The sequence below is a fragment of the Strongylocentrotus purpuratus genome, unplaced genomic scaffold, assembly GCF_000002235.5.
Source record: "Strongylocentrotus purpuratus isolate Spur 01 unplaced genomic scaffold, Spur_5.0 spur5_scaffold_16, whole genome shotgun sequence".
In the NCBI taxonomy this organism is placed as follows: Eukaryota; Metazoa; Echinodermata; class Echinoidea; order Camarodonta; family Strongylocentrotidae; genus Strongylocentrotus; species Strongylocentrotus purpuratus.
The window spans coordinates 14811423-14922168 of record NW_022145601.1 but is presented as its reverse complement, the minus strand read 5'-3'; the positions used below and the strand labels follow the sequence as shown (position 1 = coordinate 14922168).

At 38.8% G+C, this 110746-nt stretch overlaps 4 protein-coding genes across 10 annotated transcripts in view; 2 read left to right on the top strand and 2 right to left on the bottom strand.

Annotated features, from left to right (window-relative positions):
- Positions 1–9193: 9193 nt before the first annotated feature.
- On the bottom strand, positions 9194–27176 carry LOC753906 (solute carrier organic anion transporter family member 4A1). 4 transcript variants are annotated; one of them, XM_030986873.1, is made up of 11 exons: positions 27156–27176; positions 24636–24985; positions 23775–24249; positions 22734–22830; positions 21825–21946; positions 20454–20714; positions 19505–19703; positions 17784–17928; positions 16653–16831; positions 13923–13987; positions 9194–13733 (listed from the first exon to the last, which is right to left on the bottom strand). In XM_030986873.1, exons 2-11 carry the CDS (start codon positions 24936–24938, stop codon positions 13483–13485), a joined length of 2097 nt encoding a protein of 698 aa, XP_030842733.1. In that variant the 5' UTR covers positions 24939–24985; positions 27156–27176; the 3' UTR covers positions 9194–13482. The 4 variants fall into 4 exon arrangements, with proteins under 4 accessions (XP_030842733.1, XP_030842732.1, XP_030842731.1 ...); XM_030986872.1 differs by lacking the exon at positions 27156–27176 and adding an exon at positions 26934–27052 and having other exon boundaries at positions 24636–24988; XM_030986871.1 differs by lacking the exon at positions 27156–27176 and adding an exon at positions 26934–27050.
- A 16501-nt stretch (positions 27177–43677) lies between these two features.
- Positions 43678–82006, bottom strand: LOC592342 (ubiquitin carboxyl-terminal hydrolase 5). The gene is made up of 21 exons (XM_030986865.1): positions 81823–82006; positions 78281–78406; positions 77816–77870; positions 76244–76365; positions 71647–71741; positions 70315–70550; positions 66216–66310; positions 64873–65009; positions 64074–64130; positions 63430–63501; positions 59757–59841; positions 58437–58559; positions 56759–56912; positions 55011–55191; positions 53494–53582; positions 52819–52926; positions 50576–50719; positions 48981–49117; positions 48658–48772; positions 46512–46596; positions 43678–45785 (listed from the first exon to the last, which is right to left on the bottom strand). Exons 1-21 carry the CDS (start codon positions 81922–81924, stop codon positions 45695–45697), a joined length of 2409 nt encoding a protein of 802 aa, XP_030842725.1. The 5' UTR covers positions 81925–82006; the 3' UTR covers positions 43678–45694.
- Positions 82007–82068: 62 nt separating this feature from the next.
- LOC754059 (cell surface glycoprotein 1) lies at positions 82069–94316 on the top strand. Of its 4 annotated transcripts, none has more exons than XM_030986867.1 (4): positions 82069–82171; positions 83486–83861; positions 84967–85305; positions 93339–94316. In XM_030986867.1, exons 2-4 carry the CDS (start codon positions 83513–83515, stop codon positions 93650–93652), a joined length of 1002 nt encoding a protein of 333 aa, XP_030842727.1. In that variant the 5' UTR covers positions 82069–82171; positions 83486–83512; the 3' UTR covers positions 93653–94316. The 4 variants fall into 4 exon arrangements, with proteins under 4 accessions (XP_030842727.1, XP_030842728.1, XP_030842726.1 ...); XM_030986868.1 differs by having other exon boundaries at positions 82078–82141; XM_030986866.1 differs by lacking the exon at positions 82069–82171 and adding an exon at positions 82248–82470.
- Positions 94317–105792: 11476 nt separating this feature from the next.
- The window catches only part of LOC591189 (DNA-directed RNA polymerase II subunit RPB4), a 6273-nt gene continuing 1319 nt past the window's right edge, over positions 105793–110746 (top strand). The window contains exons 1-4 of the mRNA XM_790766.5: positions 105793–105948; positions 108531–108711; positions 109579–109680; positions 110573–110746. The exon at positions 110573–110746 is cut by the window's right edge and continues 1319 nt beyond it. Of these exons, the coding sequence (XP_795859.1) occupies positions 105882–105948; positions 108531–108711; positions 109579–109680; positions 110573–110651 (429 nt within the window). The 5' untranslated portion in view covers positions 105793–105881 and the 3' untranslated portion in view covers positions 110652–110746. The remainder of the gene's footprint in view (positions 105949–108530; positions 108712–109578; positions 109681–110572) is intronic.

Here is a 110746-nt window from a genome sequence, read left to right as displayed (position 1 = left end):
ACGGACGTCACTCCTCTGGAGAGTGAAAATGTAGTGAAAATAGAGTGAACATTCACTCTTTTCTTCTTAGAGAGCACTCTAAAATCAATCGATTTTCACTCCTAAACAAGTGATCACGGACGTCACTCCCAAGAAAGTGAAAATAGAGTGAAAATTCACTCTTTTTTTTAAAGAGAGTACCTTATGCACACTGTCTTTACTGTATGAAAATGAATGCAAACGAGCTGCCTTATCTACATTAAGTTGTGGCTATTTTTTAGAAACATGGTTCTACGACTGATAATAGTGCCTACCGTTTTATAGTCTACCGACTATCATGGAGTTCCAAACGTCATACATACCGCTATAGTTCTGTAACTAACGTAAAATACATAAAATTGTCACTAAAATTGCGTTTTCGTATTCATTTCACCAAATTATTTTCTATTGAATTGGGCATGGCGATGGATTAATTCGTTTGAAATAATAAATACATGACAGTAATTTTGAGCTCATATCAGAGGTTGACAAGTTGTCATCCACATATAAATAGGCAAAGATTATGAAGTAATTAAGCATAGGAAACTATCAATAGAATGGCACATTGGCCCGTATTCTACTCAAATTTAAAGAGAAGGTTGAGTTCTGGCGAGAGGTGATATGTAATTTGGGAGCGTTTTCATTGTTATTATCAAGTGTGAAAGAACATCAGAGAAAAATTGTTCCTTGAAAAGCATGGCTCTTCAAATGCCTTCGTATTCTACATATGATATGTAACAGCTTAAAATCGGACCTCATTTTTATGACACATGTTTGTCAAGTCCCATATACATCTTTCTGTGTACAGGGCTTGTTACTTTACCAAGACTGGGTCAAATTTCTTATCATTTTAATGATTCCAGAACCTTGCAGTACACCAGTGGCGTAATGAGCAAAAATGTTTGGGGGGGGCTCACAAAAACAAATCCGCATCTAACATCTAACATGCAGGCCCCGCTAAACGTTTCGCAAAGTGGGGTCTAGTGGCGGAGCCCCTGAAGCTCAAGGGGTATGGGCATCAGTGGCGGATCCAGGAATTTCTTACCGGGGTGGGGGGGGGGGCACAAAATAGCATGGGGGTTAAATATATGTAAAACGATGAAGTGACAGAACGAGGCTTTAGCGGCGAGGGAGCGGAGCGACCAAGCGGGGGTGGGTCTGGGAGTAAGAAGCATTTGCAATTTTAGAACCAAGTTAGACGCATTTTCAGGCACTTCCTGGAGTAATATGACGTAAAATGCTTTCTCCTACCCCTTCCAAGAGTAGGGATCTTTTGCAATTTGAGAACCAAATTTGGCGCATTAATGTCCACCGGCACTTCCTGGAAAAAACGAGGCCTTCTGATTGGTTAGAAGTTTCAGTGGGGAGTGGGGAGAGTGTAGAGGCCACCGATGACCGACAAAACGAGCAACCAATTACCGACAAATATATTAATGCCAATGTCCCAATGTCTACAAATTTAACCCTATAAACCCGGGGCCAGGAACTAAGTTATTTTTCAGTTGCCCCCCTCCCGCGCGAAGCGCGAAAACTTTGACACTTCATTAAATTATTAGAGAAAGAAGACGATTCATTGTACTGGTCCCGACTCTTAATCCTCTTCTGGATCCAGTCCCCCCCCCCCCTCCGTAAATTTGACGTTTTAATAAATTATTACTCTTAATCCTTGTCTGAATTCATTTTTCACCCATTCCGCGCGAAGCGCGGAAGCTTTGATGATTCATGTTATTACTCTTAATCCTTGTCTGAATTCATTTTCGCCCATCTCGGGCGAAGCGTGGAAGCTTTGACGTTTTAATAAATTATTACTCTTAATCCTTGTCTGAATTCATTTTCGCCCATCTCGCTCGAAGCGCGGAAGCTTTGACGTTTCAATGAATTATTACTCTTAATCCTTGTCTGAATTCATTTTCGCCCATCCCGCGCAAAGCGCGGAAGCTTTGACACTTAATTAAATTATTAGACAAAGAAGACGATTCACTATACCGGTCCCGATTCATGATCTTTGTCTGGATCCAGTTCCCCCCTCCCTCCCGCGCGGTTGATTTGACGTTTTAATAAATTATTACTCTTAATCCTTGTCCGAATTCATTTTCGCCAATTCCGCGCAAAGCGCGGAAGCTTTGATGATTCATGTTATTACTCTTAATCCTTGTCTGAATTCATTTTCGCCCATCTCGGGCGAAGCGTGGATGCTTTGACATTTCAATAAATTATTACTCTTAATCCTTGTCTGAATTCATTTTCGCCCATCTCACGCGAAGCGCGGAAGCTTTGACGTTTCAATAAATTATTACTCTTAATCCTTGTCTGAATTCATTTTCGCCCATCCCGCGCAAAGCGCGGAAGCTTTGACACTTAATTAAATTATTAGAGAAAGAAGACGATTCGTTGTACTGTTCTCGACTCTTAATCCTAGTCTGACTTCAGTTGCCCCCCCCCCCACTCCCGAAGCGCGGAAGCTTTGCCGTTTCATTAAATTGTAAGACAAAGAAGACGATTCGTTTTACCGTTCTCCACTCTTAATCTTGTCTGAATTCAATTTCCCCACTTGGCCCCTTAACGGTACATTTGCAGTGTTATATGATGTAAGTATGGAACGCCCAGCAGTGCTTGTCACAGTTGCTTCTAGAAAGGATTTATTTTAATAGTGTTACTGTAAGTAAGAAGCATTTGCAATTTTAGAACCAAGTTAGACGCATTTTCAGGCACTTCCTGGAGTAATATGACGTAAAATTGCTTTCTCCTACCCCTTCCAAGAGTAGGGATCTTTTGCAATTTGAGAACCAAATTTGGCGCATTAATGTCCACCGGCACTTCCTGGAAAAAACGAGGCCTTCTGATTGGTTAGAAGTTTCAGTGGGGAGTGGGGAGAGTGTAGAGGCCACCGATGACCGACAAAACGAGCAACCAATTACCGACAAATATATTAATGCCAATGTCCCAATGTCTACAAATTTAACCCTATAAACCCGGGGCCAGGAACTAAGTTATTTTTCAGTTGCCCCCCTCCCGCGCGAAGCGCGAAAACTTTGACACTTCATTAAATTATTAGAGAAAGAAGACGATTCATTGTACTGGTCCCGACTCTTAATCCTCTTCTGGATCCAGTCCCCCCCCCCCTCCCGTAAATTTGACGTTTTAATAAATTATTACTCTTAATCCTTGTCTGAATTCATTTTTCACCCATTCCGCGCGAAGCGCGGAAGCTTTGATGATTCATGTTATTACTCTTAATCCTTGTCTGAATTCATTTTCGCCCATCTCGGGCGAAGCGTGGAAGCTTTGACGTTTTAATAAATTATTACTCTTAATCCTTGTCTGAATTCATTTTCGCCCATCTCGCTCGAAGCGCGGAAGCTTTGACGTTTCAATGAATTATTACTCTTAATCCTTGTCTGAATTCATTTTCGCCCATCCCGCGCAAAGCGCGGAAGCTTTGACACTTAATTAAATTATTAGACAAAGAAGACGATTCACTATACCGGTCCCGATTCATGATCTTTGTCTGGATCCAGTTCCCCCCCCCTCCCGCGCGGTTGATTTGACGTTTTAATAAATTATTACTCTTAATCCTTGTCCGAATTCATTTTCGCCATTCCGCGCAAAGCGCGGAAGCTTTGATGATTCATGTTATTACTCTTAATCCTTGTCTGAATTCATTTTCGCCCATCTCGGGCGAAGCGTGGATGCTTTGACATTTCAATAAATTATTACTCTTAATCCTTGTCTGAATTCATTTTCGCCCATCTCACGCGAAGCGCGGAAGCTTTGACGTTTCAATAAATTATTACTCTTAATCCTTGTCTGAATTCATTTTCGCCCATCCCGCGCAAAGCGCGGAAGCTTTGACACTTAATTAAATTATTAGAGAAAGAAGACGATTCGTTGTACTGTTCTCGACTCTTAATCCTAGTCTGACTTCAGTTGCCCCCCCCCCCCCACTCCCGAAGCGCGGAAGCTTTGCCGTTTCATTAAATTGTAAGACAAAGAAGACGATTCGTTTTACCGTTCTCCACTCTTAATCTTGTCTGAATTCAATTTCCCCACTTGGCCCCTTAACGGTACATTTGCAGTGTTATATGATGTAAGTATGGAACGCCCAGCAGTGCTTGTCACAGTTGCTTCTAGAAAGGATTTATTTTAATAGTGTTACTGTTAGTGGCCACGGCCCCTTAGTGACTATAAAAAAAAATATATGCTCTTCCTGGCTATTTGGGAATGTGTCAGTTTGCAACAGAAATGGAGAAACGCGCATTTTGTTGAAAATAATGTGATATCACGAACATTTATACATCACGGAATTGAAAATAAGTCATGGTTCAATTTTATTTGGGGGGCTGGCGCCCCCCCCCCCAAGCCCCCCCCCCTCCCCACCAGTACGCCAGTGCAGTACACATCAATACTCATATCTTAATATATCCTACATGATCATTTTCTTGTCTCATGATTTTTCTGTCTCATTCCTCGTATAATAAAACCCCACAGTAAATCTTTCACAATGTGATCGCATGACCAGAACTCTATTTTATCTTGAAGTTGCAAGATACTTAAACCGGCATATCTTTTAATTCAAAACAAACAAAAATCACAAATAATCATGTCAACTAATGTATCACTAGAAACTGGTAAGCTAACAGATGGCCACCGTACAAGTTATAGGTCAACTACATATCGGGTGATTTATAAAAATACATATACAACCACCTCCATAGCATCTGGGATATATACGAGAGATTTGCCAGAAAAATGACGATGTTTTAATGACGTCACTCAATGGACCAATACTGCCCAAGCAGACGACATCCCATTAAGAATGAACATAATTGCAGAGCTATTATTTCTCAAATTATAATGAGTTTAGTGTATATAAATGTGATGGCATTTCAAACCATTCAAAAGGGGATATAAAACCGATTCTGATAACTAAAATCGTGATATAGGCCCAGGCCCCGCAACTGTTGTACTCGATTATACTTCTGTACTAGGCTTCTAACTTCAGCCAACTCACTTATACTCGTGATACAGGCCCCGCGCAACGGCATTGCGCGTCCTACAGCACTGACACGACAGAAAGGAGGTGAACAAAGAGATATGGACAGGAAGGTGGAGAGAGAGGGGAGAGGGAGGGGAACGATAGAAAGGGGAAAAATAGAAGGTGGAGAGAGGTAGAAAGAAAGGGTAGAAAAAAAGGGGGGGGTGATGGAAGAGGGAAGGTGGAGAGAGGAAGGGAGAGGGAGACAGAAAGGAGGTGAACAAAGAGATATAGACAGGAAGGTGGAGAGAGAGGGGAGAGGGAGGGGAACGATAGAAAGGGGAAAGATAGAAGGTGGAAAGAGGTAGAAAGAAAGGGGGAAAAGGAGGGGTGATGGAGAGAGAGAGAGAGGTAGAAATAAAAGGGGAAAGCAAGAGGGAATGTGGAGAGAGAGACCGAGGGGGAGGGGGAATAATATTCAAAAGGTTATGCATATCCCAATAGGCACCTCCGGCATTCTTAGGTTAGGATGTTAACGAAAATTCAAAACACATTTATTGATCTCCAAAGATCACTATCTTTAAAGAGAGAAGCATTGTTTTAAAACGAAGGCTATTTTCTCAGTATTTTATCTGGGGACATCGTTCCTGATTCGTTCTCCCGTAATCATATAATCCTCAGTCTTTATTTCTTTTTTTAAAGGCCAATAGTGTACATGTTTATCTTCATTAAGGTTTGATGGGGGGGGGGGGGGAGGAGGAGGCAAGGGCCTTTCGGCCCCCGATCCACACGTTGTTGCCGGGATTAATCGCAACTGATCTCCCTTTCTTTTCACCCTTTTCTTTTCTTCTTCCTCTTTTTGTTCATTTTTAGCTCTCCTCGTTCCCTTTCCCTTCCTTCACTCTTTTTTTTGGCGGGGTCGGGAGAGGCAAGGGCCTTTTGCCCCCCCCCCCGATCCACAACTTGTTGGCGAGAAAATTGCAGCTGATATTCCCCTTCTTTTCTTTTCTTCTTCCTCTTTTTCCTTTTTTCTTTCCCTATCCTTCCTTCTTTCTTATTTTTTGATGGGGGGAGGCAAGGCCCTTTCGCCACCCCCCGATCTCCTTCTTTTTCCCCTTTTATTTTCTTTTCTTCTTCCTCTTCTTTCTTTCTCTTTCTCTCCTCTTTCCCTTTCCCTTCTTTTCCTTCTCTCTCTCGCTCTCTTTTTTTTGGCGGGGGAGGAGGGGGGAGGGGCAAGGCCCGCTCGCCCCCCTGAATCCGCGCCTGGACTTGTCGTGATAACCACAAATCTACCTTTTACAACCTGATTGTTTTGTACAAACTGATATTTGAGAATCAATAATGAACATTCATGTAAACTATAAAGGAAAACGTGCGAATTGTATATAGATGCTTTATAATATAATCTCGATTCAACAATGATAACAAATAGAAAAAAGTATAAAATTCATATCTGCATCCGATTCATAGGCGCCGGAAGTGGGGGGGGGGGGGGCAGGGGGGCAGTTGCCCCCCCAGTCAAAAAAGTGGGGGGCAAAACGCATTTTTGCCCCCCCCCCAAAAAAAAAAAAACCCCCCCCCCCCTCCAAAAAAAAAAAACAGTAAAGGAGTAAACATGGTTTGTATTTTTAATCCAAAAGAACGTGACAATAATAAAAACCTGAATTAATTCACATATACAATTCCAATCAAAGAAAAAGGAAAAGTTCACAGGAATTAAATTTCATAAACATTGCGCATGCCACCTATACGGTATTTTAAATGGAGGTCTCTATAATAGCGATACGCGCATATCGTGGACATTATTGTGCGAGAATGGGAAAGCGTGTCCGTTTTTTTGTTGTTATAGGGCTGAGAAGACATGAGCCCCTGAACGCTGGCGTACTGATGGGGGGAGGGGGTTATGTATTTCTTATTCGAAACAAGTGATTTACAAATGTTGATGTTGTGACATGATTTTCCGGCATTTTTTCTCCATTTTTTGTGTAAGTCATACCTTTTTATGCGTTTGTTGGAAAATAAGAATTTCCCACATTACAGTCAGGCAAAATACGCTTATTTAGAAGCCTTTATGTCATGGTCTGCAAAGTGGCTGGGCTCGAGCCCCCCCCCCCCCCCCCCCCCATATGGAAACGTTTGCTTGTATTTGTCTCATAAAAGAAGTTAACCCAAACTGACTCCCACACGGTGTTGAGTGCTCAGGGGTCACAGGCCACTGGCTTCATCGGGCAGGTAGTTCCATTATGTTAATGGGTAAATTAACTATTACAAAATGAGGGGACACATTACATTGTACAATAGGGACACACATTGTTTTTATTGTGCAGAACATACTCTTTTATTGACTTACTTATTACATGAAACTATAAAAACCAAAATGCATTTTGTATTCTAACAATTGGAGTACAGAGAATAATAACAGGTGAATGAAATGCATAAACACCACAAACACCTGGGGAGGAAGCATTCATAAATTTGAATACATATAGTTGATAAACGACTCCGATGAAACTATAAAACCAAAATGAAATTTGCGTTCTGGCAATTGGAGTACAAAGAATGATAGCAGGTGAATGAAATGCTTCAACAACACAAACACCTGGGAAGCTAGGAAGCATCCATGAATTTGAATAATTTAGTTGATAAACGACTCCGCATGTGGACGTTTGTTGGAGCAGAAAGCAGTGGATTATTAACAACACGAACCCATTTAACAGAATGTCGGAACGTAAATTAAATTTGGCGCGGTTGGAAACTGCATCTTTCTACCCTGCGACTTTAATGGTACGATCCAGTAAATTAAAACAGTAAAATGGCTCTTATTTTAAAATTACTCATTAAATAAAACCCAAAACTTCAGTGATATCAGATCAAATATGTTATATCTTACTAATAATTAAAAAAAGATGTATAAACATTGTGAAAGTGTCGCATTTTACGATAAAAGACACCGATTTAGCGAAGATGACGTCATTAGTGCGCTTTCATCAGGGAATTCAAGGTCAAAAGGTCAATTCAGACGCTGATAAGATATTGGTCGAGCCTTTTTGTTTCCTTTATTCCGACAAAATTATACAATTAATCAAAACAAGTTTAATACCAGAGGAAAGCTAACGATTAGTATTTTCATTAACCGCTTGCCCCAAAGTCGCTTGACCACAGTGAAACGAGTGAGAGCTTGCGAGAGCGGCCAAAGTGTGATTGAAACTCGCTATTTGCTCTTCTCCAACGCAAAAAGAGACGACATTGTGCTGGATAAATGTATTTTTTCCGACAAAAGTACACAAAATTTGCATATTGTCTTTTTATATTATACTTTATGAAATGTTACCCGAGTGACTCCCGGGCGCCCCAATGCTGGAAAGAAACGTACATTTTAGAAAACTTCACTTTTTCATGGAAAAATGCTTATTTGTTCTATGCACGCAAGTCAGATTGAGCGGATGATACAACGTTTCCATATGCCCCTCCTTTTTAAAAAAGTATGTTAAAGAGAAAAAGAAAGAAAGACGGAGTAAAAAATAAGTGACCTGCCAATGTCACAAATAAGGTATAAAAAAATGCTCATCTGACCGTAATTAAATGCTTAAAACCCCAGAGCTTACGGGGGCTCCACCCCCGGACCCCACCAAGGGACCTAAGGCGGGCCCCTGGATGCTCATCTGACCGTAATTAAATACCTAAAACCCCCGAGCTTCCAGGGGCTCTGCCCCCTGGACCCCAACAAGGGCTCTAAGGCGGGCCCCTGGATGCTCATCTGACCGTAATTAAATACCTAAAGCCCCTGAGCTTCCGGGGCCTCCGCCCCCTGGACCCCACCAAGGGCCCTAAGGCGGGCCCCTGGATGCTCATCTGACCGTTATTAAATACCTAAAACACCTGAGTTTCCGGGGGCTTTGCCCCCTGGACCCCACCAAGGGCCCTAAGGCGGGCCCCTGGATGCTCATATGACCGTTATTAAATACCTAAAACCCCTGAGCTTCCGGGGGCTCTGCCCCCTGGACCACACCAAGGGCCCTAAGACGGCCCCTGGATGCTCATCTGACCGTAGTTAAATATTAAAATCTCTGAGCTTCTGGGGCTCTCCCCCTCCCTTGATAGCCATTATAAAAAGTATTTTTTAAATGTTATCGTTTTGTACAAACTGATATTTGAGAATCAATAATGAACATTCATGTAAACTATAAAGTAAAACGTGCGAATTGTATATAGATGCTTTATAATATAATATCGATTCAACAATGATAATACATATTTAAAAAAGTACAAAATTCATATCTACATCCGAGTTGATAGCCATTATAAAAAGTATTTTTAAAATGTTAAAGTGATTATGTAAATTATGCATGAAATATCAAAACAAATTCTCTGTACGAGGAAAATAATAATAATAATAATAAATAAAGTTTGATATTGAAAAAAAACATCAAGAGGGAAAATTAAGAATACAAAAATATGTTACAATCATTACCTACACAAAATACAAATTTACTAATGGCTAGTTTTCTCCCCTAATCAAAGAGGAAAATAAGGTAAAATATAAAGAAAAGAGAAATGGGAAGGGAACTGGAAAATAAGACGATGGGATCTTTTCCACATTCTCAGATTAGTATGTCAGTGTAATGTTTACACATTTCAAAAGGAAACGGACATGGCTGTTCAAATTGCCTAGGGTTGATTTCTTGCAAGTCTTGGCGATCTCGTTTATGGTTCTAGGACACCTACCCCCTGGACATCCACCCCCGGATAACCACCCCAGTCAACTACCCCTAGGACAACTACCCCCATGGACAACCACCTCGTACGACAACTACCCCTGATGAAAATGATGATCAAATTACAATAAATTGTAATTATTGTACCGAAAAGCAATTCTTTGATATGGTCTGTGGTTCAGAGAGTAATGAACTTGCTTTAATTCACTTGAATATACGTAGTATGTGTAAGAATTTTGAAAATTTCAGTGTTTTCACCAAGCGTATATCAGGATTCACAGCAATAGGTGTTTCTGAGACCTGGTTTCCTTCTGAATTCGATACTAGCTTATATTTAATTCCTGGTTATAATTTGGTTTCTAATAATAGACGAGATAAAAGAGGTGGAGGGGTGGCTTTATACATTCCATCTGTGATGGATTACCAAATATGTCATGAGCTTACCATTATGAATGATGTGTTAGAAACTATATTTGTTGATGTTTTCATATCAGGAAAACGTAATGTTGTTTTAGGTGTCGTTTATAGGCCGCCATAAAGTAATCTAAATCTCTTTATAGATGAGGTACACAATATTCTGTCAAATCCATTACTTAATAACAAGATAATTTTTCTCATGGGTGATTATAATCTGAACCTGCTCACTTGCGATGGAAATAGCTGTATTGATGACTGTTTGAACCTGTTGGTGTCCTTTTCCTTGATGCCTTTGATCACTAAACCTACAAGAGTGTCTGAAAATTCCTCTACTCTCATTGACAATATCTTCACTAATTTGCAACCCTTTCCAGATGCTGGCATCATAATTTCTGACCTATCGGACCATTTTCCTATTTATGCCAAGATGCCATTGAGCAAACCCTCTTTCATTACTAGGCAAAATAAACATGCCCGTAGGAGCAATCCCGAAAATATTGCAAAGCTTAAGGAAGCCCTAATTGCAACTGACTGGAGTGATGTTTTACTTGATCAAAATGTTGATAGCTCTTTTGAAAACTTCTTTCGAAAATTTATACTGCTGTATGATGAGAATATACCTATATGTAAAAGAGATAGTGGAAATCACAGGAAGATCCCCCGAATGCCATGGATTACAAGATCGCTATTGAAATCGATCAATAAGAAAAATAAGCTATATTATAAATACAAGACAACTAAATCAGAACAGTCACGCTTGAATTACACCAGATATCGGAACACCTTAACTACAACATTACGTGTTTCAAAGAAAAATTACTATTCCACTCAGTTTCAGGCAACCTTGAATGATATAAAAGGAACATGGAAGGTAATCAAAAATATTTTTAAAAGCAACAGTAAAACATCCAGCATAAGATCTCTGCAAATTGATGGAGAATTAGTAGATGATACAAAATCTATTGTTGAAAAGTTCAATAATTATTTTTGTAGTATCGGTCCGAATTTGTCGGAGGGTATTCCAAATTGTGATAAATCATTCCATGACTTCTTGAAAGAACCTAACCAGCAAAGTTTGTTTTTAATGCCAACAAATGAAGTAGAAGTACTCAGTATAGTACATGTTTTGAAGATTGGAAAAAGCCCAGGCTGTGATACTATCTCCAACAGTCTAGTTAAAAACTTAGCAGTAGAAATCGTACAGCCATTAGTGCATATATTTAATCTGTCACTGACAAATGGCATTGTACCCAGGGAGATGAAAGTGGCAAAGGTTGTCCCAATTTTTAAGAAGGGTGACCCAAAACTATTGACGAACTACCGACCCATTTCCCTATTAACATCTTTCTCTAAAATTCTTGAAAAACTTATCTATGTGAGAACTGTAAAGTTTCTCAATTCAAGTAAAATGTTTTCCAACTTTCAATTTGGCTTCCGTGAGAAACATACTACCACCCATGCTATACTGCACTTTATCAATAAAGTTTCTTATGCTATGGACAACCACATGCACACACTTGGAATATTCTTGGATTACTCTAAGGCATTTGATACAGTAGATCACAAAATATTGTTATGTAAATTATCCCATTACGGGGTCAGGGGTGCTGCCCTGGATTGGTTCAGGAGCTATTTAGCTGACAGACAGCAATTCGTATCCATAAATGGTTTTGATTCAGAGTTACAAAATGTCAGCTGTGGAGTCCCACAGGGATCACTTCTTGGTCCTCTTTTATTTATTCTTTATATAAATGATTTTCAATATTCTTCTGATGTATTATCCTTTATTTTGTTTGCAGATGATTCAAGCATATTTTTTTCACACAAAGATGCACAAGTTCTTGTGCAAACAGTTAACTCAGAGTTGCGCAATATTACCTCATGGATTCATGCTAATAAACTGTCTCTTAATCTTACAAAAACCAATTATATGATATATAGCAATTCGCTCAAGATGTTGCCTGGCGACATTATGTTCAACGGTGTTCTGATAGACAGGGTAACATCAACTAAATTTTTAGGTCTTTATATCGACGAACAATTGAAGTGGAAAACTCATGTAAATAATCTATGCAAAATATTATCAAGGAATACTGGTGTAATTCGTAGGTTGAAGTCTACTCTTCCTAAAAGCATATTACTTATCTTGTATTCAACTTTAATTCTACCTTATATTAATTATGGTGTGCTTGCTTGGGGCAAATCTCTAATAACACAATTAGATAAAATATTCTTGGCTCAAAAGAGGGTAATAAGAACAATCTGTAATGCTGACTTTCTTGCTCATACAAATCCTCTTTTTTATCATCATAGGATTTTAAAGGTAGAAGATATTTATTATATGCAATTGGGTTCCTTAATGTATGATCTCAACTCAGGTGTACTGCCACTGGCATTAGCCAAGATTTTCAAGAGAAACAATCAAATTCACAATTATGCCACAAGAGGTGCTTCTGCATTCCACTTACCCCATGCAAGGACAAAGTTTACTCTCAACACTTTAGTTTGCACTGGACCAAGGTTTTGGAACACTCTTGACTCAAGCATTAGCCATTCTGTCAGTATATCTGTCTTCAAACGTAAACTGAAATTGTACTTATTGAATAATTACTTAGTTGTTTCTTAATCTGTAGTGTCGTGATTTATATTTGAACTTAATCCATTCCCCAATTTACTACTGTATAGCAACTGCCGACTTACTTTTCCTTTTTCTTTCCTTTCTCGCCTGTAGCTAGCTTTCAGTTTACAGTGAAAGTATTTTTTTTTTCTTTCTCCCCAACTCGAGCTCTCCCTCTCTTTCCCACTCCCGCCCCTCTCTTCTTTTTTATATCCCACATCATGATCGCTCTTATCTCCCCCTTTTGTACATAGTCTCTTCTCCCCACCCTTTTTTATTACTCAGTTAAACCATGTGTATAATCATATGGTTATTGTTTATAGTTATTTGTTTTAGTACTTTAGCGCCTTTGACGAACATTTCTTTTATTAATCTATTATATAACCAGGCTGTTCTTGTTGTTTATGTTATTGTTTTTGAGGGACCTGACCTCTACAAGCTAAGCTTTAATTAGGTCTCCTCGTCTTTTCTTCTTTTGTTTTCTCATGTAAATGCATTGTGTGAACTTTATTCTTATAAGTGTTTCCTCTTATATACTTTGCATGTTATACATTTGTTAAATTGTATTACATTTATGTTGGAAGAAAGACAAATAAACTTGAACTTGAACTTGAACAAATACCCCATAGGACAACTACCACCGGACAACTATCTTAGGGGGTAGTTGTCTGGGGGGAAGCTGACTGGGTGTGGTTTTCCGGGGATGGATGTCCAGGCGGTAGGTGTCCGGATACGCTCGTTTATAGAGTAACTTCCTTTTTGAGATCGCCTTTCGTGTCTTCGTCCTTGTCTGCGGTCTTGTACAACGCCAGGGCAAGAACATAGAAGAGGACGCCCACGAGCTTGAGGACGACGGCAATGACGGTGATTCTCCATGCCAGACCCTGATTGTCGTAGACCCAGCATGAGCCTCGAGTCCCACAGGTTTCCTGCCATAGCAGACACGCGCCGTCGATGACCGCTCCGAACAGAATGGGGCCGGGGAAGGCGCCTACAGTTCAAAGACAAAGTTATGGAATCGTTAAGTCTCGCAATTGTTAAAGTAGAAAATACATTTACAAGCTTTCAGGTCATTGTTACGAGAGGCCGAATAGAGTTGAAAATATCATAATATTACCATAAAGATAAGTATAGTCTAGATAGGAGAGAGGAAGAAAGATGAATAAAAATAGATATATACCCAAGAGTCTTAAGAGCAGGGAGTTCAGTCCAAGGGCCATAGATCGCTGGGTATCGGGAACGCTTCTGCAAAACAGATGGAACAAATGTTATTTGGTATTGTAAGTTTTACAGGAAGGCTTCCAAATTAAAGCTGTATGCTAATGTCTAGGTCAAATTTTCTCTACGGCTAGGATACGGCGGCCGTACGCCCCCGAATTCGAGAGATAATTGCGGCGACCGCAAGGAATCTGCGGTGGCCTCAGGGTCACCCTAGGGCGTATCCCTATCTTTACAGGCCGTACGGGTCGCCGTGGGATTATGACGCGGAGTTATAACTATTTTCATTTCTTGGTTCGCCGTAGCGATTTGACATGCCGTAGCCATGGCAGTCGCAGTCGCAGATTTTCTGTCTCCACAAATTCAAATACGCCGTGCGGCTACCCTATGTGACCGCTACCGTATGTAACCGCTACCGTATGTAACCGCACGGCCGCCGCGGCAAATATGACCTAGTACTTTTGAAATAAAGAAAATCCTTTTTGTTTGGTTTCCCAGACGGTACGCAATCTATCTTTGATTTTGTCATTTTATATGCAAAACACTATACTCTGCGAAATATAAAGGGAACGGCTATCTTTGAATTCTTTTAAGAAGATGCTCAAACGTTTTTATGAAGTTGAGCGGGTTATTTCTATCAAACGCAATAAATTTGTTGTGCTACTAGATAAATGGAGACAAGTCATGTGCAACTGATGTAACAATGTTTGTTTTACCGATATGTCACAACATGTACTTTATTCAAATCTATTGTTTTGTCCTTGCTCAACAATGATTAAATACAAAATTTCTTTGGGGAAAAAAAAGAAGAAAGTTTTACAGTATATCATTATTGGAAAGGAAGATTCTATGGGTGAAAGTGAATCGTTTATCAAAGTCCTATGTATTGAAATGCCAAAGACGTAAAGAGCTTTTCGCAGCTATCATAAATAGTGGGACGAAAACAGAAAAGGATTAAGATTGAGAATAAGATTGTTTCGTAACGGATTTTACAACACGATCAGTTAGGTCAATGTTCAAAGATTAAAACACCCGTGATATTGTGTACACCATGAAATAAGTATGTCTCATGGTCGGTGGATCTCAACGGTCGTCGGTCCCATGCACCCTCAAATTGGCGAGTTTTCGCAACCGGCGACGCGTCCTTCTACAACGCTAATCTTCGCAGGGGGGAGGGGGGGGGGGGGTTCGAACTCAGAGCGAAAATTTCCGCGTAGCACCCAAACCTACGACGGTATTCAGCTGTATTACTAGGGACTTTTAGATTTGCACGTCGACAGCTTTGACTGCAACGTGTGACGTCATTTAAAGGCACTGCGCATACGTCATGTCGTCTCAGTCGGCGATCGAGAATGCGTCAACCTTGATTTTCCTAAATCTAGTACGGTACTACTACAAGTATATGCCGCGTGCGCATAAAATATACAGTTCCTCAGGTAGACAAAGGAACATCCCTTCCCTGCTATTATGTAAAAATGTGAAGAACAGGTGTCACATACATATTCACCTGTTCTTCACATTTTTACATAATAGCAGTGAAGGGATGTTCTACCACAGCAATAGGCCGTTTTCGTAATGTAACCAAACTTAATGCATAAGTCTTTGTGAAGTGCCTCAATAGTCAATACATATTATTTCATTCACCTGATGAGAATAATAGTATTTCGATAGACAGAATTCGAACTGCATACATTAGTTGTTGCCAGGTAGGACAAACATTATGGCTTGACCTACCTAGCAACACTCAATATATGCAGTTTGCATTCTGACTATTGAAATTCTATTATTCTTATCAGGTGAATGAAATAATGTGTATTGAGCCCCCCCCCCCCCCCCCCCCCACTCCGAGAACGGACGGGACCCCATGCGTGTTACCAAAATGTCCGGTAAAGGGTACTTTTCGTGCGACAAAGTCCGGCCCGAGAATTGTAAAAAAAAAGGGGTGTATTAACTTTTCACCCGGAGATTTCTTTAAAAAGGGGGTGTGTTTTTTTTCTCTCATCTCTTTGGACTCCTGAGAAATTCTTCCGAATTTAAGGGGGTACATTGATAATTTTTCATGATTTAGGGGGGTCTCTAAGGCAGGAAAAGCCCGCGAAAGGGGAGTTCGGAAATGTTGGCAGTCCTCAGATAGGGTGTGCTTTCAAAAAGAGGGAACAAGCATATGCGTACCCTAAATAACACTGAGTGGGGGGGGGGGGGGCGGGATTGAGGCAATTCACAAAGGCTTATGCATTACATTTGGTTACATTACGAAAATGGCCTATTGTTGAGGGTAGAATGAGGAACTGTATATTTTGTCCTCTTTCTTTGTCCGTCATGTTCATTTAGTGTTACTTCCTGCATGCATGTATATCTTCGAGTGCAATCTAAAAGATTTCTAATTGTAGTCAACATGGGCAGTTGAGTACGTTGACACGCATGATCAGCCGGTGTTCGTCGTGTTCTCGTCCACTCAATCTAAAAGTCCCTAATGTCGGGAGTCGAGCGAGTACGGAGTGGCAAGCTCATTTAAATACCCCGTAGTCAGCACTACTTTCCAGTGGGACGGCATTAACGGCATTGCTTCGGGCTGTCGTCCTAAGATTCCTCGTATAATGCTTCAGTAAAACTGCAAGATCGACATTCTTGTGAACTGTCGTTCTCGGGGGGTGTCGCCCGGCCTCCAGATAAATATCTCAGAATCTTATACCTTAAGAGGACGTTGAGCTCTGGGATGGCAGTGGTGAAGGTGATGATGATCAGGACGATAAAGACTGCGGCATACACGAATGGATAGTAATACGGGCAGGACGATGAACACGCACCAAAGGTAGCCGTTGTCGACTCCGCTAGGCCGGTCTCCGCCAAACAAGAACAGCCAATGAAAGTCTAGGGGGAAAGACAAGATAAGAGGTGACTGCCAATTATTGTTTAATTTATTTAACTTCACATCTAGCTTTCTTTTGTTCTAGTTACATAGTTTTGGAAAATGTAATCGAGAAGGTCCTTTTAAAAATCAACAACATAAGCATCGTCTCTGCGAAATTATAAGGTGATGTGATGTGACAAGACTATAATATGAAGTTTAAAGATAATTTTTTTCCTTCTAGTTTTCACCTAATGGCATCGCGATCAGGAGCGTCACTAGACCATTTAGTTGTGGGGATGTCGGACAAAATTTGCCGGATATGACTGTGACCCATGCAGGTAGGGGCGGCGATTTCTTTTCATGACCGAGGTGGACGAAACGCGATTTTTTTTGTGTGCACTTTTATAAGTCTAATCGCTGCACTCTCTCTTGGGCCCTCCAGAGCCTAAACGTGTGTTGCAGTCATTATTCAGTACTTGCTATACATTTTTTTTTTGCATTTTTCAAATTTTACCGGGGGGGGGGGGACGATCCCCCCAAACAATTTTTTTTTTTTTTTTTTTTTTTTTGGGGGGGGGGGGACGTGTCCCCCCGTCCCCCTGGATCGCCGCCCCTGGACCCATGTAAGTTTGCCGACGAAGGTTAAGAATATTTTAAACGACAAACCCCAAAGATACTCAGGGTTTTTTCATTTGCCGATGGGCTGAAATTTTCCAGCTTTCAAACTCTACTTTAATATTGCCGTCAGGAAGTAACTCCATGCTTGAATAAAATGAAGTTGCCTTCATATGTGACGATGTGATTTATACAATCAAATTTGCCGACTACAAATGAATATTATATTTCAGGTAAATAACTAGATAGGGGTGCCCCTTATAGAGATGCCACTGGTTTTTGACAAATATGTCAATGAATCCTGGAGCAAATGCAAGTCCATGTCAGCCCCTAATTGCATTCTAAATCTTGACTTACCCCATTAAAAAATCCCCATATGCATCCTGCATGGCACGGTGACAAATATTCCATGGTATCACCATCTGCGCACACCGGGATATATATGTCCTCTGCGCAGGAACATCCCGCGTTACAGGAATGAGTGACGTTGGTGGCGGTAAGCCTGGAACAAAAAGGAGGAACAAACACACATACATTTTTTTGTTTAAATATTGGAAAATCTAATGAAGGGTTTTTATACTGTCGTTTTTGTCTCCATTTGTACAAACAGCAAATCATTGTTTGGACCGTTATTTTTTTTTATGTTGATAGAACCCCTCCACCCCTAACCCAAACCAATAATAGGTTTGTTGAAGGGGCGAATACACTTGGAAACACAGGTCGCAATGCATCTTGAAACGTGTGTGTTCTCGTGCTTGCTCGTGAAGATTTTTTAATGCAAATATATTATATCACCCATATCGACAGCAGTTAGACGACAGTGAACAAGAGAAGACACTCAAGATGTACCTAAAATTAGATATATTTCTAAGTTAAAGGGAGTGTGTCGATCATGACGAGACATTAGGGACTTTTAGAATGAGTGGACGAGAACACGACGAACGCCGACTGATCATGCGTGTCAACGTACTTAACTGCCCATGTTGACTTCAATTAGAAATCCAGGAAGTAACATTATGAACATCACGGACAAAGAAAGAGGACAAAATATACAGTTCCTCATTCTACCCTCAACAAGAGAACATCCCTTCACTGCTATTATGTAAAAATGTATAGAACAGGTGAATATGCATGTGACACCTGTTCTACACATTTTTACATAATAGCAGGGAAGGGATGTTCATTTGTCTACCTGAGGAACTGTATATTTTATGCGCACGCGGCAAACTAGTACCTTGAGCATGTAAAGGCGCTATATAAATATCAATATGTATGTATGTACTAGATTTAGGAAAATCAAGGTTGACGCATTCTCGATCGCCGACTGAGACGTCGCATGCGCAGTGCCTTAAAATGACGTCACACGTTGCAGTCAGTGCAAATCTAAAAGTCCCTTATGTGTCTTTCCCTTGGCCCTATCCGGGGCGCGAACTTTTTTTCCTACGAACTTTTATACCTGGCGCATGCTCACATACGAACTGTTATACTTGACGCATGCAAAGAGGTCCCAAACAATTAGACTTTGATTATTTATTGCTTTGCCTCACTATTTATAAAGGTAAAAAAACTAAATAAACTGAGATTTGACCCTCACGGCAACTCCAAAGTTCTATTAGTAACACGCTGTCCTTACCGATTGAGCTAACGATGAGTTGATGAAAGATGGCTTTGCATAATTACTATCACCCTATTGACCGCCCTACCGGATTCCACGTGCGCATGCGCTGGTTTCCTTCGCGAGTGCGCATGCGCAGGTTCCCCTCGCGAGCTCAAGGTTCGTAGGAAAAAAAATTCGCATCCGGGGCCAGTCGGGTGTAATACGACTACGCACGACGCGACCGCAGCATTACGTGCGCGAACCCGAAGCGTGAGAAGACTTCGGTCTGTTTCGCGAACGCTAGCGCGCTGACCCAGTTAATCAAGTCCATGCGCTGACGTGCAGTTGTCCAAAAGAAGACGTAGATGGCGTTAACCAGTATTTGCCATGATACACTCCCTTTGTCTGCTCAGATGACAAATTCCCTTTTCATGCCTGTAAAAATGGTCAAATTAGTAAATGAAAGGTGGGGTGGACTTACTCCGTGTCATCATATGAAGCAGTGACTCCCGCCAGTTTTGCTCCTGGGCATTGCCAGAGGGTGACGAGGGACAGCAATACAGCCAAAATGTTGCAGACGATTATCAGCCGAAGCATACCTTTGACTTTCAGCTTTAATCTGCGCATGATCAGACCACCGTTCAGTGTTCCTAGGATACCGCCGATGACCACGATGATACCTTGATGAAATAAACACACGAAGAGGGATGAAGACGGTTTCAATATTCCAAGTAGGTTGTGCAGATCACAAATCAATGGGCCCTCAGGCCAAATATATCGTGGGGAAAAGCACTCCACATAATTATGGCAGTTCTCCGATATTCCCCCACCCCCCCCCCCCCCCGCCCTCAGTGCTCCTCTCGATGACAATGCCTACGCTTTGCCGCTGGTTCCTTACGCTCTAAAAAAAAGACTGAATGTTCACTCTATTTTCACTTTCATGGGAGTGACGTCCGTGATCACTTGTTTAGGAGTGAATATCGATTGACTTTGGAGTGCTCTCTAAGAAAAGAACAGTGAATGTTCACTCTATTTTCACTACTTTTCACTCTCCAGAGGAGTGACGTCCGTGATCACTCGATTTATTTTAGAGAGTACCTTGTATGTTACCCTAATAATAATGATAACATCAACATCAACAACAACAACAATAATAATATTTTTCATTCTACCACGGAAGCCTCATCAGCACCAGTGATGTTCATCCTGAGAGCTCTGCAATTAATATTACCCCAGGTATTCATTTACACCTGGTGGAGAGTAGCAAATAAGGATAAATAATATTTCATGCCAAAGGACAAAAGTGCCGGACTGGGAGTCGAACCCTCAATCATTGGAGTGAGAGTCAAATGAATGAACCACTACATGTCAGCCCCCCCCTCCAACTCTTGGTACCATGATATATTTTTCGAATATAATATATACTTTACCTGTCAGTATTGTAGCCAAGCTTGCAGATACACTAAACTGGTTTTCGAACAACTTCGGCAGGAACGTCCCGAAGGAGATAAAGATAAGCGTATTGGCAACGCCACCGAGACAGGTGAACATGAAGGTGGGGTTGACGAACAGGTATTTGATAGCTTTGAAGAAGTCCGTGGGTCTAGTCCCGAAACCTGCTTGACTTGTCACGTTTGACCCAGCGTTCTTGTGTGACTGGTCTTCCTTCTCAGCTCGAATCTTTGCGGTGGCTGAAGAAACAAGTTACCATGAACCCTGATAAAACATCATCAAACTAATCAAGATAACTAACAGTCTTTTTCAAGACTACCAACACTGACACACACCCTCAAGAAAGATTACCGAGAGTCCTTTTCAGGACTCCTCAATCCTCCATCTCTCTCTCACATGGTGCATCCGCAAGCCTACTGTATATCATCAAACTTGTTTTCCGTTTATAATATTTGCTGTAATATCTGCCTGTATGCTAATTAACAATTACCTATTTCTAACTAGTGACACAAGAAATAATGTGACCCTTAGTCAGAATGACAATGATAGTCACATTGTATATCGCTTAATTCTTCGTTTCTCCGCGCTTAACACCCTCGGATTCAAATGCTCTTCAAAATGTAATGCACGCTCTCCTCTTCTCTGGAGAATATTCAAATCAGGCGCCATTTTACACGCACAAAGATGCTGATCAAACCACATGAACTTTCGCATCCTATCGGGTACCATTTTAACACCTGGGTGGAGAGTGGCAAAGGGCATCGGTAAACCCTTGACCATGGCAATTTCAGACAAGTGAAAAACCTACTCGACTACAGCACTTCTACATGTGAACTTTCCTCGTTATGCCCGTTGTTCATGAGACGTTATTTCGATTTATTTGAATATTTCGATTGCAGTATTAGTATGTTTCAACTGCCCATGTTATCACTTTCTGTACTATTTCACGGGGGTCAAGCATTGCACGAGACAGTGTTGCTGACGCAGACATACGCCAGTAAATGACGGTTCTTGCACAACGTTCAGAAATATACAGAACCCTCAGTGAATATATTGGGTACGCCTGTAGAAAAAATGAATTATATGAGCTAGATCAATATACGAAATGACAATGGAGCAATGGGCTATCCACCTGACATCTATAAAGGCCTCCGCACCCCTTACGATCCGCCTGGTCAGTATTAAACTGGTCTGCTTTTCTTCTGCGACTGAGTGAGGGGAGATATGACGTCAAAACGCTTGTCAGGATGATGTGACTCGCAGAACAGTCGGATCGTAAGGTGTGCGGTGTCCTTGATGTGGCTTATAATTCATTGGAATTAAAACAAACGAATATTAATGCAACTTACTAGGCAATTCACGAGGGAAAAGACTCATAGGTACGGCGGTGATGAGGAGCATGACGAAAGATATGATGAAACCAATCCACCAAGCACCTACCCAACCAGGATCAAGGGGCGATAGATTAAGCCTGTGGCACCATAGGAAACAAATATTTTTAATTTCTGCTCCATCGCGCACGAGGCGTTATTTCGATTGCGCCATTACCTGACCTAAAACAAGCTTGTGATGTTAATGAGCAAAATCGCAAATAGTTCAACGCAATGTTTGTACTTGTATTATTCATTGTACGACTGACGCAGTTTGTGTTGCGTCAGTAAAATGAAGCTGCGTCAAAGTATATTAGATGACGTAATATACAAAATGAAAAATTGCAAAGTGACTGCCTTTAGTGTACTGCATATTGTTGATTTCAGGGTGAGGGCCACACCATACCCCATACATCTTATAAAATGAAGATTTCGAAAAATGTAGTAGATCACAATGCTCAAGTTAACAAAACACTTCTTGAAACAAGTGCATTATATTTTGGCTAATAATATTGTGTAATGTTTAGGCTAGTGCCAGATGCACACAAGGCGTCACTTCGATTGTGTTATACTACCTGCGCTAATACAACAGTGAATCAAAACATTGTGCATTTCCTTTTGTACAGTTCACTCTAACATTAGGGACTTTTAGATTTCCGTGGACTGATACGTGTGACGTCCATTCAAGGCAGTGCAGTAAAAGGACGTCGATCGTAGCAATCCACGTTGTCGTTGTGCACATCTAAAAGTCCCTATTCTGCGTCAAGATCAAGACCACTGTACGCCAGTCGGGAACGCCGTCCTGCGTCAGCAAAATAACGCCTCGTGTGCAAAGTACATAATGTTGACGTAACATGTCTTGCTGAAGATATTTTATAGGTGTCTTACCCTTCTGGTATGCGTAGCTCCGTAAAGTAAGACAGGCACACACCAGCAACCAAGAAGCCACATCCTGGACCTAAAGTTGCCACAGCGTAGAATATACCTATACATCCGTGAGAATTGTGAGTTTAGAAGATCAATTCCATAGTTAGATTTCACATCTTACAGGATCAATTACAATAAGGAAGGAATTTCAAAGATGAAACCAAATCATCTGGTTCCCTTACACGTTGGTTCTATATATTTACAAAAATATATATATATTAATAACAATTAATAATATTTATTAAAAAAAATAATTAGAAATAATTAAAAAAAGTTGTTATGCAAAATGTTCCGTTACTATGTCATGCACCTCACACTGACGCACATTATTTCATGATCCCGAGATAGGTCCAAAAAGTAGCTGACCCCGCCCCGGCTCCTGTAAAGCTCACCGCACACCGTACAATTCGACTGTATTACGATTTTATAATAAATTGCATCTACAGTAGATATGGACATTAAAATATATACAGTCAAACCTGCTTTAGTGACCAACCTGTCTACAAAGGCCACATTTGCTGTTTCCCTTGAAAAAGGTTTCTCATTGAACCATGTACTAATGGAACCTGTCTGCAAGACCATCTGTCTACAAAGGCCACTTTTTGTGTTTCCCTTGGGCCGTCGCTATAGACAGGTTTGACTGTATACTATTCTTCACTGAGTTTCTGAATAAAGATATGAATAATACAAAAATTGTCAATTTCTGAATGGTAAGACTTCAAGGCGAAATTAAGGCTAAGTCGGCTTGAAGTCGTATACAATCACACCACTGGTCTGACGTAATTAGGGTTCATATCAGAGTTGTTATGGGTTTTCTTCCTACATGGAGATTTATAATATATCGAGAAAATTCGATTTTAAGATTCACATAACAAATTCAGAACAACTTTAATTAGAAATGTTTACTTATTTGAATAATCATATCAATTGATATTGCAAATTTGTCAAAAGTCGGATCGTAATGTGTGCGGTGGGCTTTAACCTGCCAGTGAAACTACGTACCAATGTAGATGCCATTGTTGGAACTCGTAACTGACTCGTCTAGGGCTGTAAGTCCGAGTGTATACATCGGCAGGGCCCCTATAGCTCCTACTACCATGGCTGCCACGAACACGTAGTAGTAATTGAACAAATCCGAACTCGTCGTCGTGGTCGTCGATGTCGTACTCGAACATTCATCAACCGATGTGTTGCCGATAGTGCAGAAGTAACTGGGACCGGCACTGGCGTAGGAATACGTCGGCGTGGTGAAGTGTGGGAGGGCGAAGAGACAGGCGGCGATGGCGATCAGGACACACCCTACTGAGACCCATCGGAGTTTGTGACCTCGATCACCGAGGTAACAGACGAAGAGGACTAAGAAGACGCTGACGATTTCGTAGATGCTGATCAGGAGGCCGGTCTGCTGACTGGAGAAGCCGAAACGACGCTCCAGGGAAGTGATCGAGCTTGGGAGGAAACCGCTGACGAAAAAACCCTGTCAAACAAGTAATAAAATAATTAGCTTTGTTTACGTTTCCTTTCATTTTTTCCCGCTTTTTTTTTTGGGGGGGGGGGAGCATTTTGACTTGTAAACCAAGCCGTTGTAAATGTATTCCTTAATAGTAATGTGAACAAATGAATGATAATCCCAGACTAACGATAATTTGATTTATAACTGGAAGATGCCATTTTAAATCTCAAATTTATATACTCTATTCTTTTGGGAAAAGTCGAAAAGTCAATATTTTCACGGCGCAAACAAAATAAGATCTTCGAAACTATAGTTGCGGCGACAACACGGGGCGTAGGACGGATTTTGCCCAGGCATTTCTTTTTGTTCTGGTAGGGGGAGGGTTAAAGAAAAATGAAATCCGATCTGACCTGAAAAAATGTGCCAAGACACATGACGACGAGAAGCCACCTAGCGGTACACATCTTCTGAATCCACCGTGGTCGACAACCCAACCATCCACAGATCAAGTCAGCTCTTCCGACATTGTCCGGTGATCTGACGCCGCCGTTGATGTCGGTTTGGCCGTTCATCCCGTGCTTTTCGTGACTTCCAGATGCGCGGTCGTTGTCCATTTCGACATCGTGCATCTCTTGAAGGATGTCGCGGTCGTGTAGGGCTACCTGCGACAAACTCGTACCAAGTTTGTGACGAACTCCGACCTCGTCTCCCATCGTGTAGTGCGGTGATCAATGGTCTCCGTGGATTGATCGAATTACGCCTACTTGGTATAATCATAAATACATCTGACGGTTATTATCATTTAAACAGTTAAAACTGGCATCAGGCTGAAGTTTGCACATTTTATAAGTTGGAGGATGTCAAAGTAATTTGGAATCCGATTTATGATATGTATTTGAAAGAAAGGCCAATAAATTCACTCTTAGACGCTTCGCAGTTGATGGAAGGTTATTTTATTTTGAAGGCAACAAAACAGCCCCGCCCACAATATATAAAAGAGGCTTGTCTTCAACGTACGCCCTTGTACAATACAGTCTTTGTGGTCATGTAACTCAAATTGCCCACTATGCACGTGCACCACTTGTGACTTCTCTGCTGTAATGTCTTCTCAGGTCATGTGAAAGCTGTCACCTCCTGCAACCGAACTCAAGCCCAGGTCGTTGTCCAGCGTGCACTCAAGCCATTGCAAGAGAGACCTGAGTGCACACTGAACAATAGCCTGCACCAAACCCAGGTCCAGCCACAGGAGGCAACAATCTCACATTACTACATATTCAAAGTAATCTTTTTCAAATAATCTTTTTTCAAAGAGTGCTTTTGAATTTTCAATTAAATGTTCAATCTTTGTCCATTCAATGTTCCCAAATCTATTTGAGTCAATGACTTATTCAGCACGCAAAAAGACATATTAGAGGAGCACAGAAGGTATGTTTGTTTATAAAACATAAAAAGGAAAATGTCAGCACGACAGTCACATATATCCCAGGGAGCAAGCGAGCTCCTCTAGACTCTAGTATGTCTTGTTGATGAAAGGGTTTGTGATTTTTGACGACTAATTAACTGCAGCTGAAGCCAGAACTTGGTCTGCCTCTCCTACGCTTTTAATTTACAACATGATATATTCTTCACTAAATGAAGAAGTGATATTAATCCAAATAATACGTTATCATGGTATAATTTTCGCTAGGGCTCATAATATTAAACTCACCTATATTCTCAAATAAACAGCGAGCTTAATGTTCGAATTTTTCACCTGGAATGCCATGTTTATGTAATACTGCAATCATGTATTCGTTTTGTTCCGTTTCCATTGCAACAATCACTTTCAAAATGTAACTACGTTTGTAACGATGTACATTTGATAATTATTGTATTATGTATTGTTCCTGTATTATGTATATATGTACAAAGACTGTTAAACCAGTGAAAAAAGAATTTCCCGTAAGGGACAATAAATTTTCAATTCAATTCAATTCAATGCATGCAGACGGTCGACCAATGCCGAAAATTCAACATCTTCTCATAACTCGATCTAGCTCTGTCACACCGCCAGACAGACTCCAAACCAACAGAACGTTGGCCATTCGGTGTAAAGTAATATTTCGTTCTGTCTATTATCGGTTTGGTGTCGGTCACGTCGGTGTGATTGGGGCATATTAAACTCATGAAATTATTTTGAAAGTTTTACCACTTTTTTTCCCTGTTGATGTTAAAAAGACATATAAACATACATGATTCAAAGATCCAAGGACCAAAACTGATCATGTTTACAAATTATACAAAACAGTTATAAATACAGTATATATACAACAGTGAGCCAAACGAACAGATATGACAAGTACAATAATTATGGTAATAAAGATGACAAAAATGATAACTTTCCATCAATACAATACCAAAATAAACTAAGAGAAAGTAGTGGTCAAGATCGTCAAATTTCTAAACTGATATATGGTAATGGTAGCAGATAAACAGACAAAAATAATGTTGAGTAGCCAAACAATCAAAGAAAATAGGGGGAAAATATTTTGAAAATAGGCAACGATAAAAGCCTTAAAACCTGAATTATCATAATTACGTTTGAGTTGAAAGGGTTACCAATATTACAAATTGGAATCGACTTTGATGTTATGATATTTTTACCAAAAGCAATTTAGAATAAAGGTTACGTGTTACAGAAGAATGATAGTCTGCAACAGGTGACTTACCTCTGTGTAACTCTAGAAGGCTGTGGAACTGGAATCTAAAGTGTCTTCATGTATATCACTCTTTGATAACTTTTGTAAAACTACTTTCACTATTAAGCCCTCTGAAGAGATTTATCTAAATCAGCTCTTAATAATCTCCAATCGCTAGGATATGTTGCAAATCCTGTTTAGAATAAAGGTTGCATGTTAAAGAAGAATGAAAGTCTGCAACAGGCGACTTACCTCTTTGTAACTCTAGAAGGCTGTGGAACTGGAATCTAAAGTGTCTTCATGTATATCACTCTTTAATACCTTTTGTAAAACTACTTTCATTATTAAGCCCTCTGAAGAGATTTATCTAAATCGGCTCTTAATTCCTAATCGCTAGGATTTTGCAAATCCTCATTAAAATTCACTCCTTCAATGGCTCAGTACTTCTGTGCGCATTCATGACTTTAAATCGGGAGATGTCTCTAGAATTCATCTGTGGTATTTCGTCGGGGAGGTCACGGTCGAGATAGATAGGCCTTTGGTTGAATGGGGGTGGGGGGCAGGGGCGTCGCCAAAGGGAGGTATGGGGGGGGGGTACGACACCCCCACCTGTCAGGATATTGTCGGTAAACTTGCGCTGCCGTCGGGAAAAAGAGAAAAGGGGGAGGGAAAAAAGAGAGGGAAAAAAGAGAGGGAAAGGGAAAGAAAAGAAAAAAGGAAAAGAAAGAAAGGAAAAGAAAGGAAAGAAAGGAAAAGAAAGGAAAGAAAAGAGAAGAAAGAAAGAGAAAAAAGAAAAAGAGGGAGGAGAGGAGAGGAAAGAAAGGAAAAGAAAGAAAAGAAAGAAAAAAAAAGAAGAAAAAAGAGTGAAAGGGAAACAAAAGAAACGGGGGGTGAAAGAGAGAAGAGAGAGGAAAGGTAAGAGTCTGAGAGAGGAGGAGTGGGAGTAAAAGAGAGAAGGGGGTTGTTGGGTGGTGTCGTCTCGTCGAGGGAGCAAGAAAGACACGGGTAAATATGTTGCTGTGTCGGGTCAGCTGTGTCGGTATTCTTGCTCGATCCTCGTGTACTATATCAATGCAGAAGTCTGAAGTCGGTGAGATGTATATTGTCGGTCGGCCGACAAGTTTTTTCCCTACGAACTGTGACTTCTTATCCGCTGTGACGACTTCGAGAGTGACTACAACTACAATACTTGTATTTTCTCGAAGTTTCACTTTCCTATAATATCAGCTAAAGAAATCAGAGGTTTAAAATTTTCGGGGAAACTAAATTCAAACAAGGTTTAAGAGTCAACAAGGGGAAACTTCATTAAGACGCGTCGAGAACGGTACAACGAATCGTCTTCCTTTTCTAATAATTTGAGGAAACGTCAAAGCTTTCGCGCTTCGCGCAAGAGGGGGAAACTGAATTCAGATGAATAGGGCTTAATAAGATTCGAAAATGGTACGAGGAATCGTTTTCCTTTCTCTATATTTCGATGAAACGCCAATAATTCCGCGCTTTGCGCGGTAGGAGAAATTTTCTTTTAGACGAGTCGAGATCGGTACAACGAATCGTCTTCTTTCTCTAATAATTTAAGGAAACGTCAAAGCTTCCGCGCTTCGCGCGAGAGGGGGAAACTGAATTCAGACAGAATTAATAGGGCTTATTTAGAGTCGAAAACGGTACAACGAATCGTGTTCTTTCTCTAATAATATGAGGAAACGTCAAAGCTCTCGCGCTTCGCGCGAGAGGACGAAACTGAATTCAGATGAATAGGGCTTATTAAGAGTCGAAAACGGTACGACGAATCGTCTTCTTTTTCTAATAATTTAATGAAACGTCAAAACTTCCGCGCCTCGCGCAGGAGGGGGAGAAACTGAATTCAGACAAGGATACACAGTCGAGAACAGTAGAGCAAATCGTCTTCTTTTCCTAATAATTTAAGGAAACGTCTAAGCTTCCGCGCTTTGCCTGCGCCCATATGTTTCATCAATATGCAAACTTTCCTCTGTGAAATGCATAATAAGTTCGTTTTTTTGGATTGGCAAGGAAAATAGATAAACAGTAGAAACAGACCATGAAAAAGAAATAAACAGCTCGTTCGATTTGTTTTGAAGCATTATATTCAAAGACCCGGACAGCTTTATCTTTATTATCCATATAAATAACGACTATAATCACTCTCAGACGAGAGATAATACCAATACGAAATGCATTAAGCAACGTCTAGACGTAAAGGTCGAATCTCAACTTTAGTTTTCTCATTCTAAGTTCTTTACATTTCGAAGCGTTGCATGGGATCTTAATCTTTTTTTTCTACAAACATCAATGCCCCCATTTAAGCATACATTGAATCTGGTCACGCTTCGAAAAGTTCGTGGCCTAGCATTTTGCTTCTGTTGATGATCAAATAGAGAAAAGACTCTTTATAGATCAGGGAGAGTGTGAACAAAGCACGAAGTAGGAGCAGTGCAATTTAAATATCAAGGGATGGATTAGAGTTTATTTCTAAAATGAAATGAAAGGGCTATTTTATTTTCAAGAGTCCTTTCACTTCATTGAAGAAATAATCTCTCTTTATATCTTAGAGAAACTTTCTCTTGAAAGTCAAATAAACTCGAGAGCATCCTGGGGCTCCGCCCCGGAACCCCCGGTAGGGGCTCTTCCAGGCCCCTAAAGCTGTGCCATATTGTACGGATCCATTAGAAAGCATAGTTCTCCTATGCAAACTTCCTCTGTGAAATGCATAATAAATTCGTTTCCGAGGGTTGGCAATGAAAATAGATAAACAGTAGAAACAAACCATGAATAAAGAAATAAAAAGCTTGTTCGATTTGTTCTGAAGCATTATCTTTAAAAACCCAGACAGCTTTATCTTTATTATCCTTACAAAATAACGTCTATAATCACTCTGAGATGGAATAAAATACCAATACGAATTACATTATGCAACGTCTAGACATAAAGGTCGAGTCCCTGGGGACTTGGATCACGATAATGCCGATAATACTTTACCGATGACCAGATTTCAAGTAAATTTTACTATAAAGAACCAATTCCGACATTCAGAAATTATTTTCGGAGACTGATGTGTCAGATGTGATCATTCACAAAGGAAAGGCCAGCACACAAACAAATTACAGTTCCTCTCTCAGCTCTCTTTATGTTCATGTGACCCCCAACCGCCAACCAAAAATGAATAGAGAGAGAGAGATAGAGAGAGAGTCAGAGAGAGAGAAGGTAAAGCGGAGAATAAGGGAAAGGAAGAAGAGGAAGAAGAAAAGAAAAGGGGGAAATGAAGGAGATCGGGGGCCAAAGGCCTTCGCCACCCCTCCCCCCTCCCCTCAGCAAAAGAGAGAGAGAGAGAGAGAGAGAAGGAGAGAAAGAAGGAAGGAAAAGTAAGGGAAAGGGAAATAAGAGACAAAGGGAAAGGAAGAAGAAAAGAAAAGGGGAAAGAAGGAGATCGGGGGCCTCCGAAAGGGCTTTGCCTCCCAGGCTGTTGCCTGGAAAGAAAAAAGGGAAAAGAGGAGATAAAGGGAAAGAAAGAAAAGAAGGGGGGGGATATCAGTTGCAGTTTTCCCGCCAACAAGTTGGGGATCGGGGGGGGGGCAAATGGCCCTTGTCCCCCCCCCCCTTCTACAGCAAACTTAAAAGAGAGAGAAAGGAAGAGAAGGGAAAGGGAAAGAAAAGAAAGGTACGGGAGATCAATTGTGATTTTTCCCTTCAACGCGGTGTGGATCGGGGGCGAAAGGCCTTCGCCTGCCCTCCCCTGGCAAACAAAAAGAGAGAGAGAGAGAGAAGGAAGGAAAAGAAGGGAAAGGGAAAGAAGAGAGAAGAGGAAAGGAAGAAGAAAAGATAAAGGGGAAAAGAAGGAGATCGGGGAGAAAGGCCTTTGTCTCTGCCCCCCCCCCCCCACTTAGCAAAGAGAGAGAGAGAAGGAAGGACAAGAAGGGAAAGGGAAAGAGGAGAAAAGGAAGAAGAGAAGAAAAAGGGGGAAAAGAAGGAGATTGGGGGGCCGGAAGGGCCTTGCCGCCCATGCTGTTGCCTCACCCCCCCCCCCCCCCCCCCTCCGCAAAACAAGAGAGAATGAAGGAAAGGGAAAGAAAAAAAGGGATATAAGTTGCAGATTTTCTGCAAACAAGATGTGGATCGCGGAGAAAGGCCTTTGTCTCTGCCCCCCCCCCCCCCCACTTAGCAAAGAGAGAGAGAGAAGGAAGGACAAGAAGGGAAAGGGAAAGAGGAGAAAAGGAAGAAGAGAAGAAAAAGGGGGAAAAGAAGGAGATTGGGGGGCCGGAAGGGCCTTGCCGCCCATGCTGTTGCCTCACCCCCCCCCCCCGCAAAACAAGAGAGAAGGAAGGAAAGGGAAAGAAAAGAAGGGATATCAGTTGCAGATTTTCTGCAAACAAGATGTGGATCGCGGAGAAAGGCCTTTGTCTCTGCCCCCCCTCCCCGATCACCCACCCCCTCCCCGCCAAAAAAAAAGAGAGAAAGAAGAGAAAGGGAAAGAGGAGAGCTAAAATGGAACACAAAAGAGGAAGAAGAAAAGAAAAGGGTGAAAAGAAGCAGAGATCAGTTACGATTAATCCCACCAAAATCGTGTGGATCGGGGGGAGTGGGCGAAAGGCCCCTGCCTCCCTCAGCAAACTTAAATGTGAGAGAGAGAGAGAGAAGTAAGGGAAGGGAAGGGGGGAGAGGAAGAAGAAAGGTAGGGGAGATCAGTTGCAATTTGTCCCGATTTGTACCCCTCCCCCTCCCCCCCTTAGCAAAGAGAGAGAGAGAGAAGGAAGGAAAAGAAGGGAAAGGGAAAGAAGAGAAAAGGAAGAAGAAAAGAAAAAGGGGAAAAGAAGGAGATTGGGGGCCGGAAGGGCCTTGCCGCCCATGCTGTTGCCTCACCCCCCCCCCGCAAAACAAGAGAGAAGGAAGGAAAGGGAAAGAAAAGAAGGGATATCAGTTGCAGATTTTCTGCAAACAAGATGTGGATCGCGGAGAAAGGCCTTTGTCTCTGCCCCCCCCCCCCCTCCCCGATCACCCACCCCCTCTCCGCCAAAAAAAAAGAGAGAAAGAAGAGAAAGGGAAAGAGGAGAGCTAAAATGGAACACAAAAGAGGAAGAAGAAAAGAAAAGGGTGAAAAGAAGCAGAGATCAGTTACGATTAATCCCACCAAAATCGTGTGGATCGGGGGGAGTGGGCGAAAGGCCCCTGCCTCCCTCAGCAAACTTAGATGAGAGAGACAGAGAGAGAGGGGTAAGGGAAGTGAAAGGGAAAGAGGGGATAAAGGGACAGAAAACAAAGAGGAAGAAAAGAAAACGAATTAGGGAAGATCAGTTGCGATTTTCATTGGTTCTTCTATCATCATTTTACAATTATCATTGTACAAATGTATTTATATATTCATTTATTTATTCCTGTTTGATAACAAAAACAAAGCAACAAAATTAAATGTAGGAGGAAACTATCTTGCTGGGAGCAAGAAGCGCAAAAATGATTATGCATTTGCATGTACATGTAAGTGTATCTTTAATATAATTCATATTGTTTACTTACATCTTGTGAAATAGTATGCATTCAAGCTTTGGGAATTTTTTGTTGGTGTATTTGTATGAAAGAAAGCGTTTGGAGCTTATAATGCACATGTTGCAATTTCAGGTTCCATTCAATTATTATGAAAAGAAGACGATTTGTTGTACCGTTCTCGACTCTTAATCCTTGTCTGAATTCAGTTTCCCCATCCCACACGAAGTGCGGAAGCTTAGACGTTTCATTAAATTATTATAGCAAGAAGACGATTTGTTGTATACCGTTCTCTACTCCTAACCCTAATTGTCTGAATTCAGTTTCTCACCCTCTCGCGCGAAGCGCGGGAGCTTCGACGTTTCATTAAATTATTAGAAAAAGAAGACGATTTATTGAACCGACTCTAAATCATTGTCTGAATTTTCAAAAATGTTTCTTTGTCCGATAAAAAGTCACAATTCTAAGGGGGAAAAATTGCTGGCCGACCGACATAAAAAAATACCACCAACTTCAACCCCACACCCCCCCCCTTTAGCGACGCCCCTGAATGTAGATTAGAGTGGCCTGAGCGGGTAGGCACAGGGCGTGGTTCTAAACTTACAAAGACACTTCGATGAAGACACCCTTATTTCATGATTGCGTGTGTTGAACTGCCATGGGCTTTACAACTTTAAACCCCCAGGGTTTATTTTGCATATATAGGGATTTACATGTTCATTTATATAATAAAAGGAAATAATGAATATTCAAATATCATAGGTAGCAAATAAAGGATGACTTACAGAGGAATGAAAACAAACAGATAGGAGAGGATGATCAAGCATAATGATGTGCACCAATCTATAAATGTGAATTACTAAGTAGCCTGTTCACACTACAGCTCTACAGTAACCAAGCATTTGTAGCCTTACTTTTAAGCAGTTGAAGAAATTAATAAAAGTAGGCCTACTTGAAGAAATCGTTGAATTATAAGATATTCAGTTTATTTTATTAAGTATGACAAAGTACTAGGTGTTAAAATAACACACATTTAACACCTTTAGAAAAAATAATACCCCAGGAACGTGAAAAACAAAACTTTTATTGTCACACATGCCTATAATCGGATGTGGCACCACCCAAATATATAATTCTTTGTTCCTCGTCTATGTCATCGCGGCGAAAAATTTCAGACTTTTCTTCTTTTCATGCAGCCTCAGACAAATGTGCCACAGAAGTTTTGTCTTCTTGTGTTCCTGGAAACAAACTTTTGGGCAATAGTTTTCAAGTTCAGTTTATCTGTACGAGATTTATGCTTTGGTTGAGCTTTCTTTGGGTCATTGTACTTATCAGAGAAGTTTTGATCCGTTTCAAGACAGAGAATGTTCTCTCGCAAGTTGCCGTTGTAACCGGGATTGTAAGGTAAATGAGAAGAAGGATGTGCACCTCTGAGAATGATCTCTTATAGATTGGAATGTTGTTGAAAATCTCACAGATTGTTTTAATGTATTTGATAGGTTTACTCTCATCGTCAGACACGTATTGGAGGCTTGTTAGCTGCCGAGTTAATGCTACAAAGTCAATATCTCCGGCATACACTTCCCTCAACTCATCAGCACGAACAAAATATTGGGGAGGGGGCTCATGATAACCGAGCCCGGCCGAAATATTTTTTTTTTTTTTTTTTGGGGGGGGGGGGGGGGGCTCAATGATATCAGAGCCCCTCAAAAATATCGGGAGGCTCAGTGATGTTATCCAAGCCCCACACAAATATCGGGGGGCTCCGTGATGTTATCCGAGCCCCACCAAAAACAATTGAGGGGGGGGGGGGTCAATGATATCAGAGTCCCTCCAAAATATTTGGGGGTTTAAATGATATCCAAGATCCACTAAATATATTTTTTGGGTCAATGATATCCGAGATCCGATGTCTGATACCCCCTCCCTCCTCCCCAAATAAATATTTATAAAATGTTTATATTTGAATGGTAAGTCTGTAGATTATAGGTATACATGAGTTTCATGCCTAGAATATAATGATTGGGGAGGGGGGGGGGGGGTTCATGAAAACCGAGCCCCGCAATAAGTCTCGGGGCGGCTCAATGATATCTGAGCCCCACTTAAAATATTGGGGGCTCAATGGTATCTTAGCCCCTAAGGACTCAATGATATCTAAGCCCCACCAAAAGATTGGGGGGCTCAATTAATGATATCTATAAGCCCCGCCAATTTTTTTTTTTTTTTTTTTGGGGGGGGGGGCTCAATGATCTCTGAGCCCCCCCCCCCAATATATATTTTTTTTTGGGGGGGCTGTGCCCCCCAAGCCCCCTCCCCTGGTTCCTAAACCTAATTACAGTTCAATGAAGTATACTTTTTGAAACTTAAAGGGATTGGGTAACTTTGTCATAGGTTCTGAAACAAAAAATCCTGAAATGATAGTTAGGGCTAGTTCTGATCGGAAAACGACCCAAATATCGGAGTATGGCTATCTGCCCCAGGGCCTTGTCCTATATACGGATCAGGGAAAAAAATGTAAACAGTTCGGGGGTTACTTTTATGACTTTCGGGGGCTCTTTTTGGCATTTCAGGGGCTAATTCACCCCGAGCCCCCGTGTATTTTTCCTCCTGATACAGATAAGTGAGTGCCCTGATGGGTCTACTTCTAACTCGTGTTTTGAGCCCTTCTTTCTTTACTTTTTCCTTTCCATCGCCCCCACCCCCCGTATATCCGCGCCTGAGCGACACCCACACAAACTAACCTTATTTATTACCGAACAATAAAATGAAGAAAGAGCCCCTCGACACCATAGGTGTAAGTATTCAGCCAGTTTTTACCCCCCCCCCCCCACCAAAATAAATTTTAAAAGTGATTTTTTTTTTGTTTTTTTGTTCTAATTTGATACCAGTGATATACAGATGTTGCTGAAATGGCCTAATTTTCCTCACTTTTTAGTAAATTATACTTTTTATGCGTTTGTTGGAGAATGACATAATATATCACAATTTACAGTCAGGCAAGAAATGTGCTTATTTACTATTGAGAGGCCGACATGTCAGGTCCCGCGGAACGGCGGGCTTGGGGGCTCAAGCCCCCCCCCCTCCCACCCCCACACTTTTGAAAAAGTATATTAAAGAGAATTAAATAGAAAGAAATAGAAAAAAAGTATGCTCATGTAACCGTAATTAAATGCCCATATCCCTGAGCTAATTCCGGGGGCTCTGCCCCCTGGACCCCATCTTGGGCCCTATGGCTGGCCCCTGGATGCTAATCTGACCTTAATTGTAATGCATAAAGCCCCTGTGCTTCTGGGGGCTCCGCCCCTTGGACCATACGCCAATTAGTGACCTGCCAGTGTCATGAATAAGGTATTAAAATATGCTCATCTGACCGTAATTAAATGCCCCTACCTCCTGAGCATCCGCCAATTTGTGCTACGCTCTACCTTATCTTAAATACTCTAGCCTCCCCCATTCACTTTCAACCCCATTTTTAGTCAATTTTATTTCCCATTTAATTTCTTCATTAAACCTCGAAACGCCCCCAAATACTTGGGGCGGGGCCTGTATCACGAGTATATACTAGTAGTGAGTTGGTTGAAGTACGAAGCCACGTACAATCGATTACAACAGTAATTGTGGGGCCGATATCACGAGTATGCCTTCATAGAATAAAGGTTTTGAAGAAAATATTCACTTCTACTTTCAAAAGGACTGGCCCATTTGCTTTAAAAAATTGTAGAGAGTTATTATTATGTAATTTCTAGTAAAAATGCCAACCACATGATTTACAATGAGTCTAAATACTTTGATTTGCCGAGTTGCTTCCTTTTATCAAATATAAACGTAGAACAATGGGGGGACAGACTGCGCGGATAGCAAACCGCACGGATCGTCCCTCGGACGATCCGTGCGAGTCACGGACGATCCGTGCGAGCAGAAAACCCGCATATTATATCCGACGGACAAACGAAACTGGTAGGACAAACGGCGCGGTCACACCGGCCGGCCATACGTAAATGGCAGTGACGGTAACGATGGATAAGGAGAAAGGGGTGCTTACGTGAACTGCAAGCGTATTGGGGATGATCATACTATCATTTTAGGGTGTGCAATCTGGGTCGGAATCCAGCATAATATAATATATTCATAAAAAAGAGGTTCACATAAAAGCACTCATGATAAAGCCGCGCCCGGCCCCTATACAACATCATTTTGGATTTTTAGATGATGGGGCGGGTGGCAGGGATAGGGGGAAAAGTTCCCCTTCCCCTCCTGATAAGTACTCTTTTCATCTATGATGGGTGCCCATTTTCACCTCTGCTAACTGCCCTTTTATTTTGAATCGTGCCCCTTTTCCTTTCTAATAAGGGACCTATCCCCTTTTCATAAATGCCCCTTTTCACCTCTGATAAATCAATTTCTGATGGATGCCCCTTTTCCGTCGACAAATGCCCATTTCCCATACTTATAAGTGCCCTATCTCATTTCTGGTGAGTGCCTCCTTTCAGGTGTAAGAAGTGCCCCGTTTGAACCTTTGATAATTACTCTTTGTACCTTGACACATGCTACTTTTCTTTTCTAATAAGTGTCTTTATCCCTTTCGATAAGTGTCCCCTTTACCTCTCATCATTAGTCTTGCACCTAATTTAAAGCGACTATAGTAATTTCCCCTAAAGCTCGCTCGCTCGCATTTATAGATGATACAATTATATGTCACTTAACAGAGGTCTTTTCAGTCTTCCGTTATGTGCTTATAACCCCATCATGATTTGTTTTTTCCCTCTTTATAAGATGTAATTTTTCACTCTGCGACCTCACAGATCTTACATTTTTTTCTCGCTCGCAAATGAATATTCAGACAGTCACACCCAGCCGAAAGTGTGATGATTAAGCAATCATCATCAATAGTGATCTGTCAGTTCATGACAGGTTCAGTGACCCATTAAAAATTCCATATCAAGTGTCTCTCCAAGCCCCTCTCCAAGTTCTTGTATAATATATAAAGAAAAACAAATATTGAAATCGTCCCTGATAATGGAAACACAATGAAGGGGTATATACCAATGTCTAAAAAAATGTATATTTTCGCTTTGAGATTTCGCTTTGTAGGTGCCGTTTTTTGTTGGTGCTTTCCACTTTAGAAATAGCTCCGCCGCCCCTGCTTACGCATTAGCGCCAGGACGCGCCAGCGTTAATTTCGCACTTGCGCGCACAGGGGTGACTGTGGGGGGGGGGAGGGGGGGGGGGAGGGGGGATGTCCTCTTTAGCTCTGAAGCTGAATTTTTTTAAAAACTGGATTCGTGCGTTTCGGTTAGTACTTTTAGAGGGAGTCTGAGGGGGATGTGCCCCCCCCCATCTGAAGCTGACATTTTTTGGATTTTTGAAACTGGATTCGTGCGTTTTGGTTATTAATTTTTTGGGGAGTCTGATTTCATTTAAAAACACCTTCAGTTAATGCGGGATGGGGTTGCGGCCTCTCTTTCCCCGAAAATTTAAAAATTACCAATATGCATTTTTTATATCTTATCTCGTATATTTTGGTGACAAATAACACTTTAACAACATACATATATGCTAAAATTTCGCTTCGCTCGCTCGCCAAATTATGAAACCAGGAAATAGATATTGGGGCAAGAGGCTTCAGCCCTACTGATGGAAATGTCAAAAAGATTGCGCGCGAGCATAACTTAAAAACGGGGAATGTTGATTTTGGACAAGAGACGTGACGTGAGCATTTTCTCTTTCCAAAATTGTACCCGCTTGTAGGGACCAGTATTAAAGTTGAAATAACGGTCTGCGCGATTTTCGAATTTCCGGCCCCCCCCCCCCCCCCCCTACTGGAAAATCCTGGATCCGCGCCTGCCGCCCCCCCCCCCCTAAAATAAGATCCTAGCCCCGTGCCTGCATTAAAATAGATAGCCTTGATGCTGACTAAATTGAAGAAATAATTCGTATATTTATGTCGTCGAGGAAAATGACAACTTTGCGCATGAGCAAGTACTATAGATAGTCCATAGGAAAAACAATTTAGCCTTCGGTGCCAGGTTTATAGGGTTGAATTTGTAGATATTGGACATTTAATTTTGTCGGTAATTGGTGGCTAGTTTTGTCGGTAATCGTTGGCCTCTACACCCCCCTACTGAAAAAGGTCTAGCGACGCCCCTGGGGGGGGGGGGCATAACATTGCAAACCGCGCGCCCCATTCAAGATAATACGGACTTTTCCTTCACTTGCCATGTTTGAGCTGGATAAATATTCGACTCTCTTTACCTTTGTCACGACTTGTTAAGAGCAAATAGAGGATCGATGGCTGGTTATTGTGATTGGTAAACTGAAAGTCCTTAATATACTTAGTATTACATAATACTTTAGGTTCTAAGATTTCTATCCCTTCGAGAGGATCATCCCTTGGCGAACAAAAGGAATCAAGATTGCAGACCTTGTTCGTAAGTCCTGCAGGTTTTCAAAGGGGCTTGCAAGCAGGGGCGTCGCTAGACCCTTTTCAGTGGGAGGGTGTACAGGCCACCGGTTACCGACAAAACTAGCCGCCGCTTACCGACAAAATATGCCCAATGTCCCATTGTCTACAAATTTAACCCAATAAACCCGGAGCCAGGGGCTAAATAATTTTCCCATGAACTATCAGGCGCGTGGCTAGTATTTCATTTTATGGGAGGGCGGTAGTGAGCACGCGAAGCGCGCTCCTTAGGGGGTGGTGCAGGGAGGGGGTTGTTTACCCTCCCCCCCCCCCCCTTTCCGCGCGAAGCGCCGAAGCTTTGACGTTTCATTACATATTTGAGAAAGAAGACGACTCGTTGTACCGTTCTCGACCTTCATCATTGTCTGGATTTTCAAAAATGTTTCTTGGCCCAATGAAAAGTCACGGTTCGTATATAGGGGAAAAAAATTGGCGGCTGACCGACAAAATACATCTCACCGACTTCAAACTTATAAGACCTGATGCATGGCTGATCTTCAACGAAACGGAGTTAAGTCTTTTGTCAACTCTGTTTGTTGCTACTGCAGGTAGCCAGTGAAAACGAACTCGTTTGATCAAATTATGGAAATGCAAGCATTACTTTCAAGTTACTATGTCCCTTTTGCAGGCCCAAAAAATGAAAAGGTTAAACTCCAATGGCATTAGAAAGATAATACTAATTTAGAACTCCCTTAAAAAAATGGGGCTTGAAAATGTCTTTAAGTTAGAAAATAACGACTATTAGTTGTCGAATCGACTTAGGAGCAATAGAGCCGATAAGTAATAGTCTTGATTTTCTGACCATTGTAGCGCATGGTCGTACGTTTTATGCTGCGCAAAGATTCAATCAGTTTAATTTTGGCCATTAAAAGAAGTGGGTTATTGTAGTAGACAAATCCTTTACAGCTCATTTTATGTACGTTATTACCAAAGAAGAAGAAAAAGCCAATCAGTCACTCAATACCAGTGGCGTAAGCAGAATTTTTTCAAGGGGGGGGGGGGGGGGGGGGGGGGTAAGAGGACACTTTTTTCTCTCTTTTTTGGTCTCGAAATTTGAAAATTTGACATTTTGTTCCGTTAGGGAGGGGGGGGGGGGTAAGGTCACCTTTTTTAGGTCAGCCATTGGCATATTTTTTTTCCCAAAAAAACATACATAAAACATACATAAAACATACACATAAAAAAAAAACTCAATGGGGGGGGGGTTAACCACAACCCCCCCCCCCCCCCCCTGCGTATGCGCCTGGTCAATACTGACAATAGTGTGTGACAGTGAAGTCTAGCAAATAAACGGGTTTCCTTGCATAATTTGAATATAAGGACACTGCTAACGTTTAAATTTCACAGATAGGATATACATGACATATTCATAATTCCTGCAAAGTTCTACAGAATTTGAGGTTGGCTGCAAAAGGGACATAGTATCTTTAAACAAACAGAACTTTGTTATTCCTGGCTCATTTTTCTGATTGAGGTGTCATATGAAAGAGAAAAAAATTGAACTTTCTAGAAATGTGATTTTCTCCTTGAAATTCAGATACCGCCCGCCAAATGACTTTTGGTTTCCTCTCTTCAAATTGATTTTAATCACTAATGCGTGAGATATAAATCATGAGTAGCATCAAATGAAAGAGGAGGATCTAAGCTTTCCAAATATGTGTCATTTATTAATTATAATTGTGATTAAGTTATGATCAAACTCAAACATCGATAATTCTCGGTTTCGTTTTTTCTGGGACGCACTGGATAGTACACGAGGATCGAGCAAGAATACCGAAACAGCGGACCCGACACAGCAACATATCTCTGCGTATCTTTCTTGCTCCGTCGACGTGGCGACTCCACCCAACACCCCTCTCTCTCTCTCTCTCTCTCTCTCTCTCTCTCTCTCTCTCTCTCTCTTATACCCACCCCTCTTCTTTCAGGCTCTTACCCGAGTTACCCCGGCACCTCCTCTCTCTCTCTTCTCTCCTCTCTTCCATCCCTCGTTTCTTTTGTTTCCTTTTTCTCTTCCCCCTTCTCCTTTTCTTTCTTTTCATTCCTTTCCTTTCGTTCCTCTCCTTCCTCTTTTTCTCTTTTCTCTTTCTTTCTTCTCTTCTCTTTCCTTTCTTTCCTTTATTTTCCTTTCCTTTTTTCTTCTTTTCTTTCCATTTCCCTCTCTATGATTTCCCCCCTCTCACCATTTTCTCATTTTTCCCGACAGCAGTGCAATTTTAGCGACAATATCCTGACAGGTGGGGGTGTCGCACCCACCCCTTTAGCGACGCCCCTGTATCCCACCACAAAGATAAAGATGCACTTTGTCTAAACAAATCCGGGAACTTTACTCAAAGGTTTCTTGTTTTTAAATCTTTGATTTGGGGAAAACTTGAAAAATGGTGCATATTTGGAACCCCCCCCCCCCCCTCTCAAAAAATGAAATGGAAGCTCTTATTACCAATCATGTGAAAGAATATGTTTTGACTAATACGTGATGATACAAATTTTGCCGGGAAACCGCCTTCTAATTGACATATTTGTTCAAATATCATATCGATCTGGCCTGAATAGATATCGCGAATGCACTTCAACTTTGAACATCATGATGTTGCAGTGGCGGATCCAGGGGTGGGCCGAAACGGCCGCGCCCCCCCCCCCCCCCTATTGGCGGCGCAAAAAAATTGAGAAGGAAAAAGAGGAAGTAAAGAAGAAAGAAAAAAAAAGGGAGAAAGAGGACACTTTTTTTTTTGGTCCCGAAAATTTGAAAATCGCGCCGGCCGAAAAGTCGCTCAGTGGGGGGGGGGGGGGGGGGGGGGGGGGGGGGGGGGGAGGGGGGGGGTAGTGAGAGCACTTATTTTTTCTGATCGTCAATTTAAGAATTTGCACCCCCCCCCCCCTTGAGCGCCAGGGGGGTGGGGGGGCCAACCCCCCAAAAAGGTAAAAAATCACGTGTTTTTACATGATTTTTTTTCTCAAGGGGGGGGGGGGTGGGGCCGGGCTCCCTGGCCCCCCCCCCCCCTGGATCCGCCACTGATGGTGAGAGGTGAAATGTAATTTGTGAGCATTTTCATTGTTATTATGCAAGTGTGAAAGAATTAACATCAGAGAAAAAATGTTCCCTGAAAAGCGTGGCTCTTCAAATGCCTTCGTATGTGTAACAGCTTAAATCGGAACTCATTTTTATGCCACATGTTTGTCAAGTCCCATATACATCTTTCTGTGTACAGTGTTTGTTACTTTGCCAATTAGACTCGGCCAAATTTCTCATCAGTTTAATGTAGGCTAGTTTAATGATTCCAGAACCTTGTAGTACACACCAATATCTTAATATATGCTACGTGATAATGTTGTTTGTCTCATGATTTTTCTGTCTCACGATTTTTCTTATAATAAAACCACACCGTTTCTTTCACAATGTGATCGCATAACCAGAACACTATACTCTATCTTTAAGTTGCAAGATGTACTTACAACCGGCAAATCTTTTATTTACCTTTATGAAGATAAACATCTACATTATCGTTCTTTAAAGAAGAAATAAAGACAGAGAATTTTATGACTACGGGAGAACGAATCAGGAACGATGTCCCCAGATAAAAGACTAGGAAAATACAAGCTTTCTATCTTCCCCTCCCTCTCCCCTCTCTCTCCACCTTCCTGTCTATATATCTCTTTATTCACCTCCTTTCTGTCTCCCTCTCCCTTCCTCTCTCTCTCGCCTCCGTCGTTCTACCTCTCTCTCTCCACCTTCCCCTCTTTTTCTCCCCCTTTTCTTTCTACCTCAATCCACCTTCTATCTTTCCGTCTTTCTATCTCTGTCTCCCCTCCCTCCCCTCTCTCTCCACCTTCCTGTCTATATCTCTTTGTTCACCTATTTTCTGTCTCCCTCTCCCTTTCTTCTCTCGCCTCCGTCTTTCTACCTCTCTCTCTACTTTTCCCCTTCCATTATCCCATCTTTTTCTCCCCTTTCTTTCTACCTCTCTTCACCTTCCTCTGTCTCCATCTTTGTTCACCTTCCCCTTTTCTGTCTCCATTCCTCTCTCGCCTCCGTCTTTCTACCTCTGTCTCTCCACCTTCCCCCTCCTTTTTTACCTCTCTCCACCTTCTATCTCTCCCCTCTCCACCTTCCTCTATCTCCATCTCTTTGTTCACCTTCCCCTTTTCCGTCTCCTTTCCTCTCTCGCCTCCGTCTTTCTACCTCTGTCTCTCCACCTTCCCCCTCCTGTTTTACCTCTCTCCACCTTCTATCTCTCCCCTCTCCACCTTCCTCTATCTCCATCTCTTTGTTCACCTTCCCCTTTTCCGTCTCCATTCCTCTCTCGCCTCCGTCTTTCTACCTCTGTCTCTCCACCTTCCCCCTCCTTTTTTTTACCTCTCTCCACCTTCTATCTTTCCCCTCCATCCCCCTCTATCTCCATCTCTTTGTTCACCTTCCCCGTTTCCGTCTCCCTTCCTCTCTTGCCTCCATCTTTCTACCCCTCTTCCTCTCCACCTTCCCCCTTCCATCCTTTTCTCCTTCTCTCCACCTTTGATCTTTCCCCTCCATCCCCCTCTCCCTCTCTCCACCTTCCTGTCTCCATCTCTTTGTTCAACTTCCCCTTTCTGTCTCCCTTACTCTCTTGCCTCAGTCTCTCCACCTACCCCCTTCTTTTTACCTCTCTCCACCTATCTTTCCCCTCCCTCCCCCTTGCTCCACCTTCCTGTCTCTATCTCTTTGTTCACCTTCCCTTTTCTGTCTCCCTCTCCCTCTCCCTTTGTCTCTTCTTTCTTCCCTATCCTCTCTCTCTCTCTCTCTCTCCACTTTCTCCAAAATTGAACATCATAAAAACAAAGAACACAAGGAGCTGATGGTCACATGTTGTGTACTGCATTTAATGCATCAAAATTATTGAAAAATATACAAAATTCATCAAGCAGCAATGTTTCCAATGTATTTCACATACATATAATAATCTCATTAAACATTAGTCTAGCTGTCTACAATACCCAAAGAAAATCTTCTTGCAAAAGTTGCAGACACTAAATACAACTTACATATACTTGAATTCTTCACATAACATGCTTACAGAGGGCTCTACGGGGAAAGACATGCAGGTTAAACTATTAAGAATTACAAATATTTGAAAAAAACAGTTTTTTGCGACGTGGCATATGGAAGTTGACAGTTCAAATGAAATTAAAAGGAACATCACTTGTAACAATCTTATTCTGTTTATGCTCATACACGTTTACTGAGTTTCAGTGAAATGCCTGTTTAATGGCACATAATATCTTAAAGTCAAGTAGCCTAATGATTTTAAGTGAAGCAAATTCAAAGTAAAATAGAAAATTGATCCCTAATCAATCAAGAGATGGAATACCAATTTCAACTGTCTTAGGCATAAAAGAGAAACGTTTTGGATTTTTTTGTTTCTCATTAATCGTGGAATTGCCCAGATAAATGTCTTCTTCTTCTTTAGTTGCAGTACAGGCCACCGTCAGGTGAATTGTTGTACTGTTGAGGTACAGTGCAGATGTGTGTACAATGTCTGATATAAGGTAATCTTGAGTATTTACTGTCCAATCTAGTCAATTTACTTTCATTCTCCTCTAATATTACGATGAAAGCAAGATGGAATATCCTAAATTTCTGAAATTCTGAGCATATTTTCTTCAAATTAATTAATGCAAGAAAACTCTACAGATTTCTTGCAAACGGGTTGTTTAATAGTGCAGTGGCAGTAATTCGAACCCCGCATTTTGTGATGCACACTGCAGCGCTTTATCCAACAGACTACATGACCTGTCATTGACCATTGATCTAGGTCACGATCGTTGTAATAATCATGACTAATATTCAATCTTGGTTATCAACAGATTTCCTTGTAAACCCTATCACAAACTACATTACCATTGGGAAATGAATAAAACGAGGGTATTTATATGAAATTGCAGAATGGGGTAAGGAGGGCATTTTGTCAGGAATTTGGGAAATTGTTGACTGAAATCAGGCTATAGCCTGAAACTGGCATCCCTGATCAAGGAACTCCATTCTCTGTCACATTTATTTGTAAAAGTAAGAAGAATTTGGCAGGATGTCAACATTTTTTACCCTCAATGATATTTCAGGATTTTCACGCTACTATTTTGTTTCTTTTTTCATTTATTTGCTAGTTTCAACGATGATTTAAAATTTGACCATTCATTTGAACCATTTGATTAATCTTTTGTAATTACTAGTAAGTACTAGACAACCTCAAACTATGTATATGATTGTCCTTTTGTAATTATATTGATTTTTAGTATATTTTCAATGATTCATTTGTAATTGCTTTTCATTTAGAAATGGTATATTGCCTGTGTGTAATTGATGCCTTTTCAGTGTTTACTTTGTAAAATATTTCGATATGTTATATATTCATTTTTTATTAACTTTGGTATTGAAATAATCCAAAATTGTGGATTCCATTTCAATAAACAATTTGAATTTGACTTTGTCAGATGACGCCCTTGTGTGGCTCTCCGACCTTAATTTGTCAGTTTTCTTTGAAAGGAGACTCAATTGGAACCATCAACAAATCTTGCTAAGAAGCCTGCAACTATGACCTATAATCTTTAAGTCTCGTTCCAAAATGATGCAGTAAATCGCTTTAAACAAGCGCTACAAAATCCTATTCCCACTTGCCGTTCATTTCCAAGCAAAATGATTTTTCTTTTGCTTCAGCTGTTTTTTAGGTGCATAGACCACATCATGACTAAGTGATTCATTACGTCAAATAAAAGTGTGTTTTCTGATATTAGTTTCTGTTTGTCTGCCCGTAAATGGCACTGATGCTACCCTGAGGCTATTTGTTGATCACTATATCTCACAGCTGTGGAAGATTCAGTTCAGCCTCTTGTAGAAGTAGATGTAACCTAGGTCCTTGGGAGGTTTCTCCGATTGCGCAACCTTGTCATCATTGAAGATCACCCATCTGAAAATCAAAATAAAAACAGATCGGTTTTTAACGTAGAAACATCTGAAGAAGAAAAAAAGTAAAAACATCTGAAGAAAGGTAGAAACATAACAATAGCACATGTTAATGACATGCCAAAGAGTTGTTTTTTTTTAAGAAAAAAGGAGGAAGTTAGTATCACATTTTATTTATGTCAGAAGTAAAGAAACATGTGTAACAGTACATCTTCCTACCCCCTCTCCCCTCTGGCAGAGCGTGGGGTACCAATATCCTTTGAAAAAAATCCTCAAAATGACATTTATAACACCTATCTATGTCAAAATTAAGGGTGTTTGCAAGGGTGTAGTTTTCCAGTGAGGGGAGGGGGGGGGGGGGGTAGTATCTGCCCTCTTGGGGTAGTTAATCCATATTGCTAGGCATTTCCTTTTAATGTTAATTGCCTTAAAAATAAAGCATTCTGTAAAAATATTTGAAATCCAAAATGACATGACACGGATGGAAAGCAAATAAATTAGAAAAAAAAGGACTCCTTTTATCAAAAATTTGACAATCTCTTTTCATAGCGTATTTTTTCTCTTTGTGATTGCCAAATTGATACGTCAAATAGATGATGACAAGAAGTAACAGCTACGATGTAATGAAAAATATATCTTGTAACTTACTATGTTATAGTAATTTAGCTTGAAACTTAGATGATTTGTTACAATATATTAAAACTAGAAGACGCTGAATGTTATAAATTACCTTCCTTCTTTCTTGATATGGCACACATAGTGACCACATGCTGTAGATGTCCCCATGTGACTCACAAAAGCAAACAGTTGGTATTCTGTCGGTTAAAAAAGCACAGAAATGTATTTAAATGATTAAAAAATACATTGTTGCCAAACTTAAAGTCACATAGAAGTCAGCTCTCATGGGGAATTCGACACCGTTCGGGTGTTTACCCAATAACAGGTGTTGTCAATCACCAGGGTTAGCCTTGAGTTTTATGACCATTAGACCTTATGTAATGCTTTGCTTTTCCTTCGCCCGAGAAGTCACCGAGCATGCTCCGAGAGACTAGGGGGTAATTCTTGACTGGCCAACGGGTTTGCTGTGTGCAGATTTGTACTCCCATTAATGGTATTTCCACCAAGTCTGGTGTCAGCGAATTACGACCTTCTGCACATGGAAACTGACTACCCACTCCCTTTAAAGAGAAGGTTGAGTTCTTGGAAGAGGTGAAAAATAATTTGTGAGCGTTATCATTCGTATTATGCAAGTGTGGAAGAACATCAGATAAGACATGTTCCCTGAAAAGCATGGCTCTTCAAATGCCTTCATATTCTAAATATGTCATGTAACACTCATAAAAATCGCCACGTGTTTGTGTAGTCCAATATACATCTTTCTGTGTACAGTGTTTGTAACTTTACCAAGACTTGGCCAAATTTCTTATCATTTTGATGATTCCAGAACCTTGCAATACACACAAATTCTTATGTGCTAGATGATCAACCTTTTCTGGTCGATTCCACACCGTTTCTTTCGCAATGCAATCGCATGACCAGAACTCAACTTCATCTTTAAAAGAATGGGAATATGCAAATACAATAAATAATCTTGCCTAAGGGACTTTGGACACTGTGGCCAAAATATTTGATATTCAATTGAAAGGTTAAAGCCTACAGTTTTAATATCTCTGAAATGGGACTTTGCAAATTACTTTGATGTTACTTTAAAAAAAAGAAAATTGTTAGCTGATACCATTTTCTTCTTCTCTTTCCTCCCTCTCCTCTTCTTCTCTTTTTCTCCCTTCTCCTCTTCTTCTTCTTCTCCTTCTCCTTCTCCTCCTCCTCCTCCTCTTTTTCTTCTTTTAGTAAAGTAATGTTCTCACATTTATGATCAGTCAATTCAAACTGTATTTAAAGATGAAGTTGAGTTCTGGTCATGCGATTGTATTGTGAAAGAAACGGTGTGGAACCGACCAGAAAAGGTTGATCATCTAGCATATAAGAATTTGTGTGTATTGCAAGGTTCTGGAATCATCAAAATGATAAGAAATGTGGCCAAGTCTTGGTAAAGTTACAAACACTGTACACAGAAAGATGTATATGGGACTACACGAACACGTGGCGTAAAAAGCCGGCCCCCGATTTTTACGATGTTACATGCATATTTAGAATATGAAGGCATTTGAAGAGCAATGCTTTTCAGGGAACATGTCTTAACTGATGTTCTTCCACACTTGCATAATAAGAATGAGTAATGCTCACTAATTATTTTTCACCTCTTCCCAGAACTCAACCTTCTCTTTAAGGAGTTCTTACAATCACCCCCTTCCCATAGTCAGACCCCTACCCAACAAATTCTTAAAAGTCATCTTTATCTCACATGTACAATATGAACTTCACAAAAATGGGACATCTGACATTATGCAGTGGTGGAAACAACCCATTAGTACAACTTCCAGTGAAGTTTTTACAAACCATAACACCCCACAAAAGTGAGCAATGAGAAATTGTTTAAAGTAGATATTCATTGATTTTAAAAACTAACTTTATTTTCATTATTGCAAAGTTGAAACTTTGATTCGACAAGGTTATCAAATTCAATGCTTGGAAACATTCGAAATAATCGCTTTGCAATAATGTTCATTCTTTATGGGATGTCGTCTGCTTGGGCAGTATTGGTCCATGATGTGACGTCATTAAAACATCTCTTGTATATCCCAAATGCTATGGAGGTGGTTGTATTTGTATTTTTATAAATCACCCAATATGTAGTTAGACCTAAAACTTGTACGATGGCCATCTGTTAGCTTACCAGTTTCTAGTGATACATTAATTGACATATTTGTGCTTTTCTTTGAATTTGCACTTTAAAATCACTCAGAAATAACACTTACTTCCATTACCATCCCGACATGTGGGTCCACTTGGTTGTTCAGTTTCCATTGGTGTGTCAAGAAGCTCATCTGGATGACTGAATATCCAGTCTGCTGCCCTCTCTAGGTTATTGTCCTAAAGAGGTGGCAAAAATAGTAGGCAACGTTCAGTGAAATGAAGACGTGTATCGATCATCATCTGTTGGTCTCTAGTCCGTCCATCCATCCATCCATCCATCCATCCATCCATCCATCCATCCATCCATCCATCCATCCATCCACCCACCCACCCACCCACCATTTCACACCTCTATTCTTTTATTCCTTCTCTCTATCCTACTCACCGTTGCTCTAAGCGCCTTGATAGATTGCTCTCTGGTGAAACCCATACTCATGATCATCATGATCCCTTCCTCGCTCGCTACAATCTCTGTCTTTTGCTTCTTCTTTGCTTGACCAAGCTGCAATGGCTCTGCAAAATCTGGTGGGAAAAAAATATTCAAAGATCAAATATAGAAGAAGTGCATACAAAGCATGTGCAGGTCTTATGATTATCCAAGTTATTTACATTATTGGGCTAAAATGACAGAAAGACAGGTGTAGAATAGCTGGCTTTGTGCAGAATATAACAAGGGATATACAGTAGGCTTGCGGGTGCACCATGTGAGAGAGAGAGAGAGAGGTTTGAGGAGTCCTGAAAAGGACTCTGACTCTGTAATCTTTATTGGGGGTGTGTAGTCCTAAAAAGGACTGTTTGTTATCTTTCTTAGCTTATAGTTCTAAGGAGAACTATAACGCTTGGAGAGGATGCAAGCCTACTGTATATCTACATCACCATGCAAGCCGACACTTACAAGCAGCATATAACAAGGGATGTTTTCAAGGACCCAGTCCATAGCAGGACTTTATTAGTCTAACCTATTTCAAACATTTTTTTTAAAGACCCATTTCATAACCGGACTATATATTACATGTAGTGTAAGATCCAGTCCAAAGCAGGACTATATCGAGTCTTACCTGACCTGGATCATACATTGTTCCAAGACCCAGTCTAAAGCAGGACTATATTAGTCTTACCCAGATCAGACAAGTGTTCTAGGACCACCAAGTCCATAACAGGACTCAGTCCAAAGCGGGACTCTATATTTTTTTTCTGAGACCTATTCCATAACAGGACTATATCAGTCTTAACAGGATCACACATGTGAATAACACTCAATTCATATCAGGACTATATTACATTTGTTCTAAGACCGGGTTCATAGCAGGACTATATTACATGTGTTGTAAGACCCAGTCTAAAGCAGGACTATATTAAACTTACCTGGATCAACCAAGTGTTAAAAAAAAAAAAGCTCAAAGCAGGACTATATTAGTCTTACCCGAATCAGACATGTTTTCAAAGACCCTTTATATAGTCTATCCTACATCAGACATTTGTTCCAAGGCCCAGTTCATAACAGGACTATATTGTATGTGTTGTAAGACCCATCTCAAAGCAGGACTATATTAGTCTTACCCGGATCAGACATGTTTTCAGGGACCCTATATAGTCTATCCTACATCAGACATTTGTTCTAAGGCCCAGTTCATAACAGAACTATATTACATGTGTTCGAGGACCTAGTCCATATCGGGACTACATTAGTCTTACCTGGAACAGCTGAGTGTTCCAAGACCCGGTTCATAACAGGACTACATTACATGTGTTGTAAGACCCATCTCAAAACAGGACTACATAAGTCTTACCTGGATCAGCCGAGTGTTCCAATGCCCAGTTCATAACAGGACTACATTACATGTGTTGTAAGACCCATCTCAAAGCAGGACTACATTAGTCTTACCTGGATCAGCTGAGTGTTCCAAGACCCAGTTCATAACAGGACTACATTACATGTGTTGTAAGACCCATCTCAAAACAGGACTACATAAGTCTTACCTGGATCAGCTGAGTGTTCAAAAATCCAATTCATAGCAGCATCTGTGCCTGTGTTCTTGGTATGGTAGACAGCTTTACGACAGCCCTCTTTGGCAAAACCCATCTCTGCCAGGAGACTTACCATGCCCTCATCAATAACAGGTTCTAACAAACAAACAAACAGAAATATTCAGATCATTTAAAGTTTTAAAACTATCTGAAAACTGAGCCCAAGTACATCAAGTTTTACATCCATTGTAAATGCTTGTTAGAAGTAGATTTAGCCATAGTTGGCAAATACATGTACATGTACTATCACATTTCGTCATTGGGTTATAATCCTGGTAACTCATTTTCTAGTACATTTTGGGGGGCAGAATTTTGTTCTTTCTGTCAAATTTTATGTTGATAAACTACGGTATTTGCCGGCGTAAAGGCCGCAGTATTTTTGGAAGAGAAAATATCAAAAATTCGGGGTGCGGCGTTTACGGCAAAACAGAAAAAAAAAAAAAAAAAAATCAAAACCAGCACGAATTTGTACATATAGGACTAGATCTACGAACGGTACAATAACTATACATTTCCACACATTTTATCTTGCATTGTTGACATGAAGACGAAAATTAACTTCCAAAAACAACATCTGCCGATAGATTTTGATCTAAGTTCGTGCCAATGCATTGCAAAAGTAAAAGAAGGGCCCGTTTAACGGAGCCGCCGTGAAACATTCAGCACGCGAAGTCGCCATTTTCAATCCATTTCAATGACTACATCACAGAAAACAGCAGTGTATGGTATCAGCGCTGGATGGCCGCGCGGTTTAAGGCGGTGATTTTAGTCACATCAACATTTGTACGCAAGAGATCGAATCCGGACTTTGGCAAAAGATTTTTTTTTTTTTTTTTTTTTTTTTAAATGTCAAAATCGTCGGTGCGGCCTATACGGCGCTGTGGCCTTATCGCCGGCAAATACGGTATGTAGGCTAATCTTGTTTACATGCAAAAGTAATGCGACCTGTATAAGGAAGGCCGTTTGTAATAATAATAAAAAAACGGTGCTTATAAATTGTTTTTCACCGTAGTCTCTAAGCGCTATTAAAGTGTCTATGCTCTCTTGTCGAGCAAGTCTGGTTCTCAGCAGAAAACATATAATTTCAAATTAAGTACTCACTTGCCTTTCAGCAAACTAATCACTATATTACATACTCAAGTTGGGAAAGGAAAGAAAACATACAAAATAATAAAAAGAGAAAGAGAGAGAGAGGAAGAAAAGAGAGAGAGAGAGAGGAAGAAAAGAGAGAGAGAGAGAGAGGAAGAAAAGAGAGAGAGAGAGAGAGGAAGAAAAGAAAGGAAGGAAAAAATATAAAGAAGAATAACAGATCATACAAAGGAAAATAGAAAGAGAAAACAAAAATAAAATAAAAAGGGGAAATGTCTGGCTACGCCTTAATTAGAATTCCTTTGATCTCTAGGAATTTCAACCCAAATAGTAGCCATCACTGGGTCTGAATGAACAGACTAGGTTTAGTTTCTCTTTGTCTAGTCTTATATCAGGCTGCCCTAATAAACAATGAGCAGCTGACTTGAAGACAGACATATGCTATCTAAATGTCCAAAACCTCTATTGATCTACAAAGAATATTCCTTGAAGTAAATGGAAATATGTTTGGTGACGATATTATTTCCACATGATGTTAGTTTCTCACATGAAATATATGTTACAACGCCAAACTTGGGAGTTTCTATGCTCAATGCATCACAGTTTACTCACGACTGACTAAGTAGAATTCCACATTAAATCATGCACTATAAATCTTGCATACCTGCAAAGGTAATGTTTGCTGTATAAAGAAGGCCGTCTATAATAATAATAATAATAATAAAACAGCGCTTTTCACTAAAGTCTCTAAGCGCTAAGTGTCTATGCTCTCATTATGTCAAGCACAAACATTTTATCACGTTTTAATCTTGAATATTCAACATCTATTCCATAACAAGTTTATATAATCTGACCAACGAGATTAAAGTTAGCATTTTCACACCAACATGGCACAAAAGTACCGGTACCAGAGCCATCTATACACAGAGTTTGGCCAACCCGGTTCGAGTCGGACACAACATGGTGACTACTGCTTTCTTGGGCAAGCACAAAACAAATGAATATACGCCATGTTGCGACCCAGTAAAACCAAATTGGCCTACATCTGTGTATAGATGGCTCTGACCGATACAAACTTCTCCTGCCAAATCAAAGCTTGACCTTACCTGGTTCTGGTGGTCCATCTCCGTCGGGTAGTTCGGTCTCACCTGGCTGTATACCGTTCCCTCGGTAGCGGCTCAGGTCAAGCTCATCAGGCATGTCTACTGATACATCTACAATCAATACAAAAGAGCGATACAGTAAAACCTACGAATGACTAGAGTGCCTGAAAAACAACAAGGTTTTAGAAAAAAACGGCACCTCACTCCCCTTATTTTTAACTGGATTTATATTGATCTCAGGGACTGCCCACTTTTGGAAACAAAAAATCATGACATGAAATTAAAAAAATATTAATAGTCCGGAAATTATCAGGCCCGATGTGTATTTACTGCGCGATTCTGATAAAACAAAACATGTGACGCAAAATATTCATCTCTATCATTGGGATATGTATTCAATAACAAAACAAAGTAAAATTGTGAGAAATGTCCTATTCATTACGGTACTTTTTATTCACAAGCCTCAAAATGCTATTTTCAATTAAAAAATCTGAACTGTGTGTAAAATGAATGAGTGCATAGAAATGGGAACCTTTGCTCTTGCAATAAAAATCAAAGGACCCCTTGTTTTCGACACAATCTTTAAAATTACCTAACTACAATGAAGCACAGAAGTCCTACAAATTCAGTTGTCGTTCTAAAAAAGACATAAAAAGAGGGCTGAATTGAAGAACTTACCAAGTTTCTTGGGCGTCCAGTCCTCCCCTAACGTGAATTTCTTGAGTTGGATGATGAGGAAGTCTGGGAATGAGGCTATTCTGGTTGACCTGTCGATATTCAATCATTTGATAATACTTTTAAAGAAATCTAATCTGCCTGTCTGCAGGAAAAGGGATGATAGATAATATGTTAGAAGCATGAATTGATGTTAGTCAGACACTATACATATGTAGATTACATTGTAGTTCCCTGAATATGTCATAATCACAAAATTAATAAATTAATTTGCCAATCAAGGAGATACATTGTAATCAGAATATATAGCACTCACTGCCAAGAGTCAAATCATAAATGACCAACTGATTAAGTTGCTAGAGTGATAAGATACGATTCATTACAAATGGCTGATTATCGATATATTCTAGTGACAGATATGTGTCTTAGATTACATACTATACTTGCTTTCTTAGAATTGTTAATAAAATAAATGTTGTACTTAAAGGTAATACAAAGTTTTGGGAAATTTTGAAAATTGGGTAGATAGTGATTCTTTACAATTTTGATATATTTAGATGCCCCTGTAGATGTATTATAACCACTAGAAAAATTAGCCCCCATAACACTGCTGCTTTTGAGAAAAATTGAATATAAAAATTTAACGGTGCTCCCGGTAAATTTTTGATGAATTTTAAATAGCGCCTACGGCCGTACAATAGTAGCTGCGACCATGAAAATCTCAGAATATGTAGTTGTGATATATAATTTCCAAATGGGAATAGCTAATCGGTCGATTTAAGTCAACATTGTTTTATAGCTTAATTAATATCTTGACCTTGAAAGAGTTTATTATTTATAATTTCATAACTTTAGGCTCGAATTCAACCGCGACAACGATCACTGAATATTGTAGGATCGCATATGCTTCCAATAATGTGCATTTGAACCAAATTCATGACCCCATACCAAAACTTTGTATTACCTTTAAAGAGTGTGAAAACATAATGCCTCAAAGAGAGCAAGGAAAATGGTAAACATTTGTCAAAAAGTAGAGAAGTTATTGGTTTTCTGGATCTCAAGACAACAAGTAATTTCAAATATGTTCCCATTTGCTTTTCAGCAAACTAATCACTTTGTAACATAATCAAAGTTGGGAAAGGAAATGAAACAAGCAAAACTATAATAAGAGAATAAGAATAAAAAAAAACGAAAAAGAGACAGAATTTAAAAGGAGGAAGAAGACTAACGGACAGTAGCAAAAAAAAAAGGAAATAAAACAAGGTAGGTAGAAACGAGTGGAAATGTCTGGCTACGCCTTAATTAGAATTCTTTTGATCTCTAGGAATTTCAACCCAAATAGTAGCCATCACCGGGCCTGAGTGAACAGACTAGGTTTTGTTGATCTTTGTCTAGTCTTATATCAGGCTGCCCCAATAAACAATGAGCAGCTGACTTGAAGACAGACATGTATCAAGGAAGGTTCAATGTTCAAAAATATAATATTATCTGTGTTTTAACCTCATTTAGATTAGTGTTACCTGAGTGCCACTGTCTTGGCATTTATAGCCGCACTGTAGAAGTCCTCTACTTTCTCCTGTGCAGCGAAGGCCTCGAGGCAGTCTTGTAGGCAGATATGGGGACGGACGATATCCTTTGGATCGACCCTCTCTTTCTTGGCTTCCAACTCTGCTTTCTTTGCTTGATAAGCAACAAACGCATCTAAAAGGATGTTTGGACAAAAGAGACGATATTCCTGTAACTGTTTAAACAGAGCTGGAAGACTACTAAAGCTCACACATACCGGTAGCTGCATTACTATTCTGGCTGTGTAGTAAAAGCTGTGCTTTTGATTATCAACATTTCAAACACCACTGTACAAAACTCAACTGATTTCACTCAAAATAGGTACTTTAGTGACAATTGATGACATCTAAATAGCAGTAAAATACAATTCTTTCAAGTTACCAATGTTAAAAAGAATTTAAAATTCAAATTGTAAGTCTTCTTTCAAACTTGCTGATCAGCCACATCGGGACGATTGTGTGCATTTGTGTATTGAGAGTGTATTGACTATTCATGTGTGCAAATGCTGCCTATTAACACATACCGTAGTGCAGTGCTAGAGGTCAATACGCATTAGCATCGACTCTCTATGCTTTGCTCGAGTGACTTATGCTAGGTTACAGATTACAGACTCATTCCAAGATTAATTGGCTCACTCTCACTCTAAAATATTTAACAAACACACACAAATTGATAGTTTGTTACATAAAAATGCTTACAAATTTACAAAAATTAGGTGAAATTCATCAACCAATCTATAATTTTTCTGTGAGTGATGGCTGTTTTCAAATCATCAAACGTTGGTAACTTGCAAGTTTGTCTATATTGTGATAACCTAAACACTTGACTTCATAGCATGGAACTCATATCTATAATTTGTCCATTTTTTAACCTTCATATATACAGAAATAACCTTGGTTAGTAGCAGACTTTAGCGATACTGTAGTGAATCCAGAAAATAAGGACGCAGGCTCAGTGTATTCAGTTCAAAGTCTCCTGCTTTATTCAAGTCCAGGCAAAATATCGAACATGAAAGAACAGGCGGTCTAATAGACTTATCTATGGGCAGCCTTGCCACTCCTTACAGGTACATCACATCTCCACAGGCCCAAGTCTATCTGCCCGTGCCACAACACGAGGCCACTTTTATCCTTTCTTTTGGCATGTTAATCCAGACATATTCGAGCATGAGTACAAAACATTTGCATCACATACATAAGAGGTACAGCAATTTACCGCCTGACTGTATGCCTGGTTGCTATGTCAGGCAACCAAGGATGCAAGTCAGGCAGACATCAAACAAAAGGTACAAAGTCATTTCTATACAATCTACTTCCTGACTGCATGCATGGTCGCTATGTCAGGCAACCAGGCAAGCAATTCAGACATCAAACAAAAGCTACTGAGTCATTTCAATAGAATCTATTTCCTGACTGCATGCCTGGTTGCTATGTCAGGCAACCAGGCATACAAGTCAGGCAGACATCAAACAAAAGCTACAAAGTCATTTCATTACAATCTACTTCCTGACTGCATGCCTGGTTGCTATGTCAGGCAGACACCAAACAAAAGCTACAAAGTCAATTCATTGTACAATACATCTAAGAACTAATCTGTTCATTTCTTTTGTTTGACTCAACTGGACTCAATTCTGTCCCCTACCTACACATATTTCATCTATATCAAACAGACATTGCACCGAACCGTGATATAAAGAACTCACTTAGGTTTGTGGCAGCCTCTAGTGGTATTGGTACAGCTAGGATGTAGTCAGTTCTTTTCTTGTATTTAACCTGATTAGATTGTGAACATTGAATCCTCTCCTCTAGCTCAAGCTGGAGACAGTCGCATGGATTGTTTAGATTTCTACTGTGCCTCTGTTGAAGAAAGATAATTAATACAGTCAAACCTGCTTACATGACCACTTGTATAGAAAGACCACCTGTCTACAAAGACCACATTTGTTGGTTTCCCTTGAAAATGGCTTCTCATTGACACATGTACTAAAGGAACCTGTAGATAAAGACCACCTGCCTATAAAGACGACTTTTCTTGTCTCCCTTGAGTGGTCTTTATAGACAAGTTTGACTGTATTATACATGTGACGAATGCCAATTAGTTCAATATACAATCTGCCTGCACTCAAGTCGAGGATGTGGGCATCTATAGATGATAGGTGTCCATAGAGCCTCAACGAGAGCAGATAGATTTCACAGTGAGCGAATTAAGACGTGATACATTCGTTTTATACAATCAAACTCCTAGATCCTAGCTATTTGATATGAAATCAACATTCTCCATACCACTGATGTCATTTAAATTCCCAATTTAGTAGATTTACTTCAGCACACACCAAACTTACAAGTGCTCTAACCTATCCATGCATAAATGTGCAGTGTATGCTTTTCAATAAGCAATCAGGGGACCAATGGCTTCAAGTCTTCTATGAGGGACTTGGTAATGAGGATTAATGCCTTAAAAAAGGGCACTAGCACATCGACTTGCTTTCAAAGACCTCCTGGATACAAGACCACTGCTCTACCACTGAGCCATCGCGCCTCATCGTAACACTTATTTGCAGCTAGTAAAATAGGAATCATTCCTCAAAAATAAGATTGGTTGGCAGCTATACAATCTCTCTCCCTCTCTCTACGTGCCATATCCTGAGACGTTGGCGACCATGGAGTGCCACAACTCTCTGTCCCATACTCTATGAAGTAATTCATCCTCCCACTCCTTAAGCTCCTCATCCACAGACTCCTCCTTCTACCCCTACTCCTCCTCCCCTCGATTCTTCCAGTCCTATCAGATTTTACAAACCATTCTTTTGTATAACATGACCCAAGAATCTCAGCTGTCGACCTTTTATATTATTCAGAAGTGTCTTATTCCTGCTATGCAATACCCAACTGATGCATACCTGCCAATATTTGAAAATAAGAATTAGGACTGTTTTGTACGGTATGCCTTCAAAAATAAGAAATCGCACTTGCAGCGGCTGTGTAACTGGCAATACACTGTAAATCTGTACCAAAAAGCAAATACAAATTTGCTGCTCGATCATGCAGCCATTCAACGCACACAATACATGAACTCTCAAATCGCGGCACATGATATAACAAGCTTAATTTGGCTCTAGAAACAACAACACCAACAAAAGAAAAAAAAAAGAAAAAGAAAAAGAAAGAAAAAAAAAAAGAAAAAGAAAGAAAAAAAAAAGGAAAAAAAAAAAAAAAAAAAAAAAAAAAAAGAAAAAAGAAAAGAAAAAAAGAAAAGAAAAAAAAATCCAAATTTTGAAAAATCAGAATATTCCAGATTTTCAGGTCCCAGAAATCAAGAAAAAACAGTATATTCCGGATTGTTTGTAAGGGTTGGCAGGTATGCTGATGGAGGATACTCACCTCAATGATGCTGAAGAGATGAAGAAGATATTCTTGAGCATCTTGTTGTCTGTTGGTAGAGAACTCTTGGTGACCTTTACCCACAAGGCTCTTGAACATCCTGGGGGCAACACCACTCTGCTTCTACGTTACAAACATATCAATAGGTTTGTTCAATAGACCAGTTCACGGTTAGCACATGTCCCAAATGACCGCGAATATCCACAGATCTTCACAACATGAAGAGGTCCCACTTTGTACATTTTGAAATAATCACTCCTATAGCGATGGAGGTGCTACATAAATAGCCTTCGTTTCCCCTTTTCAAAGAATACTTCCAGCTGTGTATCACGGAGTGCACTGCTTGTGCATAAATGAATAATGATTACATAACTTTCATGAGCATGTATCCAGTATTTTGTCTGTGTATTTCACAATAAGGGAGTTTACATATAGCACATGGTACAAATGACCCCAAATATCCACAGATCTTTTACACATGGAGAAGTTCCACTTTGAGCATCTTAGAATAATAACTACCAAAGTCCTAGATGTGCTTCATGAATACCTTTCGTTTGGCCTCTTGAAAAAAATACTTCCACCTGCGTATCATATAATGTACCGTTGGTGCATAAATGAATGTTACATAACTTTAATGAGCGCATATCCAGTATTCATCTCTGTGGGTTTTACCATTTTGGTACAAATGACCTTTATCTGCCCATGTGCAGATTGTATCTGTAAACTCCCTTATTTGGTCTGCAATGACCTTTATCTGCTCATGCTCAGACTGGAACTATGAACTGGCTTTTTTAATCAAATATACTGTTGCCCATGAAGTTGGAATAAGTTATCCTAACCAATTTTTATGAAATGATTGTCACAATATTGTTTTTTCTCGATAGGTAGAGTTTACATCTTCTCAGAACTTTATTGATTAATTGATCAGAATTAATTTCGAAGAATATATAAACTTTATCTCTCAAGAAAATATCACAGTCATTTAACAATAAGAGATAACGAAAGACGATTCCAATTTTATGGACAACAGTGTATACAAAAGTAATCATATAGTTGGCACTTACTTTAAGAGTCGAATTATTGAAATTTGTGGGGTAACATTTAAGTATCATAATGTGATTGAATATTTTCATAAGCTGGCATATCGTCACCTTCTTAAAATAATGGCCCAAGTCATATTTTCAAGATTTGAAGAAAAAAAAAAACACAGAGAAAACTGAACCAAACATAAAATGATTGAGATTTTTTGCTCATTTTACACAGAAAGGTTTGGGGATATATGACTATTGAAATATAAATAAATGTAGCCGTGTTTGATACCTTTGCTTCGGACTGGTCTCCACTGTCTGTCGTCTTGGGTTCCTGCGAGTATCGTCCTGAAGCTAACCCGTAACCAAGCTTGGCCCTGTAACAAATACAATGAAACCTGCCTTTATTGACTGTCTGTATAGAAAAACCATCGGTCTGTAAAGAGGGACACCAGTTAGAATTGATCAGAGAGCCTAAAAATCACCTAGAATTAGCTATTTTGTACACAAAAAAACCATCAACTATGGCCTGAAAATAAATTGCCAGGGTCTGAACTCAGGTATTTGCCTGAAAACTGGCATCCTTTTATAAGACCTACCTTTTTAAGAATTAAGTATTTTTATGCTTTGTTATCTATGATTTCAATTGAAATTGTATATGTCTACAACTTGTAAGATATGAATAAAATCTTGCACCATAATTGTTGTATCATTATTTAAGAATGAATTAGAATGGTTAATTATCTAGTTACTGTTGTACTATTTTAGTTAAGATCTTGTCAGAATTTTGTTTTTGTTTGAGGATAGTTCAATAGTAGATACATGTAATTAATTAAGCTTGTAATACAATGTAAAGCGCATAGAGACATACCTTGTATAATGCGCTAGAGAAGTATAATTTATTATTATTACTAAAGACCGCATCTTCCGTTTTCCCTTGCATAAAGGTACCCATTGAAACATGCATGAAAGGAACTTGTCCATAGAGATCAACTGCCTATAAAGACCACTTTTCTTGTTTCCCTTGACCAGTCCTAACTTAGCAGGTTTCATTGTATATTAGTCATTATTACCCGTATCAGACATCTGAGCTGGTCATTTACAAAACCGTATTGCCCTAGTTTTCACTAGCAGTGGGAACGGAGGGGTATATTCTTTGTATTTTCCTTGGTCTCCCTGCGCGTATTGACTTTGCGTGTAGAGACGAGTGAAAATATACCTTGGTATTTTCCACGGTCTCGCATCCGGGCATCTTGTATTGACCGCACCGTATTTTGTCATTTTCATTGCGCATCTATTATGCGTACGAGAACCTGAGCACTTTGCGCGCACTCTATTGTGACGTAATAATCACACCAAATGCACACTGTTTGCAGTGTATCGAAAATTGTGTCAAGCACTAGATGCACAGTGCTGGTTTGACAAAGTTTGTTCAGTTCTTGAGATTGTCATGGTGGATTTCTGTATTTGCTCTAGATGTCTGATTTGGATAACAATACAAATATTGACTGGCTTTACTTTCGGGGTATATCAGAAATATTGACCGCGCTAATACCATATTGCCCTCGTCTTTCGACTCGGGGCAATATGATCTGAGCTTGGTCAATATTTCTGATATACCCCTCAAGGCCAGTCAATATTATATAATTATCTCAACAAAACAAAGGCACTTAATAAACAGAAGTATTCTAGGCGAGCACATATGCGTGCATCGAACAGTCTTCTCAACAAGTCTTTTTAGAGTGCATTGAAACTGCAATATCTTTGCCTAGATCCGGTCCATTTATTATGTTGCCACCTTAACTGCGGAAAATGAGGTTTTAATTTGCTTTTCAGCAATATTGAAAGGGGAAATATTTGTTATTCTTTTATATTTGTATTCTACTTTCATTCAGCTTTCCATTCATGTATTTTCGTCGGTGGGGTCTTATAAAGCAGAGCTGCCAACCTCTGAAACCAAAATCAGTAATCTGAAAGCTAAAAATCAGTAATTTTGGATGGAAATCAGTAATTTCAAGCGCGGCGCTTTCAACATCAAGAAGACTGCATTTGCACGTACATTGTAGAGCTGCACACAACACCACAACACAAACTACTAGTACCATGGTAATAGCATCACTCTGAATGACAGGACTTGAAGTAAAAACAAGAACATTCTGTTTATAACATCATTTTAAGTGCTATAAAAAAAACAATGGTTATTAGAGGATTGATGTATCATTACCCTGTTTCACTTACGTGTGTATATTCACTTCAGGTTTTTACAATTGCAATTTTACTGTCAGGGAAGGCATTTTTGACAAGTTGTGAAAGGTGGTCTGCTGCTGAAAACGCGATGTTGTGCTCTATCAAAAATTGAGTAAACTTCACTTCGGCGTTCGTGACAGAATTGTCCTTTGCGACGAAAAACTGGGCGATGTCATGACTGCGGGAATTGGAACTTGCCTCCGCCGCTGCAGTCCGGTGCTTCACCGACTTCAGATGTACCTGGATATCGTTCGAACCGCCATGACCAATTCCAAAATCGGATGAGCAATGTGTACAACAGGCACTGTTTGTATTCCTTTTCGACGGAACAATGCATGACCATTTCACCTGAGAAGGTTTGCAGTTTTTTAGAACGCTTCTTCGATGAAGTTGAAGTCATTTTTCTCCGTCGGTTACTCGAAGTTTGACGCGCCCACGGCCGACCTGCTGCACATGCGGTAGTGTAACACTCGGCCAATGCATATTTCGCCCAGATAAATATCGTGCCACTTGTTTCAGCACATCCACCATGCATGCGCTTTCGTATCGGTCAAAACTTTGCGTGTCAGCTCATTCAAAATTTATTCGTGTATCATATTTTGTTATCAACAATGAAAAGGGGTATATGAATAAAATGAAATGAATAAACATGATCCAACAAATAATGTGAAATAAAACACAATGACAATAATTGTTGAATATAAATTCAAGTTTAATCAAGGAAGTACATTCATTTTCCTTATGACAATTATCATCATCATCATCATCATCATCATCATCATCATCATCATCATCATCTTCATCATTAGTCGAGTCGTACTTTTATTATCATAACAATGAGAACCCATCACTAAGGGGAAAAAAATTGTAGACCTGCTATAAACTACACATGGACATGGTACCGTACGGGTTGGTTTGCAAGGTGGCTAAATGGACTTGGGACGAGTTTGCCGTCTCCCCGATATATATTGCATGCTGAAAGCTAGCACACGCAGCCCATATAGGCAGGGCGGTGTGCATATCTTTCGATGGTAGCTACATGTGTGTGCAACTTGGTCGTGGCTGAGGCGCGGATGATATTTCCGTGCGCTCAAAAGTTAACCACCGGGCCGAGGCCCGGGAAGTATCGCGATCATTACCGCTAAAACACTCGCATATGCATAATGCATGTGTTAATACATAGGCATGTCCAGAAATCGGGGAATCCGTAATTTTTGAAGGGGTTTCCGTGCTTCCGTAATTGCCGTTGATTTCCGTACCAATTACGGAAAATCCGTACTAGTTGGCAGCTCTGATAAAGGGATTGGGTATCTTCATCTCAGATTCTAAACAAAATCCTGGATTTAGCTCATGCTGCAATCATAATTATAAACCTTTAGGTCAGTCAGGAATCCCATGACGATTGCCCATCTGATTATCAAGATATTTATGTTTGGAATTTAAAATTTCAAAACACTGCAGTCAATTGGGAAAATGAGTATGGTAAAACCGGTAACTCAAAGATTTTTTTTCTTTTTTGAGGCACTTCACAATTATTTTGAAGCGCAATTTTTTTAGGGCTTCAATATTATACCATTACACAAACGCTAATAACACGTAGGGCCATGCATCCCAGATTTTGCATTGTTAAACAATGCCTTTAAGTATATTTGTAATGACTAACAGCCTCATCAGAATACATGGATGGGAGTCTTGTGATGAAGAATTGGGTAACTTACATTTGTACATTGAAGTCCCCCCTCGGATCTGCAGGAGCACTCGTAAAGATCTCGTCCTTCTTGGAAGCATATCTAAAAGATAAGAGAAACAACCCTTCTTATTTCAAGATAGAATCATCAAAAGCTACTCTTTGAGTTTTAGAGTTCATATCACAAAATTATATCAAACGGCAAGATGATCATAAAAGTGGTGGACAACATTCCTATTTGTTCCCACATTCAAAATGACTAAAATTTCATGTTTTTCCCCCAAAATATACGACTCAGGTGGTCTTTAATAGACCTTTAGAGGACCTGTAATAATATACACTCCATAAAATACTTTGAGTAATGCCTCCAGAGTGAAGACACTAGGGAGATAAACAGAAATTAGTGATATTTTTGTTCATGACAAATGGGAGAATTATCTGTCACTACGTCACAATCCACTTACAAAATTGCAATCTGGAGATTCGCAGAGCTGAAGTGATCTCAAATTTAAATAATTCACAACTTTCTTATTATTCGTCCGATCTATTTCAAACTTTCACTGTTTGTTTCTCTTATGTTTGTTTCTGCTTCTATCAAAATCAACTTAGTATCAGGGTGGACTTCCCCTTCACCATTATCAAGGAATGTTCAATATTGAATCTTATGCTACTCACCTATTTACAAAGTCAGGAATACTAAAGAGAACTTGCATGACCGAGTTCAGGTAACAACTAGTAAAAAAGAACAAAAGATTACAATATCAATACAAACAAGTTAATTACTCACTCAAATAAACATATTGCACAAAAAAGGAGAAAGTATCATGACCAACACCGCAAAGGTTCCAAAAGTTACCAAGAGATCTTAAGGGGTAACCTGACACCTCAACAGATGTGATCAATCCTTTGGCCTTGTCAATCAATTTTTTTAAATAATAAAAGGCAGCTCTTGATTTATGTATGTAACTTTCAACAACATTGCCCATGTGAAGGATATATCATACAAAATGTTTTCTGACAGCACTGATCTCTCTAAATCTGTGTTGCATAAACATGTAAGTTTTAAGGAAAGTCTACACAAAAGTATGCTTCATTTCAAATGCATGCACAGCACATATGAATAATTCCAATCACCTGTAAACATGTAAACAGTTAAATGGACGATAGTCAATTAGCCCATTTAAGGTCTCTACATCTGTTTTTTACATTTTACCTAATTGGAAAATATTATTCAGCATTTTTCAATTGACTACTGATTCATTTTAACCCATCGAAAAATGTATTGAGAATTCAACCTACTGCCAATTTTTTTCCAAGACCTGGGCCCCATTTCACAAAACTTATCATCAGTGACAAATGACAGTTTTTGTTATTATCAGCAGATTTGTCACTGATTTTTGTCATGTGTCATTGAAAAAGGCTTTGTAAAACAGGTCCCTGTTTACTATTAAAAGAAAAGCATTCATATTTCTACCTATTGCCCATGTTTTTAAGTCCAGTTAGACCAGGTCCAAACAGAGGCTTGAGTTGAGAACCAGACTCCTGGATGGTGTCCCATTCAGCAACTCTCATGTTCAGGTCTATCTCTAGCTCCGTCATGGTCTTGTCAGTCTAGAGAGAGAGATAGGGGAGACACAGATTAGGATGCATTGAAGACCCTATCTGATGAAAATACAGTCAAAACCTGTCTATAGTAACCGCCCAAGGGAAACACAAAAAGTGGTCTTTGTAGACAAGTTCGTCTAGTAAATGTTAGGGCTGCGACGTGTAGTTGAATGCTCGAGTACCCGCACGGTTGACAACTACTCGGGTACGATTTCTCGTACCCGAATATTCGGCAGCAAAAAAAGAAAAAAAAAGTCTGTCCAGGCCGACGCTTACCCGTGCCTCACCACTCAGAAACTGGGACCAAATGTCTGGATTTCTGTTTGGACTTGTAGGAAAATGGATTATTCTTCCATCTTTGGTTTTTAAGACAGCATTGTTTACTGTTATTATTATTATTAAATCGGCGCCTTCAACTGCAACTCAAAGTAAAATTGCATGCATTTTCGGCGACAGAACTGGGATACTGCTTCAAAGGTATGGTGGTGGCAAAAAAATTCCCCCCCCCCCCAAAAAAAAAATTATAAAAAAATATGGCGTCCGAATATTCGAGTATTCGCTTGTAAGCCTGGGAGTGTATTCGGGTACCTCATTACACTGTTGTGCACAGCCTTAGTACATGTTTCATTGAGAAACTATTTTCAAGGGAAACAAAAAATGTGGTCTTTGTAGACAGGTGGTCACTAAAGCAGGTTTGACTGTACAACTTTATATCGATGGAAAGTTCAATGAACATAGAATATACATATAGAGGAATAACACATATTTTCCCTTTCAGTATTGCACAAAAGCCTCATTTTTCACACCCCTCTAAAGTACGGGTCAAGGAGAGTTAAATCTGGGGCAGTTACAGTGACGACATAATATGTGGATCTGATGGGCTCACCATTATAGCTGAGGCGATGAGCCGTGCTTAATTATTAAATGCAAAGTCATTGTGAATATGTGATTTACATTCACTTAAATTGTAATTAAATTGTAATAATATAGTTGGGAGAATAAAGGAATCGCTCAGATCAGTTTTTCACAATTTTTATCATTGATAATGGTCCGTTTTCAATCAAACTTTCAGATTATCTTTAATTGTACATCTAGCATTGAAGTCACTACCTTAGCGCCATTTTTTCTCATCTGAACAATGTTACCAAGGCCCTTTGAAGCACCCAGGGAACCTAAAGCTAAACATTCCTATCCACAGGACTGAGAACCTACCTTCTCCATGTTCATCATGTTGATGCCAAAGTGAGTTAGATGAGTTGCTAGTAGTGGATCATCGACCATCTCATCCTCGACATAGGAATACACATCTATACCGGGGGAAAAAGAGAAGAAGGATATGTCTTCAAAGATATATATATATATTCATGATTTTTAGGGCTTGTTCAAATAAGACGTGGTCAAAAACCAAACACAAAAACCCCCAAATGCAGGGCTCTCAGGGAGCACAGTATGAATACTGATGAGGCTACCCTGGGTAAACAAGACATATTATTATTATTATTGTTATTATTATTAAATGCCTATTTTTTTAACATGTACAGGTCAATAGAAACTGCAAGCAACAAAGACCCTACACTTATTCACTGAGCACTGTTTTATAAAATAACAGAAATGTGAAGCGCATTACCCTTGATGGTCATTACAAAAAACTGCAGTGTCATACCTGAACGAGGCTTAAAGCCCCACTGTACTACTTATAGCTACTTGCTCCCTCTATATAACAAACAATGTCTAATCAGTGACCGTTGGTCCCCCATGATCCTCTTTTTCTTATGTTAATTGAGAGCTGAGTTGATGAGATAGCCACCTGTCAGTGACTTTGCTGTGTGGTCTAATCCCTCCTGGCCAAACTAGTACAGCCGGCCTTTAATGGGGAATTCAACACTTTTTTTATCACCCTTTGATTGGGACATCGACCCCTTCTGTAGCTCAATTGGTACCTGATTTGATTTGTATTCATCATCTCCCTCATCCCAATATACACCTCAAAGTCTATGAACTAGGTCAGGTGGGTTCAATAAAAGAATTCTTAGTATTTGAGAGGCAATTTATTTTTTTGTTGAGTAATTTCTACTATTGCAGAATTAGTGTCATGAACGTACATGTAGATGTATTTTTCATATGTAAAAACTATTTTCAAATGCAGGTATCGTTAAGATTAGTATTGTATCTCATATTGAAAATTTTGAAATGTATTACACATGTAATGCACTTTATAAATATAATACATTATCATCATCAAATATCAGAATTAAAAACATAACCCATAATAATCATGATACCTTATAAATTCTGCATTCAATGGGGGAAACATTCCCCCTTGTACCCCTGGTAACTATGCCACTGCACTCATATACACTTTACTATTTTTTACAACATTCATAGAAATTACATAAACATTTAATTATGAAAACTAGATGGAACTTCGACTGCGCGCAGTCGAAATGATGCCTCCGTCATAGAGCAATTTACAAACCAAAACAGAAGAAATTTTTCAAATTCAAGTTCAATTGTAATCCATTAACAGGTTCTCAGAATATCGTGATTACAAGCAATTTCTCATATACATATATGACCCTTTGATCTTTGACCTCATGGCCCTAACATCTACTCAGTTCATTGGCTCCGCAAGATGTCCCGAGTTAAATAGTAATCCATCTGTCAGTTCTAATGAGAATGCGTTCACAAGCTATTTTTGCATACATAATGAGCCCATGACCTTTGACCTTTGACCTCATGACCCAAGAATCTACTCAGTTCATTGGCTCTGCAAGATACATACATGATCTAAGTTTGGCAGGAATCCATCAATCTGTTCTAATGATAATGCGATCACAAGCTATTTTTGCATACATAATGAGCCGCATGACCTTTGACCTTGACCTCATGACCCCAAAATCTAATCAGTTCATCGGCTCTGCAAGTAACATACATGACCTAAGTTTGGCAGGAATCCATCAATCGGTTCTTGAGATAACGCGATCACAAGCTGTTTTTGCATACATAATGAGCCCTGTGACCTTTGACCTTTGATCTCGTGACCCCAAAATCTAATCAGTTCATCGGCTTTGCAAGATACATACATGACCAAAGTTTGGCAGGAATCCATCAATCGGTTCTTCAGATAACGCGATCACGAGCTGTTTTTGCATACATAATGAGCCCTGTGACCTTTGACCTTTGACCTCGTGACCCCCAAATCTAATCAGTTCATCGGCTCTGCAAGATACATACATGACCAAAGTTTGGCAGGAATCCATCAATCGGTTCTTCAGATAACGCGATCACGAGAACGGGACGTACGGACGGACGGACGTACGGATGTACGGACGTACGGACGGACGGACGGACAACCCGAAAACATAATGCCTCCGGCTACTTCGTAACGGAGGCATAAAAATGATGCTTATATAATGTGACCAATTTCTTTTAATCTTTTACAAGAGATAACTATGTTTGCAGGCACTTCCATTGTAAATTACCTGAAAAATGATTTCCTCAAAAGACAACATCCCAACTCATATCTTTGAGATGCAGTGAATTGTATAAACAGGAAAGGAGGAAGCATACAGTTTCCTCACCATGTGTTTAATCAACTCAGATCAAGTAAGAATAATTGAAAATGTGCTTTTCTGCCTTACAAATACATATATATATATCTTAACTCAATGACTACTGCATGCTATCATTCCTTAAAGGTACTACATGTATGTCCCATTTGCAGACCAAAAAAATGAAAAAGTTAAATTCCAACTGCATTTGAAAGATAATACTAATTTAGAACTTCCCTAAAAAAGGTGGGGGCTTGAAAATGTCTTCAAGTGGGAAAATAACGACTATTAGTAGTCAAATCGACTTTAGGGCTATAGAGCCCAAAAGTAATAGTCTTGATTTTCAGACAATTCTGCAAAGTTCTACAGAATTTGAGGTTGGCTACAGAATTTGAGGTTGGCTGCAAAAGGGACATAGTACCTTTAATCCTTTCATATAGAGACTAGCGACGTCATGTAGAGAAATGGAATAAGTGATTGACTGAATTTGTTTTCAAGGTTTGAATACCGTACATTTCCTTCTGTGAAACCAATCACATGAAACCAAGCCTCATTATTATTCAATTATTGTTTCTAGTTCTCCTTTTCAGCCTATTTATCTGTCCTACTCTTTATCTGTCCCTTTTATTGTTATTATCTCTACGCTTTCTCTCTCTCACTCTCTCTCTATTACCAGTATTGTCTTATCAGTCCTTCTAATCTTCTACCATATTTGTTGTATTGCCTTCTGTTACTCGTTCTCCTTCTATTATCCTCCTAGATATCCATTTCAATCTCTTCTCTTGTTCCTCTGTCTTTTATTTTCTTATCTCCTTGGTTATTCATTTTGAATTGCCACTCATATTTTGTAATCTAATGTAAACTAGTTTACCATTTTGCATTTGTATGTATTAATTTTTTGTAAATTCAATTTGTTTCAGCCTGTTGCTGCTATTTGAATGTATGTTTTTATCAATAAACCATATCAAATAAAATCAAAAGAGATGGCCTTACAGTGCGAATGCTAATTGTCTCTGGAATACAGACCTCTGTTTCTCATAGGCAGATAGCAATCGTATTCTTCACAGACACTCGTCCAAACATTACATATAGGCAAGAAACCTTGGTTCACAAGCTTAGACCATAATACAAGGCATAAGAAAATACTTGTGTATGGTATAAGAATGCTTCCCACCCCCTTCTCCCTCTCTCTTTTCTCTCTTTCTTTCTCTTCCTCTCTCCTCCTCTATCCATCTATCTATCTATCTATCTATATATATCTATCTTTTTCTCTTTCTCTCCACCATTACCCCTCAAAACCTCCATCAGATATAAAAAATAAATTTGGTCCTTGGTCACTATCTAGATTCAATGATCATTACTTCAATTTGATGATAATCACTTTCAGCATCTTACAAGGGGCCCGTCTTATACAGAGTTGCCATTGATCAAAATCAATCGCAAGTCCCCTATCTCTTAATTACATAGTTGCGATTGATACCAATTGCAACTGTTTATAAGACAGGGCCCCGGTCCCCCGTTTGTGGGTTTAAAGCCCCACTGCACAAGTTTGGCCAGGAGGGATTAGACCTCCCTGCATGGTCACTTACAGGTGGATATCTCATCAAATAAATTCTCAATTAACATCAGAAAAAGAGGATCATGGGGTACCAATTGTCACCGATTAGGCATTGTTTGCTATATAGAGGGCGCAAGTAGCTACAAGTAGTGCAGTGGGGCTTTAACACCATAAATTCACTACCTGTATTAAACCAACCCACCTGCTCCGTTCGGAGTTATCGTGCCTAGTTTCACAGCTAAGGGATATTTGGTCTGGTCGTATTGTTCGACAGCGTGGTTGTTGCCTCCCGTCCCATCAAAGTATCGCCTCCCGCAGAGTATGGTACCATCGGTCAGGTTCATCCACAGGTTGTCCTTCAGGTCACACATGCTGCACTTCCAACCCTTGGGCGGTACCTTGACACCGTTGTCCAGTTGTTTGAGATTAGCTGCATGTCTGCAAAAAAAGAGACAAAGCTCTTGAGATACAGCGTAAAAGTTGCAAGAATTCATTTCAATTTCAATGTATTTATTTCTTCCATATTTGTTGTCTCTTAGGTCACACATGCTGCACTTCCAACCCTTGGGCGGTACCTTCACACCGTTGTCCAGTTGTTTGAGATTTGCTGCATGTCTGCAAAAAGAGAGGAAGGTCTTGAGATAACAGTTGCAAGAATTCATTTCAATTTCAATGTATTTATTTTGTCCATATTTGTTGTCTTTTAGGTCACACATGCTGCACTTCTAACCCTTGGGCGGAACCTTCACACCGTTGTCCAGTTGTTTGAGATTAGCTGCATGTCCACAGAAAGAGAGAACGCTATTGAGATAACACTTGCAAGAATTTGCTCCCGGTATAACTGATTGGGGGTGTGCAGGTGGACCACTATACCCGGGATTCCGGCTACCCTTATACGAATAGTGCAGTGGTTCTTAAGGCGCAAAGGTGGTGACTCTCCTCTACATGGGGCCTCCATTTGAGGTCCTATCCGAGGGACGGAACATAGATATTTTTTTAGCTCACAAGTAAAATAAAGGCTCAGACATGGTTTACAAAGAATATAAATAGGATACAAAATATGGATATATTTTGGTGATGGCAAAATAATAATCATATAATATATATAATATTGATTTTCATTGTTATGGCTTGATCGTTTCCTTAAATTACATAATTTACCCATCTTCATGCACATTTATAAATGAAAAACATTTACCCCTGTACAGTTAATTGAAGTATATCTGAATAAATCTGATAACTGAGACATTCAAGAAAATAAAAATAAAATCATAAATGACATAACAGATCTATATATATATATCTAATAATTGGCTCTTCTATTAAAGCTATTCACAAAGTGATTTAGATTTCTTCAACTAATACACACCCCAAAACCTCAAGCTACGCTAGAGCTTTAGCGACTGCAACTTTGAACACATACAATTAACACCTGTTTCAATGGGATATCGGTGAACTTGTACTTATGACGGTTTCGTGAAACGATGTCCAGAGGGGTTGATTGCTGGAGAATTGTACTCCAGATTCTACTTACCTAGAGAGAATCTTTGCTTCTCCATCCCAGGCTTGAATTTGTTCCGCTTTAGAAGCTGAGGTAGCCGACAGGATACTGGCAATAGAAAGCTGGACCTACAAATACCAAAGAAGATATTGTATTAGATCAACAATCATCACTTATGTATTAAATTCACATACATATTTTATTTAAAGATGAAGTTGAGTTCTGGTCATGCGATTGCATTGTGAAAGAAACGTTGTGGAATCGACCAGAAAGGTTGATCATCTAGCATATAAAAATGTTTGTGTATTGCAAGGTTCTGGAATCAACAAAATAATAAGAAATTTGGCCAAGTCTTGGTAAAGTTACAAACACTGTACACAGAAAGATGTATATGGGACTACACGAACACGTGGCCTAAAAATCCTACCCTGGATTTTTACGATGTTACATGATATATTTAGAATATGAAGGCATTTGAAGAGCCATGCTTTTCAGGGAACATGTCTTATCTGATGTTCTTCCACACTTGCATAATAATAATGATAATGCTCACAAATTATTTTTCACCTCTTCCCTCCCAGAACTCAACCTTCTCTTTAAGGGCAATCCAACCCTTGAAATAAGTTGTATGAACGCAGAAAAATAAGGGAAGGTTTTAAATAAATCGGACCAATTTATCAAGAGAGTTAAAAATAATTTAAGTATGAGGCCAATGTATACATATGCGTATCTCAAATTGGCAAATTGGCAAATATGTTTCTGTACCACCCCTGTATAGAAAAAAAAGTGTTCCCAATTTGCGTTTGATTGATCGCAGCTTAAAAAATTCATAACTTTCTTATTTTTAATCAGAATTTGCTCAAACTTTCACAGACCTGTTCCTCTCATTTTTCTGCTTTTATTAAACTAACTTAATATAAGGGTGAGCTTCCCCTTTTAAAAGGGGGCATGGGGTTTTGCTGTGACTCTCTACACCCTCCACTGCCATGGAACATCCATCTGGCAAAAGTTGAAGTTCATAACTACAGCTTCCTTTACCCTTTCTGGGGGGCATTTCACAAAACTTGTCATTTATTCAAAATTGCGTTCGATGATTAATTAACTCTGTTCACTTTGACGTGTATTGTAGTTTGTATGTTCATTTGCATTTTTAGTTTTGTATAAGATGTAATTGTATCTATTTTGTGTGTATAGCGCTTAGAGACTTCGGTGGTAAGCGCTTTATAAGTAACGTTTTTATTTTTTTAAATTTTTTTTATCAGTGACAAATGACAATTTGTGTTATAAGCTACTGAAATCCTTGTTTCTGATTGGTTATCAGCAGATTTGTCACTGATTTTTGTTATTTGTCATTGAAAAAAGGCTTTGTGAAATGCAACCCAGGAAAACATTTATTCTAGGGCTTAATTGATCAAAAATCTTTCTCAAATTGGCAACCATAATATTTTTCTTACATTGCTACATTCTTAAAATAAATGTTATGCTTCTGAAGACAATATACATGGGCAAAAATGTTGTCAAAAAAATTGAAGAAATTGCAAATTTTGATCGATTTGACCAATTGTTCTGAAAGGATTAATGCTTCATGACTATCTTCCACTGAGAATAATAATAAATAAAATAAATAGAAGTTGAGGGCCGGTGCAGATCTAAAGCTAAATATCATGTCTATTTATGTTTTCTTAATTCTTCCTCTAGCCACCATGAAAGGATTTAATGAGCCTTTTGATTATTTAAAGAAAGATCAAGAGCATTATAAAAGCCATACGAGGTACATGGCACGATGTCCTAATCCTCAATTATAAATGCATTTAAATAGTAGAGGATACCTGAAACAAACAAGCTCTAGCCATCATGGCAGGGTTCAAGAAGCTTTTTGATTTTAAAGAAAGATCAAAAACTATATAAAAACCATACAAGGTTCATGGCAGGATGCCCTGATGATCCTCAATAATAAATGCATTTAAATAGTAGAGGATAGCTGAAAAAAACAAGTTTATAACAGTCTAAGATACATCAAAATAACTTTAACTATATATGCCAAGGGAAAGAAATCCTCACAACATACTGGCAATACAATAATAGATGTGACCAACTGATGACGTTATGGTTAAATATTGTTTGCTTGAGGCTTGTCGTTGACCCAATTATTGTTTTTCTTGTGCTTTCAATGCTCTTGAAAATACCGGTAAGTATCTAAGATTATCAACTTTGGCCTTGTTCACACAAAGCAAAATAGCAATCTAGTCTTGTATCTTAAAAGTTTTAACAGGGCTCCACAATAACCGTTTTAAGAGATGAGCCCTGCTCTGTACAGTGGGCGTTTGGACCTAGATTTTGTGTCCCTGGGCAGCTGTTGAGCCTTGTTATAAATAAAGAGGATTTTAATGCATGCTGCTTTTTTTTCTTCAATATCTACTTTGCTGCAGCGTGTTATTTCTAGGCAGTATACATGTACCACACTGTGTCGTATGAATGACGCTACTCTGCCTACTGCTGTACATTTTTTTGCAACATGAATAAAAAAAAAACAAGGAAAGAAAAGAAATTTGTGCAAAAAGACACATCTCTTCAATTTGAAAAACTAGCCATTGTACATGTCATGTAAACTGATTGTTGATTGGACACTGCAAGTTATTATTTCTCAGACTATTTTAAGCTGTGTATAAAATATTCCACAAGCAGTACACCTAAGAAGTTGAACTAATATACCGAGTCATCAAATCATGTTTCTGATCAAGATGTGTATTCGGGCAGTCGTTTAAAACAGTAATTTGAAGAAGTTTTCAAGTAATATTCTGGCATCTTTTAAGACTTATGTTGGACAGTATTGTAAAGGACGAATATGTATGGTGGTAAGCGTTATTTGATGCTTATTTTTCATTAAAATCCAATGGCAAACGTGATTGTTTTATTTCTGTTAATTGTCTGGACACACAACCCCCCCCCCCCCCCCCCATTCTACATGACAAGTGTAATATTTTCGAGCAAGCTATAGAAGACATTGTTATTAAAATGAGTAGGCAATAAAATGAGGACATTAGGGAAACGACAACAGGATGTGATAAGAGGGACAGAGAAATCATTATCCCCCTAAAGCAGGATGTGAAGCCCAGCTTCATAAAGATAAAGACCAGTTATGGTCATGCGCTTGCATTGTGAAAGAAACGTTGTGGAATCGATCAGAAAAGGTTGATCATCTAGCATAAAAGTATTGGTGTGTACTGCAAGGTTCTGGAATCATCAAAATGATAAGAAATTTGGCCCAGTCTTCGAAAAGTTACAAGCACTGTACACAGAAAGATGTATATGGTATTATGTGACACGTGTGCAACACAAGTGCGATATCTATCAGGTCCAAATAGATATAATAATTTACCAAATATATCAATTAGTAGGCAGTTTCTCGGCAAAATTTGTATCATCACGTATATTAGTCAAAACATATTCTTTCACATGATTGGTAATAAGAGCTTCCATTTCATTTTTTGAGATGGGGCGTTTCAAAAACTGGTCTTTACCTTTAACCCACTCATTTTCACATAGGCCAGTCAGAGCAAGTTTGAGATACCAGCATCTATATATGGTATATGTATAAATAACCTGTTTTATTTTTAACCCATTGCCCAAGGGAAACCACGAGGTCCCCGTAAACAAATGCATGGTAGAAACAAGTATTCAGATTTGTAATGTCTTTCGCTTCCCCTCTCTAACTTAGGCGCATAGGGACTTACATTTATTTTTGTGATATGCGCTAATTAAGAATGGTTTATTATTATTATTATTAAAAGCAAACAGAAAGAAAGAAAGAGGAGTAAAAAGACAAAGAAGGAGGAGAAGAAGAACAAGAACAAGAACAAGAAGATATAATCCAGTGGTATACAAATTGTGCATACTAAAGCTGTGCACAACCGTGTAATGAGGTACCCAAGTACACTCCCAGGCTTACAAGCGAATACTTGAATATTCGGACACCATGTTTTTTTTAATTTTTTAATTTTTTTTAATTAAAAACAAAAAAATTAAAAATGTATTTTTTTTTAAAAAAAATTAAATTTTTGCCACCACCATACCACGGGAGCAGTATCCCAGGTCTGTCTTTGAAAACTCTCACAATTTTACTTCGAGTTGCAGTTGAATAATTTAATGATTTAATAATAATAATAACAGTAAACAATGCTGTTTTAAAAACCAAAGATGGCAGAATAATCCATTTTCCTCTGAGTCCAAACAGAAATCAGGATATTTGGTCCCAGTTTCTGAGTGGTGAGTTTGACTGTGATTGAGCTGGGAAACATTTTTACCAACGGTACCATGCCAGCGGTCGGCGCTCTCCCTGGCACGGGTAAGCGTCGGCCTGGACAGTGCCAGGTGACCGGATTTTTTTTTTTTTTTTTTGCGGCCGAATATTCAAGTACGAGAAATCGTACTCGAGCAGTTGTCAACAGTGCGGGTACTAGAGCATTCGACTACTCGTCGCAGCCCTAGAGCATACATTTTGCTATTTCTGCACTTGTAAGGAAATCATATTTGGGCAACACATTCAAAAATTTTATGTACTGTATATGCCAAAGAGGATTGTGGATCTTTGTCTTCAAGTGCTTGCCCCGTAGAGACAAATGTGACTCACCTCTTCAGGCAGTTCAGCATTGGGAAGCGGAATCTCAGTGAAGTCTGGTAAGATGACTACAGAGTTGTGTTCTTCATACTCATACTGGTTCTCATCTTCTACATCGAAACCTCCTTGCATTCCTGTACAGACAGAGAGAAAGAGATCAAAAGAGAGATTAAGGAAAACACTCACATAAAATCTGCTACAATTAAAGAAAAATAGACTTTGAAAAAAAATATCAGGAATTCATCAACAGGTAGTTTTTAATGAATATATAGAGTACAGAAGCTGAGACGTCATAAAAATCTATTTTTAGAATTTCTCAATTTGTTCTTCATTTTCCGAAAGAGCATAAAAAATAATGTCCAAATGTCGAAAACCAATTGAATATGTTAAGTATTGGCTGAGATATGACCATCTGAATAAATATATGTCCTATGGGAACTCAGGGTTATATGCTCTGGCTCCTAAGTCAGATAATACTTAACATATTCAATTGGCTTCCAACATTTGGACATTATTTTTGATGCTCTTTCGGAAAATGAAGAAAAATTTGAGAAATTCTAAAGTTAGATTTTTGATGACGTCACACTTCACCACTCTATGCTGACAACTTTCATTGGTGAACCAACTGTGGGATGAAATTCACCAGGTGGTAATCCCCTTTTTGACTTGCACAAGCCAACTTTCAAGTATGTACAAACATAAGACGATGCAAAATCTGTACTGTTGTCCCATGTGTAGAAATTAGTGCATGGATGGAGAGAAAATAGACCCAGGCTCTGAGGGCCTGGTTTATGAATCAAAATGATGCAGGATAGAGAGAGTGAATGAGAAAGAGACAGAAAGAGCATGGGGTGGGAGGGAGAAAGAAAGAAATCACAAAGAAATGAATAAAAAGACAAAAAGACACAAACTGGAAAGGAAAGACGAAGAGATAGAGAGAGAGAGAGATAAAGAGAGAGAGAGAGAGAGCATGAGATATATGATGCAAGGAGAGGGGAGATACAATGAAAGGTAGAAACATATGGGTTATTACTTATTGAGAAACGGAGAAAGGAAAGACAGAGAGAGAGAAAGAGAGGGAGAGGAAGAGAGTGAGAGTGGGAGGGAGAAAGAAATCACAAAGAAATAAATAAAGAGACAAAAAGACACAAACTGGAAAGGAAAGACGAAGAGATAGAGAGAGAGAGAGAGATAGAGAGAGAGAGAGAGAGAGATAGAGAGGGAGAGAGAAAGAGAGAGAGCATGAGATATGTGATGCAAGGAGAGGGCAGATACAATGACAGGTTAAAAAAATGGGTTATTGAGAAACAGAGAAAGGGAGAAAGAGAAAGAAGGGGGGGGGGGGGTAGTAATTGCATAGGAATAACAATGTACCAGTATATGCTTGTGCATTATACTAATTGTATGCCCCAATCAAAATATCATCTTCACATACAGTGGCAAAAGCCTAAAAAGAGCCCTGAAAAATCTATTATAAGGCAAGTAAACCCATATAAAGCTGGCCCGACTTTCATCTATTAATGGTTTTCTTTAGAAACCGCAACACTTGCTGTACACATTAGAAAAAAAGGTGTCATACTGTACCTATGGCAAGTCTTGTTGGCTTCTCCTTCTCTTTCTCTTCTTCTGTTTTTGGTTTCTGAAATTGAAGAACAAATTCATTTCTTAAAAATAAAATATGTTTGGCCCTTTTACATTTTGAGTATGTACAGGGGAGAGGGCCGAGACAGCTGCTGCCCCCTCTCTAATTGAGGAAGAAAACATGAAAAGCATACATTGAAGAAAAAAATATTTATCTATTTATTCAAAAATTCATTTTTTTATTCATTTTTTCGTTGAGGGAGGGGGGGGGGGGGCAAGATGTTTACACATTTTCTTTTTTTGACAGGCAAAACTTATATGTCTACTTGGAAGGGATATTGAGAATTAGCAATTCAAAATAGACTTTTAAAACATGTTTCAAATATTAAATATCTTAACTTAGTTGAAGTCAGATTTTCTCATTTTAAAAAGAGGAAATAATTTAAATGAACAAAGCAATGTATTTACTTTCTTTTTAATTGTCTTGAGATGAAGATAGACAGGGTTCTTGGTGCGTTCATAGTGCCTCCGAACGTAGTCCTTTCCAAACCCAAGAAATGTGTTCATACACACAAACAAGCCTGTCTCACTTTCCTGCAAAAAATTATTATACACAAAGAACATTAATAAGAAGCTGATAATTAAAAAATAAAGAAATTTCGATTAAAAAAAGATGCAATCATTAACAAATAGGTCTAGGTCTAGTTCTTGGCCCTAGAGGTAATTTCATAATTTGCAAGGCAAGATATCATACAATCAGATGGTACCACTTTTGATTCACAACTTTGAGGAACTTGGAAGTTAATAATTTTTCGGAACAGACACAAAATTGCAAATCAGCGACTGCAAAATGTGCCGATCTTGTGACTTGTCAATATTTTCATTTATATCCTGAATCAAAATTTTGTTGGCTTTTGATTGGTTGAGAGCTTGTCACATGACCAAAAATATTTGAGATATTTTTAGAAAGTACTAGTCTATATGAGAGTACTATTTTGGTTTACTATTTGGGAGTTGGAAAAAAAAAGTAATTTTTTGTTTTTTAATTGAATCAATTTTTTTTCTTCAAATCTTAATCTAATGAAAACAAAATATTTTAAAACTTTTTAGATAAAAAATGACATTTTTTTTGTTATAAATTTTGTTTTCCCAAAAATGTTTTTTTTTTTTTTTAATTAAATTTTTGATGCAGGATATAAAACAAATATACCATGCCTTCTATTCAAGGTACTGGTTAAACTATGGGCCTCGGTGACTCCAAAAGTACTATTTGCTTCGGGGCTTGCGCATACTAGCCTTAAGGGCTCCCTCAAAATGTTTTTTATGATATTATTTGAGGGAGCCTTAATTTGCTCCCATAGGGTCCCACGGAGAGGTAGGTAAACAACATCAAAAATGTGTCCAAAATCACACTTTCCCGCACCCGACCAATATTGGACAGTGGCTTTGATAAATTGTGTGGGACTTGTGATCGTAACTACACCCAGAATATCATAATCAGAGGTAAAAATAAAAAATTAAAAGCAATTTTCTTACCAGACCGATACAGCTCAGCTCCCTTATCACGTGTACCGTGTGAATCCACGATCTCTACACAATGGTGATGACCTCTGACTGGCACTTCGTAAATGTGCTGCTTCCGTATAATGCGCTGAATAACACTCATACAGCGCATTATACGGAAGCAGCACAATCACGGAAGTGCCAGTCAGAGGTCATAACCATTGTGTAGAGATCGTGGATTCACAGGGTACACGTGATAAGGGAGCTGAGCTGTATCGGTCTGGTAAGAAAATTGCTTTTAATTTTTTATTTTTACCTCTGATTATGATATTCTGCCTGGGTGTAGTTACGATCACAAGTCCCACACAATTTATCAAAGCCACTGTCCAATATTGGTCGGGTGCGGGAAAGTGTGATTTTGGACACATTTTTGATGTTGTTTACCTACCTCTCCCTGGGACCCTATGGGAGCAAATTAAGGCTCCCTCGAGTAATATCATAAAAACATTTCGAGGAAGCCCTTAAGTAGGGAGGCCAATGCCCAAATCTAACTTTTTAATTACTAATTTGTTTATACTAAAACTAAGATTAAAAGAAAGCATTTACTTTCACTAAGAAAATCCACCCATCTGCCGACTCCATAGGTTCCATCAAATAGGAGATATCCAGCTGGTTTGTAGCCATTTCCTTCTACGCCTTTCCGTACGTAAGAGCCTTGAAACAATTATATTTCATGTCGCAAAGTTACGTTCATAATTAGACAGGCCCGAGGGACAAAGTTCATGATGAAGTTTAAAACTTCGCGCGAAAGTGCAATCACTCAACAGCGGCTAGCCTTGAATCGGTCGCACACGTACACACCTTCTTCTTCTTCGTTGATCCCTCCACCGACACAGGCAAGCCCCGATGCAGGCTGAAGTCCAGCCATCAATGTGCGAACGATTACATCTTCTACTACTACGAGCCGAAGACGATGGTTCAAAAAAGGAAAGAAATATATATAATTCATTGATATTTACCTTAGATGTGTATTCCAATAATTTGATTTCCTCATGAGTATTCCTTATTATCAACGATCGAGAAGTTACGAGGTCCAATTAAAATCCATCTTGCAGCGAACACAATCATAGCGCACATCCATGCAGGGCTTGTCTGCAACGTACGTGTACTAATATTTCTCTCACTCTCTCTCTCTCTCTCTCTCCCTTTCGCTATACGTAACATACACACTCACTAACCATGTATCATACACAACACACACCTTCAAATCATGGCTTTCATTTCAATTCTCAATTGGAGTATAGACTGCTCATGTAGACTTTTTTTTTTACTGAAATATCTTTTTTAACACTTCTCATACATTACTGCACGACACTCGTATCTAGTGCTGTGAGAATAAGGTACTAGGGTCTATAAATAAGACTACGCTTTGCGCACGATTTGACCGGAGCTCAGATTATGTCGCAATACCCTTTATTTTTGGCGCGAACAATGACGTCACTGTTCACTGTTTTCCTTCTCATTTTGAGATGGATGTAGCTATAGGGCTCAAACCAACGCAAGATTGACAGAATCATCGTACTCTATCTACTTTCGAATGTTCAGTTTGTAAAAATCTGTATTTAAAAAGATATAATCTTTTTTCTTTATATTTTCTAGTTGTTAGAAGTGGCAATTGTGAACATCTGAAATGTTGATCTCTATCAAAAGTTCTTTACTCAAAACGGATCCCATATTTTTAGGGTCTACCTTCTGCCAATGAGAAGGTTTTTAGTGAGCAAACCTCTACGCCCTCTAGGATTTTCTTAGTCGGTGGTGCGAGTGCGTCAAGGTCGTCTGCAACCACAATTATTGGATTAAAAAACGTCAAAATCTGCAAGATTGTCAACAAATGGTGAAAGACTGTTACAGATCCGTGATTATAGGTATGTTGTGAAATGTATAATTGTATTTTCTTTTCATATTTTCTTCAATTTTTATTTTTACATCATTTTTTTCCCTTTGCTAATTTTTTGAAGTGGGCGACGAGCGCACAAATCGTAGGTGTAGAAGCCTTACGCCCGGGCATTGGCCTCCCTACCTTAAGGCTAGCGCATACTAACGTTAGTTTTAACCAGAAGATCCTCTCAAGTCAACAATGCAGTGTAGAATATTTGTATACTAGATCTAATCATAATTTCACGCTCAATTCCCATGATTCCAGATATATTCTGTCTCTGTTTTTGATAATTTTATGTTCCTCTTTCCATTGGGCATATCAGATTTTCGAAACCTTACCAATTTTTTGAGATAGCAAACTAGACTAGATCTAGAATGTTCACTCCACAATACACACACAATACCATCCGCGCACAAACCAACCAGGCAAATCCGCTCATTCACTGCCGTTCAAAACAATGAATGAACAATCTGGGGACAAAGGTCACTCGTCAGTAAAATATCATGTCTCTGTAAATCCATTTTCCATACAAATGTACTCAGTTACTTGTAGATTCATATAAGCTTACCGGATTATCGAAACAATATGCACACTCATCCTTGTACACTTTATCTCCAGCTCCCGGTATTCTGATTTTGTCAAGAAACTCGTGCAATTTGGAAGCTGCCATCTTGGTTATTAATCTCGAGTGAAGCTCTCGCTTTTTGCGAGATTATGAATATGCATATACGGCCGGACGACGTACGCATACACACTTTTTCACGCAGTTGATTGGTTGGTGTACTTTTCAACTGAAAAATTAAATTTGTTTCGTGTAGTTTTCTGAAACTAGGGTCTAGACTAGATAAAGATTAATTATTGCAAAGACCGTCTGGAGCAGTATATCGGTAAATAGCCCTGCAGCATCAATTTTTAAAGTAAGAATATCTTAGCTGGCTTTGGAACTGTTTTGAATGATTTCCCTCATAAAGTTCTCAGTCGATTGTTCGGTGGTTGTGTTTGAAGTTTTTGTGTTGTTGTTTCTGCGTGTGAGCTGCGCTGCTGTTGACGTGCTGCTGCTCGCCGCCGCCCCATGTCCGATCCGCCCAAGACTACCGCGGCGCGCAGGATGAGTAATGCGCAGTATGAGTCACGTATTTGTTGTGGCTTCGATTCTGGACAGAAAAAAAGTATGACGAAAATCGCGTAGATGACATACAAAGCCGCCTTTGTTTGAGTGAGTAATACCTGAGATGAATTGGTCATATTGTGTGGGAGATATGATTGCACGTGTTCAGTTGAAATTCATGTTATAACTGCGCCTCAATGCTGTTCTGAAAGGCGACATTATTTCAGACTGGTTATTTGTTCTTTGTCGTTTGGCTGCCGGTGGTTTTCAGAATCTCATTCATCTTTGCCTGTATGTTCGCGTCTGCCGCACGGCACGAACTTCTCCGTTTGTTCTTTTTCAAGTAGAAATAAGGCTAAATCCAAATCGCCTGCTTTACTGTGTCTGCATTCGGCTTTCATCAATAATTTAGTCTCCTCATTTTCTCTGCCGTTTATTGACATTTGCCCATTATTGCGTGCAAAAACTTGAATATGCCAAATTTTGCAAATTTAGGCTGTGGTTTCAAGGCCAAGGTGAATTTCTTTTAATTTTTTTTCTTTGACTTTTTTTAAAACATTTTGTTAATCATGTTGTTGTAAATATTACTCTCTAAGTTAGTCTTTTATCGGAATAGACTGAACTCAAGAATTTATCTGTTTATTCATGTAAAATTAGACAATGGTCAAGACAACTGAATAATAAAATATTGATTTAAAAAAAAAAAAAAAAATTTACCAAGTCGTTTCAATGTATTTAATTTGTTATCTACTATCGCTCTTTTTCCTACACAAAATTGATGCTTCTCGTTCTAAGACTCTCCAAAGCTCCTAACCGGTCGGATTATACACATTTACTTTATTTGGACTCCAGGAATCTCCAAAACAGTGGAGGGATCAACTAAGAAGAAGAAGAGTTGTTTGGTTTATTTTTTGTCCAATGGCAACATTTGTCAGCCTGTTTAAATGAACTTCTGTATAAAGTCACAATGATGCTTATTTTGTGATATATATTTTTACTTTAGAAACATTTGCTGTATTATTAAATTGTTATAAGTGATGGTGCATTTATAACAATTAAGAACTTAACGTACTATATCATTTAAGTTGGACTATTTCATTATTTTTGTCTCCTTTCATTGCAGGCGAAAATCCGGTCTCTACGTTTAAAGATGGGTGGAACCGAAAGCAAATCGATCAATGGGGATAATAAACCAGATGAAGATGAGCAGTACCACACTCCCATTGCTAACCGCAGAGTCAAGACACTGACAGATCCCCGCTCTCCGACGGAAGAGGTTCAGCGGACTCCGGTACAGAGGGCTGTTGACGAAGACTCTGAGTTTCAAGATCCACGATCTCCGGCAGTTGCAAGAACTCCTGTCCCTGATGACTCGGACCCAAGGTCACCCACTGCAGGGAGAGAACCAGGACCATTTGTCTTTCCACAACCTTCTGATGATCCTAGGTCTCCAACAAAAACAGTGGCTAGAACTCCTCTTACCAAAGATGCACCAGCAGGTGATTACTTAATTCTTTACTTATCATTGATTTTCATAGTGTCAGACTCACTGACAGAAAAGTATTTCATTTATTATTAGGCTAGTTTATCATGAGCTGAATCTCATTATTTGGGTGGACCTAACTAGTGCTGTAGTCAAACGTTTAACCGTCCGGTATCCGACCGCCCATGGCGGATTCCGTTTTCAATTGGACGGTTTCGTTTTCCCGTTTTTTTTTTTTTTTTTTTAATAATTTTTTTTTTTTTTAAATAATTTTTTTTTTTTTTTTTTTTTTTTTTTTTTTTTTTTTTTTTAAAAGTTTCGATTTATGCCCCTCCACCTGGCACTATGCCTGGCAATGTCTCCCAGCTCAGTAATGTGTGTGTTGACTTAGCACTCCGAAACTAGAACACCACTCCAATTTGTCTGTCATCTTGGTTTGAAAGTAATCTTAATTGTAATAGATCTCAATATGTAGTTTATAATAATAATTCATCCAACTTTTACAAGGCGTACCACAAGGTTCTATCCTAGGTCCTCTACTGTTTTTAATTAACATTAATGTTCTTACACATTCTTCTAAAAACGACATTGTTGCTATTATTCACAAATTCACAAGCACAAATCGGCGCCTGCAAATGCACCTCGCAGTTAAATGAAAGTCCTTCCAGCTCGGTCAACAACAAAAAAAAAAAAAAAAAAAAAAAAAATGATTTTTAAAAAAAAAAAATTTTTTTTAAATTTTTTTTTAATTTTTTTAAATCGTTTAACCGAAAACCGCCCGGTTTTGACTGGCGGTTAAACGGAATTGGAGATATCCGTGATGTTACAGCACTAGACCTAACGTAAATTTATGAACTTTAATGTGAGTTGGTCTAGCGGTATGTTCACTCAAAGGGTTTTTGAACATTTTTTATTTTTTTTAAAGAAAAAAAAAGGATTCGTTATTTTTGATGGGGTTATTGTTCTAAATCTTAGTGCTGTTCATTGCCCTCTACTGGTATAATATTTCTGCTTGCCTTTTCAGGGTATACATACATGTACGTCATCTCATACAGTTAGATTGTAAACAAATATCGACTACATACCATTAGATCTTTATGATTTCTTTGATTTCATTGCAGAATTAAGCATCGAGACAGTCACTGTGCATCAATCAGATACCAACGAATCGTGTGAAAGTAGTACCAGCAATAATAACCAAGACAATGATGTGATCCCAAAGTCCGCATCCGATATCGAGCCCTCGGAACCGGGCATTTTCCAGATTGATTCAGAAAAGGAAAACTTAGTCGGAGAAGATTCGAGCTCTGAGGTGGTGGAGGAGACACAAAAAAGTGAACTTGTAAAGTCAAACACCCCTGAAAATGAAATGGAACTGACCAATATGATGGAAAAGCAGACACTAGCCAATGAGGAGACAGAAGATCAGGACCAGGCCACTTTGGTTCTGTCCGACAGGGGTAAGGAGTCAACGTCTTCTTGATGTGATACATTAGCAGGTACTTATCAAGTACACATGAATTTGCATGCTTATATTTTTCTATTTCATGGTATACTCATTTATTATGAAGGTAAAGGTTGCAGTTAATACTACACATGGTGCAGTTCTCGCAGAATGTCATGTTAGAGGCTTCGGTGGAAAGCGCTTTATAAGCACCGTTTTATTATTATGATGATGGAGATTCCATTGCGTAACTTTTTTTGTGATAGACACGACCTCGGGGTAAAGGATACTTGATTAAACTTTGGTTCTTCAAAGATATAGGCCTTTTAGTAAATAGATGATAAAAAAAGAAAAAGATGATCAGCAAATTTTAATGAAATCATCCGCTAAAAAAGAAGTTAATCTTTGAGTGAGCTACCAAAATAATTGGATTGAACAAATTGTGATTTTTAAGTTTTTACTTCGCAATATTATCATGTAAATCTATAAAGTACAGAGCTTTGCTGAAAAACATATGCAGCTTTGACCTTTGAATTATGATTATATTATTTATATTAATGTTTGCATATACACTGTATGTTAATGTGATTATGAATGTTGGAGGGGACTAATTTTAGAAAATATACTTGAAAAGCTTGGCTTTTAAGTCTTGAACTTGAAAAGTAGAAGTGCCAACAGAGACACATATACAGTGTGTACTGTACTGCTACAGAACATTGCACCTTATTTGGTATTACCAGAAAAACTTTAAGAGCGAAATTGGATTGGTATTGTGCTTTTTCCACAAAAGTCCAAAGTGCACATGTAGTCAATACAAGAGATTTATTATTTCCACAATTTAAACACTCCATGTACATGTATAATCCTACTTTCAAGACTCAAGAGCATTTATTATGTTTAGTTTAGGAGTTCAAACTCCAATATGTGCTGTGTGGAGGTCAAGATACAGTAGGTCTAGAAATTCAATCTTTTTCAACCCTGTTCCCCCGAAGGCTCTAGGCCATAAAGTGCATTCTGCAACAAGCGAGTACTCGGTAAATAACACTGACAAGCAGAGGTCAGGTTACATTATCAGCTAAACGCGGGCCATTCTTCATACCCCCGCCATGGATGCACATGCCAGTAAATTGGAATCTGATTGATTGATTACTAGATGGAAACAGATTATCAGATTAGATTGCTTCACAGGCATGCATTAGTCTGCAAGCACAGACCCTAATTTGACACTTTATCAAAAAATCATTGTGCCTTGAGAGAAGTCTAGCCCAACTACCTAGTGGTTGTGTCAATGTCGGGAGCAGCTACAGTACAAGGCCTATGGTAGTCTTATAGTTATAGTGCAGACTCACTTTTACGACTGACCAGGGTTTGTGCTTGAAGACTAGGCATGCGTACTGTATGCTGTAAGAGCTGTAATTATGCAAGCTAATGTAATGTGCGTTAAGCCTTATAACTATGGCTTGCGAGAAAGTATACTTGCATTATAATTACTAATGGAATTTGAATGATTGAGAAATCAATAAAGAAAGTGAAACCTACATTTTGAACAAATATTGGAATGTAACACTTCAAGGTGCAAGAGAGGTGGGAGGATGAGTAATGATTCATAAAATATAAATCTATATTTTGGACACTCCTACACAGTACCGTGTCCGTGTGGGTTGAAAATTTGAAATTGGTTATTTACACAGCTTTCTGTGGCTATTTTTGATTTACAGTATGAACTGTGAAGTTAAAATTCTGAACTGATACATGTACATGTACTAGTCTGGTTAGAACAAAACAAGATTTTAAAAAAATTCTTGCCTTTTTTTAAAGTGTAGAAGGTACAATGTAGTAATCTACAAAACTTGAATAGGACTAGAGGCAAACAGCAAATTTTGCATTTATGTTTAATATACTAGACATGCGAGCATTTAAAGTAGTCACCAAAAGAAAATTCTTGACGACTGATAAATTATGGACAAATTATATATGGATGGAAAGATTTTCTCTTGAAAAACATGAATAATTTGCTGAAAACTCATATACATGTACATGTACATGTACATCATACATGACTATGTAGATATCATTTTCATAGAAAGGGGTAAAATGCCTTGTGGCTAGCTGTGTCTCGCATGTGACGGCACAAATCTTGAAGATCTACGGAGGACTGCTGAAGGCAGAAAATCTGGATTAACATTTTTGAGAGATGATTACCGGTACTGCAGGTCCCGAACATATTTTGAAGAGGGAAGTTGTTACATGTATATTTGATCAGTTAGGCTTCCCCTTCACAATGATATGAATTTGCATCAATTCAATTAATTCAAAAGTCAAAACACTTTTGATTCTTTGGGTGACTACTTCAAGCCTAACTTTGTTTGTTTTATTCATTCAAGCAATATGAATTGTTACATGTATACAATATATGGACCAAAAAACAACTTGCGAACGCTAATTACAAAGGGAGCTATTGATCTGGAAGATATATTCCCATAGGAAGGAAGACACTAAAGTATTGTCCTATTTTTGCGTTTTAATTTCCTGTTTGCAAGTAGGGTACATTGCAAAATAGCCTTGGGCTCGTAGTATTATCCACAGCAGGAAATTGAAAGTGAAATCCAGATAACCTGTACATCATGTAGATTTATCCAAGGAGTTTAGTAACTCCTTGATTTATCTGTCGGAAGTTTAACCGTAGTATAATCTGTAGAGAAGAGAATGGAGTTGATCTTAATTACAAATCTGTCAAAAAGCCATGTCATGTCTTTCTGTGTGGGCTTACATGAGGGAAATGATAATCTTAGCCTAGATTACATTTACTGCAGTACTGCAGTAGTGACTTTCTGCAAGGTTTCTGATAAGTGGGAGTAATATTCAATCAGAAAGTAGATTTACGCAGATCAATGATCAATCTGCTGTGTGAAACTACAATGTGATTTATTTAAAGCTTATCTGCCGTAGTTTACATGAGGGATTAGACTGCCTTGCAAGGTCACTGGACAGGTGGTTATCTCATCAACTCAGCTCTCAGTTAACATAAGAAAAAGAGGATCATGGGGGACCAATGGTCACCGATTAGGCATTGTTTGTTACATAGAGGGCACAAGTAGCTACAAGTAGTGCAGTGGGTCTTTAAAGTCCCCTGTCACTATGATATCTTATAAAACTGAAGCTGGGGGTGTTTCACAGAGACCAAGGTCGACTTCAAGTTGGACTTACATTAACTATGACAGGCACTTCATGCCACTTTTACTGGCATTGGTCTTATATTGGAAACTTGGAAATCATTAAAAAAAAATCTGAGAATTTCAAAGGAGAAATACAGGGTTCAAACACACATTTTAAAAATGATTTCATTTGGCTGTCAACTTGGAAATTGAACTTGGAAAATGTTAAAGTTCTTCATTTACTCCAATTTCTTGCATTTAAAATCAGGTCCCAAAGTAAGCAAAATTTACAAAGATATCAGATTTCACTTAATTTCATAAAATATTGAAATTGTCAGCATTCATATTCCCTCTTAAAGTAGATCATTTGGTTGTCAAAGAATCTATTTATCATGGAAATATGGCTGTTGACAGAAGATTTGAAAATTGTTTTAAACATTGGAAGCAAAATAACATAACATGCGTGACAAAAGAATGCCTACTGGTACGAGTTTGGTTTACTTTATAGAGAAAACCGTGCTGCTAGCTACCAGTAGATTTTTTTTTTTTTTTTTCTTAAATTTGTTCCTCTGCTAGACAGGATGGCAAGCAGGAAACGTCCATTTCCATAGTGCTCTGTCTGGTGTTGTAGTTTGAATTTATATTATTTCCAGATGAACAATCCGAGCAAACTGATACAGTTTCAAGAAAAATTTGTTTAAATGTATGCTTTCATCTACATTGTACGGAGCTAAATGCTAAAAACCAAAAAGACAGTAATGTGTACCGGTAGACATCCCAAGCAGTTTAAAGGTAAAGACCAGTATTGGAAACACCCCAATTTCAAAAAATTAAATAGAAGCTCTCATTACCAATCATGTGAAAGAATATGTTTTGACTAATACATGATGATAAAAAATTTGCCGGGAAACCGCCTACTAATTCATATATTTGGTAAATTTGTGTCTCTCATGGACTGTGAGAGATATAGGGTAGTCCCATATACATCTTTCTGTGTATAGTGCTTGTAACTTTACGAAGAATGGGCCAAATTTCTTATCATTTTGATGATTCCAGAACCTTGCAGATGCTAGATGCTAGATGATCAACCTTTTCTGATCGATTCCACAACGTTTCTTTCACAATGCAATCGCATGACCATAACTGGTCCTTACCTTTAAGCTACATGTTTGTACTTCCATTCTGATTGCAATCCAGGAGCTAAGGCTCAGCCCTTTGATTTAACTAATATACAGTACATGACTGCATCTACATCATTAGAACATTTACGAATGAGCAACAAGTTTCCTTCGAGTTTCCTGTTTGCTTCCTTGTAAAGATAATCTTTGGAGCAGGATTGATGAACTACATGTAATTACTTACATGTATGTAGGGTTTCTCTTTCTCTCTTTCTCTCGCTCTCCTTCCCTTCCTGCATGTACAGTTCATGTACAATATACCTCTCTCTTTTCTTTCCCAATCTTTGACAATTTCTGCCTTTCTCTTCTCTTTTCTTACTCCCCCTCCTACCTCTCTCTCTCTCTCTCTCTCTCTCTCTCTCTTTCTCTCTCTCCTTCTCCATCTCTTTCTCTTCTTTCTCTCCCTCTTTCTCTCTCTTTTTCTTTCTCTTCTTCTTCCACCCTCTCTCCCTTTCCACACTCCTTCAAACTCTGTTTCCCTGTACTGCTTTAGTACAAGCATGTATCAGTTGTTCGATCATGCATTATTTGTTGGTATCAGTGTCTGTACTGCCCCCTACACTACACTGACTACTAGACAGTGGTCCAATTGATTCTTGAGAAATATTTGAGTTGACCCCAACCTTCTTTCCGTTGAAATACCAAACCATACTCAGAAACAGAGAGAAGGTAGTGGTTTTATTATGTACAGTATCTACAGTCACAGACCACTCATTGTTGAGAGGAATGCATGCTTTACTTCTTCAAGTACCACACTACCACAACTCCGTCCTATTTGCATAATACCTGTCAGTGAACAAAGTGAAAGGAGATCGGGTCAATACTATTTCAAGGAACCTTTCAACTCACTTCATAGAGCTAGGTTGTTTTCATTTTACAGTGTACCATGAAATCTTCTAACAAAGTACAATGATCAGTACAGTACTGCAAAGTATAGTGTCTTACTCTCTTTATACATGTACATTTGTTTAATGGGATAGTCAACAATGAGGCACTAGAAATCAGAGAGAAAAAGAGAGCAGCAGTTAACCCCAATTTGTCATCGTATTGAGTCTGGACACACGTACAGTACGTGTATTACACTGTATATCTGACTAGATGGACTCAAAATTTCAAGCCACATACATACAGTACATGTACAGGTACATGTAAATTGTAGGCAACTAAATGAACTGTACATGTAGTTGTAACTTTTGTCATTATACATGTAAGGCCATTAGAAAAAATATTCATGTTTAGTGTCCCCGCCCGCATCCTTTTTGGGGGCCGTCTCCTATTTAAAAAAAAAAAAAAATTTGTTGAAATTTTTTAATTTTTTTTTTTTTTTAAATTTTTTTTTTGAAAGAAAAAAAACATGAAAAACACTGCTAAAATGTCTCTATTTCTAATATAAAAAAAAAATAAAAAAAATTGTCGGCGGCAATCTTGAAAAAAAATAGCCTCGACTGTCAGGGAAAATGTACCGAGCTGCCATTTTGAGTGGCCATTTTGAAAGGAAAGAGAAAAAAATAAAAAGGGCCTCCTCCTTCCTATTTTTCAAAAAAACAGGACGCTAAACATGTTTTTTTTTTTTATTTGGCCTAAGTCACATTTGTTTTCCTGGTTTGTGGATGGTCAAAGAAGATTATTTTAAAAACAGTGACATCATCAGGGAAAATGTGTATACAAAATGTAGTAAGGAACAACTTTTAATAGTCCAAGGGATTTTCACTCTTCTTAATGTAACTACTTACAAAACAAAGCCAAGCCATGTCAGTAAGAAATAGAACACTTTATTTTATAAATGGGTGTGCACATGATCGAATGTGGCATCAAAATTATAATAAGTGTTCAGAATGAAAGGGAGCTTTGTGAAGAAGTTTCACTTTCACAATCAAGTGCAATTACTTTGAATTCCCCAACAACAAAAGAAATTATTTTTAGTGTGCGCTGTAAATGTAGGCTATAGTTTCTAAAGCATTATTAAGAAATGTCACTGGCCTTAAAAGAAAGAAAGAAAGAGAGAAGGGAGGGGGGGGGGAATATGGCAACATGAAATATGTACTGGTAGGGTATATGCAAAGCTTTATTAATGCTAAGTTCACACCGACGTCGAATTGATGGCGAATTAAATCGGCGAGCAAAGCGGTGGCAAAGCTTAACAAAGCTTAATTAAGGCGTAAAGACCGTAATAGAGCGTGAGAAAGCTTTGAGCAATTTGGGACATTCGGCAAGAGCGCCAAAAATGTTTAAACTGTTTAAAAATTTGAGGCGATCTGTCACGAATTGCGTAAGGCGGGGAGAGCGTATTAAAGCTTATCAAAGCGTCACAAAGCTTATCAAAGTTTTGCTCAAAGCGTAGGAAAGCTTAACAGAGTTTAACAGAGCTTGGTTCAAAGCGGTGACCCCACTTTGTACGCTCTGTCACCAATTGACACGCTTATCAGAGCATAACATATCTGAGGAGATCGAGAGATTTTTTGAAAAGTAATAAAAAATGACGCTGAATTGATCGCCGATTTAAAGCGCGACATTCGGCGTCGGTGTGAACTGTGCATAAGCAATGACACTGTCCTTCAACGAAAAAGTATGGCAACATGAAACGTCATTGTAAAGGCAGGAGTGTGTGTGACATGTTAACCTGTTCAGTGTACATGTACATGGTAAGAAAACAAATATGCATACATATACATGTATTGTACTATACTGCAGGCAGCCCCCCCCCCCCCCCCCTCCCAATCCGCCTGCTACAAACTACTTGCCATTCATTAACACATGACAATATTAGTACTTCAATGTACATTGCAACTGAAAGTTAAACAATATGACTTGCATAACATGTGCTTATAAATATAAACACACTCTTATCGTTCTGACCAGATGATACATGATATGTTTACAACCCACATCCGCATCTGTAAATATGGTTGGTAACTTGGTATGATATGAACAAAATACCTTACAGTCATAGAATTCCCTTCTGTTGAATTCACAACATCAAGATATTAACTAACCCTTAAAATGTTTCCTTTTGTATCATTTAAAGGTAATACAAAGTTTTGGTATGGGTTCATGAATTTGGTTCAAATGAACATATTGGAAGGATATGCGATCCTACAATATATCCAGTGATCATTGTCACGGTTGGAATTGAGTTCTTAGTGATGAAATTGTAAAAAATTAACTCTTTATGTTGTATACATGTAGCTCCCTCTCAGGTCAAAATATTAATCCTAAAAAACAATGTTTCTTGACTACATGTATATCGACCGATTGGCTATTCCCGTTTGGAAATTGCATATGACAACTACATATTCTGATATTTGCATGGTCGCAGCTAGCATTGTAAGGCCGTAGGCGCTATTTGAAATTCATCAAAATTTACCGGGAGCACCGGTAAATTTTGATATTCTATTTTTCTCGAAAGCAGAAGTGTTTTAGGGGCTAAATTTTCTAGTGCTTATAATACATTCACATAAGCATCCAAATACATCAAAATTGTAAAGAATCATTATCCAGCCAATTTTCAAAATTTCCCAAAACTTTGTATTACCTTTAATCTACCGGTACTCATTCTACATGTACTTTCTACTGTAGGCTTACTATTTTGTTTACATTTTTTCAAAATAAATGTGATACTGTCATCCATATCATACAGGAATAAAGAAATTTTTATAGATGGGTGTTTTTATTTTCTCTACCATACTTGATTAAGTCTGCCCCCTTTTATCTTCCAGAAATGATCTTCCTAGCCGAGGCACCACCATCATCATCATCTTCCAAAGCCAAGAAACACAGCATCCGTCGTTCCCTCAAGGAAAAGTTCACCTCCACCAGCCAACGATCGCCCCTCTCTACCAGGAATCTCCTCGAAGACTCCCCCGACCCCGCCCGCCGGGTGAACCTCCGCCAGCAAGGAAGCACCGCCACCCAAAGGATGGGCGTCGCCTACCAGAAGACGGGGGTAAGGCGGACATTGGCAAAGGGGAACCAATACACCGTCCAGACCGTAGGGAGGTACCAGCCCGTTCCAGATAAGGAAAACTTTTAAGTGACCCTGATAATACCTTCACTTTCATCAGACATTTATGATCAGATCAAAACTCTTATGGAAAGACACTGTTTGGATCTGCGTCAGTGTTTAGCGTCAGGTCAGTGCTGTTATCGAAGTCAAACATATTTGTAATCCATAATCATCATTTTGAGTGACCGTTGTGGACTTGTGACTATATTTACCTGGATGCAGGTTTTATGCTATGTAAATATGACTCAAGAATATATGGCCTTTTTGTTAATGTTGCTCTTCTGGAGAGCACTTTTGTGTACAATTTTACAGCAGCTAGTTTATACATACATGTAGGTACATGTACATGTAGCTGCTGTGAATGTGTTACAGCCAAATGATCAGTTGACTACAGTTTCATGTCACAGAGTGCCTGCAATGATGTTGCGAACAGAAAGCTTTTATTGCAGACAATTTATTGTTGTGCTCACTAATAATGTACATGAACATGGTGTTGGAATTTTGACGAACAATATCAAGAAAAGGCGAAAAATGTTAAATGTTCATGTAATGGCTTTCTTGTTGCTTTAAGTCCCTTTACTGGTACACAATACACATACATCTAACTGTCATCTACTACAATATGTACGTTAGTAGCTGTCACTGTCACTGTCACCGTAAGTTGTAACAATGTCATGCGTTAAGAATGTCAAGAAAAGATGCATACATGCACATGTGGTTATACATGGATGTGGTTATAAAGGGATTCAAATTTTGTTTCCTTTTGAATACAGTGTATGTGCATACAGTAAGGGATTAGCAAACAATGAAAAGCATTATTCACAATTCACATTCTTTTGCCATTTTCATGGAAAAACCTCAAATTTGATACCGGTAGACAAACCAAGGAGTTCTGAATATATGAAATTATTACTCCTTATATAGACAAACATACAAGTACATGTGTGTATTCCTGCCCATGTGTCATACTTTCACATACTATGAATCACGAATAGGTTCTTGTTGGAGTGAGAAATGGAATTCATTCATTCTTTCATTCTCTTTCCGTGTTCGTTGGAAAAACCTCAAATTTGATAGACAAACCAAGGAGACGGAGTTATAAATTTAGACTAAATTCATATCTCCTTAAATACAAACATACAAGTGCGTGTGTACCTGTGCATGTGTCATACTTTCCACATACTATGAATCACGAATAGCACGTAATTTAACTCTGTTCTTGTTAGAGTGAGAAATAGAACTCATTTATCTCGCACCAGTCATGAATGTACAATCATCAATGCATGTGAAATACAATAAGGGTTTAATATGAACTGTCTGACTCATCTGATATGTGACGATGAGATTCTCTATGTCTATCATTTTCACCTTTGGGTATGTGACAACAGTGACAATAAAGAAGAGAGGATATGAATATGTTTTTATGACACTTTCGTCTGTTGATAGCTTGAAGGGTGTTAACTCATATATTTTTACACATACATGTACATGTAGTCAATGCCTTTCTTACTCTAATTGGATGATTTCTTTCTCATTTTCACATAGAAAGGGCAAAAATGTGAGTTTTGTATTGGTAGTCACCAGTCAGTTAGTGTCACAGAAATGTCCCAAAGTCTCACTAAATCAATGCTTTGTTCTCTTACTTCCGGCACATTTGAGTAAGTAAGTTAATGGCATTGTGTACAGGTCTGTATGCGTCACTTGTCCATAGAGCATGATCCCTATCTTTATAGATGTACTAGACTTGACAAATTGTACTTTATATAACCTCTGAAAAGTCAGCACAGTATTTTCATACTTTTATATTTTGCACAGGCTTTATGGCACTATTCATGGCCTTGTTGACATAACCATTTTGTATTAAGATACGTGCTTGAGGCAAAATTAGATTAATTCCTAGTTTCTCATTTTCCTCCAACCTACTCATTTTCATTTCATTGTTGGGCCATGATAAGAAAAGAGTCTTCAGGGGAAATCTAGACAAAGGAATTTACAACAAAAGTCATTGAATCAATGAAATTATGTCAACATATTTTTAACCTATGCGTGGACAAATGCTTTGTAGCAAGGATATTTGTGTTAATTTCAAACCTGTGTTGAAACTTGAAAGTACTAACCCCATATCTCATAGCATAGAGTGCATTTGAATTAAAAACATTAAATACCAAATAAGTTATAAGTAGAACCCTGTCGTCATATTAAAAAATACCCTAGCAAGAAACTAGGAATTAATTTTACTTGGCCAAATGTTTTATTTGTATTTACATGTATATACATTCCCAAGTAATAAATCATGTTTAAAAGCATTCTACAGATAGTGATCTACATTGTATGTGCTTGTTTTACATTACAAGTTTTGTACGCCGTATGTAACTGCTCCATTTTGTACAAATATTACATTAGTACTACTAATCCAATCAAAGAAACCTGTGAATGCTGCAGTTCTTGTTTGACTGTGAAACCTCCTATCCTGACAGACAGTTAACAACTAAATTATTTAGTCAAGTATAACAGGTAAATTGGTTGAATTCGGGCCTTTGTTGAATACTTTTATACATGTATGCCGCATTCTCAAGAAACATAGATCAGAAATAAATCGATCGTCCACATACTTAACCTGTTTTTACAAAACTTGGTAAGGACTAAGAATGATTTAGTTGTTAACTGCATTTTGCAGAGGATGTGAAAAGTACTTTACACTTCAATTTCCATAACAGACACCCAGGTAATTATCCTCACACCTGTCGTAATTGCATTGCAGCGTTTAATGACGTTGTTTGTCGGTTGGTTAACAGATTGTCCTGTGAACAGGAAAAGTGTTAATGGCTCTACATCGTGCAGACGTTTCACAAACGTTTTATTTAGTACAGTGGATTGTCAGTATAAAGGGCTCTGATGCAACAAGGCAATTTCCTTGGTCCCAAGGGCCTCGTTATAACCACTTTCCACTGTACATGCATATCTAGGCTTTTATATAAGATCAATGATTAATATTCTTTACCTTTGCCCGGGTTTTGACATGATGATGTACATGTACATTTGTTTACCTGCAAATAATCTTTTTCCCCATTTCATCATATATTATATATATTTTAGCTATTAATGATTAACAAAAGTAGATATATTTGAAACCTTGGAGTGGTTTGGGATTTTACATTGTAAATAATCATTCCAGTTTATACAAAATATAATAACTTAAGAAGAGTGATACATTTAATTTATAGTATTTAATGTTTGACCTGTTTCATCTTGTACATGTAGGTACTAGGTAGTAGAAAAATTATGTTGGTTAGCTCAATGTGCTGGTGAAACATGCTGCAATTATCTTCCGCATTAAAAGCTCACTTTGCCCACTTTGGAGAAAATCTGTTGTTCTCAACAGTGTTACTGCACATTTATCATTAGGCATGTGTGAATTTTATGTCCTTTCTGAGAAGCTATTGCAGCACTAATACAAGAACTGCATTTATTTTGGAGGTTAGCATCGTTGAGAGCTTTGTGTCTAATGCTACCATCGGCTACAATAGCATAATTACTGGAGCTGTATGCCAGTAGTTTAACCTAATCCTTGTTAAAGGCCTATTATTCATTGTGATTTTCTCCACTTATTAAACTCTGCTTTGTGAGTATGGTGTCTCATTTCTATTGTATCTGAAGGACAATTGATCTGTTATATATTTTTCCTCTTAGCTGTTTAGTACAAGACAGCACATGCGTTTGTTGCTAGATTTTGTATTTAATGCTTGAAGTGGTGTGTGTAATGTAACGTTGCTCACAATCAGAGTATTGTGATCTTATCTAGATCCACATACCTTGTGTAAACTCAAGAACAGTTCAAAAACTTTTCAAAGTGTAATCTGAAAACGTACTATTCTGACATTTTGGTTCATGTTTTTCAAGCCATGTATGTTTTCGACTAGCTGTAAAGCTTATTGAAGGTGTGTCTGCCTAATTGGATATTGATGCATTTAAAGTACATTTGAAATTCAATTATCATTTGAAAGATTTAGTCAAGTATCTCACTATTTGATTAGCAGAAGATCTACTGATTTGAATACATTAGGGACAAGATTAATTTGATTGCATTGTTATGCATAGAAAATGTTTGCCTCTCTCTCTCTCTCTCTCTCTCCCACTCCTTTCTTTCCTTTCTCCCATCTTGCATTCTCTTTCCTTTCTTTATTCCTTCTCTTTCTCTCTCTGTATCTCTCTCTCTCCCCCCCTCCCATGCTCTAAATTTGCCTTCCTTTCCTATTTGTTTCTTTAGATAATGTTCTTCATATGTATAAAGTTTTGAATGTACCAACTTTAAAAGCAAATGACGTCACGATACACAGAACACTCCCTCAGCAATCGCATACCACAGATTTCATAGGAGTGCTAAATGTCAACGCAAACAAGCTGTTTTAAGTGTCAAGTCTCCCGTTTCTGTTCATTCACTTGCTTAATAAATCTTCTATTAGTAGTTGCTGTTTGTCAATTTCATTCACATGCACCCACAGTTCCACACCATATGTCAATTTCTGCATGTACATAACTTTTATGTACATGTAATATAACTAACCTGCGCTGATAGCAGTTTGATTTCTCTTTTTGAAATGGTAAATCCAGGCCCTTGTTTCATTGTAAAAAGCTATTGCTTGTATGTATATTTTATATATGTTTGTATATATTGTACCTGTACTGCATGGTGTACATGTATACTGAACGCCAAATATGACAAAACATTACTTATTTTGAGGGATACTCGTGACAATTCTGCCCTATAAAATGAAAAATTCATAATATATTTTGAAGACATACATGTATTACTTTGTTACCTGTAGCTCCCATTTTTTAAATATTTTTTTAAAATAAATATTTTAAGTCCTGTTAGGGCATATCAATCAACACAAAAGAATGCAAACAGATCCACATGGTTGTTACTTCTTTCATAAGTTAAAATGTGTTGTACTGGTAAGTGTTTTGTCATCCAAAAGTGCCGGAATATGGGTAATTTCTGTTATGTTTGTTTACTTGATTGTCATTCTTTTTTTTTTTTTTTCTTTTTTTCTTTTTTTTTTGGGGGGGGGGGAGTGGTAGCCCCCACCCTGTACGCTCATGTCCCTACAAGTACATGTATCTCAGTTTATTTTTGATGCTCTTGTTTAATGTCAAAGTGAATTTTACACACACAGCTAATAGGATAAGACTGTAGGTTCGAAAATATAAAGTTACCATTAAAATGTCTACAATGGAACCACTAATGGCAAACAATACCCTCGAGAACACTTTCCTATCACTTCATGAATATTCATTTTCCTGTAACACTATTGATTTCTTAATGGTAAAGGAATGTCCCTGTACCTATGGATGTAGCTGAAAGTGACACCCTAGGTGGAAAGAAAACAGGATTCCTTGTTAACAGTTGCGTAGAAAGATGATGCTGGATTAAGATATGCTGCTAATAATAAACAGGTTAACTATAGGGCCCTGTTTCACAAAACATGTTGTCAATAACTAGGTACGGTGACTGTTATAAGCTACTGAAATCCTCACAGTTGATTGGTTATTAACAGACTTGTCATAGATCTGTGGCAGTTGTTCTTGGTAACAAGTTTTATGAAACCGGGGCCCTGATCAATAAACAATGTCTCATTTTGTAAATGAACAATGTGCCTTGAAGAATATAAGTGATATATTATCTGATTGTACAGGTTTTGGTAAATGAATACGTACAGTATATAGGTGTGACTTTTTTTTTTCTTTCATGTAGAATGAGTTGATACAGTACAATACCAAATACATGTATGTTTGTTATTTGGCTCAAATCATTAAAAAATGAAATGCATATATGTAATATACTATCCGTCTCTTTCATTGTTTCTCCTGAATTGTTACCTAAACATGATCTATTCTGCATTTGACTCGATCACAAAGACCTTGGGAAATCAGATCAAGGACAATTCCAATGCCATGGAAATCATGTTAGTATGTTGTAATATTATGTAATCTCTTTTGATGTTTGCAGTTTCAATAGGCTATTGAGATTCATGAGAAGTAATTGAGAATTGAAAATTGCCTTGGATAGGTTTTTCAAATGTCTCTCCATTTCCGATTGTGCTATAGCTTGAGTATTTCCTTGAGAGAGAAAAAATGAATGAATTATTGATGGATGAATGGATTTGTGGGTGGATGGATTACGAATGGATGGATGGGTGAATTAATGGATGGGTGGATGGATGGATGAATGAATGAATGGATGAATGAATGAATTACTCCTCTGTCTGCCCTTCCACCTTTCATCCCTTTCTTCACATCCCTCTCCCTCTCTTTCTCCACCTCCTCCTCCTGCCTCCTCCCCTCCCCACCCCCTCTCTCTCTTCCTCCTCCTCCCCTCCCCATTCACCCATCCCTCTCTCTCTTCCTCCTCCTCCCCTCCCCATTCCCCATCCTCTCTTTTCTATTATAGATATTTAAGGCCTCGATTTCGGTATCGACTGATATGTTTTTATGTACCAAGAAAGTACACATACAACTAGAAAATCATCAAGTATAAACAAATCTTTAAAAAAAAAGCTACGCTACGTTGGTTATAATTGCAGGAGTGTGGTTGTACCCCTGGTTGTACATGTGTATTTCCTGAATCCGGTGAATCCTCATGTTGGCCTCCTTTCATCGAGATATGTTCAACTACTTATAATATGGATGGACATGATGACAGAACTAGGCTCATTCTGTCACTCACCATTATCATCAGCCCTGCACTGACCGGCCGTACTCATTCAAATCCCACCGCTGCCACTCATGAGAAGACATTGTAGCTGAGATCATGCATGGACCTGCCACAAATTTGTCCATGGTGAGATGAAGAAGAGGCTGGGGCCCTGAGGGCTAGGAATTAGCTTGAGGAGCTGTCTCCCTTGATGTACTTATATCTACATTTAATAGTTTGCAGGCACAAACTCGTGTCAGTCGTTACATCCCACCGCTGCCATTAATTCATAAGAAACACTGTAGCTGAGATGGACCTACCACAAATTTGTCCATGCTGAGATGAAGAAGAAGAAGCTAGGGCCCTGAGGCCAGGAATATGCTAGAGGAACTGTCTACATTGATGGGGCGGCGATCCCGGGGGCGGGACACGTCCCCCCTCAATATGTTTAGAGGGGAATTGCCCCCCTCCCCCGGAAAATTTGAAAAAAAGTGCAAAATATAATGTATAGAAAATATTGTCTATCAGACTGCAACACACGTTTAGGCTCTGGAGGGCCACAGAGTTCAGCGTTTAGACTAGTACAAAATTGAATGCATAAATCTTCTCGCTCGGTCGCAGGCGCGTAGCCAGGGGGGGGCGGTGGGGGCGGTCGCCCCCCCCCCCAAAACGCCGGCCAAAAAAAAAAAAGAGAGAGAAAGAGAAGGAAAAAAAGAAAGAGGACGTAGGAAGAAAAAGGGAAAAGGAGTCGAGAACGGTACAATGAATCGTCAAAGCTTCCGCGCTTCGCGCGGGAAGGGGGAAACTGAGTTCAAATTAAGAAATATGAGTCGGGAAAGGTACAACAAATCGTCTTCTTTCTCTAATAATTTAATGAAACGTCAAAGCCTCGGGCGAGAGGGGGGGGGGGGAACAGAATTCAGACAAGGATTAAGAGTCGAGAAAGGTACAACGAATCGTCTTCTTTCTCTAATAATTTAATGAAACGTCAAAGCTTCGCGTGAGAGAGGGGAGGGACTGAATACAGATAAGGATTAAGAGTCGAGAGAGGTACAACGAATCGTCTTCTTTCTCTAATAATTTAATGAAACGTCAAAGCTTCGCGCGAGAGAGGGGAGGGACTGAATTCAGACAAGGATTATGAGTCGAGAAAGGTACAACGAATCGTCTTCTTTCAAAGCTTCCGCGCTTCGCGCGGGAGGGGGGAAACTCCCCCCTCCCTGCACCCACCCCCCTAGGGAGCGCGCTTCGCGCGCTCTTTAAGTGATTCGCACGCTTCGCGTGCTCATTACCGCCCCCCCTAAAATGAAATCCTGGCTACGCGCTTGCTCGGTCGGTACGCTCCCTCGAATAATATCCTCCAAAACGTACAAGTAAATATTGTAAACAATCTTGCATTTCGTCCCCCACCCCCCGGTCATGAAAAGAAATCGCCACCCCTGCTCCCTTGATGTTTTATTGTAAGAAGTTTTAAGAAAACGGGGACCAGATTTACATTTTAGGAACTGTTTGGATTAATCATGATGGATGCTTAATGAATAAGATATGAAGTGAAGATCTGCGGGTTTATGACGTACACACGCCGGGGGTGGGGCACTATAATATTATAGGATATACTCTCGAATAATGATATTAAAAAAAAAACTTCTATAAACTGCCCCCAATGTACCATGATTTATTTTTGCCGAGATTCAGTCTGTGACTGTTATATCACTTGGCTCATTCGCTAAACAGATAATCAATACCAAAACGTGTCTGGCCATCCCATACATCCATCTTCTAGACACTCCCGGATGCAGGAGCGGAAAGAGCCCCGATGGTTGAACGTTGTATAATATCAGCCAGTTTGTATTATAGACCTTGGCCTGAAGTACACACACCAACAAAAAACAGTGGAGTGGAAATGCATGTATATTCATCTTCCTCACTCCTCAGTGTGATACTAATCTACAAAATAATATACCATCTGTTTTCAAAAATAATTATGAGAGGACAAAATTTACAGCGTAACCATGAACTAGTATTGATTGTAGAAGATGCCGGTAGGCCGCTATACTGATCGAGGCCTGTCGTTTGCTTTCCCTTGAGAAAAGAATACAGGTACTCCCAACTGTATATTATCGAATTTACTGCGTGATCGTAAATGAATAAGGATTAAGTTTCATGAGGACATGTCCAGTGAATTTATTTCACAAATCTGTTTGTGGACGGATTGTCCAAACTGCATTAAACATTCTGAAGGGTAAAAATGAAATGCATTTTGAAATGCATCTTCCAAATATTGGAGCAAGATCATGCATTTTTTAATCCACTATTTAAGATATAAAATTAGTAAGCGATATTGTCGAACAATGATGGATCTGAAGGGGCACAACCTGTATACTAATGGGGACTACCCTGTTTTAAAACCCAATCTGGCTTAGGCCTTCTAATTATGTTCTTGTACCCAGAACAAAAGCATCTGAATTGCATTTTAAAATATATATAATTATATTATTAGGGAATTTTGTCTGATTTTCTTTATACGGAATCATTAATCAGTCCCTTTATAATTGTAATCGAATACGCGAGCTCTTGCCATCCTAGACCGAAAGCTTCAGTATCATATAATTATTGACAGTTTCGCTGAGACTACGTCTGGCTCCACTGAATCACCCCCTCAAATATAGAAGGTTGACACATTAATGTCAGATTTATTAAAGAGTTCCCCATACCAGACGGTAATTTCTGTTTAGTGTCATCCACCAAGCCCTCCACTTGGAAATTTATTGAGATGATGCATCGCATGATGAGTCACCTCAAGGTGATGTGATGAGTGTAATTCTTTTAATTCCAAAGGTCAAGACCACCTCATACCTCAAACATTCCCTTGATCTTATATTTCAACGATTGATGACCGACAGCGAGACGTACAGATGTGTTCACACTAGATTATCCCAGTATGATTATCCTCTCATCCTATCATCATATCCCATTATCCCCTTTTCACGGTTGATGAAAGGGAGACACAATTTTTATTGTATACCAACTACTGTATTCACACTAGAATATTCCATGATCCTTCATCCTATATTTCATGATTGATTAAAGCGAGGCATGATGTGTTCACACTAGACCAATCCATTTACATCTGACATTCTCTATTCTTCTTCTTCACAAACGTTGTTCACACTAGCTAGAAAATCAAATAAATCTATATTCCCGAGCTACATAACAGGGACTGCATGAAAGCGAGAATCTTACGCGACTATCCCTCGGTACTATCCGCATAATACATGCACCTGTTATTTATTGTCATCAAATTGAGACACGGACGTGTTATAATTCCCTCCATTTCGATCGCGAATAATGGCAGCCATCATTAAAATTCTCTTCCTCTCCTCCTCTTCCGTACGCGATTGACGAAGACTCAACGACGTGTTCACACTAGCCCATTGTACACCTGAGATTCTCAGATTACATCTTATATTTTGCGATTGAGACATGGAAAGTAGACATACTTGGACACGCTAAGGTTTTCATACATCCCAGATAGGCCCTACATGTATTAATACCTCATCTTCTTATATCTCCGCCGCGAGCAGACAGTTTCATGAATTATTCGCAAGCTAGCATTAAGATCAAGGAGCTCGCATGGTTAGGATGATGCTGTCGAAGACAACGCCGAATAGCGAGATTTTAAATGTATTTACCTTTCTTAAAACATTGTATGTGATTGTATAATGCAGCAAAAGAAACTATGTGAGAATAACTCTTATTCTGTGGCATCTCCCCTCACCCCCACCCCAAAACGAATTGTAATCTATATGATTTTGAAATTGATGTGTTCTCGGCGAGACAATTTATTTAAATATATTGTTGCATATATATAATAACGTGATTTTAAATATATCTATCTTTCTTAAAACATTCTATGTGATTATATGCAGCAAAAGAAAAATATGTGAGAATAATTCTTATTCTTATAAACAGGATACATTTCTATGATTTTGTAATTGGACATTAAAAGGAAAACAATATTGAAAAGAGTGCCAGCTAATCTGTATAAAACTGACACAGTTAACAATTATTCATGCCATTGTATAATCAATATCATGAAAACTTATTAACTATACCTTTAAAGGAAACCAAAACCTTCATACTAAGTTACTTTTATTGTAAAGTTTAAGATATTTGAAAAATATCTGTGACAATTTGAACAAAATCGGGCAAGGAATAAGGAAGTAAGAGCTTTTTGAAATGACTAGTCACTAGAGGGCGGTATTCAATTTGATGACATCATCTGTGGACAACTCTCCATGCCTTTTGTACATCAAATTTCATGTTTTCCCTTCTTTCTTGTGATTGGGATAATGTACTCCCCGAAAGCAAGTTATAGAATGCAAAATGATATTCTACTTCACATGGTATGAAGTCGGATCAAGAACACAAATAAATACGAAGAAAACAAAAAAATTGTGAAATTTTATGTACAAAAGGCATGGAGAGTTGTTCACAGATGATGTCATCAAATTGAATACCGCCCTCTAGTGACTAGTCATTTCAAAAAGCTCTTACTTCCTTATTCCTTGCCCGATTTTGTTCAAATTTTCACTGATTTTATTCAAATCTTTTAAACTTTACAATAAAAGTAACTTAGTATGAAGGTTTTGGTTTCCTTTAACTAGACATCTTACGCATATAGCATGGTAAGTGGTCTAGCTATTAGTATTAGTCTTGCGGGAGCTATAGTTGGAATTGATGATGATTAGCCGAGTGATTAGCTGCGACTGCATCACCACTTATCCATCTTCAACTGCAAGGCCAAGTTATCATGAGATGCGCGGGATGACCTTTATTATCCGACTAATTGCTTTCATTCACAGGAAATTAAAGACAGCGTCATGTACTTAAAAATCCGAGCCTAATTGAACTACAGGATTATCAGGAAGGAAACATTTCTCTGATTTTGTAAGAGAAAAAAGGAAAACAATTATAGAGTAGAGTATATCAGCTAGGTGATGTTGTTATTTCATTCTGTTTAAGAACTGGTTAGGGACAAGGGCCAAATAATCTTGCTATTGGGGTTACAATGAAACTGATGTTATATCCCCATCCCTGTGCATCCAATATAGTCTTCTTCTTATTTCTTCGTCATGCTAAATGAAAAATGAAAGTTAGAATAATAGACATATTAACAAATAAATATAAGAATCATATTCTAAACTCCTTCTACATACAAAAATATGGCTAGTCCGGCTGGTCAGAGTAGCACCATTAACTGTCGTATAATTGATTCCTTAATTGTATTTTGACAATTTATTATAGTAAAGTGTGAATTTGTGATCACTCAGGGCTAAACTAGGTAGAACATGAAAATATGATGATGAAATGATGCTGCTGCTAGTACTGATAATAACAATGATACTGGTAATAAATTAAAGCTTGTTGATGTCGATCGGCGACTGCGCAACGAAAGATCAACAGCACCATCTCGTGTTAGAAATTGGTACAGTGCATTGAGAAAAGTGTGGAAATCCATCCATAACAAGAAAAACAAATCACTAAATTGCGACTTAAATCATGGCTTCATTTATTCCTGGTCAGGAAGAGCAGGAAGAAGATGCATCGGAACTTAAATTTCCAAAAGGTGAGATAATTTTAATCATATCAGTGTTTTGAGATGATGTATTTAGTAGAGAGTGATTAGATAGTTTTGACTGTATGTGCCCGACATATTCATTTCTGTGTAGTGCAATCATGGCAATGGGTCAACCTTTATATAATTCTAAGGATTTCCTTTCAGTTCAGGTTGCAGCCTATTCAGTTGATTTGTATGTCCTTGTATGTATGTCTTTGTCCAATATGTTTTTAATGTGTATGTTATGTAATTATGGATTGTTATTTATGTGTAATGACTTTGTTTAAATGAATGAAATAAAATTGCAATTATGAATGCAATAAACATCAGTTGTACATGTATGTAGTACTGGTATAAAGCGGGAAGGGAGAATCAACCCATAAATTTGTATAGCGCATTAGCGCCAGTATTCGTTCACAAATTATTAATTTTGTAAATTAAACCACAAAAATAGCAAAATATATAGACTATGAATCGGCACATTCTTGCATGCACAGTAAGAGACTAAAGTACAAATCATATTTGACCTCCCCATCAGAAAAGTGTCCCTCGAAACATGAAGAAATAACCAAACCAGAGGAAAAGCCAAAGCCCAAACCTCAGACAAAGTGCCAAAGTCGAACATACCAAAAGTGGCAAAATTAAAAGAAAAGGAAAACTAGAAAAGCGAAGCGGGTAAATTCTACAGTTTCTCCTTAGCCCAGATCAGTCAAAACTTCCAGAACATCCTAAAAATGCTCTAAATATGACTAAAATAGAATTAAAAAAAATAATTGAAAATACCTTCTTGATGCAGAATAACTAGTCCAAACCCCAAGGTCAACAAATTTGAAGCTCATTTGGTCGAATTTTAGTTGTTTTTCTGGACAATGTAGGGTAGCGCGTCCAGTATTCGGTCAGACAGCCGTTTCAACAGCTGTAACAATTTAAAAAATAATTTATGAGCCACGAAACTTGCACAAATCAGGCAGCTAAACAACTTTTCTTAACTCTCAAAATTAAATATAGGGCCCCGGAAAGATCTCCAACTTAGCTCGAAATTGGTCAGTGTCGCACAACTTTCTGCACTTTCTTCCACGTTCTGTTAGCACTTACATGTAGCACATGCACTAACATGCATAGCCATATGTAGAAGTCTATTGCGAAACAACTACGTGTGCTGTCGCAATAAATTTAGTATATGTGTGAAGAGGAGCTCTTCCGTGTTCGCTCCATCGCAGCGAATTTGCAAATGACGCAGTTGTCGATGTGCAAGAGGTATTTATACGATACCCTTGCCATACGGTAGCACTCGTCCAGTATTTGGTCAACGCATTAACATTCAGTTCTTTGTCGCGCGATTGTGTGAAAATAGTGTGCAAATACGCTTCGCTCCTTCGCACCGGAGATACCACGCACAAATCGCATGACCGAATTCTATTCGGCGCGACCAAATTCTGGGCAGAAAAATGCTCTGTCTTCTTTCAGAAATATTTTGCTTATCATCATTCTTTATTTTAAGTGACTATGAAATAAGGCTGTGCACAACAGTGTAATGAGGTACCCGAGTACACTCCCAGGCTCACAAGCGAATACTGGAATATTCGGACGCCATGTTTTTTTATAATTTTTTTGAATTTTTTTGAATTTTTTTGATTTTTGTTCTTTTTTTGCCACTACCATACCACTCGGCAGTTTCCCAGGTCCCTCGCCGAAAACGCATGCAATTTTAATTTGAGTTGCAGTTGAAGGCGCCGATTTATTAAGAATAATAACAGTAAACAATGCTGTTTTAAAAACCAAAGATGGCAGAATAATCCATTTTTCTCCAAGTCCAAACAGAAATCTGGACATTTGGTCCCAGTTTCTGAAAGGTGAGTTTGACAGTGCTTGAGTTGGGAAACATTTTTACCGACGGTACCATGCCAGCGGCTGCCGCTCTCCCTGGCACGGGTAAGCGTGGGCCTGGACATTTTTTTTTTTGCGGCCGAATATTCGGGTACGAAAAATCGTACCCGAGTAGTTCTCAACCGTGCGGGTACTCGTGCATTCGACTACCCGTCGCAGCCTTACTATAAAATCCTGTTAGAGATATAATTTTCTTTTCTTTTGATGGGTAGATTGCCAAATAAAAGAGGTAAGAATTCAAAATATTAGCAATTTCCCCTTAAGTGACCGAATACCGGGCGCTCTACCCTATACGTCGATCTTTATACCTCCGCTTCTCGGCCGCTGTACGTACACACGGTTAAAAAAAAGGATTGCATAGTCCTGAAAAAAAGTATTCCCAGTGCCATTAAATTACTTAATACTGAAACAACTTGCAATTGCATAACCGGTGTGTTGGCTTAGTCAGTGGAGCGTCCGTCTCACAACCGGGAGATCGTGGGTTTGAACCCCGGACGCGTCATACCAAAAGACGTTAAAAGACGGAAGTTGCTGCTACCTTGTTTGGCATCCAACAATAAAGGATAGAGCAACGTCGATCTGGCGCTGCTCAGGCTCAATTGGGCAAAAAGAATTTCCATTTTTGGTTTGATAAAATTTGGAGTGGACTAAAAGATTATTATTATTATTATTATTATTATTATCTCACTTTTCTGACCTTTCAGTGTTTGAGCAAGCAGAGACTCTCCTGATCTCTGAAGTACAGATGTTATTGCAGCATAGAAAGCAACAGAATGAAAGTCAGGAAGAAGAACAGGAGCTCAGTGAAGTTTTCATGAAGACACTCAACTACACAGGGAGATTCTCACGGTTTAAAAACAGAGAAACCATTGGTGATGTCAGAGGGTAAGATTTATCATGAATTTTGATACTCCTGCCTGTGTGTTGGTGGTAGAGCATGAACAGTTCCAGTTTTGTCAAGGAGGCCCCAGGGGGAGGGGGTGAGGTGTACGCGCCTGAAAGTAGACAATGTATAAAGACCACAATACTGCCTGGATTTTGATTTTTGATTTTGTGTGTGTGTGTGTGTGTATCGGGGGGGGGGGTGCAAACATCTCATTCTGGCAACTATTTAAGGACTATTTCATACACAAATATAAACTAGCTACAAGTAGCTTGTGTTTGTGGATCCTCCCTAAAAATAATGCCCTTTGTAATTTATAAATGACTGTGATTTCACTTTGTATGAAAGATCATTGACGTCTATACTCTGTAGGCCTTAGTCTCATGAATTCGTTTTGCATTTAGTTGCTATTTTAGATCAATATTGTTTAACTGAAATCATGTTTTCAAAGAAAAGTACTCAACAAGATTCATTTGCATACTTCAATTTGTTGATAATATTGATTTAGTGTTCAACTCTATCATTTCAAAATAATTTTGTAAATGAGCAGTGAGCATTGTAGACCACTTGACATTGATATATTTGATGTAAATGATGCTGTTCTCATGCTTTTGTATAAGATTGAGATCAAGGAGACATGTGAGCTTTTCTTTATTAATGTTTCAATGTAAAGGAAATGTATAACCTCCCTTGCAACATACTACAATATTTAAGAGTACATGAAATTTCAGAGTGTATACAAAACAGTTTTTTGGAATTCCTCATATTAGCTTCTTAATAGTAGCATCTACTTTTGTTCATCATATGTTGTCACAGTCAGATCACTCCCTACTTGACTTCTGTACTGTATTTCCTTTCTTTACATGTAGATTATTACAACAGCAGCAACCTAAGCTTCACAAGTTTGAGCTGGCCCTTCTTGCCAACCTGTGTCCAGAAACAGCAGAAGAGGCCAAAGCATTGATTCCAAGGTATCATGATAACATGTCTTATTTAAAGCCTGTCTGCACTTCTTATAACGCCCTCTTTATACCCAACAATGCCTAAGTGGTGACCATTGGTCACCCATGGTCCCCTTTTTCTTATGTTAATTGAGAGCTGATTTGATGAGATAACCACCTGTCAGTGACCAGCAGGGTGGTCTAATCACTCCTGGCCAAACTAGTGCAGACAGGCTTTAACACTACCAAACACTTGATGTTTGATTTGATGTTTATTTATTCCATATATGCATCAACATTTTACATAACTCCTATAGCTTTAGATGTATGATAATGACATGGTATGTAGTAGAAAGAGGTCGTCTTAAGCATAAGCTTAAAGTGATATCCTCTCGAAAATGAAAATAAGAATGAATACAATATGAAGCGATGCATACAAATTGGGTTAAAAAGGGAGAAAGATAGAAAGAGATCATAGAAAGACAAGGGACAAAGAGGAGCGGGGAGAGGGAGAAAATAACATACATGTTAGTATCGAGAGGAGTACATATTAAGTCAGGTTGTGCATGTATCAATAATCATCTTTTTATATGAATAATGAAACATGGACTTCTTTTAATTTCTTTAATTTTTGTTTACACCTATACCTTTTATTTTCTTGATGAATGAATACTTTACCCCAAATGTATCTTATTTCCCTTTTAGATGTGAAAGTTAAGCTCTACATTTTTTTAGGCCTCCTGATTTCAGTCATGTTCGTCATCTTGAATTTGAATTAATCAAATGTTTTATGTTATCACTGGTTGTAAATTCCTAATGCAATTTTAGAGCTATACAATAATATTTTTTTTCAATGACTATTTTTTATATTCTTGCAAGTTATCAATGCATTTTCTTGTTTGTTCCCCTTTTTGTTAACCAGTCTTGAAGGAAGGTTCGAGGACGATGAACTTACAGAAGTCTTGGAAAACATGCAAACAAAGAGGAGTTTCCAGTACTGATGCAGATTATGATGTCGTTTCTAGGTTCATACTTGAAGGGAGCTCTCTGGAAAGTTAAAATGAAAGCGCTCATCCTGTTTAAGAAAGTCTTGAGT

Coding starts and splice junctions, on each gene's coding strand:
- LOC753906 (XM_030986873.1), bottom strand. CDS start 24,938: ATGGGAGACGAGGTCGGAGTTCGTCACAAACTTGGTACGAGTTTGTCG. Junction 22,831..23,774: donor CAACAATGGCATCTACATTG/GTACGTAGTTTC, acceptor ACGGATGTATAG/GTATATTCTACGCTGTGGCA. Junction 20,715..21,824: donor TTTCCCTCGTGAATTGCCTA/GTAAGTTGCATT, acceptor TTGTTTCTTCAG/CCACCGCAAAGATTCGAGCT.
- LOC592342 (XM_030986865.1), bottom strand. CDS start 81,924: ATGGCAGCTTCCAAATTGCACGAGTTTCTTGACAAAATCAGAATACCG. Junction 65,010..66,215: donor ACATGATGAACATGGAGAAG/GTAGGTTCTCAG, acceptor CTCTCTCTCTAG/ACTGACAAGACCATGACGGA. Junction 45,786..46,511: donor CATATCAAGAAAGAAGGAAG/GTAATTTATAAC, acceptor TTTGATTTTCAG/ATGGGTGATCTTCAATGATG.
- LOC754059 (XM_001184251.4), top strand. CDS start 82,836: ATGCCAAATTTTGCAAATTTAGGCTGTGGTTTCAAGGCCAAG. Junction 82,878..83,485: donor GCTGTGGTTTCAAGGCCAAG/GTGAATTTCTTT, acceptor CTTTCATTGCAG/GCGAAAATCCGGTCTCTACG. Junction 85,306..93,338: donor TTTGGTTCTGTCCGACAGGG/GTAAGGAGTCAA, acceptor TTTATCTTCCAG/AAATGATCTTCCTAGCCGAG.